This window comes from Mustela putorius, unplaced genomic scaffold (assembly GCF_011764305.1).
Source record: "Mustela putorius furo isolate JIRA1106 unplaced genomic scaffold, ASM1176430v1.1 tig00000127_pilon_pilon_pilon, whole genome shotgun sequence".
NCBI classification, from domain to species: Eukaryota; Metazoa; Chordata; class Mammalia; order Carnivora; family Mustelidae; genus Mustela; species Mustela putorius.
This window is the reverse complement of record NW_025421288.1, coordinates 2,590,270-2,728,112: the sequence shown is the minus strand read 5'-3', so window position 1 is coordinate 2,728,112 and position 137,843 is coordinate 2,590,270. Positions and strand designations below refer to the sequence as shown.

The 137,843-nt window shown below is 36.4% G+C and overlaps 11 protein-coding genes and 2 pseudogenes across 12 annotated transcripts; 2 read left to right on the top strand and 11 right to left on the bottom strand.

The window, feature by feature from the left end:
- Positions 1–10,809: 10,809 nt before the first annotated feature.
- LOC101670254 (olfactory receptor 5L1-like) lies at positions 10,810–12,183 on the bottom strand. Its single transcript, XM_004782253.3, has 2 exons — positions 11,263–12,183; positions 10,810–10,872 (listed from the first exon to the last, which is right to left on the bottom strand). The coding sequence occupies exons 1-2, from the start codon at positions 12,181–12,183 to the stop codon at positions 10,810–10,812; spliced, it is 984 nt and encodes a 327-aa protein (XP_004782310.3).
- Positions 12,184–19,186: 7,003 nt separating this feature from the next.
- On the bottom strand, positions 19,187–20,131 carry LOC101670548 (olfactory receptor 5L1-like). The gene has a single exon (XM_004782254.3). It carries the CDS (start codon positions 20,129–20,131, stop codon positions 19,187–19,189), a length of 945 nt encoding a protein of 314 aa, XP_004782311.3.
- Positions 20,132–29,586: 9,455 nt separating this feature from the next.
- Positions 29,587–30,522, bottom strand: LOC101694419 (olfactory receptor 5L1-like). The gene has a single exon (XM_004782251.2). The coding sequence runs from the start codon at positions 30,520–30,522 to the stop codon at positions 29,587–29,589; it is 936 nt and encodes a 311-aa protein (XP_004782308.2).
- Positions 30,523–35,059: 4,537 nt separating this feature from the next.
- LOC101669937 (olfactory receptor 5D18) lies at positions 35,060–36,001 on the bottom strand. Its single transcript, XM_004782252.2, has one exon. The coding sequence runs from the start codon at positions 35,999–36,001 to the stop codon at positions 35,060–35,062; it is 942 nt and encodes a 313-aa protein (XP_004782309.2).
- Positions 36,002–46,876: 10,875 nt separating this feature from the next.
- LOC101670847 (olfactory receptor 5D14-like) lies at positions 46,877–50,004 on the bottom strand. The gene is given in 3 exon segments (XM_045067540.1): positions 46,877–47,496; positions 47,499–47,843; positions 49,824–50,004. Coding segments are annotated over 3 exon segments (1,146 nt in total).
- Positions 50,005–54,663: 4,659 nt separating this feature from the next.
- Positions 54,664–55,635, bottom strand: LOC101671146 (olfactory receptor 5D13-like). Its single transcript, XM_004782255.2, has one exon. It carries the CDS (start codon positions 55,633–55,635, stop codon positions 54,664–54,666), a length of 972 nt encoding a protein of 323 aa, XP_004782312.1.
- An 8,109-nt stretch (positions 55,636–63,744) lies between these two features.
- Positions 63,745–64,689, bottom strand: LOC101671440 (annotated as a pseudogene).
- Positions 64,690–75,733: 11,044 nt separating this feature from the next.
- Positions 75,734–76,684, bottom strand: LOC101671758 (olfactory receptor 5D18-like). The gene has a single exon (XM_004782256.2). It carries the CDS (start codon positions 76,682–76,684, stop codon positions 75,734–75,736), a length of 951 nt encoding a protein of 316 aa, XP_004782313.1.
- A 9,273-nt stretch (positions 76,685–85,957) lies between these two features.
- On the bottom strand, positions 85,958–89,863 carry LOC101672052 (olfactory receptor 5D13-like). 2 transcript variants are annotated; one of them, XM_045068209.1, is made up of 2 exons: positions 89,845–89,863; positions 85,958–86,892 (listed from the first exon to the last, which is right to left on the bottom strand). In XM_045068209.1, exons 1-2 carry the CDS (start codon positions 89,861–89,863, stop codon positions 85,958–85,960), a joined length of 954 nt encoding a protein of 317 aa, XP_044924144.1. The 2 variants fall into 2 exon arrangements, with proteins under 2 accessions (XP_044924144.1, XP_004782314.2); XM_004782257.2 differs by lacking the exon at positions 89,845–89,863 and having other exon boundaries at positions 85,958–86,902.
- Positions 89,864–105,343: 15,480 nt separating this feature from the next.
- On the top strand, positions 105,344–106,276 carry LOC101672352 (olfactory receptor 4P4-like). Its single transcript, XM_004782258.2, has one exon. It carries the CDS (start codon positions 105,344–105,346, stop codon positions 106,274–106,276), a length of 933 nt encoding a protein of 310 aa, XP_004782315.1.
- An 11,674-nt stretch (positions 106,277–117,950) lies between these two features.
- On the top strand, positions 117,951–118,890 carry LOC101672632 (annotated as a pseudogene).
- A 4,091-nt stretch (positions 118,891–122,981) lies between these two features.
- LOC101672916 (olfactory receptor 4P4-like) lies at positions 122,982–123,923 on the bottom strand. Its single transcript, XM_004782260.1, has one exon. It carries the CDS (start codon positions 123,921–123,923, stop codon positions 122,982–122,984), a length of 942 nt encoding a protein of 313 aa, XP_004782317.1.
- A 10,294-nt stretch (positions 123,924–134,217) lies between these two features.
- LOC101673205 (olfactory receptor 4P4-like) lies at positions 134,218–135,147 on the bottom strand. Its single transcript, XM_004782261.2, has one exon. It carries the CDS (start codon positions 135,145–135,147, stop codon positions 134,218–134,220), a length of 930 nt encoding a protein of 309 aa, XP_004782318.2.
- Positions 135,148–137,843: the final 2,696 nt, after the last annotated feature.

The window sequence follows — 137,843 nt, the reverse complement described above, 5'->3', positions numbered from 1 at the left end:
AGTCAACCATAAATCTGTTTACTTTTGGACCCTCAATTCTATTATGCTTTAGGATATGCTTACCATATGCCAGTACCAAGTATAATATTTTTTAAATTTCAGTTTCTCAGTAGTCTTTTTGTTATTCATTTCTAAGCACTGAAATATTTTGACGTGATCAAGAACTTATTTTCTTAGTGTTACATTGGTATTTTATTGTTTACTGTGAAATAAGATTATTTTGAAATACTGATGCTATATTTTGTGATTGTGTTGAATCTGATTATTAGTTCTCATAGTTCTAATACAGTGCACACACATGTGTGGATGTGTGTGGATTGCTTAGAATTTTCTTCATAGATCATGTATAATGTGAAGAAAATCAGGTTTACTTTAAATCTGGGTGACTGGTGGACTGATTGATTTATTAATCAGTATATTTGTCTTTCCATGTATAGTTATCAATCTATTAACACCTCAGTCTGTCTGTGAGACAGACATGGGCTTTTGCTGGGGGTGGGGCTGGCTTTTCTGGCTTTCACCCTTTTTTTTTCTGAGGAGCTGGCCTGCGACCATGGCAGCCCCGGGACTCCAGCCTCAACTTGGCATTGCTCTGCTGCATCTTTGACCTTTCAATCTGTCTATGAGTGCTGAGAGTAGACATCCTACATAGATTGAAATGATTTCCTCTATTTCTCCTTACTGCTAAATTTTATCTTGAATGGGTGCTGGTTGGTGCCAAATAATTTTTCTGCATCTATAATGTGGCCATGTGATTTTGTTGCCTTTAATTGTATGTAAGTGATGTATTACATTGTTTTTCATATGTTAAACCAACCTAGCATTTCTGGGATAAATCTCACTTGGTCATGGTTTATAATCTTTTTATATGTTTTAATGCATTTGTTTTATTTCATGACTGGATATAATATTTTTTTGAGAATTCTTGTGTTTATATTCATGAGGGATATTGGTTTGCATTTTCTTCCTCATTTTGTCTTTGGCTTTGGTATGCTGGAATACCAGGATAACTGCATGAACTGGAAAGAACATCATGTCTTCTGTCATCTAAATGAGGTAATTAATAATTGATGCTACTGTTTATAACACTGAAACTAATAATACATTATATGTTAATTTAAAAATAAATATAATTATACTATTGTTATATACTTATTTAGTGAAAACAACTCAGTCAAAGACAACTATCATACGCTCTCTCTGTTAAGAGGAATTTGAGAGGCAGGGCAGGGGGTCCTGGCACATAGGGAGGGAAAAAATGAAATAAGATGAGATCAGGAGGGAGACAAACCATAAGAGACTCTTGATCTCAGGAAACAAACTGAGGGTTTCTGACGGGTGTCAGGATAAGGATAGGGTAGTTGGGTTATGGACATTGGGAAGGGTATGTGCTATGGTAAGTGCTATGAAATGTGCAATCCTGATGATTCATAGACCTGTACCCCTGGGGCAAATAATACATTATATTTTAATTAAGGAAAAATGAAAACAAAAGGTGAAACCATCTGTGCCTGGACATTGGTAGGGGAAAGGAGGGAATATTTTTATTAGAAATAAAATTTATTGTTACATATCTATTCAGACTTTCTATTTCTTTGTCAATTTTGATAAACTGATCTTTTATAATTTTTTTTTATGTATCATCTAACTTGACTAAATTTTTGGCATGAAATTTTTTATACTATTCATTATACTCATTTTAATTTACTCAAGATTACTTTCCTCAATGATTGTGGTAATTTGTTCCTTGTTTTTTTATTTTTTTTTTTTGCATAGTAATTCTAGCTAAAATTTTGTCAATTATATTAATCTTTTGACAGTACAAACTTATTGGTCTTGTCTGTTCTTCATCTTCTTACTTTATTGGCTTGTGCTCTAATCATTATTTCTTTCCTTTGTTGTTCCTTCTTCTTCTTTTCTTCTTCTTCTTCTTCTTTAATTTCTTCATGTGGAAGCTAAGTTTCTAGTTTTAAGAGTTTTCTTCTTTTCTAATATAGTTATTTGAAGACCTAAATTTCCTTGTAAACCCTGGGAAGTACCTATTAAAATTCCATACTTTAGTTTTCATTTTCATCATTGATTTCAAACAGGAGCACTATAATCTTTCTGTTTCTTCTCTACAGTGTTCCAGTTAAGCACAAATCAATTAAGTGATAATGTATAAAGGAAGGCAATTTCATATATGTGAATATATATGATTATATAAAATATTGTAGGATATAATTATATATATAAATTTCTGAAATAAAGTTGTTTTAATTTCTTAGTGTACTTTTAAAATCATATCACCATTAAAATTATTTCATAAACCAATATAAGATTATTATGCAGGTTTTATTTTACGGTAAGCAAAATAGTGAGTAGTTTTTCTCTCAATAATTTTCTGAACTAATTTGGGAGTTATTAAAAAACAAATAATATAGGTCAAAGAATATATAAGTAATCCAAACAAAATTAATGATAGAAGAAAGGCAAATATTATGTCATAAAATTTTTGAAAATTAGAAACTCATATCTATTTGGCCATTTCATAGTAAATATTACTAGTACTAGAAAAAATTAATTCTTCCTAATAAACACAATAATCTAGTTTTGATTACTTTTCTGTTTAGGTTATCATTAAAAATGACAAGTAATTTAAAACATTTAAGGGGCAGCTGTGTGGCTCAGTTGGTTAAACATCGGATTCTTGATTTTGGCTCAGGTGTTGATCTCAGGGTCATGGAATTGAGCTTTACATGGGCGCTGAACTCTCTCTTCCTCTCCTTTTGCCCTCTCCTGTCTGCACTCTCTCTTTCTCTCTAAAATAAATAACTAAAATATTTTAAAAAATAAAACAACATTTAAGAAAAGCAAATGGCTCTCAATATTTACAAGAAATCTATTCAATAATTATATGAAGACTGCCTAGGGAGTTCTTATGAAGAAAATTGAGATTGCTTTTGTTCAAGTAACCAATAAATTAATAATATATTTATGCAGATTGATAGTGGAAAAAAGGAAGGATGAAAGAGAATACGAATACATTTTCTTTGTTTTTGTTCTCATTATTAGCTTGCCTCCTACTATTTCTAAACTTGTAAATATTTGTATCCCCCACACTGAAATTATTTCTGAAAAAAATTAAACTAGTTAGGTTTAGCCTATTTTACTTTTTATTACTTTGAGCACCTAACAACATAACTTGTATGTATGCGGCATCAAATAGTAGCTCAAAAATTTGTTGAATCATTTGGTATATTGTATATATGCAATAAATGCTAGTCCTATTCTCTTTTTGCCCCTGCCAACTGAGAAATTGTAGATGTTAAATAAACAATCAGTGTATTTAAAATTTAGTGAAATAGGTGACAAGGAAAGGTATACATAGTCTTATGTTCAAGAACCTCACAAGCCAGTATTATTAGTAAATATCATAATAAGGTTGGTCTTCAAGTTTTTATTTAAATTCTGGTTAGTTAACATACAGTGTAATATTAGTTGCAGGTATAAAATTTAGTGATCCATCATTTACATAAAATACCCAGTGCCCACCACAAGTGTCCCCCTTCATACCCATTACCTATTTCAACCATCAGTTGCTGGCCCCTACCCCAGCAACCTTCAGTTTCTTCTCTAGAGTTAAGAGTCTGTTTTCTGGTTTGATTCTCTCTTTCTTCCCCTATGTTCTTCTGTTCTGTTCGTCTGAGTAAAATCATATGATATTTATCTTTCTATGACTGACTTATTTACCTTACCCTAATACTCTCTAGTGCCATCCACAACATTGCAGATGGCAGGATATCATTCCTTTTGATAGCTGATTAATATTTCGTATAATATGTACACTACTTCTCCTTTATCCATTCTTAAGTTGATGGACATTTGGGCTCCTTCCATAATTTGCCTTAAAAATGAAATACTTATGTGTTCTACAAATAGGTTAGAATTTGCCTTTAAGTGACAGCATTCTATTCCTGTGGAAAGTTAGAATGGAGACTTAGAGTGAACAAACAAACAAACAGACAATGTAATGATGACCTAAGTCAGAGATGCAGGTACTTATAGGAATGATTATTCATTCAGTGATGGCAAGTATACCTGTGGGGGGGAGATTTTTATATAGACACACTCCTATATATGTGTGTATACGTGAGTCTGTGTGTATATATATAAGACAGACAGTAGCTATGTAATAAAAGTAAAATATAAGAAATAGAGGTTGGGAGGAGGAGTCAAGATGGTGGAGAAGTAGCAGGCTGAGACTACATCAGCTAGCCGGAGATCAGCTAGATAGCTTATCTAAAGATTGCAAACACCTGAAAATCCATCGGCAGATCGAAGAGAAGAAGAACAGCAATTCTGGAAACAGAAAAACAACCACTTTCTGAAAGGTAGGACAGGCGGAGAAGTGAATCCAAAGCCACGAGGAGATAGACACCGGGGGGAGGGGCCGGCTCCCGGCAAGCCGTGGAGCAACGGCACACAAAATCAGGACTTTTAAAAGTCTGTTCCACTGAGGGACATCGCTCCAGAGGCTAAACCGGGGCGAAGCCCACACGGGGTCAGCGTGGCCTCAGGTCCCGCAGGGTCACAGAAGGATCGGGGGGTGTCTGAGTGTCGCAGAGCTTGTGGGTATTGGAATGGGAAAGCCGGCTACAGAGACAGAGCCGACAGTAAGATCACAGCTCGGTCACAGGCTCGGTGAGCTCGGAGCGCGGCCGGAGGTCAGGCAGACGGGAGTAACTGGCGCTGTTCTCTGAGGGCGCACTGAGGAGTGGGGCCCTGGGCTCTCGGCTCCTCCAGGCCGGAGACCAGGAGGCCGCCATTTGTATTCCCATCCTCCAGAACTCTATGGAAAGCGCTCAGGGAACAAAAGCTCCTGAAAGCAAACCTGAGCAGATTACTCACCCTGGCCCCTGATAAGGGCGGTGCAATTCCGCCTGTGGCAAAGACACTTGAGAATCACTACACCAGGCCCCTCCCCCAGAAGATCAAGAAGAAATCCAACCAAGACCAAGTTCACCTACCAAGGAGTGCGGTTTCAATACCAAGGAGAGCAGAATTCCAGAGGAGGAGAAAGCAAAGCACGGAACGCATAGCTTTTTCCCTATGATTTTTTTTTAGTCTTGCAGTTAATTTAATTTTTTTATTTTTCATTTTTTGTTTTTTTTCTCGCCTTCTGGTAAAATTTTTTTTTAACTTTTACCTTTTTCTTTTTTAACGTTTTTTAACCAGTTTATCTAATATATATATTTTTTCTTTTTTATATTTTTCTTATTTGTTTTCTCTTTTTAAAATTCTTTTCTTTCTTTTTCTTTTTTCTTTTTTTTTTCTTTCTTCCTTTTTGAACCTCTTTTTATCCCCTTTCTCCCCCCTCACGATTTGGGACCTCTTCTAATTTGGTTAAAGCATATTTTCCTGGGATTGGTGCCACCCTTTTAGTATTTTACTTGCTCCTTCATATACACTTATCTGGACAAAATGACAAGAAGGAAAATTTCAACACAAAAAAAAGAACAAGAGGCAGTACCGAAGGCTAGGGACCTAATCAATACAGACATTGGTAATATGTCAGTTCTAGAGTTCAGAATGACAATTCTCAAGGTTCTAGCCGGGCTCAAAAAAGGCATGAAAGATATTAGAGAAATCCTCTCGAGAGATCTAAAAGCCCTTTCTGGAGAAATAAAAGAACTAAAATCTAACCAAGTTGAAATAAAAAAAGCTATTAATGAGGTGCAATCAAAAATGGAGGCTCTCACTGCTAGGATAAATGAGGCAGAAGAAAGAATTAGTGATATAGAAGACCAAATGACAGAGAATAAAGAAGCTGAGCAAAAGAGGGACAAACAGCTACTGGACCACGAGGGGAGAATTCGAGAGATAAGTGACACCATAAGACGAAACAACATTAGAATAATTGGGATTCCAGAAGAAGAAGAAAGAGAGAGGGGAGCAGAAGGTATACTGGAGAGAATTATTGGGGAGAATTTCTCCAATATGGCAAAGGGAACGAGCATCAAAATTCAGGACGTTCAGAGAACGCCCCTCAAAATCAATAAGAATAGGCCCACACCCTGTCACCTAATAGTAAAATTTACAAGTCTCAGTGACAAAGAGAAAATCCTGAAAGCAGCCCGGGAAAAGAAGTCTGTAACATACAATGGTAAAAATATTAGATTGGCAGCTGACTTATCCACAGAGATCTGGCAGGCCAGAAAGAGCTGGCATGATATTTTCAGAGCACTAAACGAGAAAAACATGCAGCCAAGAATACTATATCCAGCTAGGCTATCATTGAAAATAGAAGGAGAGATTAAAAGCTTCCAGGACAAACAAAAACTGAAAGAATTTGCAAACACCAAACCAGCTCTACAGGAAATATTGAAAGGGGTCCTCTAAGCAAAGAGAGAGCCTACAAGTGGTAGATCAGAATGGAACAGAGACCATATAAAGTAACAGTCACCTTACAGGCAATACAATGGCCCTAAATTCATATCTCTCAATAGTTACCCTGAATGTTAATGGGCTAAATGCCCCTGTCAAAAGACACAGGGTATCAGAATGGATAAAAAAACAAAACCCATCTATATGTTGCCTGCAAGAAACTCATTTTAAGCCCGAAGACACCTCCAGATTTAAAGTGAGGGGGTGGAAAAGAATTTACCATGCTAATGGACATCAGAAGAAAACAGGAGTGGCAATCCTTATATCAGATCAATTAGATTTTAAGCCAAAGACTATAATAAGAGATGAGGAAGGACACTATATCATACTTGAAGGGTCTGTCCAACAAGAAGATCTAACAATTTTAAATATCTATGCCCCCAGCGTGGGAGCAGCCAACTATATAAACCAATTAATAACAAAATCAAAGAAACACATCAACAATAATACAATAATAGTAGGGGAATTTAACACTCCCCTCACTGAAATGGACAGATCATCCAAGCAAAAGATCAGCAAGGAAATAAAGGCCTTAAACGACACACTGGACCAGATGGACATCACAGATATATTCAGAACATTTCATCCCAAAGCAACAGAATACACATTCTTCTCTAGTGCACATGGAACATTCTCCAGAATAGATCACATCCTTGGTCCTAAATCAGGACTCAACGAGTATCAAAAGATTGGGATCATTCCCTGCATATTTTCAGACCACAATGCTCTAAAGCTAGAACTCAACCACAAAAGGAAGTTTGAAAAGAACCCAAATACATGGAGACTAAAAAGCATCCTTCTAAAGAATGAATGGGTCAACCGGGAAATTAAAGAAGAATTGAAAAAAATCATGGAAACAAATGATAATGAAAATACAACGGTTCAAAATCTGTGGGACACAACAAAGGCAGTCCTGAGAGGAAAATATATAGCGGTTCAAGCCTTTCTCAAGAAATAAGAAAGGTCTCAGGTACACAACCTAACCCTACACCGAAAGGAGCTGGAGAAAGAACAAGAAAGAAACCCTAAGCCCAGCAGGAGAAGAGAAATCATAAAGATCAGAGCAGAAATCAATGAAATAAAAACCAAAAAAACAATAGAACAAATCAACAAAACTAGGAGCTGGTTCTTTGAAAGAATTAATAAAGTTGATAAACCCCTGGCCCGACTTATCAAAAAGAAAAGAGAAAGGACCCAAATAAATAAAATCATGAACGAAAGAGGACAGATCACAACCAACACCAAAGAAATACAAACTATTATAAGAACATACTATGAGCAACTCTATGCCAATAAATTTGACAATCTGGAAGAAATGGATGCATTCCTAGAAACATATAAACTACCACAGCTGAACCAGGAAGAAATAGAAAGCCTGAACAGACACATAACCAGTAAGGAGATTGAAACAGTCATTAAAAATCTCCAAACAAACAAAAGCCCAGGGCCAGATGGCTTCCCGGGGGAATTCTACCAAACATTTAAAGAAGAACTAATTCCTATTCTCCTGAAACTGTTCCAAAAAATAGAAATGGAAGGAAAACTTCCAAACTCATTTTATGAGGCCAGCATCACCTTGATCCCAAAACCAGACAAGGATCCCACCAAAAAAGAGAGCTATAGACCAATATCCTTTATGAACACAGATGTGAAAATTCTCACCAAAATACTAGCCAATAGGATTCAACAGTACATTAAAAGGATTATTCACCACGACCAAGTGGGATTTATTCCAGGGCTGCAAGGTTGGTTCAACATCCGCAAATCAGTCAATGTGATACAACACATCAATAAAAGAAAGAACAAGAACCATATGATACTCTCAATAGATGCTGAAAAAGCATTTGACAAAGTACAGCATCCCTTCCTGATCAAAACTCTTCAAAGTGTAGGGATAGAGGGCACATACATCAATATCATCATAGCCATCTATGAAAAACCCACCGCAAATATCATTCTCAATGGAGAAAAACTGAAAGCTTTTCCGCTAAGGTCAGGAACACGGCAGGGATGTCCATTATCACCACTGCTATTCAACATAGTACTAGAGGTCCTAGCCTCAGCAATCAGACAACAAAAGGAAATTAAAGGCATCCAAATCGGCAAAGAAGAAGTCAAATTATCACTCTTCGCAGATGATATGATACTATATGTGGAAAACCCAAAAGACTCCACTCCAAAACTGCTAGAACTTATACAGGAATTCAGTAAAGTGTCAGGATATAAAATCAATGCACAGAAATCAGTTGCATTTCTCTACACCAACAGCAAGACAGAAGAAAGAGATATTAAGGAGTCAATCCCATTTACAATTGCATCCAAAATCATAAGATACCTAGGAATAAACCTAACCAAAGAGACACAGAATCTATAATCAGAAAACTATAAAGTACTCATGAAAGAAATTGAGGAAGACACAAAGAAATGGAAAAATGTTCCATGCTCCTGGATTGGAAGAATAAATATTGTGAAAATGTCTATGCTACCTAAAGCAATCTACACATTTAATGCAATTCCTATCAAAGTACCACCCATCTTTTTCAAAGAAATGGAACAAATAATGCTAAAATTTATATGGAAACAGAAAAGACCTCGAATAGCCAAAGGGATATTGAAAAAGAAAGCCAACGTTGGTGGCATCACAATTCCGGACTTCAAGCTCTATTCCAAAGCTGTCATCATCAAGACAGCATGGTACTGGCACAAAAACAGACCCATAGATCAATGGAACAGAATAGAGAGCCCAGAAATAGACCCTCAACTCTATGGTCAAATAATCTTCAACAAAGCAGGAAAGAATGTCCAATGGAAAAAAGACAGCCTCTTCAATAAATGGTGCTGGGAAAATTGGACAGCCACATGCAGAAAAATGAAATTGGACCATTTCCTTACACCACACACAAAAATAGACTCAAAATGGATGAAGGACCTCAATGTGCGAAAGGAATCCATCAAAATCCTTGAGGAGAACACGGGCAGCAACCTCTTCGACCTCAACCGCAGCAACATCTTCCTAGGAACAACGCCAAAGGCAAGGGAAGCAAGGGAAAAAATGAACTATTGGGATTTCATCAAGATCAAAAGCTTTTGCACAGCAAAGGAAACAGTTAACAAAATCAAAAGACAACTGACAGAATGGGAGAAGATATTTGCAAACGACATATCAGATAAAGGACTAGTGTCCAGAATCTATAAAGAACTTAGCAAACTCAACACCCAAAGAACAAATAATCCAATCAAGAAATGGGCAGAGGACATGAACAGACATTTCTGCAAAGAAGACATCCAGATGGCCAACAGACACATGAAAAAGTGCTCCATATCACTCGGCATCAGGGAAATACAAATCAAAACCACAATGCAATATCACCTCACACCAGTCAGAATGGCTAAAATAAACAAGTCAGGAAATGACAGATGCTGGGGAGGATGCGGAGAAAGGGGAACCCTCCTACACTGTTGGTGGGAATGCAAGCTGGTGCAGCCACTCTGGAAAACAGCATGGAGGTTCCTCAAAATGTTGAAAATAGAACTGCCCTATGACCCAGCAATTGCACTATTGGGTATTTACCCTAAAGATACAAATGTAGTGATCCAAAGGGGCACGTGCTCCCGAATGTTTATAGCAGCAATGTCCACAATAACCAAACTATGGAAAGAACCTAGATGTCCATCAACAGATGAATGGATCAAGAAGATGTGGTATATATACACAATGGAATACTATGCAGCCATCAAAAGAAATGAAATCTTGCCATTTGCGACAACATGGATGGAACTAGAGTGTATCATGCTTAGCGAAATAAGTCAAGCAGAGAAAGACAACTATCATATGATCTCCCTGATATGAGGAAGTGGTGATGCAACATGGGGGCTTAAGTGGGTAGGAGAAGAATCAATGAAACAAGATGGGATTGGGAGGGAGACAAACCATAAGTAACTCTTAATCTCACAAAACAAACTGAGGGTTGCTGGGGGGAGGGGGTTTGGGATAAGGGGGTGGGATTATGGACATTGGGGAGGGTATGTGCTTTGGTGAGTGCTGTGAAGTGTGTAAACCTGGTGATTCACAGACCTGTACCCCTGGGGATAAAAATATATGTTTATAAAATATAAAAAATTAAAAAAAAAAAAAAATAGAGGTTGGGTGAGTGGGAAGAGGGGAACTAATTGTGAGCCAGAGGTCATTCTAGACTCTTTGCACATGACATATAACTTCATGGGAAGTAATTAGTATTATTTCCATTTATTTCAGTTGAGACCATATCTGAAGTTCCAAAAGCACTGGACACTGCAACATCAAAAACAAAAATAATAAAGAAAACCAGAAATAATCAATAAAGCTTTAAAAAAGATTAAAAGACACATATCCATATGGAAATCTCATTGCATATATAAACTTTTGGGAAAAGATGCATTCTTTATAGGAAAATAGGAGGAATTCAACTTTGGAAAGGATTAACATTTCCATAATACATAATGAAAAAAACTGTTATTTTTAAGCACTCTTCATTAAGCTCATAAAGGTTAAAGAGTAAACTAAATGTATCTTAAGGATCCATTATTAATAACCATTTAAGACATGAAAGACTGAAAGAAAGTGAAGACATATACTTCAAGTTTGAAATTGCTCAATCCTACCCTTGAGGCCAAGTGAAGAGACACAAAAACAAATGAATCAAAAAGAATCACTCAGAAACACCTACCTCCTGGCTCTTCCCTTCACTCGAACACTACAGTCCACACATTCACCCCTCTACCAGCCTCCAAGCCTCCACTTTGGGAACCTGAGTCCTGTTAAGAAAATATTTTCTAGGAAAATATTTTGGAGCTCACCACTTTTCTGAGAGCTGCTTTTACATCCTTGTTCCTCAGGCTGTAGATGAGGGGGTTCAGCATGGGTATCACTATGGTGTAGAACACTGTGGCCACCTTGTCCGTATCCATGCTGTTGCCAGAACTGGGCCGGCAATAAATAAAAAGAATAGTTCCATGGAAGACAAGGATGGCTGTGAGGTGGGAGGCACAGGTGGAAAAGGCTTTGTGCCTTCCCTCTGCAGAGCGCATCCTCAGGATGGTGAGAAGAATCAGCAAGTAGGAGGTGAAGATGATCACAATGGTGATGATCTCATTGGCAGTGGCCACAATGAGCACCATGAGTTCGTTAACAGAGACATCAGAGCAAGCAAGTGATAAGAGAGGGGGTAGATCACAAAAGAAGTGATTAATCATATTTGATCTATAGGATGGGATCTCAAGAGCTAAACACAAGTGGGTCAGAGAACACACCATCCCCCAGAGGTAGCAGCAGGAAACCAGCTCCATACAGAGATCCTGGGACATAGTGACAGTGTACAGCAGTGGGTTGCAGATGGCCACAAAGCGGTCATAGGCCATCACAGCCAGCAGGAAGACCTCCGTTATCACACATGTGCAAAACAAGTAGAATTGCACCGTGCATCCCAGGAAGGAGATGGCTTTGTCCCTGTTTAAGATACTGGACAGCATCTTTGGCACGATGATCGTGGAGTAGCAAAAATCCACAAAGGACAAGTGGCTGAGGAAAAAGTACATGGGAGTGTGAAGTTGAGAGCTGACCTGAATCACTGCAATCATGCCTAGATTTCCCAAAACTGTGACTCCATAGATGAGAAGGAACAGCAGGAAGAGGAAGACTTTCAGCTCAGGGGCATCTGTTAATCCAAGAAGGATGAACTCTGTCATGGAGGTGCAGTTCTCCTCCTTAATTTCTGCCATGTGTCAGGTACAGGAAAACAAATGTTAAATGTGTGTTTCTTCTAAAATGGGAAGAAAAAAAACAGATTCATTTTAACCTCAGAGAAATATAGCATTGATATCAAATATTGTATTTATACAATATAACAAAAACACAGTTGCCAAGTAATTCAAGATGTTAAGTGTCTGACTGGATCCCAATGATCAAAATTGACTTTAGCATCAGAAGAAACATTAAAAAACTTAAATGATTCCAACTTTTACCACAACATATTGAGATGATTAACTAAGTTCGATTATTGGGTGGGTTTCAAAATAGAGCTAATGGTACATTTCAAAGCCACACAGAAATGTTCCTCTGTTCTCTGAAAACCCTTAAGAAGCTCAAACAGCAGTACCTACTGTGATTCTATAAAAGATATACTTTCTTTCTTTTTTTTTTCACTGAGTTTTTCAGGATCAAATATTTGAAGCAAAGTTTCTAACAATCCTCTTTAGAAATTGTGACACATTTTTTGAGGTCTGCAGCTCACAAAACCCTTTTAAATTCTGAGGGTTTTGAAGGGGCAGGGGCGAGGGCCAGATAGTGGGTATTATGGAGGGCACGTATTGCATGGAGCACTGGGTGTGGTACATAACAATGAATTCATAACAATGATTTCTCTCTATCAAATAAATAAATAAAATCTTTAAAAAAAAAAAAAAGAAGTAGAAGCATATCACTTTCCTGAAGTCATGTTTTTTTCATTATCCAGCCAAGAACAGAGATAAACCAAAACCAAAACAAAACAAAGTACCTGAGTTATTTGTGGGCTTCCCAGTTAAACAGGAAAGCTAACTTGCTAAATTTTTTCCTGAATGTTCTAGGCTGTTGATAAGAAACTATTTCATGTCAACTTCTAAACAACTCCAAAAGAATTCATCTCATTTTCTGAGCAGAGTGAGTTCCCAGGTCTTGACTGTCTGTGGACAGTGTGTTGGGCAGGTGACTGCAACCCTCAGCAGTAGCATGACAATGAAAGAGCCTCTCCATGATCACAAATGCTTGATTTCATCACAGAAACTGGTCTGAAAAAAAGGTGTTAAGAGCAATCAGAAAGAGAGAGAAAAGATGGTTACCATTTGATTATTCAGTATTCTTTCATACACACCCCTGTTTGATGTTACAGAGAAAATGTTCTAATTCAAAAATAAGTGTTTCTGAAAACTAAAACACAAAATAATTTTAAACAGTAACAGCATACAAGTAGAAGTCCTTTTAAAACATTAACTAATTAGAGGAGAGATGGCTTCAATACATCTTTAAAATAACTGTGGATAGGGAACTTACATTCATTTTTATTTTCAAGTAACCAGAGTCTAGCTCTAGCTAACCGACCTGAGTGACAGACATTTTCTCCCTGGTGTTGAAGACGTTAAGACATATAGAGTAGGCAGAGACTTTATACTGTAATTTAAGCTCCTGGGAAATGAGCTCCTTAGTCCCCAAACAATTACTAATCCTTAGGGCAAAATATATAAAAATCAAACTGAGACTCTAGGTCATGTAACATATCTAATAATTAATCTTTAAGACATATCAGAAAATTTATTTTTTGAATTATCCCAATTTGCGAAACGACTGTTTAAAACTAAACATGTTCCTTCCCAGCCTTCATGGTGCTATGCGATATTAAATCTAAGTGTCATACGTGTGGGACACAGCTTTTAGACCATAATGAAATAGCATGAGTATTTCTTCCTTTCTAATAACATGATAGAATCCCTTAGATTCTTCCTATAGGGCATAGTGACAAATATCATATTAGAATTCCTTTAAATACTGTAAAATTAATGATGCTACTCGTCATATAACTATAGAATAGATCACATTTATTGAGCTCTTGCTAGGTGTTGAAAACTATTCTAAATATTATGTAAGTGTTAATTCCTTTTAGCTTCCTATTAACAAGCCAGGACAGAGTTCTGGGTTTCATGCTTATCTTACAAAGGAGAGGATGGAGACACAGACAGTGGCCACTTGAATCAACTCAAAATAAGCAGCCAATAAAAGCAACTACAGCCGTCTGGTTTTTCCACTCATAGGAATGTATGAAAACAAGAGCAAAACCAGAGAGATTTCTGAGGTTGCATTTTTCTTCAGTGCATGTCCAATGCTGGAAGCCATTGAATGGGATTAAATCAATTATCTCTAAGATCACAAGCAGGCAGAGAGGCAGGCAGAGGGGGGGGGGGGGAAGCAGGCTCCTTGCTGAGCAGAGAGGCCCGATGCAGGGTTCTATTCCAGGACCCTGAGGTCATGACCTGAGCCGAAGGCAGAGGCTTAACCCCCTGAGCCACCCAGGCACCCTCATTTTTCATATTTTAATTCCTCATTCAGGGCACCTGCAACACATGGCATGCATCTCTCCTTTCCATCTTACACAATTTCTGTTTCAGGTTATAACTTCTACCAATGTCTAGCTAAATATTTGCCTAACTTGGCTTTCTATGTTCCATTAGTAAGTATTCTTTATATATTATGGGCACACATCCCTTCTCAGCTATAGAACTTGCACTTTTTGCTCCCAAATTTAAGTCTATGGTCTGTTTTTTGATCTAATGTCTGTGCATGCTGTGAGGTAAGTTGAAATTTATCTTTTTTGCATATGACTAACCAGTTGCTCATTGCCATTTATTGAAAAGACTGTCCATCTCCAGGAGACTGCCTCAGTAGGTTCTCAGAATCAGTCAACCATAAATGTGTTTATTTTTGGACCCTCAATTCTATTATGCTTTAGGATATGCTCACCATATGCCAGTACCAAGTATAATATTTTTTAAATTTCAGTTTCTCAGTAGTCTTTTGTTATTCATTTCTAAGCACTGAAATATTTTGACATGTTCAAGAACTTATTTTCTTAGTGTTACATTGGTATTTTATTGTTTACTGTGAAGAAATAAGATTATTTTGAAATACTGATGCTATATGTTGTGATCATGGTGAATTTGATTATACTCATAGTTCTAAAATGTGCACACACGTGTGTTTTGTGTGTGGATTGCTTAGAATTTTCTTCTTAAAAATCATGTATAGTCATAAGTGACTCTTAATCTCACAAAACAAACTGAGGGTGGCTGGGGGGAGGGGGTTTGGGAGAAGAGGGGTGGGATTATGGACATTGGGGAGGGTATGTGCTTTGGTGAGTGCTGTGAAGTGTGTAAACCTGGTGATTCACAGACCTGTACCCCTGGCGATAAAAATATATGTTTATAAAAAATTAAAAAATTAAAAAAAAAATCATGTGTAGTCTGAATAAAACAAGTTTTATTTCAAATCTGGATGACTGACTAGTGGACCAATTAATTTATTAATCTATTTATCCATCTTTCTATGTATACTTATCAGTCTATTGATATTTCAATCTGTGATTACTGACAGTAGACATTCTGCATTGTTTTCTCACAACAGGGAGTTCAGTCATTCCTTACCCATTAATTGGGATGATAGCAACAGCTTTGGTAGATTGAAGTAATATCCTCTCCTTCTACTTAATTTGTAATTTTTACCTTGATTGGTTGCTGGATGGTGTCAAATAATTTCCTGGTATCTATATGGTGGACATGTGATTTGTGTTGCCTATTACTCTACATTAGTGATGTATTACATTGTTTTTCATATGCTAAACCAACCTTGCATTTCTGCAATAAATCTCACTTGATCATGGTTCATAATCCTGTTAATAAAACATGTTTTTTTGCATTTATTTTATTTCATTATTGGGTATAGTATTCTGTTGAGAATTCTTGTGTTTATATCCATGAGAGATATTGGTTTATGCTTTCTCTTTTCTTATAGATTTTATTTATTCAATTGAGAGAGAAACAGAGCAAGAGCAGGGTAGAGGGTCAGAACAAGAGGGAAAAGCAGACTCCCTACTGAGCAGGGAACCAGATGCAGGGCTCAATCACAAGACCCTAGGATCAGACCTGAACCAGTCATTTTCTTAATCAACTAATCCACCCAGGCACCCCTGTGTTTTCTTTCTTATGTTGTCTTTGTTTTGCTTTGTTATCAGGGGAATACTGGCATAATCCAATGAACTCAAAAGAGCATCATGTCCTCTATCTTCTATATGAGTTAATTAACAATTGGTACTATTGCTTATATACTTATTTAGTAAAAACATGTGGTGAAACAATCTATGTCTGGATATTGATGGGAGAGGCAGGGAATATCTTCATTATAAATTGAATTTATTGTCTACATATCTATTCAGATTTTCCATTTGTTTGTCAGTTTTGGTAAATTTATGTTTTTCAGATTTGTGTCATCTAAGTTGACTAAATTGTTGGTAAATAGCATACAATTGTTTATACTATTCATTATACTTATTTTAATTTACTCAGGATTACTCTCCTCAATGACTATTAATTTTGTTTCTTGTTTCCTTTCTTCTTATTAATTCTAGCTAATTTTTTTCAATTATATTAATCTTTTCACAGTATAAACTCACTGATCTCTGATCCTCATCTTCTTACTTTATTGGTTTGTGCTCTAGTCTATTATAAACTTCCTTTGTTCATTCTTTTGTTTGTTTTACTTTCTTAATGTGGAAGATATGTTTCTAGTTTCAAAAGTTTTTCTCTTTTCTAATATAATTATTTGAAGACCTAAATTTCCTTGTAAACTCGAAAAAGCATCTATTCAAATTTCATAGGTTGTTCTTCATTTTCTTCATTGACTTAATCAAGAGCAACATAACATCTCTGCTACTTTTCTACAAGTGTTCCAGGTGAGCTCAAATCAAGGAAGTGACACTAGGTAAAGGAAGGCAGTTTCACGTATGTGAGTATATATGATTATATAAAATAGTGTGGGATATATATCCCAATTTGTGAAATCAAGTTGACTTTTAATTCATTACTATATGTTTAAAATCATAGCACTATTCCAAATTGTTTCATGAAAGAATATAAGATTATGGTAAAGTTTTTACATTACCCTCAAAAAAAAAAACAGCTAATATTTTTCTCTCAATAGTTTTCTGAACTAATTTGAGATTTATCCATAAATGGAGTACAGAACAAAGAATATATAAGTCATTCAAGCAAAATTAATGATAGAAGAAAGATAAACATGATGTCATAAAATTTTTGAAAAGTAAGAACCCATATCTATTTAGACATTTTATAATAAATATTGCTAGTACTAAAAAAAAAAAAAAATCGTTCCTAATAGGCACAATAATCTAGGCTTTTTTTACTTCTTTGTTTAGATTATAATTAAAAATTACAGTTAATTTAAAACCACTTTAAAGGGGTACCTGGGTGCCTGGGGTGGCTAAGCTATGAACTCTTAATTTCAGCTCAGGTCATGATCTCAGATTTCTGGGATGGAATCCCACAACTGGCTCTGCAGTCAGTGCCAAGTCTGATGAGATTCTCTTTCTCTCTCTCGCTTCTTGACACCAATCACCCATTTAACCCATCCTGCACCCAACCCCTCAGCAGCAACCCTCAGTTTCTTCTCTGTAGTTAAGAGTCTGTTTTCCGGTTTGCATCTCCTTTTCCCCCCCCCTATGTTCATCTGCTTTGTTTCTTAAATCCACATATGAGTGAAATCATATGCTATTTTTCTTTCTCCAACTGACTTATTTTGCTTAGCTTAACTCTCTCTAGCTCCATCCACATCTTTGCAAATGGCTAAATTTCATCCTTTTTGGTGGCTGGGTAATATTCCATTGTGTATATATACCACATCTTCTTTATCCATTCATCAATCAATGGAAATTTGGGCTCCTCCCATAATTTGGCTTAAAGATGAAACATTTATGTGTTCTACAAGTAGGTTTAGAATTCAACTTTAAGTGAGCATTTTATTCCAATGGAGAGTTAGAGTGGAGACTCAAAGTATAAAACAAACAAACAAAAAATAAAACACAATAAAATGAGAGATCTAGGTCAGAGATGCCTGTGTTTGTAGTAATGTTTATTCACTATGTTAACTATATGTGTGTTTGTGGAGTTTTTACATATAACTACACTTTTTTTTTTTTAAGATTTTATTTATTTATTTGACAGAGAGAAATCACAAGTAGGCAGAGAGGCAGGCAGAGAGAGAGAGGGAAGCAGGCTCCCTGCTGAGCAGAGAGCCTGATGCGGAACTCAATTCCAGGATCCTGAGATCATGACCTGAGCCGAAGGCAGCAGCTTAACCCACTGAGCCACCCAGGCGCCCCCATATAACTACACTTTTATATATCTGTGTGTATGTGTGCATATATATGCTATATACACACATATATAAGATATACAGTAGATATGAAATATAAATACAATATAAGAGAGGGAAGAGGAGAAAAGGACAGAAAGGGAGAGAGAGATTGGGAGCCAGGGGTCGTTCTAAGCTCTTTACCCATGACATGTAATTTAATTTTCCTAACATTCATGGGAGTTAATTAATACTATCTCCATTTTTTTTCAGCCGATTTCATATCTGAAGTTCCAAAATCAATGGACCCTATAACAGCAACAGCAACAACAAGAATAAAGAAAACAAGAAATAAGCAATAAATATTAAAAAAAACAGAAAGGTAAAAAACATCACATACTTTTGTGGAAATCTCATTCTATATATAAACTGTTGGACAAAGATGTGTTCTTCATTATAAAATAGGAAAAATCCAATTTTGGAAAGAATCAAAATTTCCATAACAGATACTGAGAAAAGTGTGATTTTCAAGTGCTCTTCATAAAATACATGAAGGTTATAAGCAAACTATATGTATCTTAAGGATCCATTACTAATATTCATTTAAGACATTTGAGATCTAGGAAAGCAAAGAAGTAAGCTTCAAGTTTGAAATGGGCTCAGTCCTACACTTGAGGCCAACTGAAGAGGCACAAAGGCAAAGGAATCAAAAAGAATCACTCAGAAACACCTACCTCCTGGCTCTTCCCTCCACTCGAGCACTACACCCCACACATTCACCCCTGCACCAGCCTCCACTTTGGGACCCTGAGTCTTACTAAGAAAATATTTCTAGGAAAATATTTTGGAGCTCACCACTTTCCTGACAGCTTCTTTTACATCCTTGTTCCTCAAGCTGTAGATGAGGGGGTTCAGCATGGGAATCACTATGGTGTAGAACACCGTGGCCACCTTGTCCGTATCCATGCTGTTGCCAGAACTGGGCCGGCAATAAATGAAAAGAATAGTTCCATGGAAGACAAGGATGGCTGTGAGGTGGGAGGCACAGGTGGAAAAGGCTTTGTGCCTTCCCTCTGCAGAGCACATCCTCAGGATGGTGATGAGAATAAGTGAGTAGGAAGTGAGGATGATCACGATGGTGGTGATCTCATTGAAGGTGGCCAGGATGTACAGCAGCAGTTCATTGACAGAGACATCAGAGCAAGCAAGGGATAAGAGAGGGGGTAGATCACAAAAGAAGTGGTTAATCACATTTGATCTATAGGAGGAGATCTCAAGAACTAAACACAAGTGGATCAGAGAACACACCATTCCAGAGAGGTAGCAGAAAGACACCAGCTCCATACAGAGATCCTGGGACATGGTGACCATGTACAGCAGTGGATTGCAGATGGCCACAAAGCAGTCATAGGCCATCACAGCCAGCAGGAAGATCTCAGTGATTGCACAGGTACAAAATAAATAGAATTGCACCATGCATCCCAGGAAGGAGATGGTTTTGTCCCTGTGTAAGATATTGGACAGCATCTTTGGCACAATGTTCGTGGAGTAGCAAAAATCCACAAAGGACAAGTGGCTGAGGAAAAAGTACATGGGAGTGTGAAGTTGAGAGCTGACCTGAATCATTGCAATCATGCCTAGATTTCCCCAAACTGTGACTCCATAGATGAGAAGGAACAGCAGGAAGAGGAAGACTTTCAGCTCAGGGGCATCTGTTAATCCAAGAAGGATGAACTCAGTCATAGAGGTGCAGTTCTCCTCCTGAATTTCTGCCATGTGTCAGGTTCAGGAAAACAAATGTTAAATTTTTTGTTTCTTCTAAAAAGGGAGTAAAAACAGATTAATAATAACTTTAGAAAAATATAGCATTGATATCAAATATTGTATGCATAAGATATAACAAAAACACAGTTGTCAAATAATTCAAAATGCTAAATGTCTCATGGGATCCCATTGATCAAAATTGTCTTTGGCATTAGGAGAAACCTTAAACAAATTAAACCTTGTCTATCACAATACATTGAGATGCTTAATTAAGTTCAGTTATTTAATGGAATTTAAGATAGATTTAAGGATACATTTCAAACCCATAGAGAAATTGTCTCTGTTCTGCAGAAACTTAATAAGTGCTGTCCAGGAGAGTAAAACCTACTGTGATTCTAAAAAAATTAAAAAATAAATAAAAAATAAATCTTTTTTTAAAAAATTGAGTTTATCAGGAACATAAATCTGAAATAAAATTTTCTAATATTCCATCTCCGAGAACTGTATCAATTTTTGAGGTTTGTGGCTCACAAAAATCCTTAAAATTTTGAAATATTAAATAAGAGATTTAAGATATACTTTGAACATGCGAATTTTACTTATCAATTTAACTGTTTCATTTATTATAATCATGATGATCTATATTAATAAAGATTCAGAAAGATAGAACTCTTGAATACATTGTTTCTGGAAAGTAAGTTGGCATCGTATATCCAAAGTCTTAACCCCGACAACAATAAAAGCTATATTGTATTTTTTATGAGAGATTATATTCTTAATAAGGTTTTGTAAGAAATATTTAGTTACATTGATAAAATTGTGAAAAGCTATGTTCAAAACTATGTTGCAGTACTGTTTATAATATTACAATGAAAAAGTTGACTCAGAAATAGTAATTTTTAAAATGTGGTCCATCATATCTGGGACATAAAATTATGAAGCTATTTAAAATTACATTTTGAAGGTGGTTAATTAAAAAAAAGGACACTGAATAGTACACTTGGTGTATATATGTAGATATAAATAAAGAGGTACATTTAGATGTATGAATGCATATCATTAGAGATCTATCTCTAACTTTAAGATGAATCCTTTATCCTCCTCAAAAAAGAGGTGCCTGAAAACTCTCCCAAATTCTCTAAGTAGTTTGTTGGGAGAAATGGTTACATTGATTATCATCTAAGAGGGATTGAGACTCCTTGAGACCATTCCTCAAATAAAAGGCAAATAGAGGTTGAAGCATTCTATTCTGGGCCCTCCCTTCTAGACAGCAGAGGGAGTATACTCTTGACCTCTATGCATATGTGTAATGAAATTTAAGTGAAGAGGTTCGGAACTAGAACATAACTTGCTATCTTCACCATATCTTGAACAAACTTTAAATAGAGGAAAAAAATCAATTTCTTGAAGTTATGATTGTTTGTTTTCATTACCTGGCAAAAAACAACAAAACAGAACAAAATACTTGGGTTATTTGCCTGCTTCTTCCTAATATTGTAGGCTGATAATCAGAAACTATTTCATGACAACTCCAAAACAAATCCAAAATAATTCATTTCATTCTCTGAGCACAGAATTCACAAGTCCTGACTGTCCATGACCATCTGGCAGGCACATTAATGCAACCCTCAGCCTTGGTAGGACAATGAAGGAGCTCTTCCATGATCATAAATTCTTGATTTCATGAAAGAAACTGGTCTGAAAGGTGTTAGGAGGAAACAGAAAGAGAGAGAGAGAGAGAAAGAGAGCTACCATCTGCTTATTCTATATTTTTTCATACATACCCTTGTTTGATGTTAAGGAGAAAATTGTTCTAAATTCACTATTGAGTGTTTCTGAATATTGAAAAGCAAAAGCATTTTAAACAGTAACTGCATACAAATAGAAGCCTTGTTAAAACATTCTCAGATTAGAAGAGAGATGAGTTCAATATATCTTTAAAATAATTGTTGACAGGGAACATTTTCTATTTTCATTTCTATTTTCAAGTAACTAGATAGAGGCTGGTTCTAGCTAGCGAACTTGAGTGACAGACATATTCTCGCTGGTGCTGAAGATATGAAAATGTGTAAGCAGACAGAGACTTATACTGTAATTTAAGCTCCTGGGAAATGGGATCCTTAGGCCCCCAAACAATTACTAATCTCTATGGTATAAAAAATAAAATAAAATAAAGCTTAAAAATTAAACCTAGACTACATGTGATATAGCAGAAATAAGATTCATCTCTATGGCATATCATCAGGAAATTCATTTTTTAAATTATCCTAATTTAGGAAATGACTCTTTAAAACCAAACATGCCTCTTTCTGTATTTCATGGTGTTATGTTATCACAAGTGTCATATGTGTGGGATACAGCTCATAAGGCAATTATGAAATAACATGAAGATTCCTTAGGAATTCTTCCTTTTTCATAACATGATAGAATCCCCTATATTCTTTTTTTAAAAGATTTATTTATTTGACAGAGAGATCACAGAGAGAGAGAAAGAGAGAGAGAGAGGAGGAGGAGGAAGCAGGCTCCCTGCTGAGTAGAAAACCCAACTTGGGGCTTGATCTCATGACCTTGGGATCATGACCTGAGCCAAAGGCAGAGGCTTTAACCCACTGAACCACCCAGATGCCCCAAGAATCCCCTATATTCTTGTAGGACACAGTGACTAATGCTATATCAGAATTCTTCTACACACTGTAAAATTAATGATGTTAGTTGTCATAAATATAGACAAAAATATTGTCTACTATAGAATAGATCACACTTACTGAGCCCTTGGTAGGTGCTGGAAACTGTTCTAAAAATTATGCAAGTATTAATTCCTTTTAGCTTCCTAGTAACTAGCCAGGAAATAGTTTGGGTTTCATGACTATCTTACAAAGGAGAGGATTGAGACACAGATAGTGGCCACTTGGATCACCTCAAAATAAAAAGCCAATGAAAGCAATCACAGCCCTCTGGTTTTTCCACTCATAGGAATGTATGAACACAAGAACAAACCAGAGAGATTTCTGAGGTTTCATTTTTTCAGTGCATGTCCAATGCTGGAAACCATTGAATAAGACTACATCCATTCTCTTGTCTAAATGTGTTCTTCTTCTGACTTCATAATATCAATCTAGGCCACAGGTCTATTTGTTTGTGTGTATCGCTGGCTGTACACATACATTTTTAAAGGTATATGTGGTCAGCAAGTAATCTAAAGCAAATAAATTTGTGCACACTCAACTACCACATAATATGTTCCTAAAATTGCTGTGCCAAAGATAACAGCCAAGGCTGAGGAGACCTTCCCTTTGGTTCTCCATTCCCAAATTACCTTTCACAATTAACAAAAGAAAAGACAAATTCTCACCAGCTCTCTGTTTTGGAGTTTCCCCATGAGTAAAAATCTGTGGGCCAAAGGAAAGAAAGAGCTGTGATTACTGGTGGTGTTCTTAAGGCCATTGTTCATGCTTTAGTTCCTCATTCAGGGCACCTGCAACTAATTCATGGCTTGCATCTCTCCTTCTTTCCATCTTACACAATCTGTTTCAGATTACAACTTCTATCAATAGCTAGTGAAATATTTGGCCTATTTAAAATTTTTTACTTGGTCTTCTATGTTCTATTAGTATGTGTTCTTTATATATTATGGGCACAAATCCTTCCTCAAATTAATAATCTGCATTTTTACTCTCAAATATAAGTCTGTGATCTGTTCGAGTTAATGTCCATGTATGGTGAGAGGTAAGATTGAAATGTATCTTTCTTGTGGTCACTGCCATCTTGGCCTTGAATGGCTGGGCAGCTGCTTATGGTCTGAATGCTGAGGCTCAGCAGTGGGCATGGACTCTTGCTGGGGCTGGCCCTGGCAGCAGTGGCATGGTGGATGGGTTATTGGATTGGTGTCACTGGCTTTCACTTTTTCTTTTCAGAGGAGCTGGCCTGCTAACATGGCGGCTCTGGAGACCCTGGCCTCAACCTGGCGTTGTTTTGCTGCATCTATGATGTTTCAGTCTGTGAGTACTGAGAGTAGACATCCTGCATAGATTGAAGTAATTTCCTCTATTTATACCTTACTGGTAAATTTTATCTTGAATAGGTGCTGATTGGTGTCAAATAACTTTTCTATATCTATAAGGTGGCCATGTGGGTTTTGTTGCCTTTTATTGTATGTAAATGATGTATTACATTGTTTTTTTTTTAAGATTTTATTTATTTATTTGACAGAGATGATAAGTAGACAGAGAGGCAGGCAGAGGGAGAGAGAGAGAGGAAGAAGCAGGCTCCCTGCCAAGCAGAGATCCCGAAGCGGGGCTAGATCCCAGGACCCTGAAATCATGACCTGAGCTGAAGGCAGAGGCTTAACCCACTGTACCACCCAGGTGCCCCTACATTGCTTTTCATATATTAAATCAACCTTGCATTTCTGGGGTAAATCTCACTTGATCATGGTTCATAATCCTTTTATATGTTTTAGTGCATTTTATTTATTTTACTATTGGATATAATATTTTTTGAGAATTCTTGTGTTTGTATGCATGAGAGATATTGGTTTGTGTTTTTTTTCTACCTTGTCTTTGGCTTTGGTAAAAGGGGAATACTGGCATAATCACATGAACTACAAAGAGCATCATGTCTTGTATGTTCTCTATGAGTTTATTAACAATTGGTACTAATGCTTATATACTTAATTTAGTAAAAGCAACTGGTGAAGAAGTCTGTGTCTGGTAGGGGGAGGGAGGGAATATTTCATTACAAATTGAACTTATTCTTACATATCTACTCAGCTTTCCTATTTCCTTATGGGTTTTGGTAAATTGAGCTTTTTCAAATTTGTCTAATCTAAGTTGACCTAATTGTTGGCATGAAATTATTTATACTGTTCATTATACTCATTTTAATTTACTCAACTTAACTCTCATCAATTCTCTTTTTTTTTTAATTTATTTTTTATTTTCAGCATAACAGTATTCATTATTTTTGCACCACACCCAGTGCTCCATGCAATCCGTGCCCTCTATAATACCCACCACCTGGTACCAGACCTCCCACCCCCCCCCCCTTCAAAACCCTCAGATTGTTTTTCAGAGTCCATAGTCTCTCATGTTTCACCTCCCCTTCCAATTTCCCCCAACTCCCTTCTCTCTAACTCCCCATGTCCTCCATGCTATTTGTTATGCTCCACAAATAAGTGAAACCATATGATACTTGTATTAATTTTGTTTCTTGTTTCCTTTTCTCTTAGTAATTGTAGCTAAAATTTTGTCAATTATATTAATCTTTTCATGGTACAAACTCATTGATCTCTTCTGCTCTTCACCTTCCTGCTTTATTGGTTTGTACTCTGGTCTTTATTATCATATTATTAACTTTGTTCTTTTTAATTTTTTTTTTTTTTTTTTTTTACTTTCTAAATGTGGATGCTATGTTTCAAGTTTCAAGAGTTTTCCTTTTTTCTTTTTTTTTTTTTTAATATCTTTTGTTTATTTATCTGACATACAGAGATCACAAGTAGGCAGAGAGGCAGGCAGAGAGAGAGGAGAAAGCAGGCTCGGAGCAGAGAGCCCGATACAGGTCTCGATTCCAGGACCCCGGGATCACGACCTGAGCCGAAGGCAGAGGTTTTAACCCACTGAGCCACCCAGGTGCCTCAAGAGTTTTCCTTTTTTCTAATAAATAGTTAGTTGAATACCTATATTTACTTGTAAACACTAGGAGGAATCTATTAAAATTTTATAGTTTCGTTTTCATTTTCATCATTCAATCCAGTCTAAGCAATATAATATTTCTGCTACTTTTCTACAAGTGTTCTATGTGAGTTAAAATCAAGTAAGTGACACTGTGTAAAGGAAGGCAGTTTCACGTATGTGAATACACTTAAATATGTAAAGTAGTGTGGGATATAATTATATATCCAAATTTGTGAAATCAAGTTGATTTTAATCCATTACTGTAAATTTAAAATCATATCACCATCCCAAGTTACTTCATGAACCAATATAAGACTACCGTGCACTTTATACATTACCTTCAACAAAAACAGCTAGTTTTTTTCTCTCAATAACTTACTGAACTAATTTGGAATTTATCCAAAGATGAATGCAGAACAAAGGATATATACATTTTCAAGCAAAATTAATGACAGAAGAAAGATAAATATGATGTCATAAAGTTTTTGAAAAGTAGGGACCTGTACCTATGAGGCTGTCTTATAATAAATATTACTAGTACTAGAGAAATTTAATCCTTCCTAAAAGTTACAATAATCTAAGTTTGAGAACTTATTTATATAGATTATAATTAAAATAACAGTTAATTTCAAATGACATTTAAGAAAAACAAATGGGGTCTCAATATTTTTAAATTTTTGTTTATTTATTTGAGACAGAGAGAAAGAGAGCATTAATGGGGGAAGGGCCCGAGAGACAGGGAAAAGTAGACACCACCCTGCTCAGGGAGCCTGAGACAGGGCTTTATTCCAGGACCCTGAGGTCATGTCCTGAACCAAAGGCAGACACTTAACTGACTGAGCCACACAGGGGCCCCTGAATGGCTCTCAATATTTAAAAGAAATCTACTTAATTATCTTATGAAGACTACCTAAGGAATTCTGATGAAGGGAATTGAGATATGAATTTTATCAAATGGCCATATAAATTAATAATATATTTATGTTGATTGATAGGTGATTGAAAGGTAGCATAAAACATAGGACATGAATATATTTTATTCCTAATATTCTGAGAAACAAGTCTATATTTCTAAAATTCTTGTCAATATTTGTATCTTCCACACTAGAATTTTCTGAAAGAATTAAGAATAATAATTTTGTCTTATGCAAATTTTCATTCCTTCAAGTGCCTATCATGTTACCTTGTAGGCTTATGGCACAAAATAGTAGTTCAAAAATATTATTGAATCATTGACTTAACTGTGTATGCTCATTTCATGACATTGTTCATGTTCTTTACTCCCAAATAAATCTTGTGTGTTTCTCTCTTATTTCTCCTAAAAATTTGCCCACCCTTCAAGGTCAAGCAAAAGATGCATGCAATGATGAAACAATCTCTGATATCCACCAATGATTTTGATCTGTGTCTCCCCACCAACCATATTGTGATAATAATACTGGCTTGTGAGTTTCTTGAACATGAGACAATGTATATCTTTCCTTGTGATCTACTTCACTAAATTTAAAATACAAAAGTGATTATTTAACTTCTACAACCTATCGGTTAGCAAGGAAGAAAAGGGAATAGAACCAGAATTTACTGCACACATTCAGCATGCCAGATTTGTTGTCTACATTTCATCTTCCCCCACATACCACCTTATGAACTACATCATATTATATCCTTTTGTAGATGATAAAAACTGGCTCATATAAATCAGCTGGTCTGGTTCATATTATCAGGGCCAGGTATAATTTCTCTGACCTAAAATTCATAACTTTCCATTGTAAATACCTGAGGTGATTTTTTTTAATGTGAAGTGATTTTTTTTTTTTTTTAAAATAAAAAAATGAGCTTGAGGTGCCTGGGTGGCTCAGTCAATTGAGTGTTTGACTTTAGCTCAGGTCATGGTCTTAAGGTCATGGGGGAGAGAGTACACACTCCCAGCTTAGTGGGGAGTCTTCTTGTCCCTCTGACCCTCCCCCTGCTCATGCTTTATGCATGTGCTCTCTCTCTCTCAAACGAATAAATAAAATCTTTTATAAAAAATGAGCTTGATACACAGGTTATTCAACGATCACAGAAAAATGGTCTATAATAACAGAAGTAAGTTTTACCAGTACATACATTCAAAATGAACAAAAAAAAAATGTGTTTTTATTATCTGATTGTGTCTTTGATGCCTTTATTTCTCAGGCTGTGATGACAGGATTCAACATGGGGATCACCATTGTGCAAACACTGATACCGCTTTGTGTGCTTGGGCTTTTGGAGTTATGGCACACAGAAGGAGAAGAGAATGGTGCTGTGGAAAATGCTGATGGCAGTCATGTGTGAAGCTGATAGGTCGAGAAGATTTTGGGGTGCCCAGTTGCTGAATGCATCTGAAGGCTGGTGGCAATGAAAAACACATAAGGCAGGAGAATGAAGAGCAGTGTGTTCACCTCATTAATAGTCGTGGCAGTGAAAAGAAGTAACTGGTTGAGATAAGACTCAAAACAAGAAAAAGACTTTAGTGGAGAGGTGTGTAACAGAAGAAGTGATGATTTTCAACCACAAAAAGATCATTTGAAAGCAGAACATGTGAGGATCAAAGACATTCTACTCCCCATGCATGTGATATGGCCACTAGTATGGAACAGGTTTTCTGGGACACAGAAACTGCATAGGGGAAAGGATTGGGGATGGCTACAAAGATGTCATATCACATACCATTATAGCAGATAGAATTAATGCAATAAGCACAGAGATGACTAAAAAAGAAGTGCATCATGTACCCTGAAAATGCATTTTTACCTCTTTTTTCTTCAAGTTTTTTTTTTTTTAAAGATTTTATTTATTTGGCAAAGAGAGCAAGAGGGCACAAACAGAGGGAACAGCAGGGGAGAGGAAGAAGCAGGCTCCCCACTGAACAGGGAGCATGATGCAGGGCTTGATTCCAGGAACCTGGGATTGTGAGCTGAGCGGAAGGCAGACGCCCACCAGCTGAGCCACCCAAGCGCCCCTCTTCTTCAAGTTTTTATTTAAATTTCAGTTAGTTAACACACAGTATAATATTAATTTCAAGTGCAGAATTTAGTGAGTCATCACTTACATACAACACCTAGTGCTCTTCACAAGCACCCTCCGTAATACCCTTCACAGATTTAAGGCATCCGCCCCACCTCTCCCCTCCAGCAACCCTCAGTTTCTCCTCTATAGTTAAGATTCTGTGTTCTGGTTTGTCTCTCTTTTCTTCCCTCACTATGATCACCTCTTTTGTTTCTTAAATTGCACATATGAGTGAAATCATCAGATATTCGTCTTTCCTTGACAGACGTATTCCGCTTACCATCGTACATTCTATCCCCATCCAAATCATTGCAAAGGGCAGTATTTCATCCTTTCTGATGGCTGAGTAATATTCCATTTTACAGATATCCCACATTTTCTTTATCCATTTATCAGTTGATGGGCAACAGGGCTCCTTCCATAATTTAGCTAGAAAAGGAAATATGTATGTTTTCTACAAGTAGATTAGAATCCTACTGACATGTGACAGTATTTTATCCACAATGGAGAGTTAGAATGGAGAAACAAAATAAAAGCAAGCAAAAAACAAAAATGTGTGATGCACAGAAATGCGGGTACTGGTAGTAGTGGTTATTCAGTGATGGAAAGTTTGAAGAGGGACAAATGCAAGTGAAATAAAAGGAATCACTCAGAACTCTCTACTTCCTGGCTTTTCCCTCCACTCAAACACTACAGGCTACCCATTTACCCTTCCACCAGCCTCCACTTTTGGGACACTGAGTTCTGTTAAGAAAATATTTTCTAGGAAAACATTTTGGAGCTCAACACTTTCCTGACAGCTTCTTTTACATCCTTGTTCCTCAGGCTATAGATGAGGGGGTTCAGCATGGGAATCACTATGGTGTAGAACACCGTGGCCACCTTGTCAGTATCCACACTGTTGCCAGAACTGGGCCGGCAATAAATGAAAAGAATAGTTCCATGGAAGACAAGGATGGCTGTGAAGTGGGAGGCACAGGTGGAAAAGGCTTTGCGTCTTCCCTCTGCAGAGCGCATCCTCAGGATGGTGATGAGAATAAGTGAGTAGGAAGTGAGGATGATCACGATGGTGGTGATCTCATTGAAGGTGGCCAGGATGTACAGCAGCAGTTCATTGACAGAGACATCAGAGCAAGCAAGGGATAAGAGAGGGGGTAGATCACAAAAGAAGTGATTAATCACATTTGATCTATAAGAGGGGATCTCAAGAACTAAACACAAGTGGATCAGAGAACACACTGTCCCAGAGAGGTAGCAGAAAGACACCAACTCCATACAGAGATCCTGGGACATGGTGACCATGTACAGCAGTGGGTTGCAGATGGCCACAAAGCGGTCATAGGCCATCACAGCCAGCAGGAAGACCTCAGTTACCACACACGTGCAAAACAAATAGAATTGCACCATGCATCCCAGGAAGGAGATGGTTTTGTCCCTGTTTAAGATATTGGACAGCATCTTTGGCACGATGATTGTGGAGTAGCAAAAATCCACAAAGGACAAGTGGCTGAGGAAAAAGTACATGGGAGTGTGAAGTTGAGAGCTGACCTGAATTACTGCAATCATGCCTAGATTTCCCCAAACTGTGACTCCATAGATGAGAAGGAACAGCAGGAAGAGGAAGACGTTCAGCTCAGGAACATCTGTTAATCCAAGAAGGATGAACTCTGTCACATTGGTACAGTTTTCCTTCTCCATGTTTCCACTTTATTGAGGTTGGAGAAAATATTAATAATTACTCTCCATTATATGATCCCAAATTCAATTTTTGACTGTCTTCTAAAAAAATATGATAACAAGTATGTTAGGTAATGTTTTCAGTGAAGAAATAGGACCTTGCTTTCCTGCAGCTATTGTGGCAAAGATGCACAAGACACCAGTTTAATTCACAGATCACACAAAAACATACACATCCCGAACACTTTATATGACTCCTTAAACGAGGCCTACACAATTCAGAGCCAGAAATTGAATCATTGGAAAGACATCAAACATTATTTAATTAGCCATATTGTTGAAACTCAAATCCCTCTTTCCTGGCAGAATGTTTAATGAGTACTGGGAATATTGAGATCTCAGGAAATAATTTTTTAAAATACACAGAATTCTCTGTTTTCCACAGAAATAATGAAAAGTCTATGTATTTAAGATTGTTAATTCACCAAGTGTTCATTTTTTTATCACTATGTTTTAAATAGAGAAGTAGCTTTTATGGTACTTACCGGCATTTTTTCTGTAAAATTAGCATAGTGATTTTGTTAATTATGCTATTCAATGCCCGCCATTTTTCAGGGAACTGGCCCTGGATTCAAACTTCTTATAACTATGACTCTGAAGCCTTATAATGACCTTTGACAAATATGTTCACTGCTTTAAATCTATTTGAGGAACTAATCAGAAATGTACCATGAAAGTATTAAATGTTTGGTGGTGCATTGCAACATTATTTGTGATAGTAAAACTCAGAAAGAAAGTGTCAAACAAGAGGGAAATGGTCAAAGCTATGGTACCTATATATTATGCAAAACTATGCAGCTATTAAGGGGATATTTTTGAAGAACATTTAATGACCTGACAAATAGCTATGATAAAATGCAAGTTAAAAACCAGTAAGCCAGGGGCATCTGGGTGGCTTAGTGGGTTAAAGCCTCTGCCTTTGGCTCAGGGCATGATCCCAGCATCCTGGGATGGAGTCCCGCATCAGGCTCTCTGCTCGGCAGGGAGCCTGCTTCCTCCTCTCTCTCTGCCTCTCTGCCTACTTGTAATCTCTGTCTGTCAAATAAACAAATAAAATCTTAAAAAAAAAAAAAAGGAAGGGCTGATCCTTAAAAAAAAACAAAAACAATAAAAACAGTAAGCCAGATGGCACAGATAGAATATTATATACATGTATACATAAGTTGCTTTGAGTATTTAACACTCATGAAATCCATCAAACCTAATCTATTTTATTCTAATCACTTAAAAAAAAAATGTAGAAACTTGCCTTAATTCACGACATGGAGACACGTTGATTATTCCTGGAACAAACAGAGTCTACACTAAAATTCAATGAGGTCAGGCATTTCTTCTTTTTTGTTTGTTTGTTTTTAAAAAAAAGGTATGAAATTTAAAATCATTTTTTTCATATGATTTCAAAGAGTTAAAGCATATGTGCCTTAAGAAATCTCAGTTTGAAAACAAATAATTATTCTGATAATATGGTTTTCTCTCTTCAATAGCCAACAGAAGTCAGTTGTCTCTTTCTCAGTTCAACGTAGCATATAATTTTGAAAACCCCACTCATTTTCAAGACTAAAGGTGAAAAATCAGGCTGTTGATTACTATTTATAGAGAAGTGCCTCTTAACCAGCAGCGATTTTGATCCCTCTGGGACATTTGGCTCTCTGAAGACATTATTGGTTTTGACAATAGAAAGGAGTGCTAGTGACATCTAGTGGCTAGAGACCAGGCTTGCTGCTGGACATGCTAAGATGCCCAAGGCCGCCCCAAACCCCGCCTCCCTTCACACACATACCAAGAACACATGCAAACATAAAAATAGTATGTGGCTCAAAAGGTCCATAGTTTCGAGGCTAGGACACCTGCTGTGGAAGGACATTTCTAAGTGTGGTGCCCAAGAATGAAATAATTCCTTTCCTTTCTGCTTCAGAGGTGGTCCCTACTTCTGTGTCCCTCCACAAACAGTCCAGAGCACCCTTTCCTGCTATTCTCAGCATCAGAGTGACCAGGAGGGGTATCTCCATGTGGTCTTTGCCAGACTCCATGGATGGAGCCAATGTGAGCGAGGGGAAAAGGAAAGCAGGGGGCCAGACATTCTTCCCTACTTGCTTATACTCTTTTCCCTCTTATTCCAGCACCTGTTACAAGGTATTTGGTCATGCAGATTAGACTGTTTCCATTCCTCATTGAAACTATTTCTCAATACACAAATAAAAAAGATGTTTTCATAAGGGAATAATATAAACATGGCATTTCTTAAAATACTATCTGATTAAGAAAGAGCATAACACAGGTTTTTTTTTTTTAAACTTTTATTTATTTAATTTCTTCTCAGTGTTCCACAATTCATTGTTTATGCGGCACACCCAGTGCTCCATGCAATCCATGCCCTCCACAATACCAACCACCAGGCTCACACAACCTCCCACCCCCCTTCCCTCCAAAACCCTCAGTTAGTTCCTCAGAGTCCACTGTCTAACACAGGTTTTTTAAAAATATGTTTAATACTAGTGTCTTCCTCTACAGTTCCTCATTCTCATATACATGGCTATAATAACTTACCTTATGAGAAAAAGAAAAGAGAGAAAAATCTTCCAGCTTCCAGAAAATATCATTTAGTGAAGTGCAACTAACCTCTGTGTAAATATTGCTTCCTCCCTTTCTGAAGATGCTATCGTGGAAAGGTTTATGCTTTTGTGTGTATGTATTTCTAGGACTCATGTTCCCTAAGGTCTTCAAAGTAATTAACGATATCTGTAGCATATAAATCAGATATCAAGAAAACCATACTATTCTGACACTCAAACAACTAATGACCTCTATGAAGTGTAAAAAAGGAGAAAGGCTCTCCCAGCTTGTAATATCCCATATTACAATTGAATAAGGTTCCTTCCAGAGTTCATGATAAATTGCAGAGAAATGCATGCTGGATCCAAGCATTGCTCTGAGGACTGGGCATCATGAAATCTATGTAGTCATAAAATATATGAACAGGCCTTATAAACTTTGCCTGTGCTATACTCAAAAGCTCTTTCTTGGAAGGCATGTGGTCTGAAGTCAAACCAGAATTCTGTCAAATGCCAGAAATGGGTGGGAATAACAAGCCTCCTCTCCTGAGAACAGTAATAAATGCTCACATACACTGAACACTTTCTCTGTCTTAGGTACTGTTCTGAATACAACTATTTTTTTAAAAGATTTTATTTTATTTATTTGACAGAGAGAAATCACAAGTAGGCAGAGAGGCAGGCAGAGAGAGAGGGAGAAGCAGGCTCCCCACTGAGCAGAGAGCCTGATGTGGGGCTCAATCCCAGGACCCTGAGATCATGACCTGAGCCGAAGGCAGAGGCTTAACGCACTGAACCACCCAGGTGCCCCTGAATACAACTATTAACACATTTTGTTTATAAAAATAAGTGAGATCAGTATAGTTATGCCCATTTACAATACGGTGACTGAGGCCGAGACTGTTCTAACTTGCCCAAAGTCACACCCAAAAGTCACAGATAAAATGAGGCCATATGCTGCTTTTTGATCTGTGGCACCAATATGACCATGTGAGGAAGAGCAGAGCTTCTGATCGTGCTGGGACAGCAGCATCTCCCTGCTGGATGCCAGACGCCATTAAACAGAATTGGCACAAGGATTTCCCCCAGCTCTGCTCCTTTACTGGCTGTAGAATGCCTCCTAACCCAACGGGGTACAAACCACAGCCTGTGTTTGTATTCTTGCATATAATCACACATTTCAAGAACTCCATGGATGTAATTGGTTACAGATAATCATTTTTCAGATTTTCATTATCTTACATGGATTTTCCTAAGATGGATTCATCTGATAATTCCCTGAGTTTGAGGTATTTTTCTGGGTGTCTTTTTCATCTACCACTCATCCCCTGTTGTCTCCTAAAACTCTGTCCATCCTGTCATCCAAAGCCAAGATCAGACAAAAGCTATTTTTGAAGGCATTACTCTAAAACCCTGGAATGGACTTGAACTTTTCTTTCTTTCAAACACCATGGCTGCCTTCTTCACTGCCTTACTGTCAACACTGGATTTTGCATTCCTTGAAGATGGAGACTGTGTCTCATTTTAACTGCTACATGGATTTTTGTGAGATAAATTCACATGTTTATTGAGAGCCAAGTGTACTGCAGGTATGTTATAAGAAAGGGCAATGAAATTAATCTTTATTGAGATCATATAAAGTATACTACATGGTATATATATTATCATTTGGTCTTCACAATCAGATAAGAGCTAGATTATGTTACAATTTTGTAGATTAAAAACTAAAGATGAGAGAGGCTGTTTTGTTTGTTTGTTTGTTTGTTTTTTGTTTGTTTTTGTTTTTTCCCAGTGAGCAAGAGATAAGGGTAGTCTCTTTGAATCAAAACTCACATCCTTCCCATTGTACCTTAACTCTTCATTAATTTTAAAGTTACCTTTACAATCAACCTTTATGGGCACACTGTATTTACATCTCAGGGATAAATGCTACTAAAATCATATGCTCAAAAAGAAAAGACTTTAGTGCCCATTAACTTGCCAACTGTACCCTTGACATCTTTATTTCTCAGACTGTAGATCAGGGGATTCAACATGGGGATCACCACGGTGTAAAACACAGATGCCACTTTGACTGTGTGTCTGGAGTTCTTGGAGTTAGGCACACAGTAGAGGAAGAGGATGGTCCCGTGGAAGATGGTGATGGCAGTCAGGTGGGAGGCACAGGTGGAGAAGGCTTTGTGGCGACCACTGGCCGAACGCATCTTGAGGATGGTGACAATGATAAATATATAAGACAAGAGAATGATGAGCAGAGTGCTGACCTCATTGAAGGTGGCAAAAATGAAAAGCAAAAACTGGTTGATATAAGTATCAGAGTAAGACACAGAGAGCAATGCAGAGAACTCACAGAAGAAGTGATTGATTATGTTGAAACCCTGAAAAGATAATTTGATAGCAGAGCATGTGAGTATCAAGGAACATGCTACTCCCCATGTATATGATCCGACCACCAGCATGGCACAGAGTTTCTCTGTCATGGCAACTGTGTAGAGCAGAGGGTTGCAAATGGCCACAAAGCGATCATAGGCCATCACAGCTAATAAAAAGGATTCAGTTACCACAAAGGTACAAAAGAAAAAGAATTGAACTACACATCCTGAAAATGAAATGGTTCTGTCTTCTACAGTCAGGTTTTCCAGGGCCTTGGGAGCAATGATGGAGGAGTAGCAGAAATCCACAAATGAGAGGTGGCTGAGGAAGAAGTACATGGGGGTGTGCAGTTTGGGGTTAATCTTGATTATGACTATCATCCCAATATTCCCTACAACAGTGACACTATAAATGGTCAGAAAAATCAAGAAGAGGGGGACTTGCAGCTCTGGATAATCTGAGAAGCCCAGGAGGGTGAATGTAGCCCCACTTTTATTTCTCTCTGACAGTAACATGATGGTTTCTGCTTGTCAGAATCTGAATTGGTCCTGAAAACAAAATTATTAAGGAGAGTGAGGATATGAGAAGTTTGCTTAGCTACCCGTAGCAAGAGTAGAAAAGGAAGCAAAATATCTTTTCACAGTTTCTCTGTGCTATGTGTTTATTATGCAAGGTATGCTAAAGGTTTTATTTTTTTAAAGATTTTATTTATATGTTTGACAAAGAGAGAGAGAGAGAGAGAGAGAGATCACAAGTGGGAAGCAGGCTCCCTGCTGAAAAAAGAGCCTCATGTGGGGCTCAATCCTAGGACCCTGATATCATGATCTGAGCTGAAGGCAGAGGCCTAACCCACTGAGCCACCCAGGTGCCCCCTTTTAAAACATGAAAATCATTTTTAAAATTTTCTTTAAGTAAAAAAGCAATACAATTACTGACTTAAAAATTTGTAAGTTCTCAACTGTAATGTTTAACATTTACAAAGAAGAATATGAGATAAAGGGATTTGTGGTTATTTTAAATCAAATCTTCCTATAGCACATTTAGCTGTCCTTGAACATTATAAATTCATAAATGGTATGGCTAGCATAATATGATGATTGATTCTGCTGGTCCTAAAAACAGTACAAAAATGACAAATTTCCAAACAAATTAATTTTTTGTCATAGGTTCATACTGTGACATGAAGAATAAACACTCTCTTTGACCTTGACTGCAGGAACTTCTTGCAAGGCACGTCTCCAAAGGCAAGGGAAACAAAAGCAAAGATAAACTATTGGGCCTTCATCAAGATAAAAAGCTTCTGCACAGCAAAGGAAATGTCAACAAAACTAAAAGGGAACTTGCAGAATTGGAGAAGATATTTGCAAATGGCATAACACATAAAAGGCTGGTATCCAAGATCTATAAAAAACTTCTCAAACTCAACACCCCCCCCCAAAAAAAAAATAATTCAGTCAAGAAATGGGCAGAAGACATGAACAGACACTTCTCCAAAGAAGATAGACAAATGGCTAGCAGACACATGAAAAAATGCTCCACAGCACTTGCCATCATGAAAATACAAATCAAAGCCACAATGAGATACCACCTTACACCAGATAGTGAAAAGAAGGGACACATGTACCCCAATGTTTATAGTATCGATGTCCACAATAGTCAAACTGTGGAAGGAGCTGAGATGTCCATATCAGCTGATGATTTTATATATATATATATCATAAGATGTGGTTTATATATACAATGGAAAATTATGCAGCAATCAAAAAGGATGAGTACTGACCATTTGCATTGACATGGATGGGACTGGAGGGGATTATGCTAAATGAAATAAGTCAAGCAGAGAAAGACAATTAGTTTCACTCATATGTGGGATATAAGAAATAGCACAGAGGACCATAGGGAAGGGAATGAAAACTGAATGTGAAGAAATCAGAGAAAGAGAGAGAGAAACCATGAGAGACTCTGGACTCCAGGAAACAAACTGAGGGTTGTAGAAAGGAGGGTGGGGAGATGGGGTAACTGGGTGATGGCCATTAAGGAGGGCAAGTGATCTGATGAGCACTGGGTATTAAGCAACTAATGAATTGTTGAACACTACACCAAAAACTAATGATGGACTATATGTTGGCTAATTAAACTTAAATTTAAAAAAATATATAAGAATAAACACCCCTAACAATTTATATTTGTGCCTTTACTTTTCATTTCATATAACACTTTAATCTTTTTCTTTCTGACTCAGTAAATCTGATATCCAAAATAAATCTTAATTAGTTTTTCCAGAGTAATCCTCTCAACTGCTGGGCTCCTGTCAATCCTTCTGCATTGCTTGATGAATAATAAAATTAGAATAGATGATAAATATAATAATGTCTACTTCCTTATTCTAGAGATGACAAAACAGAAGCTGGAAAAAACTTGACTTTTCCTAAGACATGTAAATAAGGATCAGTCTACACATCTGTGACTAGAGCCCTGATTGGAATCCCAGCCATGTGTCCATTCCTCCACATCAGACTCTGACTGATGTTCTAATAAATAAAATCTTAAAAAAAAAAAAATACGGGGCACCTGGGTGGCTCAGTGGGTTAAAGCCTCTGCCTTTGGCTCAGGTCATGATCTCAGGGTCCTGGGATCGAGCCCCACAGGGGCTCTCTGCTCAGCAGGGAGCCTGCTCTCCCCCCCGCTCTCTCTGTCTGCCTCTCTGCCTACTTGTGATTTCTGTCTGTCAAATATATAAATAAAATCTTAAAAAAAAAAAGAAGTTATTTTAAACCAATGTTACATTTAATGTGATGCTCCTGGTACCCCAAATGCTATTATTAAATTGTTGGTAAAAATATCCTGTATCACTGAATCCAATAAAATAAACATAAGAGCTGTAATCTTCTTACCTATTTTTCCCCCATTTTGTTGTAATTTTTGTTTAGACACATGTGTTTCCTGTTTTATAATCTTAATTAAAGCTGATCCCTTTCAATTTTTTTCACAATAGAGTCTGTTCCAACTCTGCTATTCTTATTTTATTTAAATCTTCTCTATTCTACCTTGCTTATTTATTCAGTAAATTATAGAAACAAGACAATGCACATCCCCAGTTTTCACATTTCTTCTATTCTCCCACAACAGGTACTCCTTGTTCATCTGAGTGAGTCCCTCTAACACAAAACTGTGTGAATAAATGCACTTTCCCTTCCTTGCATGTTTAGATATGTTACTCTTGCAGTGACTAAATATTTCTCAAGAACTGTCTATATCTAAAGGGTAAATTTCTACCTCCCATGTTCTTTTATAGATACCTTACCCTGAAGTTAATATCAATCTGTCTCTAGAATCTTAAAACAAACCTGATGATGGCACATGTAGGGCCTCTCCTGGCTGGAACTGATGGATATATGCTTATATCTGTAGTACAACCTTTGGGATACGAACTCAAGGGATTATGACTTGCCCATTCTCTTGAGGTCATGAAATCCACAATTAAAATTAATCACCTTTCTCTGATGTAATTCTTACAAACCTGGAGAAGCACTGGGAACATTTCAGAGAAAAATCTGTATTTTATTTAATTTATTTATTTTTTATTTTTTATAGATTTTTTTTTTTTTTGTGTGTGTGAGAGAGAGAGAGAGAGGGAGAGAAAGCAGACAGGGAGAGTGAGAGAAAGAATCAGATTTCCCAATGAGCTGAAAGCCTGATATGGGGCTCAATCTCAGGACCCTGAGATCATGACCTGAGCCGAAGGCAGATGCTTAACTGACCAAGCCTGCCAGGCACCCCCAAAATTTATGTTTTAAGATCACTTCCTCAACTTCTGATTATTCCCATACCATCTTACAATTATCAATATTATGGTATTATAAAAATCATCTTTACCAAATACTGAGTGACAACTATATGCTGGGCATGAGCCTCTTTCTACCATCCACTCTAACCTGTTGGGTAAGTGTGAAGATCTATATTTTAGGTCTTTATGATTCATTGAGAATTAAAGCAGATATATTTACAAAGTTAAGTATCAAGTTGAGAAAATGACCTAGCCCCTTTGAAATCTTGTCCTATTCTATTACTTTTTCCTACCTCTGCCTCCTGCAGCTAGTCTGACCTCCTTGCTTTTGTCCCTTGCTTTTTGTTGTTGTTGTTTTAATATTACCCACTCCTTCTCTATGGTCTTTTCTACTCAGCTTTCCTGCACGCTGAAATGCTTTCCCTTAGGTTTTTATTGAAATGTACCTTTTCAGTGAATTCTTCCAGGAACTTAACTATATTCCTGCAGGACTTACTCCATTACCTAATTGAGTGTTTAAATTACTTCACACAGTTCAATTGTATTTTAACCCTTATTTATTTCTTTTATTGTATATTGTTTGGTTCCCCTTACTAAGACAAAACTTCCAGGAAAGCAGAGACCATTCATTGCTTTGCTCACTAATATATTCCAAGCTCCTAGGTGAATGACCAACAAAGTCAGTGCACCATGAATCTTTAATGAATAATAAATATGACTTTCCAAAGGAACTGGAAATAGAGCCAAACTACCAGAACTATGAGGAATTTCACTACAGAGAGGAGATAGTTCACAGAGAATAAGAATGTTTCAGAAGTAATTATTGAAACTGTGCAGTCAAAATAAAACAAAACATAAACCTAAAGAAATGCCCACTCCACTGAACTTCCTATCTCTAGTCAGGTTTATTACAACAAAAATCTTGAAATTTTCAAGATCATGTACTGCATGGTAAAATTTTATATAGATATACCACATCTTTTTTTCCCCAAATTTTCATTTAAAATCTAGTTAGTTAACACATAGTGTGCATGTAGTATAATACCGGTTTCAGGAATAGAATTTAGCATTCATCACTTTCATGTAATGTCCAGCGCTCATCATAACAGGTGCTTTCTGTAGTAGCCAACACCCATTTGGCCCATTCCCCACCTACCTCCCTCCATCAACCCCAGTTTGTTCTCTATCATTGAGTGTCTTATGGTTTGCTTCACTCTTTTTTTTTTTCCTTCCCAGATGTTCAGCTGTTTTGTTTCTTAAACTTCACTTATGAGTAAAAACATATGGTATTTGTCTTTCTCTGATTGACTTATTTTCCTTAACATAATACACTCTAGCTCCATCCATGTCAATGCAAATGACAAGATTTCTTTTTTTATTTTTTGATTGCTGAGTAATATTACATTGTATATATATATGCTACCTCTTCTTTATCCATTCATCACTTAATGGACATTTGGACTCTTTTCATAGTTTGGTTATTTTTGATAATGCTTCTATAAGCATTGGGGTTCATGTACCGCTTTAGGATCTATATTTTTGTGTCCTTTAGATAAATATGCAATAGTGCCGTTGTTGGATTATAGAGTAGTTCTACTTTTAAGTTTTTGAGGAACCTCCATAGTGTTTTCCAGAGTGGCCTCACTAGTTTGCATTCCCACCAACAGCATAGGAGGATTCCTCTTTCTCTGCATCCTTACCAACATCTGTTGTTTCCTGTATTGTTAATTTTAACCATTCTGAGAGGTGTGAGGTACTATCTCATCATGGTTTTTTTTTTAATTTTTTATTTTTTATAAACATATATTTTTATCCCCAGGGGTATAGGTCTGTGAATCACCAGGTTTACACACTTCACAGCACTCACTCATCATGGTTTTGATCTGTATTTCCCTGATGATGAGTCATGTGGAGCATCTTTTCATGTGTCTGTTAATCATCTGTATATCTTCTTTGAAAAAATGTCTACTCATGTTTTCTGGCCATTTCTAAACTAGATTGTTTTATGGATATTGAGTTTGATAAGTACTTTGTAGATTTTTGATACTAATCCTTTGTCAGACATGTCATTTACAATTATCTTCTCCCATTCCATAGGCTGCCTTCTAGTTTTCTTGATTGAGTCCTTGGCTGTGAAGAAGATCTATCTCGATGAAGTCTCCATAGTTCATTTTAGCTTTTGTTTCCCTTGCCTCCAGCTATGAGTCTAGTAAGAAGTTGTTGTGACTGTGGTCACAGTTTGCTGCCTGTGTTCTCCTCTAGGATTTTAATGGATTCCTGGCACACATTTAGATCTTTAATCCATTTTGAATTTATTTTTGTGTATGGTGTAAGAAAGTGGTCCAGCTTCATTCTTCTGCATACGGCTGTCCATTTTCCCCAACACCACTTATTATTGAAGAGATTGTCCTTTTCTCCATTGGATATTCTTTCCTGCTTTGTTGAAGATTAGTTGACCATAGAGTTATATTTATACCACATCTTCTTCATCCCTTCAATTAATGGACATTTAGGCTCTCTCCATAATTTGGCTATTGTTGATAATGCCGCTATACCTATCAGGGTGCATGCATGCCTTCAAATCAATATTTTTGTATCCTTTGGATAAATACCTAGTAGTGTCATCACTGCATCAAAAAGTAGTTCTACTTTTAACTTTTTGAGGAACCTACATACTGTTTTCCAGAGTGGCTGCACCAGTTTGTATTCCCATCAAGTGTAAGAAGGTTCCCTTTTCTCCGCATCCTTACCAACACCCGACATGGATGAAGCTAGAGGGTATTAGGCTAATCAAAATATCAAAATAAGTCAGCCAGAGAAAGAGAAATACAACATGATTTCATTCATATGTGGAATTTAAGAAACAAAACAGAGGAACACAGTTGGGAGGTAAAAGAAGCAAACCAGGAAACAGACTCTTAACTATAGAGAACAAACAGAGGGTTACTGGGAGGGGCGGTAAATAAGTGGTGGGTGTTCATGAATGCACTTGCGATGAGCTCTGGGTAGTCTATTTGAATGTAGAATCACTAAGTTATATACCTGAAACTTACATTACACTGGATGGAAGTGGATTTAAAATAAAAACTTGAAAAAGCATACATTCAGTTTTATTATGCATCTCAATAATTCTGCAGTTGAGGTGATGTTCTCTGCTGTCTAAACCTGCTTGCAAAATTATAACTTGGATATTTCAGGGTGACATTATTTATGGCAGAATGAAAAAGAAGGAAACTTACTTAGGTATATCTGTGGGTGTCCTTTAAAGCCCTATTTATGCCACTATGTTGGTATTTCTTAGAACGATAAAATATCAGATGCTGTTTGTTGAGTACTTCTGTAGTACATTTTCATTAAAAAAAATCACTGAGTAATTTCAGGTCTGCAGAAATAATCTGAGACAATAAAACTTTAAAAAGACTTATCTGTGAAATTTTAAAACTTTAAGTCTTTGGGACACCTGGGTGGCTCAGTCCATTAAGCATCTGTCTTTGGCTCAGGTCATGATCCCAGGGTCTTGGGATAGAGTCCCACATTGGGGAGCCTGTTCCTCCCTCTGCCTGCTGCTCCCTTGCTTGTGAGTGCTCTTTCTTTCTCTGACAAATAAATAAATAAAATCTTAAAAAATTAAGTCTTTTGAAAATAATAAAGGAAACAAAAATGTGAAAATATGTACCCTTGCCAAAATAGCACCTCACAAAAATATATTCTTAAAAATTCCACACACATTTAGCTGTTATAAATAAGTTTCCTTTCTTATGAAAACAGTGTATTATGTAACATTATGTTCCATATCTTATGTAACAGTTCTCTGTGTGTGTGTGCATGCGTTTGTGTGTTCAGGCACATGTGCACCTACATGTATGTGTGTTCAGGTAATCTTGTGCAAAAATTAGACCATTTGTGGAATGTTGCATGTCCCTCATTTGGTTTACTGCTTTGTTTGGTGTCCTTTGACTTGTTCCTGATCCAGCTCTTTAAAAATGATACACCAAGAAATCTCACTAGTTCTAGGTCTCTCTTGTTTCCGTTAGGCAAGAATTCTTCATATGTGGTTCTGATGACTCTCATTGCATCAAATTTCAAAGCACCTGTTAACTGATTGTCTGACTCCTAGTGATTCTCAGTGTGATCTCTGAATTCAGGTAGTGTTAGCTAGATTACTTCATTTTAGCATTTCCCACCAACACTTTGCTTAATGATTTTAATACTTATTGAAGCCATTGCCTTGATCCATAATTTTTATTCAGATTGCAGAGATAGTGATTTTCTAATTCCATCCTATTTTCTACTTTTCATTTTTTCTGAATTTCCCCTCATAGACCATTAGGTGACTCCAAAATACAATTCATAAAGGAAAGACAGAATAAATATTTATCTATTTACCAGTTTTAAGAGTAATGCCTTGAATCCCCCAATAACCCTTAATAGTAGTCAATGACGTTTTTTAAAAGTATCTAGATTTTAATTTTTAGGCTTAAACACATTTTATGGCTTTAAATTAATTGCATTCAATATTTATTTGCATGTCAACTATAAGCTAGTTGGAGCCATTTCAAATTGTGTCCTATGTCTCTTTGAAATGATCCAACTAGCTGTTAATACTATTCTTGCTTTCTGGAAAATTAAGTTGTACAACGTTCATTTAATCTCTGCCTCAGATTTCAACTATTTGTCTAAACAAACAAACAAACAAACAAAAAAAGCCACCACCACCACCAACAACAAAAAACCAGTTCTGTTTACAAAGCAAATATTTCCTTTCAGAGAAATTTGGGGAATAAGGACACTCATTGCTACTGAGTTGTCATTATTGGTGGTATTATTTAGAAGGGCAAAAGTAAACAAATAAATAAAAATTAAAATTAAGAAGTAGTTTCTATCTAGATTTCTAATTCAAATTAAGATGAAAAGGTTTTTTTTTTTTTTTACTTACCTTTCCATACTTTAAAGCTGTAATTTTCCCTCATGCTGATAACTTTTGTTTCAATGGTGTTTTAATAGTTACTTATGGATACTAAAATAAACATCGTATATAGTGGGAAGGTATACTCAAAGTGCTGTCCTTTAGAAAAAATGTTTACACCATTTGATCATGTTTCCAGTATTATAAATAGATTCGTTATTATCTGTTTTCAAGTTTTAAATATTTATTTTTACCTTTTTATCTAAATATATGTCTTTTAAGACATGTCCAATATCTAATTTCCTCTAAGTCAAAGCTACAAAGTAAGGGTGCCTGGGTGGCTCAGTGGGTTAAAGCCTCTGCCTTCGGCTGGGGTGATGAGGCTAGAGTCCTGGGATGGAGTCCCCCCCCACACCCCTGTGTCCAGCTCTCTGCTCAGCAGGGAGCCTGCTTCCCTTCTTCTCTCTGCCTGCCTCTCTGCCTACTTGTGATCTCTGTCAAATAAATAAATAAAATCTTAAAAAAAATTAAAAAGCTACAAAGTATATTTCTCAAAGTTTTCTTTCAACTCTTCCTATCTTTATTAATTTTGTTTCCTTTCCCTCTTCTAGAAAAAATATTCTACATCTTGTCTTTATTCCTTTAAGAAAATGAACTGGAGAACATGGAAAATGTCCTTCACAGCAATAAATAGAAAGGTTTCTCTTTCCTCATGACCAGATACTTTTACTGTGACACATAGTTTACTCAGCCACCTTTATGCTGGGTTGCACCCAGTATGTTGTTATTATAAATAATGCTAGTGAGTATATTATTTACACTTTATCTGCTACTCTGTCTTTGGGAATGATTCTTAGAACCATCAATGTTAGAAGAGGATGAGTGTGTATGTAAGGTTGCTTGTAGCTCCTATCACTTGAAACATGTGACTTTCCTGACCCCAATGTATAAAATGTCTATTTCCCTGCAGATTCACTTACCTGATATATCATTAAACTTTAGGATTTCTGTCCTTTTAATAGGTGAGAAGTGATACCTCAAGGCAGATTTCCTTTGTATTTCTATTAGTTTGAGGTTAAAAAAAAAATCCTCAAATATTTAAAGGGTATTTTTATTCCTTTTATATAGACTACTTAATTATATTTCATGTCAACTTTCCTTTAAGACTGTCATTTTCTTCTCTACTATATGTGATATAAGTAGTGACTTTTTCCTCATTTTGTCATTTTAATTTCCTTTAAGTTGTTTTGCCAAGAAGTTTTGTATATTCCTGTAATCCAAGTTTCAAACTTGTTTTTAGAACTCTCTTTTGGTGTGTGAAATAAAGAAGACATCTAGTTTTATCTTTTTCTTCATATGGTTCTCTATTTGTCCCAATATGACACTGCTTTTAATAATAATGACTTTAAATTTAGCCTTCCTATTACCATTTAATTTTTAAGGTATTTGTTACCAGATATTTGTTCTTGTTTAGTCATTCATATAAACATTAGAACAGAAACTTCAAAATATGATTCTTCAGTACGCCCCAGTAGAACATATATTGCCTTCACCCCAGGCCTAATACATATGAACTAGACTAGATAGTGCTTGTAGAGATTTCCAAACCTGATAATACTGAGAATGCAGCCTTCTGAGTAATCCTATCCAAGCATAATGAAAGAATATTGAAATGACTCTAGAGATTGTCCCAGACAATCTAGGAGAAAATGAACGTCTGTGACCTCTCAGACTAATAGCCTTGATAATACTGTGAAAGGACACTAGATTTGTAGTCCATAGAGTTGAGACCCTTTAATCATAGATCAATCATTTCAGTCATTTCTAGACTAGTTTTTTGAAACTCTGTGTCATTATCTACACAACAGATAGAATTGTCCTTGCCCTGTGTACTTCTCAACACAAGCTGTTTGAAGTGTAAGACCATCCGTTCATAGAATTCATAAAGCCCAAGGATGAAGGTGTCAGAAAAGAATCAGTACCCTCTCCTTTTATCACACAGCATATCCATCTGCATCTCCCCAAAAAGACAGTGCTTTAGGGACTACACACACATAACTTTAAAGACAAGTAACTATGATCTCTCTGATATAAGGAATTTGAGAGGAAGGCAGGAGTCATGGAGGGTAGAGAGGGTAAAAATGAAACGAGATGGACTCGGGGTGGAGACAAATCATAAGAAACTCTTAATCTCAGGAAACAAACTGAGGGTTGCTTGGCAGGGGGATGGACAGGGTGACTGAGTTATGGACATTGGGGAGGGTATATGCTATGGTGAGTGCTGTGAATTGTGTAAGACTGATGATTCACAGATCTGTACCCTTGAAGCAAATAATACATTGTACGTTAATTAAAAAAAAGCAAAGCAAGTAACTAGTCTTCATAAAAAGTAACAAATCAGAAAGGCATTTTCTATGGCAAGTTAACATGATCCTTCAGTACCTTTATTCCCCACACAGAATCATCTCTTGGGCTTTGTAATATTTTATGTGTTTGCTTTTAGGCAATTTGAAGAAATAGAAACTTTATGAATCAAAATACAGAATTACCTTGCATCTTCAGGAGATTTGAGCTTACCAATTCACAATACAGTAACATTAAAATCATTTAAAAAACCTCATGCCAATGTATGCTAAAGGTTTTACAAGCCTCTGTTACCATTGTTCATTGGGATTAAAAACATCTGTTGAGATTAGTTCAGTGGAATGGGACTTTTGGGTCTATTAATTTCTGGAGGGCATCCTTCACATCTTTATTCCTCAGGCTGTAGATCGGAGGATTCAGCATAGGGTTGGCCACTGTGTAAAATACAGAGGCCACTTTGACAGTGTGCCTGGAGTTCTTGGAGTTGGGCACACAGTAGAGAGAAAGGATGGTCCTGTGGAAGATGGTGATGGCGGTCAGGTGGGAGGCACAGGTGGAGAAGGCTTTGCGATGCCCGCTGACAGAGCGGATATTAAGTACAGTCACAAAAATAAAAATGTACGAAGTAAGGATGATCAGTAGTCTACTCACCTCATTGAAAGTGGCAAAGCCCAAAAGCAGCAGATGGAGAATGAGTATGTCGGAGCTCGAGGCAGAAAGGAGAGCAGTATATTCACAGAAAAAATGGTTGATTATGTTATGTCCAGAAAAGTTTAGCTGGAGAGCACAGAGCATAGCAGAGGAGTACCAGGGGACCAAACATACCCCAGAGATATGAGCCAGACACCAGTAAGGCAGAAGGTTACAGACGGCCACAAAGCAGTCATAGGCCATCACTGCCAGCAGGAAGGATTCGGTTACCACAGCGGTGCAGGACAGGAAGTATTGCACATGCAGCTAAAGTAGTAGATGCTTTTATCTGCCATGACCAGTTTCCCAAGCAGCTTGGGAGTCACGATAGAAGAGTAACAAAAATAGACCAAAGCAAGGTGGCTGAGGAAAAAATACATGGGCATGGGGAATTTGGGGTTAATCTTGATGATTACTATCCTCCCAAGATTTCTTACCACAGTGATAATGTACATGATCAGAAACACAAGGAAAAGAGGTATATGAAGTTCTGGGTAATCGGTGAAACCCAGGAGGGCAAAGGTTGTCTCCACACTCAGATTTTTTACCGCCATCACCACAATGCCCTCGAAAGGCGTTGAGGGGGGCAGGGTACAGGAAGAGGTTGTTTCTGTCAAAGAGAAGCTTTGGAAAGTTAGTGACAAAAGTACATGATGCTTTATGGTACATGCAAACACACACACACACACACACACACACACACACAAATGGTGGGAGAGACAGAGAGAGAGAGAGAGAGAGAATGAAGCTAGAGTTATCAGTCTTAGTTTCTTCCATATAGAACATGCCTCATGCAGATCTCCTATGGATATAACTGGGTCTCTGAGCTGAATCTCTGAAATGTCTCTGAATTTCTACTGCATTTTGTGTTTCCTTAGGAAATAATTGCCAGGGGTGCCTGGGTGGCTCAGCCAGTTAAGTGTCAGCTTTCAGCTCAGGCATGGTGTCAGGGTCCTCAAATCAAGTCCCACATTGGTTTCCCTGCTCAGTGGGGATCCTGCTTCTCCCTCCTCCTCTGCCCCTCTCTGTGCTCCTTCTCTCTCTCTTCCTCTCACTGTCTCTCAAACAAGTAAATAAATAAAATCTTAAAAAAAAGAATTACCGTATTGTAGTCCGTACATTCACACATTAGCTAGTGGGGTAACATGTATGTAACTGATAGTGTTTGCATATAAATGCATAAACTAGTGAAAGAGTTTTAAAAAACATGCAATGGTTGCCCCAGAATTTACATTGCTGCGATAACTTGCTTGTATACACAAATCAATAAACTCATTAAGAAGATATGTTTCTAGTCTAAGGCAAAGCAAAATATTAGAGAAATCTAGGAAAATAGCATTACAATCCCCTTTTAACACCTTTTGTTTAGTAAAGGCTACTTCTCTCGCTGAATGGATTAGCTCCTGAGGGGTTTAGAAGGACAATGCTTCCTTTTGATTTCTGAACAGAGGTTTATTAGGTTTACACCCAAAGGCTTCGTTTCCCTTAGAGCCCAGACATTATGTATATAAGTCTGTGGTTTCCCAAGATTTATTAGGTAGGAATCTCTTAAAACCAACTCATTTGTGAAAGTTTAAATGCCAGTTTCAAGTGCATTTAAAGAGGATGTGAATAAATATCCATTTCCAGCTGTTAAGTTCATTCTATTCTTTGTAAAATGGCTGGAAATAGACTTAAAGCTGAGTATTTCCATGAGGATTAACCTTTCTTTAATATTGTTGGGATCACAATTGGATAGCATTTACTGTGACTTAAAATGAAAAGTAAAATAAAAGAAGACCTTAGTTACCATATCAGGAAAATAATAATCCCACAGTTTCATAGAAAACCTGAATAAACTTACCTACTACAGAGAAACAGGCCACCACCCTCCTCTTTCTCTGTAAGCTGAGTATGACTGGACCACCAAGGCTGTTGTACCAAACACTTTAGCCCTAGGGACTCAAACTCTGGAGAATCACAAGCAACTCATTCCTCACAAGCATCAAAACAGGTAATTAAGGCAAATGCCAGGTGTCATGTACAATTTTTAATGATTAAAATTTCCTCAAAATTACATGGAAAAATTGCAGCTTCAAATTGACTACCAGGCTTTGGTGGCAGGTAATTAAAATGCCCTCTGGATGAATAAAACCAAGGTGAGGTATTATTTTCCTAATCCTGCCTCATCTACACCAAAATTCAGTGGACTCCTTGATTTTGCAGGGCACATACACTAATTTTAGACAAGTTACAAAAAAGCTACCCAAAAGTCTTTCCATTTTGAGTACATCCCAGATCAAGAGAAAATTCTATTAAGTTCAATCCTCCATGCCAGCTGCTGCACTATTTGGGTCATATGACCCAGCATATGTAATTGTCATTGATGTATATTTGCAAATAACAAATTCTGTAGAATTTTGGATGAGACTTTATAGTGAATTACAAATCAGACTTTTGGGATTTTAAAACAAAGCATTGACTCCTTTTGCAAATAAGTATTCACCTTCTTAAAAAGAGCTTCTGGTCTGTTCAAGGACCCTGATAGTGACTGAATAATCTGACAATAGGCTACCAAGTTACCATGAAGTCCACACCCATAATCACAAACTGGATGTTGTCTGACTCACCAACACATAACATAACAGCACTCCTGTTCCTGAAGACAGAAGTGAATGCAGGAGCAAGTGATCCAGATACCTACAGTCCAGGATTGCTTTCTCCTTCAAAGCTTTGATTGCTTTGACTCCCTTCAAGGGAGCTTTGAGCTTGTGGCGCCCTTGCAGCCTCATGACGTATTCCCTATGACAAACAATAAGCCCAAAGTATCCTGCTAGACAAGTCTCCCTTGGCTTACAAATGTCCTAAATGCTGTGACACTTATTTTCCCAAAAGATCTTAGGCATGGCTGTTAATGGTGGTCTAAAGATTCTACACAGCACCAGCAGGCCTGGAACACACACACACCTTGTAGGCCCTCTTTAGCATATACATATACACCTACCTACAGCAGGGTACACAACCTGCCACCCTCACAACCCGGGGCAGCAGCTCTTCCTGCCCACGGGTCCTGTCCCGTGCTCTAATAATCCTGCCCTGGGGTGTTCCCTGACCAAAACCTAGCATTGACAGGAAGAAAATGCTGGACCTTATTTTCATCTGGCAATATACATATAAAATATTCAAAACCATTAGTCTATGCCTGGAAAAACAGCATTGAAGGAAAATTCATGGGAATAGTAGTTTTTTGTTTTTTTTTTTTTTTTTAAATACTTGATTATGGGCTAGCTTTGTTGTCGATACTTGATAGGGATAGAAGAATCACCTCCAAAATGAGTTATGTGCATTAAATCTGAAACCAGGAAACATTGCTATTTCTCCAATAATTTGTGGGACCCAGAACTGGAGGGTGCAGGGTGGGAATGAAAGTGGCTCTTCTACGTATTATCCGTAATGATCCACCTGCCAACCCTCTATTTCCAGTAAGAAACCATGAGCCTCGGTAGTTTAGAAGAATAATGTTTCTACTAGGGAACACAGTGATGGATCCATGAAGCTGGAAGTGTGACTTCTTTAACCCCCTCCAAAAATAATAAAATAATAATAATAATCAAATAAAAAATGCAGTGGGAATGATGGCAAGTAGGTTCTGCAGTAGAGGCATGGAGATGCCTTACAGCTTCTGCTTCCAGTCTGTACACACTGTACTGAGATCACCGTATAAGGAAGCCAGTGTAACCTACCAGGAGATGAGAGACTGTAGAGAAACTGAGGCACTCCAACCAGGTCAGCACCAAGTCACCCAACAAAAGAGTGACTTCATTTACAGTTTTAAGCCCCAGCAGAGCTCCCAAGTGATTGCAGCCACATGACGAGCCAAAGTGAGACTGGCAGGAGAATCCTGCAGTCAGGGGCACTTTGATTTCAGCTCAGGTTATGATCCTAGGGTCTAGGATCAAGCCTCACATCAGTCTTGATTAAGATTCTCTCTTTCTAGAGAGAGAGAATGGCATGTGGTTTATAACACAAGAGAGAACAATAGAATCCCTCACGTTTTGTCCACTAAACAGACCCCTAAACAATTTCTACCTTTTCTACCCTTTTTCTCATCTCACAGCTTGTTCTCAACATCAGCCAAGGTTTTTCTTTTAAAATTTTTGTTAGACCAAATCACTCTTGTAAACCCCTGTGGTGTTTCCCCATTTCACACAAAATAAAAGCCAAAGCTCTTAAAATGTACTACAAAGCTCTGCTTGATCATGTTTCCTGTCTTTCTGACTTCCTATCCTGCTGTTCTTCACCTGGCTCACTCTTGCAGGAAATTTGTCTGCAAAGATTTAAATGATTCAGATGAATTTTAAAAGGAGAGTATATTAGACGCTCAAGAATGATGAAAACTTTATTTCTTTAAGTGTTGCATATATTCACAGAAGTGTGCTCGTTATAAAGTTTGTGCAGTTAATAAAATTTCATAATTAAAATCTTTCATTTAACATGATCAAAATGATTTTAATAATTATTCAAATTGTTGTCAATGGAAGAAAAGAGAAACAAGTTCATTCTATAGGCACTCTATGGACTCCACACACAGATGTGAGTCCACACCAACTGAACTTCATTTAAAATCTGTTGGTTAAAGTCTTGCTACCCAGAGTCTGGTCCAATGCCTAGGATCACCAACATCAGTTGGCTGTCTATTAGAAATGGAGAATCTTGGTCCCTCACATGCCCGCTGCATCCAAATCAGCACTTGATAGCATCTCAGATAATTTGTGTGAATAATAAAGTTTGAAAATCACTGGTTTTGATACTTTTGGTTTAATGGGAATTCTGGTGATTTGGCTAGATATTCCACTAAATTAAAAATAAATAAGTGAATAAACTCACATATATTTTCTGCCTTTCTCTTCATGGTTGCTGATCACCTGTTTTCCTCTTTTATTCACAAACAACTTAAGTCCAAAGATAATTCACCCTTTCTCCATTCACAAGCCAAAGTACCACAACATATGTAATAAATCAATTAGTTCTGAAGGGTAATGATTGATAATGGTTACTTTGTCATAAAGGTCTTAGAAGAGGAAGTATATATATTTTGTATCCTTTATAAACACAATACCACACAGACATGGAGAAAGAGAATCACAGTCCTCCTTGGTAGAATTAAAACAGAAAGTTGTTTCATTTCCCAGAGTGAACAAAACTTGAGTTGCATTATCAGGAAAGTGTGCAATATAGTATATTAGTAATTGGTCAGAATAATATGGTAAAGTTATATGGAATCTCTGATTTTATAACTGAGGAAAATTAGAAGTAGGATACTTATTTATTTTTTACAATTATTTACTTTCGCATGTAAGACAAAGGTTTGTGTTACTTTTACAGCATAAGATGAAGTTAAAAAGTCATATTTAAGATAAACACACTTGTTCTTGGAGATGTGATTATCATTCAATTACAGTAACAATGTTGCATATCTATACTGTGCATATCCTAGGAACCTTGTGTGATACAAATAATGATTAGCAAGAAAGAAGCAGAGAACATTTTGATTTTTTTTTCAAAATTCAATCAGTGCGTTAAGACCAACAAATGAATAATTAATTTTTTAAAATTTTTATTTGTTTGAGAGAGTGAGGAAGAGAAAAAGAGAGCAGGAATCAAGCCAGGGAGGAGCAGAGGGAGAGGGAGAGGAAAAGGGAGAAGCAGATGCCCTGCTGAGCAGGGAGCCTGACAGGGGGCTGGATGCCAGGACCCTGAGATCATGACCTGAGCTGAAGGCTAGGGCTTAACCCACTGAGCCACCCATTATTCAGGTGGCCCTGAATAATCAATTTTAGAGAACATTTTAGTCAAAATAGTTATAACCATTCCATATTTGTCTGGTAGATGAAGCTATGCCAGCAGGTAAAATGTGTAATTAACTAAAGATTAACCTTTAAAAGCAAAAGTGGAATTATACAAACTATGCTTGAAATGTATTACAATTTTACTAATTACAATATTACTAATATTCACTCTATTAGTAAATAGCATTTACAAAATCAGTTTTGACACACCAGGTTGTGAGACATGTGAGATAAATAACTGATTTTTTTTTTTAAAGATTTTGTTAACTTATTTGACAGAGAGAGATAACAAGTAGGAAGAGCAGCAGGCAGAGAGAGAGAAGGGGAAGCAGGCTCCCTGCTAAGCAGAGAGCCTGATGTAGGGCTCAATCCCAGGACCCTGAGATCATGAACTGAGCCGAAGGCAGAGGCTTTAACCCACTGAGCCACCCAGGTGCCCCTTTTTGTTTTTGATCCCTGTGGTAATCCTTTTGTAAATTTGTGTAAAATGATTTTTATTTGGTATTCAAAGTCATCATGTTTCACATCATTTCCTATACTATAATAAAAGTACAAGAGAAGGAGCAAAGAGGTTGGCCAGATCTTAGAAAAAGCGCCTCCAGAGTCATTGCTAATCTTCCATATTTTCATTCGTAGTTATTTATCAGTTTTCAGAATTTCTCCATAACCCTAAAATTCTCTTACATAAAACTGAAGAACGTTTTTATTTTTATTTATTTTTAATATTTCATTTTTTTAAAGGATTTATTTATTTATTTATTTATTTGACAGACAGACATCACAAGTGGGCAGAGAGGCAGGCAGAGAGAGAGAGGGAGAAGCAGACTCCTCGCCAAGCAGAGAGCCCAGTGTGGGGCTTGATCCCATGATCCTGAGATCATGACCTGAGCTGAAGGCAGAGGCTTAACCCACTGAGCCACCAAGGTGCCCCGAACTGAAAAATGTTTTTAAAATGATGTACCATTCCAATATGCAATTTAAGAGACTTGGATGTTATGGCTTGATATTTACTGTTAAATAAGATTTTAGAAAAATTATAGTAAGTTACCACAAATGTGGTGGCTTAAAACAGTAGAAATGCATTTCTTCATAGTTCTTGAGACCAGAAACGTGAAATCAAGGTGCTATCAGTGTCCTGTTCCCTCTGATGTTGCTAGGGGAAAATCCTTCTTTACATCCTCCTAGAGCCATCAGGTTGGTAGTCACAAAACACAATCTTCACATAGCCTTCCTTATGTGCCCTTTTTTCTGTCTCTTATATGGACATACTTGTTGGATTTAGGGCCTGACCTAATCCAGCATGATCTCATCTCAAACCTTATCTTAATTACATCCACAAATATCCTATCTTCAAATAAGGTCACATTCTGAGCTTCTTAGATAGACATGGATATTTGGGGGCGGGGGTTCTATTCAATCTGCAATACTATGTTACTTCACATATGATTCATAGCTCTTTTACCAAACTTTGGGGTGAATAGAAATAAAATAATCAAATAACTGGTTTATTACAACCAAAGATTTTAAAATTCAGTCAATTGACTAAATAATTTGAGTTCATCATCTCTACTAGAAACATCAGACAATTCTCAATACAATAAATCAAATCTCTTTTGCAAATAAGAAACTCTGACAAAATCGTATTGAGCGATTCATTAACTTCCTTACACTCTCCTTCACATCTTTGTTTCGGAGGCTATAGATCAGAGGGTTCAGCATGGGAATCACCACTGTATAAAACAAAGAACCTACTTTTACTATGAGCCACGAGTTTTGGGAGTTGGGTACACAATAAAGGAACAGGATAGTCCCATGGAAGATGGTGATGGCAGTCAGGTGGGAGGCACAGGTGGAGAAGGCTTTTTGGCGCCCACCAGCAGAAGACATTTTTATGACCGTGACAAAAATGAAAATATAAGTCGTGAGGATGATGACCAGGCTGCTCACCTCATTGAATATGGCGATGATGAAACAAAGCATTTGGTTGATGTAGGGGTCAGAGCAGGAGACAGAGACAATGACAGAATGCTCACAAACAAAGTTATTTATGATGTTAGACCCACAGAAGGATAATGTCAGGAGAAAGTAGGTGAGGGTCAGGGAAGAGACTAGACCCCATATGTATGGCCCTGCTACTAAGGATGTGCACAGCTTTGGGGACATAACAACCATGTAGAGAAGAGGGTCACAAATGGCCACGAATCGGTCATAGGCCATTACGGCTAACATGAACGTTTCTGCCACTGCACATGCACAAGCCAAGAAGAACTGCATGACACAGCCTATGAAGGAGATGGTTCTGTCTTCCACCACCAAGATCTCCAACAGTTTGGGTGTGACTGTGGTTGAATAACAGAAATCCACTAAGGACAAGTGACTGAGGAAAAAGTACATGGGCGTGTGGAGTTGGGGACTGACCCTAATGGTCATGATCATGCCCAGGTTACCCACCACAGTCACTGTGTAGATGGTCAGGAAAACCAGGAACAAGGGAATCTGGAGGTGTGGGTACTCTGAGAAGCCCAACAGGGTGAACGTGGCTCCAGTACTCCAATTTCCTTCTGCTAACAACATGACTGTGCTTGGAGAAAAGCCTGAAATAAAATAAAAATAGTAACAGTGATAATAATGATAGCACATTACTTATGACATTTACCATGTGGCAGGCATTGTGCTAAAACCAAAATATATTGACTCAGATCCTCAAATAACAGGATTTTATTAAATCCTGTTATAAAATAAGTGGCCTCATATTTTACTTAAGGATGGGGAGGCGTGTATAAGGTCAGGAACTTGACTGAGGTTACACAACTTATTAGTAATGAGCTGGGTACAGAAGTTGATTCTGAGTGACAGAGCACAAATTAAGTTCAGGAACAGATGGAGAATTACTGTACATTGTTGTAGAAAACACATATCTTTCACAGCTCCATCATTCTGAAGATCTGTGCTTTTTCAGAGCACTGACATAACCATGAAGATAAATTTAGCAATCAAGTTTATAAAGGAAGGATCAGAAGTAAAACATTAGAGGCAATAGTATGTCTCGAGCTAGGATATTCAAACCGAAACTTATAGGAAAGACAGCCTTTAGAAGCCACCATAAGATGTTGATAGAACATAGCGCTAGCTGCATATCCTTAAGCTTTCCACTGAATCCATCCAATGGCTACAAGAATCCCCTCAGGGTTCCAAATACAATGTAACAACCTGGTAAAATAAATATATTTGCCTTTGTGTCATGCTGTTCCCCCACTCCTGTGTTTCCTTTCCCACTTAACTATTTTCTCACTTAGTGTCATGGATGCTTTCAGCAGACTCCTCTAGATTCCATAATTATACCTTTTAATGTTGTATTAGTTTTTAACCTGGTAACTTTACTAAACATAAACAATATTAAATACTCATAGAGTATCTGAATTGAAGATTAACTTAAAATGTGTTTTGCTCAAGCTAGAGAATATGACAATAAACACCTGTGGTTACATAATCACCCTATAAATTTCTAGTAGGGACATTGGTTTCGATTAAAGCTACATATGTGATTATCTTGTTGTGAGTCATATAATCTTTGTTGATTTGTACCTGTTATTTTGAGAAACCAAAGCATATTGTATTTATAAGCAGTTTATAACCACAGAAGTCTCTTTAATCAGGGAGGCTGAGTGGCTCAGTCGGTTAAGCCTCTGCCTTCAGCTCAGGTCCTAATCCCGGGGTCCTGGGATCAAGCCCTACATCGGGCTCCCTGCTCTGAAGGGGCGAGCCTGCTTCTCCCTCTGCCTTTCTCTCTCTGTAAGTTTCTCATGAATAAACAAATAAAACCTAAAAAAAAAAAAAGTGTCTTTAATCATTCGACAATAAAAATAGCTACATGTTTGAAATGTTTAGATTTTTTTAAAAGCCTATTAGCATGAATCTCATAAACAAAGACACTATTTTAATTTTATCTGACCAGATCAAGGTAGAAAGAAACTATTATTTTATTCATAGCTCACTGCTATTTGATAATACTCCTGAAAATATATTTTCTATGTGCAGAAAAAGAATCTGTGGGAAAGGGACAAAAAGCTAATGAAAGAAGCATGTGCTTGAAACCTAGATTTAAATTCAGTTTCAGGTTTTGTCACTTATTATATGATCTTTGGTGACTGACTAAAATTTTCTGAGCTTCAATTTTGTCAATAATAATGATGGAATTATACATATTGCACTGGTGTCCAAGCATTAAATTAGAAAATGATATTCATATACTTAGCAGAGTCTAAAAATTGTGGAATCCAGGAGATGTGGCCTTACACACTCTCACCTTTAAAAAATAAATTCTTAAGGCGATGACTAATTAATATTATTTTCAACCCTTATATTATTAAAAGTATAAAAAATGAATCAAGGGCCAAAGTGGGCTGCAATAGACATGTGGGTGCCATTTGGCGCACATGGGGAAGCCCAGTTTTCTTTCCTGAATCTTCTTCTGACACTCTTCATCTTATTTTGCCAATTACTGTCCTTCAGTAAATTGTTTCCCCTTTCGCTTTCTCATTATTGTCTAACTCTTTCTTGTCTTCCTTATCTAATCTCAGGTTGGCACATACAGAGACCTAGCAAATTGCAATCATTACTCTGGGGGACATAGCAGCCAAGGCACAGCCAACATCCCTTAGCGCTGCTAGCTTGCACTGGGAGAACATCAGATTCTTCTTCCTGTGATTACTGCGGCTATTGGGACAGTCATTAGCTCTGAAATTAGTTCTTTCCATCAGCTCATTTATCAAATTTCAATGTCTCTGCTCAGCTTTCCTAAAGCCTGACCCTAGCCATTTCCTAGCATCCAACCTTCTTTAAAGCCATGATTCCTGACTGATAATCAACAGCATATGCTCATTTATTGTGGCTTATTTGTTTTTTCTTTTCTTTGACCTGAAATAACCTCCTTTTTTTTTTTTTTTCTGGTGTGCTGATGCCACACTTGCAGTATATGAAGCATTAAATGAAAACTATTATCACAAAGAAACTGTCCCCTTTCACTCTAGCAATATTTTCCACATTCTTGGTATACCTACAGACATTACTCTCAGGAAATCAAAGTTTCACGATCTGTTGTGTTTACTATTACTTTGTGCATACTATTCTTATCCTTCTATAAGATCTTGAGATGTTGAGGACAATCTCAGATTTTATAAGATTCCTCTCAAATTTTCAGTGTGACTATGCTACGCTAGACACAGGTTGATATCCTCAAGTTTAAAATCAGGATGATACGCTACCTAGGGAAGGGGGAAGAAATCAAAGCTCAACAATGTGAGCTTGCCAAAAGATGGACCCCAGAGATATCGTGGCATTTAGACTAATGAAGAGTATTCCCTATCTCAAAGACTGTAGGACTTCAATGTCCCCCATATAAATGAAAGATGACATGAAAAAGATCAGTCTGAGCCCAACTCACCTGAAGATCCTTTTCCTCTTATTAATGTATCCAAGAAAGTTCCCCTTTAGAATTCAAACATTATTAAAAATCTTAAGATGTTTGTAAATATTGCAGCAGTAGACTATAATTTCTAATTAATATGACAGGAATATATTTTTCTTAGTATCTAGAAAAACTCAGACATGCGTGAGAGAGAGGGTGAGAATCTGAGTCCTAGGTGAGTGAGAATCTAAGGGAGAATCTGAGTCCTAGGAACAAAGTGTCGGGTTTATGTATGACTCCATGACCTCAGGGACTTAGGCCCTAGAGAATTTGTAGTGAACCTTTTTTTTTTTTTTGACATAAAAACACTCAGAAAGTAGATTGAATTCTAGCTTGGGTGTTATTTTACAGGAATGTAATTTCTTCCAAATCACTGGAGACGATGTTTCATCAAACCTACCTCATGAATTTCCTCTAAAATGTAATTATAGAAAATATACAATTTGACTTAGAAAATATGGTGACTACAGTAAGCACAGGAAGGATAAATTATCTCATATACAACCATTCAGAGATAACTGCTGTTAGTATTTGCCGTGTGATTTTCCTCTTTTTCTCTGCAAAATGTGTTGTCTTGAGATGTATAAACAACATAATTTGAATTTGGATTCTAGCCTTTTCATTTAACACAAAATTATCTTTTTTTTTTTTTTTTTGTCTGTGGAAACACTGATTTACTTCATTGAAACTAATTTGTGTTTTTTTTTCCAAATATAGTCAATCTATTCTTCCAAGGTTATGTTAACATAATTGAATATTATAATCTTTTTGTTTCCATACATTCTGAAAACTGACAAATGTATTTTGGAAGTGTGTTTCTTTCTAAAACCAGCGGATGTCAAGCAATCCATTGGTTCTACTTTGCCCAAATACCACCCAGTTAGATTCATTCAACACTTCCCTTGGGCCCCTGACAACCTGAAGAACTCTTGCCAGAACCCCTAACTCTTACCAGGAACCCCTAACATAACAAGCCCATTTTATCACAAAGAGTAGAATTGTTTATTGTAGATGACGTGGCCTTTCTCCAGAATCACAGGGTCTGCGTTGTTTTTCTCCCACTTGTACTGGCATCTGTTCCATACTCTCTCTTGCTCCTCACCATTGGCATCTCTGCACTTAGGGAATGTGAATTGTTCCCGATTTCCTTTGAAAATTAGAAAGGAGGACACCTGGGTGGCTCAGTCAGTGAAGCATCCAACTCTTAGTTTTGGTTCAGGTCATGATCTCAGGTTCATGAGATGAAGACCCACCCTGGGCTCTCTGCTCAGTGGGGAGTCTACTTGAGATTCTCTCTCTCTCTCTCCCTCTCCCTTTTGGTCCCTCCCCCTACTTTTTGTCTTTCCCTCAAAAATAAATAAATCTTATTAGAAAGGAAAATAATACATTTGCCAAATCAATGATTGCCTACTATGTGCTTTAAGCCATATTCACCTGCCAAGGGCAACTATGTGGTTGAGTTTTCCATGGTCTGTGGTTATTTCCCAAGATCTATTTGTTTTCCCTCTGCTTGAAGAAATCTTCTTATGACTTCTTTTCCTGGCAATCACCAGCTTTTTCCTTCACAATCACATTTTTGCTGGTTTTGGGCACAAGCTGAACACATTTGGCCCTTGCAGAGGGACAACACGGAGAACACAATCTAGCAGTACTTTGTGGACACAAGAGAAATTTATTTGATCAATTTATTTAAGAATTTAGTGATAAATTGAAAACTAAAGAAACCCTAAACTCATGACTCATTTTCCCTACAGGGCATTTGTTGTGTTCTAGATTGCTGTGGGAGGCTGGGTATCTAAACCAGAGAGAAAGATTGAAATGCCCTATAGAAATTTCATGTTGCTGGGGTGCCTGGGTGGCTCAGTGGGTTCAAGCCTCTGCCTTCGGCTCAGGTCATGATCCCAGGGTCCTGGGATGGAGCCCTGCATTGGGCTCTCTGCTCAGCGGGGAGCCTGCTTCCTCCTCTCTCTCTCTCTCTCTGCCTGCCTTTCTGCCAACTTGTGATCTCTATTTGTCAAATTAAAAAAAAAAAATAAAATAAAAGGAAAAAAAAAAGAAATCTCATGGTGCTTAAAGAAAAATAATTAAAAATCTCACCAGAGAATTGAGACCTCTCACAAAATCTTGACCATCTCTCATCTCCCCTTACAATGTTTGTCTGGCTATTAGGGTGCATTGGGAAGGAAAAGAAAGAACTAAAGTCCAAAACTGGGGAGGTGGGGGGAGCACAAGCATTGCACCCTTTGAGATATGAGGGAGATACATAGTGGTTAGGTCTCAATCAAAAGCCAACCACTCTTGAGTAACAGGAATGAATCACAGGATGGCTAATTTTAATGGTTTCTTTACTAATTTCTGAAATACCTCTCTTTCCCCTTTTATATCAGTAAGCTTTCTAGGACCATTATGACAAATCATTCTTCTAATCTTCCTCTGTTTAAAGCCAAAACTAACTGTTTTCTTGGGCTGACCAGACAATTTACTCATATATGCCATGCCTGTCTTTTCTCAGAATTAATAACAATATGAAAGCCATTCTGTTATAAACAAATTGTACCCTTACCTTGATTCTCAAAAGGACAATTACATCAGAACACTTATACCTCATCAGTACATTTTTCAAAGTCTTGGTATAAGAAGGTCATCAAAGGGACAATGAGAAGATCATTAAAGGCACATGCATTAACTAGTATATCTATATAGTACCATACTTCATTTATATATATAAATATAAATTCCTCTATGTTAAAGTGACAAAGACTTCCCGTATCTTTCCTGCCATCTCCTGTTTACTTTTAGTGGCCAATAGAAAAAAACTCTTTATGAAAGCAAAGCTACTCCTTCTAGAAAAATCACTTCTTATTTTATTTTATTATTTATTTTAAAGATTGTATTTGTTTATTTGATAGGGAGCCGAGCAGGGGGAGCAACAGGCAGAGGGAGAGGGAAAAAAATGTCTCTGTGCTAAGCAAGGAGCCCACCGTGACACTCAATCCCAGGACTCTGGAAGCATGACCCAAGCCAAAGATAGAAGCTTAACTGACTAAGCCACCCAGGTGCCCCTAAAAATCAGCTTTTAAAGGAACAAAGTAAAAACAAGTTCATAAAAGATCAAAAATATCCTCTACACACTGCTTTTCTTACTCTTCCATTCCCTGTGTTATTTCACATGCAATAAGAAACTTCAGTTAAAGTACGTTGCATTTCATTTCTCATGGATGAACACCTAAAGAAGGAATTGTCCAGGTGTGTGGGAAGTGTCCACATAACTTCAGAAGACTCCGTTAAACTGTTTTCAAACTCATTTTACCTTTTATCCCCATCTGAAATGTGTGAGCATTCTCTTTGCTCACTGATACGTGGCATTTCAGTCATTTGTTTTGGCCATTCATATTGGTGTTCAGTGGTAGCTCACTGTGATTTTAATCAGAATTTCACTGATGATTAATAATGTTTATTGTATTTTCATATATTTATAGATGATTTGTATGTCTGTTTTTGTCAAGTGTCTGCTTAAAATTTCACCTTTAGCTAGATTGTCTACCTGGTTTTTATTTTTTTATTTTTTTTATTTTTGAGGATTTTATTTATTTACTTGAGAGAGAGAGAGAGATCACAAGTATGAAGAGAGGTGGGGGGCGGGGGGGAAGCAGGCTCCCTGCTGAGCAGAGAGCCCCAGGCAGGGCTTGATCCCAAAGATCATGACTGAGCCAAAGGCAGTGGCTTAATCCACTGAGCCACCCAGGTACTCCTTGTCTATTTGAGCGTAAAGAGTTTTTTATAAAATGTTCTACAAACAAATCCTTTTTTCAAATGTGTATCTACACATATACGTGGCAAACACAGACACACACACACACACACACACACACATATATATAAAAATATTTACTCCCAGCCTGTGTTTTACAGTTGTTGTTGTTGTTGTTGTTTTTTAACCAAGATCCTTTACCACTAAAACACTTTCATAACCAATTTTTATGTTGGTGAAGTTCTTTTTGTCAGTTTTCTGAGAATCCATCCCTTTTGTGTTTTATCTTAAAAAAAAATGCACCTCAAATTTTAAACTATTATTTTTTCGTGTTTTATTCTAAAATTCTTTAGTTTCAATTTTTATGCTTAGCACTCTGATCCATTTCATTGAATTCAAGTTAATAACTGTGTGTGGTGTGAGTTAAGAGTTAAGCCTCCTTTATCCTATGGATATCCAGTCTCTGTAATGCTTGTTGAAAAGCATCTTTTTTCCATTGAATTATGTTGACATGTTTGCTGAAATTTGAATAACCAGATATGCTTGGGTCCATTTAAATTTTTCCTGGGGGCACCTGTGTGGCTCAGTGGGTAAAAGCATCTGCCTTCAGCTCATGTCATGATTCCCAGGGTCCTGGGATCGAGCCCCGCATCGGGCTCTCTGCTCCGAAGGAACCTGCTTCCCCCTCTCTCTTTGCCTGCCTCTCTGCCTACTTGTGATCCCTGTCTGTCAAATAAATAAATAAAATCTTTTAAAAATAAATAAATAAATAAATAAATTTTTCCTTAATAAAAGTCATCTTCTCTCATTCGATATAAGAATAGCAAAATCTTGATGCTGTATAAGGTGCAGTGAGCTGGAACACTTGTTAAAGCGATCTCCAGAGCAGAAGCAGCCTGATTGCAATTCTAGAGGAAACTTTCTAGATCTGCATGTATTTGATGAATGGTTGATTAGCTTTATTTTGGAAACTTACACTAAGTGATAAAATATTTTAAAATAACTTACAAATATCACATAATACAATAAAATAATTTTATTTTTAAAATTTGGTTTACATGTCTGGAGATATTTCACTAAAATTAATGTACAGAATATCACTAATCATAAAATGTGCTGCTATAAGTATATTAACTAATAGCCTGTTGAAAAGTGATTTAAATCATCAACTGCCCAACAAGCTTTGAACAATCTCTAGTATAGTAAACCAGGTTTTTTTTTTTTCAGAAATAAAATAATGAATCTAACAATATTTTTAAAAATATTTTATTTATTTATTTGACAGAGATCACAAGTAGACAGAGAGACAGGCAGAGAGAGAGAGAGAGAGAGAGGAGGAAGCAGGCTCCCTGCCGAGCAGAGAGCCCAATGCGGGGCTGGATCCCAGGACCCTGGGATCATGATCCAAACGGAAGGCAGAGTTTTAACCCACTGAGCCATGCAGGTGCCCCTGAACCTAACATTATTATATTGAGTGACAAAGCAATTTTGCAACAACTGATCTTCTGAATATATCTTTCATGTCTTTGGTCCTAAGGCTGTAGATCAAGGGATTCAGCATGGGAATCACCACTGTGTAAAACACAGAAGCCACTTTATGAGCCAAGACTTTTTAGGATTAGGGATAGAGTAGAGGAAAAGGAAGGTATTGTGGAAGATTGTGATGGCTGTCAGGTAAGAGGCAGAGGTGGAAAAGGTTTTCCAGCGCTCACTTGTAGAAGACATCCTCATAACAGTGAAAAAATGAGTATATAGGACATCAGAATAATCATCAGTCCGCTCACCTCATTGAATATGGCAATAATAAAACACAGCATCTGGCTGATCTAGGGGTCTGAACAGGAGGCAGAAACAATTACAGAGAGGTCACAGATAAAATTATTTATGATGCTAGATTCACAACAGGATAATGCAAGAAGGAAATATGTGAGTGTCAGGGAACACACTATACCCCACAAGTAAGATCCCGCCACCAGCAGAGCGCACAGCTTCTGAGACACAGTGGTGTTATAGAGCAAGGGGTTACAAATGCCACAAAACGGTCATAGGCCATCACTGCTAACTTTAAAGTTTCTGTTACTCCAGATATGCAAGTAAAGCAAAATTGCCTAATGCAACCAAAGAAGGAGATTGTTCTGTCCTCCACAATCAAGTTCTCCAACAATGTAGGTATAACTACGGTGGAAAAACCAAAATCCACAAAGGACAAATGACTAAGGAAAAAACACATGTTCCTGTGGAGATTTGGATTGATCTTGATGATTATTATCATGCCCAAATTTCTCACAGTGGTGACCATATAAATAGACAAGAAAACTAGGAAGAGTAGAACCTGCAGTGCTGGATATTCTGAAAATCCCAAGAGAATAAAAGTGGGTATGAGACTTTGATTTCCTTCAGATTACATCATGATTCCTGTTGAATAAAGAGCCAACAGCTAGTTCTGAAAAGTAGAACTGAATGGAAAAGAGGAAGAGAGAAAAGGCTTCATTGGCTACTGTGAAGTTGCCATAGAATGGTGAATCTTAAAGTATGGTCCCCAAACCAGCAACAGCTTGAGCGACTGAGAAGTTGTGAGGGATGCAAATTCTCTAACCCCATCACCAACTTTCAGAATCAGAAACCCTAGGATGGGGCTCACAGTTCTTGACTTAACCCGCTCTCCAGGTGATTTTGATGCCTGCTAAATTATTGGAATCACTGGTATATAAAACATATTAATCATTCTGCTGTTTAAAATTTAACCCTCATTAGTATTATTACTTTGAACTGAAATACAAATTTAGACCACAAAAGTAATTGTGTAAAACAGGAGGAAAAGAGGCAGAAAAGAAGCACAGAGAACTTTGTTTTGGTTTTAAGAATTATACAAAGGATCAAGATCAGTTGGCATTGCAAATGGTGCCACATAAATCTTCGTATTAATTTTTTTATATATTCAAAGTTTTCTAGGCATTATACAGAATTAAATACCCATGGAATTTAAGAGGAGAAGGGAGTTGAGGGAAATTGGAAGGGGAGGTGAACCATGAGAGACTATGGACTCTGAAAAACAACCAGAGGGTTTTGAAGGGGAGGGGGGGAGAAGGTTGGGGGAACCAGGTGGTGGGTATTGGAGAGGGCACAGATTGCATGGAGCACTGGGTGTGGTGCAAAAACAATGAATACTGTTACGCAGAAAAGAAATTAAAAAAACAAAAGAGAGTGGAAATAAACCTTAAAATGTATCTAGTCTATCCCATATACCTAACACTTGAGAATGCATTATAGACTCTTATTCCTGAAATAATCATCTAGCTTCCATCCAACTTCTACTAAGGGTATACTGCCTTCAGGGATAGTTTTGTCAGTCTTTTATTGACATTTTTCCCAACATATATTATTTTATCAATTAAATCTAATTAATTAACATTTCATTAGCTATATAATAATGTGTCTTACATCATTCATTCCATTATATATTATAAAATTACAAATATGTAATTAATTTGAATATACATAGAGGAACAGGAGTATCTCATATTCACCAACAATGGTGAATGGCTCCATACAAAATACGTTTTATGATACAATGAAAATAACACATTTTCTGGACCAATAGAAGTAAGCCCTTTCCTATGATGAGGAAAACCTGGGCAATATTAGGAAATAAGAGGATAGGCACATAAAATGAATAGTCTCGAGATTCAGACATGAACTGCAACAGAATTAGATGAGTTATCTGTCCCATCATCCTAGCTTTGCCTAGAAGCAGTGTCAGCCTCAATGTGAATGCTTAAACATGTACTACAAACAACCCCCACGCCTAGAGCATCCATCATCAGCATATTCTTTCCAACAGCAAGTGCGACCAGGCAGATACATTGTAAATATACATTATTATTCAGGATATTTTAATAAATGAGCTTCCTCCAACATTCGAAACTATTAGCAAAATTGTGGCTTATTAGAGAGATCGCTACACTGTTCTGGCTTAGTGGAACACTTATGAGGTCAATGAATACTCAGAAAAAGACTTGGTATCCCGACCCTACCAATTTCAAGTGATTTTGGTGAAAATTAATGGAGTAGGATTTGGTTTGTATTCATACTGAGACTAGGCATACGGGATTACAAAATTAATAAATAACCCATAATTTTCTGTGACTTCCACATTGCTAACTGCTGCCAGTTTCTGTAATACAAAATTTAGTTCTCAGAAACACTTTATGCTTCATGAGTAAAAAATGTCTCTGACCTCAAAATGGGTTGTTTATAATTTTTGGAATAGTCTATTTGAGCTGGAGTTCCATGTTTCCCACCTAAATTGAAAGCTACCAAAAGAGAAATGAACTGACCTGAAACCAGAAGTTCTTAATTTACTGAGAATTTCTTCTTATGGTTAATAAATCTCAGGCATTTTTTTTCTTAGTAATAAAACATTCTTTCAAATAGCAACAGGCTTGAGATTTGAAATAAAGTAGCAGTATATTTCAATAAGTATGCCAGTAAAGTGGCATTTTATTTCCAGGACATGAGAAATCTTAGGAAATACAAAGAAAAAAACCCGAGAGTTGAATCCACAATCTAAACTCTGCCAAACTCTGGGTCTTATATCTGCCTCCAAGACCATGGAAATATAGCTATAAAGAATTATAATTGGGGTGTTCCTCAGTGAACCACAAATCATACAGACAGTTGAAACACTGTCTCTTGTGTCATTGCAGTATGTGCATTCCTTTTAAAGCACTGGGGATAATTACATCACCACATCTATTCCACTAATTGCTTTTAGATATTGAATTATTGAAATAATATGCATTTTTTATTTTTAAAGGTTTTATTTATTTATCTGAGAGAGAGAGCATGAGAGAAAGCATGAGAGGGGAGGCAGAGGGAAAGATGGGGGCAGACTCCCTGCTGAGCAGGGAGCCCCCTGAGGGGCTATATCTCAAGACCCTGGAACCATGACCTGAGCCAAAGGCAGATGCTTAACAGACTGAGCTACCCAGGTGCTCCTGAAATAATATGTATTAATTGAAGAACACATGAACTGTTGAGTTCAAAATAAGAAAAGAGAAGAAGAACAATCCAAAAGTAGTTGTTATTAACTCAACTGCATTTCAAATTCCACATTGGTGTGGAATACTTGTTCAACACTACCTTAAGCAAAAGGATGAAGGTGACCATCATCAGTGATATAATGATATCATTTACCTCCTGATACTATACGAGGAGAAAGGTTTTATCTCTGATATTCTTTCCCCAAACCCATAATCCCATCCTAAAATGAGAAAATCATTATGCAAACTCATATTTGGAAGCATTTCACAGGATACCTAGCCACTATTCCTTAGGATTGTCAGAGTCAAGAACAAGAAGAGAATGAAAAACTTTCACAGACCAGACTAGACTGAAGACACACAGCAATTACATGCAATGTGGTTGTAATCCAAGCCTGGATTGGACCTCAGACAAGAAAGAAAGCACTGATGGGAAAAAATTTAAAAAATGAAGAATCTATATAAAGTTAAAATTTTAGTGATCATAATGTACTACTAATGCTTCTTCTTACAAAGAAAATTTATTTATTTATTTATTTATTTATTTATTTATTTATTTATTGACAGATTACAGCAGCTGATGGAGAAACAAAGGGAGAGGAAGAGAGACTCTCAGATTCAGTGTTGAGTATGGAGCCCCACACAGGGTTCAATCTCACATCCCTGAGATCATGACCTGAGTTAAAATCGAGAGTCAGAAGCTCAACCAACTGGGCCACCCAAGCTGCCCTGTAATGTACTAATGCTTCTTTTCAAATTTTTCATTTTATCATGGTAATAACACTTGATGTGACATTTACCTTCTTAAGAGATTTTTAAGTATAGAATACAGTATTGTTGACTGCAAATATAATTTTATGTAGCAGATCTCTGGAACCTAGTCATCCTTTAAACTGAAACTTTATACCCACTAATTTGTAACTTCTTTTCTTCCCTTCCCCCAGTCCCTAGCAACTTTCATTCCCTTCTCTGATTCCAATAATCTGGTTATTTTATATATATTGTTTAAGTGGAATTTATTTTCTGTGACTCACTTATTTTATTTACATAATATCCTCAGAGTTCATCCTTGTGGTCATATATTATGGAATTTCCTTTATTTTTAGGGCTGAATTGTATCTGATTGTATATCTATACCATATTTTCTTTATCCATTTATCTATCCATGGACATTTAGGCATTTCTCCACCTTGAATATTGTGAATGGTTCTTCAATGAACATGAGAATGCTAAAATATTTTTGAAATCTTGAATTCAATTCTTTTGGATAAATATCAAGATGCAGGGATCACATGTTACTTAAATTTTTAATTTTTTGAAAAACCTCTATACGGTTTTCCATAGCAACTGCACTATTTTGCATTCCCATCAACAGTGCATAAGGGTTCCTATTTCTTCATAGCCTTATCAACATTTGTTATACATATAACAATATATATAACAATATATATGTAACATATATATCATTACATATATATATATAAATACAAGTTTGAGGTGAGTCATTGTTTTGATTTGTATTTATTTTCCTGATAATTAAGTGACATCAAACTTTTTTTCTTTTTCTTTTGGCCCACCTTTTGGCTGTTTGTATATCTTAGAAAGGATGTCTGAATTCAGTCCTTAGCCAACTTTCTAATTGGATTATAAGTTGTTTTTTGTTTGTTTGTTTGCTTGCTTGTTTTGTTTTTTGTTTGCTTGTTTGTTTTTGCTATTGAATTGTATGAGTTCCTTATTTGTAGTATCGGAAATTAATCCTTTATCAGATACATGTTTCATACATGTGTTCTACCATTCTATAGGTTTCCTTTTTATTATTTATTGTCTCCTATGCTGTGCAAAGTCTTTGACAAATGCATCATGTTAATTGTATAAGATGTTAAAAATATGGGTAATTGAGTAAGGTGTGTACAGAAACTCTGAAATATTTTTACAATTTATTTTGTAGAGTGGAAATTATTTAAAAATTTAAAACTTATATTAAAAATATCAACATTCACATTAATAGGCTAATTTCATGGACTTCCCACCATCACAACCGTTGCTGCCAAGGCACTATCACCTGAAATAGTATAAATGTAACAATTAGCCTTTCAACATCCATATTTGCTTTCACTTTGAGTCATTTTGCTACACCTTTTGTCACTTGCTTTTTTAATATTTGTGGCTGTGGATGTGAAGGGAGAGGTGGGCGATGCAACAGGTAATAATTAGCATTTCCAAACACTTAATCACTAAAAAAATAGAATTTATTTAGCGAATCCAAACCTACATAACATTTTCTAAAACTGCACATGCTTCACAAAGAAAAAAACTAAACATAAAAAAATCTAATTTTCTAGGTCACAAAATTGGTATGTAGAATAATCAGGATTCAAATTTCATCCCTTCATGTAAAGAGATACTAATGTCACAACAGACTAAAGACATTTCATTATATCAATTTTCTTTAGGTGGTGCTTTAATTTGATTGTTTTCCTTGTGTATCTATTTTATTTGGTGTCTAGCTTAGTTATATATTCAATATTTGTGAAATGAAAATAAGAAAATAAATATTTCATAGTATAGTTTTAGTCATTTATATTTGCAAATTATAATTACAACTTAAAAAGAATTCTATACATATTATCTCTGTTGTTTCTTGAAATAAAAATGGAATTAGCATGAGATTCTAATGTCTACTTTGTCATAGAATGTGATTTTCATAAAGATAATTGTATTCTGGATATTAACAATCTGGGAGTTATTTTAAGTACTCCAAACCTGTGTTGCTAATTAGAAGTAGGAATTGGACCATTCCCCAGACCATTAATTCTCTGTAGTATTTAAAACTCCCTGTCACTCTTCACACAATACAGTACAATGAAAAATTTCTGAAAGTCTAACCTAATTATAAGCAACAAAATAACTAAAACCTGGAAACAGGTCAAAAGTTTATAATTTCATGAAATAAGCTGAGTGTAAAATATGAACATTGCCAGAAATGGTTAAAATAATTCTTGAAGCCAAAGTGTTGCATCATATTACAGTTCAAAGAAGGCAATAGCCCTTCTAAAATCATGGAATAAAAGGGTGATGATGAATTCTCAATGAAATTTTAATTAATTTTTACAAGTTCAGTATAATCTGGCTCTCAAAATAATATACTGATATTTGTAATATAATATATTTACAATCCAAAATACATAGATTAAATATATAAATATTGAAATACTCAAAACACAAAAATATTAATATATATTTATATCTGTTATCTGTATAACATATATTTATATCTGTACCAATCAATCTATAAAAAAAAGAATGATAGAAACAGATACTTTGGTGATTATAAAATTGAGAGATCATGCCAACATTCTGAGGCATCAATTTCTATATTAGCAACATGGACGAGACTGGAAGAGATTATGCTGAGTGAAATAAGTCAAGCAGAGAGAGTCAATTATCATATGGTTTCACTTATTTGTGGAGCATAACAAATAGTATGGAGGACAAGGGGAGATGGAGAGGAGAAGGGGTTTGGGGGAAATTGGAAGGGGAGGTGAACCATGAGAGACTATGGACTCTGAAAAACAATCTGAGGGTGTTGAAGGGGCAGGGGATGGGAGGTTGGGGGAGCCAGGTGGTGGGTAATATAGAGGGCACGGATTGCATGGAGCACTGGGTGTGGTGCAAAAATAATGAATACTGTTGGGTGCCTGGGTGGCTCAGTGGGTTAAAGCCTCTGCCTTCAGCTCAGGTCATGATCCCAGGGTCCTGGGATCGAGCCCCGCATCGGGCTCTCTGCTCTGCAGGGAGCCTGCTTCCTCCCCTCTCTCTCTCTGCCTGCCTCTCTGTCTACTTGTGATTTCTCTCTCTCTGTCAAATAAATAAAATCTTTTAAAAATTAAAAAAATAATGAATACTGTTATGCTGAAAATAAAAAATTAATAAAAAAATAAATAAAACCATTTATGATAAATTAAATGTAATGGTCTTTCTTTACATGACACATTTACCTAATGTGATTCCAAAGATAGTTTAAAAGGAAAATCTCCCTCCTTCCCTCCCTTCTGCCTGTCATCCCATCAACTTTTCCACTTGCCACCTATTTTTGCTTGTTTTTTGACTCTTTTGAATCCTCAAGAAATAATGCTGAATATCTATATTCATATACAGAGAGACATGCATACGCACTTCTTACATCAATGATGTTAAATTAGGACGACTGTGTGGTTCTTGCTCAATTTTTCTGGAACACTTTATTTGGTCCAAATGAGTACATATAAAATGACAACATTTTTAATGGCTACATGGTATGTTCCTTCTAAAAAAAAATACTACAATTTATAAGCCAAACACATAATAATGAGTATTTCAAATTCTATATTCTTTTGCTACTATAAATAATACTTCAAAAATATCCAAAAAAATATGTGTATCTCTTTCTTTTTCTTTTCAAAGTAATTCTAGGAGGACTTTTCAGAAGTGGTATTGCTATGTGCATTTTCTTAGGATAGGTATTAACCAAATTGCTCTCTAAAGTAGTTCTGCTAATTTCTATCCTCAACAACAATGTAAGAATATGGGAACAAACTAATAAACTAATAGAATAATTTATTATATAACATTTAAAATTCATGTTCTCAGGACAATAACCATTTGATTTAATATTAAAGAATCCAAAAAATATAAGTTTCCATATGAAAATATTAAAGGAACTCAGATGTAGAGAAAGCAGATTAATGACATTCCACATCTACACTCCAAAACATTGCAAAAACATGGACAAATAAAGCAGATAACGTTGTTAATCTGGAAAAAAGAGGAATGTATGAGAAACCTATCAGAAACAGCATTCTATTTCTTTTTTTAAGATTTTACTTATTTATTTTTTTACTTGAGAGAGAGTATGCAGGAGCAGGGAGGAAGGGCAGAGGGAGAGGGAGAAGCAGACTCCACACTAAGCAGGGAATCAGCCGGATGCAAGGTTCCATCCCAGGACCCTGGGATTCACAACCTGAGACGAAAGCAGACACTTAACTGACTGAGCCATCCAAGTGTCCCTAGAAAACATCTTAAATATGAAATATTAAATGCTTTCCTTATGAAGTGAGAAAATCAAGGATGGCCATTTTTACTATGTTTATTCAAAATTACACTGAACTTCTTAGGTAGTTAGACAAAAACAAAAAATAATGAAAAGGAATAATATTGGAAGCAGCAAAATCAGAATATATTTAATCAGAGATTATATGATATAAATGTTGAAAATCCAAACTAATCTACAAAAATTATAAAATTTTCATGAGATGTAGTAGAGTGTCCCAAAGTAAAATTAATATGGCAGTAAATTAGATTCTGATCTAAAAATGATACACATCCTACAAATGAAATTTAAAAAATAGTATGAAAAAGATCACACACTCAGAGATTAATTTCACAAAATATTTGCAAGAACTTTACAAAAAAACAATGTGGTAAAATGTCTATTGCAAAAATTAAAACAAATCTAAACAGATAGATATAGCATTCTCATGATTTTAAGTCTCATGATTCTCATGAAGACTTAAGAATGCAAATTGTCATTTCCTTCAAGATGGATCTATATTTCTGATGTAATTCTGTCTTAAAACTAAGGAAGAATGATTCTAAAATTTGCTTGAAAAGGTAAGATTCAAAAGACATCTCAATTATCCTGCAGGAAAGGGAGCAACTTTTCAGGAGTGACTTTACTAGGTACTGTATCTTATTAGTTACATATAGTTCGGACTATGAAACAGAGAAGCATATAGAAAGTTTGTATGCTATACATATAGTGACATTTACATGTGAAAAAAACTGCACTTTAGGTCAGTCTAATGGAATGATTTTGAAATAAATATTTCTGGGAAAATATGCATCCATAGGTTAAAACATAAAATCAGCCACTTTTCATATCACACCAAAATTTAATTCCAGTTTGATCTTAGAATAAATTTAAAAATTAGCGTAAAAGGAATAAAATAAGATCTAGAATCCAAGAGAAAATAGAATATAATATCAAAGATAATAATGTATGAAATTTGGGACAACTTAGCACATAAAATGTGGGAATATCTTCATTCATTTAGAGGAAATAAATATATCCTGAATAGGACATTAGAAGCACAACACTGTAAAGGAACACTCTGATAAACTCTGCTAAACTCTGATAAACACTCTGCTTCAGTAAACATTAAGAAATCTGTGTCACTACGTACATCATCAAGAGAGTGGACAGACAGCCACAGTCTAGGAGAAAATGCAGTCATGGTACATCTATCAAACAAAGGGCTTTTATTTAAAAGGTATAATGAACTACATATTTATGACAGAAGACAAACAACCTGTAGAAAAATGGACAAAAAAACCAAAATTGGTTTGTCACAAACGAAAAAGAGCCAAATGACTGCTAATAATCATATTAAAAGAAATTCAATTTTCACCGGGGATGCTCAGTCAGTTAAGCATTGAACTCTTATTATTTTTATGTTCAGTTAGCCAGCATATAGGTTATCATTAGTTTTGGATGTAGTGTTCCATGATTCATTAGTTGTGTATAACATCCAGTGCTTATCACCTCATGTGCCCTCCTTAAGCACTGGACCCCTGATATTGGCTCAGGTTGTGATCTTATGACCTGGGTCATAAGAATGAGCCCTGGGTTGTGAGAATGAGCCCTGTGTCCAGCTCTGCACTCAGCAGGGAGTTTCCTTGAAGATTCTCTCCCTCTGTCTCTTCTCCTATTCTCTCTCTCTCTCTCAAATAAATAAATAAATAAATAAATAAATTAATAAAATAAAGGAAATTTAACCACATTGAAAATAAGAGGAATTTAAATTATAACCAAAGTGAGATAACCACTACTCACCTATCAACATTGAAAATATTAACATAACTAGTGTGACAATATTGAATGTTGGTAAGAATGGGCAATAAATAGAAGTCACCCATGATATAGGGAGAATTTAAATTAATCCACTGACTTTGGAATATTGTTTGATGGCATCTGATAAAAGAGGAGAAATCAGCTCCTTGTGATCCAGAACTTTCAGATACAGGACACATCTCATAGAATGAGAGCTTGTTTATGTGCAGAAAAGCAGATGTCTGTGAAAAAGTGTTCATAACAGCATTTTCATAAAGGTCAAGAAGATGAAATAACCAAAAGTTTATTAGTAGTATAAATAAAGCAACTATGACTTTTTTTTATGGAACATTCTTCACTAATGAAAATGAACTACTGTTACAACTAATAATTTCGACATCCATTCAAAACAAATGTTGAGCCAAAGCCAGATGAAATTGAATATATACTCTAAGATTACACTTATATGCACTCCAAAAGGAGGCAAAATTAGCATTTATACTCTCATAACCAATTTGTAGGAGTTGTCGCTAAACAGAAAGAGTTCTGAACACCACAACGAAGTCTGCTCCTAGTGGTGCTAGAGAGGCAGTGATTAGAGACTACTTATAGATATTTTGAAAAGTGCTGATAATGTTTTGTCTTTACTTTCTTGGAAAAGGGAACACATGGAAAGGAAAAATTATTCAAAATTACTTCTTTATGTGTTTTTCATATTTCATGATTTGAGAAAGAGGAAGAGAAGAATAAGGAGAAAGGGGAGGGAGGGAACATGGAAAGGTAACATATTCATAGATTCTGGGAGTTAGGATGAAGGCTTCTGTAGAGGACCATTATTTAACATACTATACTCTGAGAGTAGAACTTGAGCAGAATTTTCCTTCTTTCTTTTCTTTTAATCTGCAAGAGATTTCTTCTCTCTCTCTCTTTTAGATTCTATTTATTTATTTGTCAGAGAGAGAAACAGAGCACAAACGAGAGGAGAGGCAGAGGCAGAGGGAGAAGCATGCTCCCCATGGAACAAGGAGCCTGCTGTGGGGTTTGATCCCAGGATTCTGGGATCATGACCTGAACTGAAGGAAGACACTTAACAGACTGAGCCACCCAGGTGTCCCTGAAAGTGATTTCTTAAAGTACAATGAGACATAATAATCACAGTTGTATATAAATTAACTAATTTTCTGAATAAATTTTTCAGATTACTTGAAGAAAAAAATGAATACCCATCAATGCAAATGCAATGAATAAAAAGTATTTATTTATTTATTTATTTATTTATTTATTTTTTAAAGATTTTATTTATTTATTTGACAGAGAGAAATCACAAGTAGATGGAGAAGCAGGCAGAGAGAGAGAGAGAGAGGGAAGCAGGCTCCCTGCTGAGCAGAAAGCCCGATGCGGGACTCGATCCCAGGACCCTGAGATCATGACCTGAGCCGAAGGCAGCGGCTTAACCCACTGAGCCACCCAGGCGCCCAATAAAAAGTATTTAAAAGTGTGTGTGTGTGTGTGTGTGTGTGTGTGTGTGTGTGTAAAAATCAAAATTACATTGAATGAGAAAGCAGTTTGGTATGGATTAACTTCCTGGCCGTGTCTTTCACATCTTTGTTCCTCAGGCTGTAAATGAGGGGGTTCAACATGGGGATCATGACCGTAAAAAACACAGTAGCCACTTTGACCAGGAGCCATGAGCTTTTGGAGTTGGGCACACAGTAGAGAAGAAGGATGATCCCATGGAAGATGGTGATGGCCGTCAGGTGGGAGGCACAGGTGGAGAAGGCTTTCTGGAGTCCACCAGTAGAAGGCATCTTGACGATGGTGACAACTATGAATAAATAGGAAGCCAGGATAATCAGGAGGCTACAAACCTCATTGAATGTAGAAATGACCAAACACGTCATCTGACTGAAGTAGGGGTCAGAGCAGGATAAAGAGAGGATTGCAGAATATTCACAGCCAAAGTGATTTATAACGTTGGGACCACAGTAGGATAGTTCCAAAAGAGAATATGTGAGTGTCAAGGAACATATTCCACCCCACGCGTAAGTTCCAGCCACCAAGAGGGCACAGAGTTTCTGAGACATAGCAACTGTGTAGAGCAGAGGGTTACAAACAGCCACAAACCGGTCATAGGCCATAACTGCTAGCATGAACATTTCCGTTATCACAAATGCACAAACAAAGTAAAATTGAACCATGCACCCTTTGAAGGAGATGGTTCTGTCTTCCACGACCAAGATTTCTAGCAGTTTAGGTGTGAAGACACTGGAATAACAAATATCCAAAAAGGACAGATGGCTGAGGAAAAAGTACATAGGCGTGTGGAGTTTGGGATTGAACCTTATGACCACAATTATGCCCAGGTTTCCCACCAGAGTGACTGTGTAGATGATCAAGAACACCAGGAAGAGGGGTATCTGGAGGTTTGGGTATTCTGAGAAACCCAGGAGGATGAATGTGGTCACAGAGCTCTGATTTCCCTCACCAAGGGCCATGGTTCTTGATTTTAAAAAATAAGCAAAGGAGAAGCAAAGAGAATCGAGCAGCAGAACCTGAGAAGGAAGAGTAAAAGACAATCAGGACAGGGAAGGCAATGCAGTCAGTGGGTACTCATGGGTCTTCTGCTTCACTTTGGAATCTTGCTTCATGACTTTACTGACTTTTTGATTATGTTCAATAAGCTGTATCCTTCAGTACTTTAGTTTCCTCATCTGGAAAATAAGAAAAAAAACATAGGACTTACCAGTAGTATGTGCTGTAAAAGATCTGTAAATACACATGATTCTTAGAGCGTTCAATGCCCTCAAGATAAAATAGAATTCAATAAGAACAAAGGAGACACAGAGCATAATCTGAAAAACACTGAGCATATCTTAGTAGCCATATGACCATGGCAGAAGTGGCTTTGGGAAAATTAAACACTTTTAATACATAAAGAAAAACATAATAGGAAATTTTGGGGGTGGAATATATCATTAGACACTCACAAATCTGTTTTGATATATAGAATGTTTACTATTCTAGGTATATCCCATTATCAGGGATGCATAAAACGTCTACTTAAGAGGCTCTCTAAGTGGAGTGGTCAAAAATTCCACAGATAACTACGTTCTGCCAATTATATCCACACCATATCATCATTTTTAAGGCTCAAAATACTCTATGATTTAAAATTGTTTTCTGAGGGGGGGTGTTTTGAAAGTAGTTTTGTATGTTTCACATCAAGTATCATCTGTCGGTTATGCAATCTGTAGTGCATATTATATTGAAATGGAAAAAGAAGTCTGCTTATTTATCAGTGATCATAACACACACACACAGAGAGAGAGAGAGAGAGAGAGAGAGAGAGAGAGTACTGAAAGAGAAATACCTCTTAGAACAACAACCAAAAACCTTTTTCTGATGTGGCAAGAAAAATGGAAACAATGAGTTAGACTGCCCTATGACCCAGCAATTGCACTATTGGGTATTTACCCTAAAGATACAAACGTAGTGATCCAAAGAGGCATGTGCACCCAAATGTTTATAGCAGCAATGTCCACAATAGCCAAACTATGGAAAGAACCTAGATGTCCATCAACAGATGAATGGATCAAGAAGATGTGGTATATATACACAATGGAATACTATGCAGCCATCAAAAGAAATGAAATCTTGCCATTTGCGACAACATGGATGGAACTAGAGCGTATCATGCTTAGCGAAATAAGTCAAGCAGAGAAAGACAACTATCATATGATCTCCCTGATATGAGGAAGTGGTGATGCAACATGGGGGCTTAAGTGGGTAGGAGAAGAATCAATGAAACAAGATGGGATTGGGAGCGAGACAAACCATAAGTGACTCTTAATCTCACAAAACAAACTGAGGGTTGCTGGGGGGAGGGGGGTTGGGAGAAGGGAGTGGGATTATGGACATTGGGGAGGGTATGTGCTTTGGTGAGTGCTGTGAAGTGTGTAAACCTGGTGATTCACAGACCTGTACCCCTGGGGATAAAAATATATGTTTATAAAAAATAAAAAATTTAAAAAAATTAAAAAAAAGAAAAAAAAAGAAATACAAACATTTTGTTTCTGTAAGCCAGCAGAAGTTCAAACAATACGAATTTCACACAATTAAATCTAAAAAGTGTCTTCACATGATTAAATCTAGAATTGGAAGTGGAGACATAGTAAATATGCTAGCATCACCTTGAACACATCCATGAACCCACACAACTTTTAGCTTTGTCTGTAACAAGCAACAGCTTATCATTAAAGCTACCACTAATCCAGGGATAGTGCATCAGTCACGTGACCACATTTTCCATTACATAGAAAACTGGGTCGACCTGTTGTGAGCGTCATGTATTTAGTTATATATATTCATTTATAAAAAAAAAAAAAAAAAGCTTCTCTATTCAGGAACTTAGATGGCTTTTATTAGGTCACATTCATGCCCGGTAAGAATTCTGAGATATGAACTGCTGTTACTGCTAGAACATTAGAGGATATCATCACATCATCTTTCTGAGGACTCTAAACCAAGATTAAGACAAGACTTGGTGTAGTTGAAAGGCAGAGGATGCCTGATTATTTCCATGTGTTATTATGTGCTGTCTTTAGGGATAATTTCCACTGCCCCTTCCTCATATTAAAGCTCCTATCCTCATGATCTCTCTTCCAAGTCTGTCAGTGGAACTTACCAAAGCAATAACCATTCTAGTCAATGCTATATTTGAAAGTTTATCATGAGTAGTATTCTTCCTATTATATTTTCTTGTGCTTTCAAGGTTCAAATGGATCTGACTCTTTCCAAAATTCACAGAAATTAAGGCTAACCCTCTAATAAAGAGACTTTCAAGTATCTGAAGACATTAAAATAGATCTTTTGTTCTTGTACTCTCTAGGTAAACATTTTTAGTGTTGGTCTTTTGTTTTGTTGTGCTTTGTTTGTTTGTTTGCTTTTCGTTTTCTTCCTCACTGATTTCTACATATTCTGGAGGACTTTCTCAGTATTCTGGGTATAGCATTGACCTGTCTGAGCCAATATTGAAACTAAGAACTAAACTAATCTTTTCAGGGATATCTTGTCATGCCAAAAGGTAATGAACTCTGCAATCTTCTTTCATTTGGTATATATCTAATAATAATGCTGGAGTCCTGTAGTCACATAGTTGAACTGTGTTAGGTCAATTTACTGCCTTGCCAAGCTCTGTCCAGGATTTGCCAGTAAACAACAAATCTCAGACTTGGAATATTCAAAGTTGAGGATTGTGCATTTATTATTAAATTTCATGCACTGTTGAGTCCTTTCTTCTTTCCACTGCTGGCATGGACTTTCAGCCTAACTGAAAGATGACAGACTGTGCTAAAGATGATACTACTTCTTGCCTTTCCTCAGGCCACTGTTTGCCCAGAATGACTTCCTGTTCGGTTCTTATTACCAACCACCAGTGCCCATCCCATTCATGTTATTATTGGGGCTATTTGTTAAATTTTTGGTAAATAGTCTTTCACCTCCACTTCTGAAGAGTGCACATGTTGTATTAAACATATAGTCCACGTAAATTTTAAATGAAAGAATCACAGGATGTCTTAACGACCTAGAAGAGTTCAAGGTCACTTACAATGAATGTGAGACTTCTTCACCCATTCCACAATCCTTTTGAGGGTCAGGATCACATTGTATATTTGTTATTTCACAAAGTATATAGATACAAAAATGCATCAACAAGATAATAATTGTTGAGATAATGTTATGTCCATGATTTTGTCAAAGCAGTCTGGGTATTGTTTCTAAGCAACTTAGCTTGGTATCTGGGAGTGTGATTGGTGTTGAATTAAAAAAAAATAACTATACCGTTGTTTACAGCACAAAAAAGGGAAAATAAAATATCCCACTTACCTTTTTTTTTTTTTTTTTTGGGGGAGCAAGAGCAGGAGGAGGGGTAGGGGCAGAGGCAAAAGGAGAAGCAGACTCCCCGCTGAGCAAGGAGGTGGACACAGGGCTCTACCCCAGGACCCTAGATCATGACCAGAGCTGAAGGCATTCTCCCAACTGACTGATCCAGGCAGGCATCTCCTACTTCCCATTTCTTATCAGAAACTTTTCTTACAAAACTCTATGATCTACCTTTTTTGTTTCCTCATTCAGAAGAAGGAGCTAATTTGAATGAGTGGAGAAAGAGCAGTCTCATTAGTTCAGGTTCAGCCTGTGTCATGTATCAGACAAGCAACTTTAGCAAATTGTCTAGTTTTGTGAGCCTCAATTCTATCATTTATAAAATGTGGTTAATAATACGATGTTAGTTCATTTAGGGTTTAGTGTGAATGTCTTAACTGAGGTCTGACTTTAAAATATCTGGGAACAAATCCTGCGCTTGGTTAAGGCATCCACAAAAACCAGCTTCTTTTCATCTTAATTGTCTAATGCTGTTAATTATTCTCCATGAGAATAGTCTAGATTTTGAGTTCTTAGATGCTTTTGCAGTGCATATTTGGAAAATAATTGTATATCCTGGGCTCCTTTTAATTTTAGATTTTTCTCTGAATCTGGGATTCCCAATTGTGTCTATTTGTAACCCAGCAACATATAATCTTAATTTGCCTTTGCTTTCCTAACGCTGTCTGCTCTTTCTGACTCTTCTGCCATGTCATATCTGTGACTGTGGGAAAGGCAATCAGTGGAAGGTGGAAAGAGAGAAATAGTCGAAGCGTACCTCCCTCTTCATTTCCACTATATTCACTATCTATTCCTCTGGATATAAGATTTCTAACTGTGCGTCAAACTGCAGTCCAATCTGTAAGATTACTTTTTGTTGACTCTCACTTAGCCTGGAATGCAACACTGTAAATATTTTGGAGGGCATTTTATACTAAATGAATCAAATTGAAACACTGCTGCCCAGATGTATTTAATCTCTCCAGGCACTGTATAACTACATCCTTCTTCCACTATGATACCACTTCATTCATTGTAAGGTTTTAAATCTTTATTGTACAAAAACAAGCATTTGTGTCTTCTAATCTTCCACCATTCATCCCTCTGAAATGGCTCCTTTACCCTCATTTTATATTGTGTCACCATTTCATGAGGTACCACGGAGCTCTTCCAAGAAAACTGCTAGTTAATCTGCACGTTTTTCTCTTATTCTATGTTCTTTCCAATTACATCACAACAATATTTGTGCAATGCTAAACATTTGCACATTTGCTATATAAATGTGTATGTGTGTGCATGTGTGTGTGTGTGCATTAGCTTTTTCCCTAAAGAATATCACTACTGTAAGAGGACACTTACATTTAACATTTCTATGATCCCCTAACGTGGTTAGTTTAGCAATTGGAGACACATTTTCAAGTTCAGGACAATGGTCCTGGGTATAAGGCAAGCAGAATGCAGCCAGCTGAACAGAAACATAAACCAAGTAGACATTGCTGTTACTCAGCTCAGGTAGGTTGTTCCTGCCCACCATGTGCTGGATTCCAGCATCCCTCACATCAGAATGATGTTGGTGTAAGTTCAATCAACTCACCAAAAGCCAGATTTTCCTGATGCATTTTTATTGAAGGCTTCCTTGCTTGTATGAATAAGCTGTATATACTTTATGTCTCAAAATTTCTTTTTAAATGTTTCAGTTCTATGATCAGAGGGTTGATGATTCTTATAAAATATCATTTAATAAAGATATCAAGACATTTCATTTTTGCTATGGTCAAGAAACTTTAGAGGGAGTATAGAGATATCCTTCAGGACTAGACAGACCTGGAAACTATACTCCATGATGGTGTTTGTTTTATTCTAAGTACTGAACCTTGGGGAAACAGACCCCAGAGAATCCTGATGACATGTGTTGTCATGAGCTACAAGCAAAATAATCAGGGGGGACTTTTCTGCAACTTGGACTATAATTTCTTCTAAATCATTGACATGTTGATCTTCATATCTTAAAAAATAATTTGTGCTGGGGCCACCTGGGTGGCTCAGTCAGTTATGTGTACAGCTGTGGATTTCTACTCAGGTCATGATCTCAGGATTCTAAGATCATCCCCTAACTGGGCTCTGTGCTTTGCATGGAGCATGCTTAAGATTGTCTCTCTCGTAGCACCTGGGTGGCTCAGTGGGTTAAAGCCTCTGCCTTCGGCTCAGGCCATGATCCCAGAGTCCTGGGATCAAGGCCCGCATTGATGCTCAGGGAGCTTGCTTCCCTTCCTCCTCTCTGCCTGCCTCTCTGCCTACTTGGGATCTCTATCAAATAAATAAATAAAATCTTTAAAAAAAAATTATTTCTCTCCCTGTTCCTCTGCCCCTCCCTGCTTGCACTCTCTCTCAAAAGTAAAATATAATAATAATAATTCACCCCATAGATGTTATACTTATTAGAATCATGAAAAAAGTTATAGTCCTATCTATCCCAATGACCCCAGAATAATTATAGTTGCTATGATATGGTTTTTTAGTTTCCTAGTTCTACGTATTTTCTCCTACATGGGTTTATACAGAAGCATACTTAGCATTATACTATGTATGTTTTTACATTCAACCATTAAAACTTATTGTTTGTGATATGCTGATATGCTTGCCTCAGCAGAGGTTTGGGAGAGTGGGGCTATGTTAGTTATCCTGATTTTGGCTATAGGTCCAGCCGTATTCTTTAGTTCATCACAAAGTTCATAGTGCTGATATTCTAAGTCCATCTACGTCATTCCTGTAGTTCCTTTTCTAAGCCACATATTAAGAAAGGAGGGAACTAGCATTAAATGTTAACCTATTCTGCTACAGACATTGGAGGAGAGAAAGTCACATTTATGCCTCCTACTGCATCCAAAATTTAAAAGAAGAATAACATGTAAATCCACTGGAAAAAAAAAAAAAACAATAGCCCATAACCATCACTTAACACAACCATTTGTGAACTAGCATATTACCTAACATACCTTTAGCTTCATGGTTAGAATGTCAACTTTCAGACTCAAAGTACAACCTGAGGCTTTTTGAAAAGGATTTTGCATTATATTTATGTAAATAAACTGCATATGCAAGATAGTTTACAAAATAAAAGAACATCCTGTTCTAAAAGGATTTTGCAACTCTTCCCTTTTTCTTGTTTTTGTTTTGTTATCTACTAAAAGACAGAAAACTAATTAAAATACCAAACTCCATGATCCATCCATCTGTTGATGGACATCTAGGTTCTTTCCATAGTTTGGCTATTGTGGACATTGCTGCTATAAACATTCGGGTGCACGTGCCCCTTTGGATCACTACGTTTGTATCTTTAGGGTAAATATCCAATAGTGCAATTGCTGGGTCATAGGGCAGTTCTATTTTCAACATTTTGAGGAACCTCCATGCTGTTTTCCAGAGTGGCTGCACCAGCTTGCATTCCCACCAACAGTGTAGGAGGGTTCCCCTTTCTCCGCATCCTCGCCAGCATCTGTCATTTCCTGACTTGTTGATTTTAGCCATTCTGACTGGTGTGAGGTGATATCTCATTGTGGTTTTGATTTGTATTTCCCTGATGCCGAGTGATATGGAGCACTTTTTCATGTGTCTGTTGGTCATCTGGATGTCTTCTTTGCAGAAATGTCTGTTCATGTCTTCTGCCCATTTCTTGATTGGATTATTTGTTCTTTGGGTGTTGAGTTTGCTAAGTTCTTTATAGATTCTGGACACTAGTCCTTTATCTGATATGTCGTTTGCAAATATCTTCTCCCATTCTGTCAGTTGTCTTTTGATTTTGTTAACTGTTTCCTTTGCTGTGCAAAAGCTTTTGATCTTGATGAAATCCCAATAGTTCATTTTTGCCCTTGCTTCCCTTGCCTTTGGTGTTGTTCCTAGGAAGATTACAGAACCTCAAAATCAGCATTTTAAAATAATATATTCTAATTTTTAATCTTAGAGACCTTGCTGAATATACCAAATATTCCATGATACACCCTTAAGCTTCCTAACTTATTTTTTTATTCTTAAAAAAGATCTTTCTTAAATCACACACACACACACGCACACACACACACGCACACACACAGGCACACACACTTTAAAAGTACCAGATGGGATTATTTATTTATGATCCCAGATTGACAGTTAAAAAGTAAAGTAAATCCTTTTTTACTGTTGCGCTAAACGCGCTAAACCATGAGTATTGATAAGTTTGTTATATATCTTTGATTACATAAGATACCTGATTCAGCATAAAACATTATGGTAAAGAGCATATAATTTCCAAGTGAAAATAAAACTCTAAAAAATGGAGCGAAACAAGTAATGTTTAAATGGTTGAATGAGACCAACCACACATGGACATCTCCTTTCTCTTTGCTTGTAAACCTTAATCACGATTAGTAAGACATAAAAGAAAAGGGAAGTTCTTTTATTTGTTCTCCATTAGTTATTTGCTTAAAACAATCTAGTGACTCAAACTTCTCAGCTGTTAGAAAACTTGGGTGAAACATACCCTAGTCATGGGCTATCTGTTAGAAGCCATCAAGTTACTGGCATTATCAAGGAAGAATGTGTTCATTGAGGTAAATGTTTTAATCAGTCTTTGTAGATTTTGAGCCAGATTATTCACTTTTCCCCATACCCTGACTGTTGACTTATCTCCTAATAGTCTCACAAGAGGCAGATACCATTCTCTTACCTTGACTTTGGGCTTAGCCATGTGATTTGTTTACCTCATAAAATTTTAACAGGTGAGACTCAAATAGATACTTAAAATATGCTTTCTTTTTACATACTTTATTGTGACTCTACTTACAACATTGACCATTAGCCACCTAGTCCAACAAAAATGACCTACATACAGGCCTGTAGACTCAAGTTTGGCTGATCTGGTTAGCTCAATGTTGATGCTCTAGTGACCCTCACTTAGTATCTCTGGTCTTAGCAGAGTCAGTTTACTCAAGTCACTGCTTCTAAAGGATTGCTATTGTTACAACCCTCTGGAATTTACAATTGTTTCTTTTCATCAATAACTAATTGATGCCTGGGTAGCATCTATATGTTATATCATTACTCATAACCTGGTTGTTGTTGTATATGATCATAGGGGAAGCTGGGTAAAAAAATCTTGGGATCTCTCCATATCATTTCTTACAACTCAAAATGAATCAAAAACCATTCCATCATAATTTTGAAAAAATGAGTAAGTACAACCACAATGACATAACTAGAAAAACTAGCATTATGGGCTACATTTCAAATATACATTTCTAAAATGTATATTATTTTCTTGTGCAGTACATAGAAAATATTTTCTAATTGGTTATATTACCAGTATAATTTACATTGTATTATGTATATTTTAAGGGAGCTATAGCTCCTATTTATGTTTGTTTTCCTTGGAATCTTTCAATACAAAGATAGTTCTTGTGGAATTAAATATAACTTTTGTTTTTAGAAATTTAGATTTTTATGTTGAACAGCTTTTAATGTTCTACTTTTATAAGAAGAATTAAGCTCCATTGTGATAAGCCCTAACTCTTCAAACCATCTCAAAAATTTCAGACTTCACATGACTTAAACTGAAATTTGGCCTGAGCAATCATGTGGTCATGTATATTGACACAGAAACCTTTGTATTCCAATTTATGAATCAAAAACTTTGTTTAAATAGTTTGATCTTTTATCCCAGATATATGCAATTTTAAAGTTATTTTATTAAACATTAGAGTGAACAGATCACAGACTGCCAATTGACAGATTATCATAGACTTATATGTGATACTACTATTGAACAACTCATCAGTACTCTAAAAAAGAACTAATGAACATTTCTGGCTTTACATTGTATCCCAGAACAATTTAACATTGATTAACTTCTTGACTGCCTCCTTCACATCTTTGTTCCTGAGGCTGTAGATCAGTGGGTTCAGCATGGGGATGACCACAGTGTAAAACACAGAAGCCACCTTGACCATGAGCCATGAACTTTTGGAATCAGGAACACAATAGAGGAAGAGGATGGTCCCATGGAAGATTGTAATAGCAGCCAGGTGGGAGGCACACGTGGAGAAGGCTTTGTGGCGTCCCCCTGTTGAAGTCATCCTCATGACAGTGACAAAAATGAAGACATAGGAAGTAAGAATGATCACCAAGCTGCTTATTTCATTGAACGTGGCAGAGACTAAAATGATCTTCTGGCTCATGTAGGGGTCAGAGCAGGACACAGAGACGATCGCAGCATGCTCACAGACAAAGTTATTTATGAAGTTAGTCCCACAAAAGGATAAGGTCAACAAAAAATATGTGTATGTTAAGGAGCAGGCAATACCCCAGAAGTATGATGTGCCCACCAACAAGGAACAAAGCTTCTGAGACATGACAATCATATAGAGAAGAGGTTTACAAATGGCCACAAATCGGTCATAGGCCATCACAGCCAACATGAATGTTTCTGTTACCACAAATACACATGCAAAGAAGAATTGCATGATGCATCCTATGAAAGAGATGGTTCTGTCTTCCACAACCAAGTTTTCTAATAGTTTGGGTGTAACTACTGTAGAGTAACAGAAATCAACAAAGGACAGATGGCTGAGGAAGTAGTACATGGGGGTGTGAAGTGTGGGATTGATCTGGATAATCATGATCATGCCCAGATTTCCCAGCACAGTGACTGTATAGATTGTCAGGAATATCAGGAAAAGTGGCATCTGGAGTTCCGGGTATTCTGAGAAGCCCAAGAGAATGAAAGTGGCTTCAGCACTCTCATTTTCTTGGTTCCTGTGGACAAAACAAGAAAACTGATTCAGAGAAATGAGAAGCAAAATCTGGATAAGACAGATTAAAATGAGTAAATGATGAGAAACTTAGTGATTATCCATAAATAATATTGTAGAAAATACTTGATTTCAACCTTTAGTTTTAAAGTTAGAAAAATGACATATCAGATAAAAGGTTAGTATCCAAAAAACATAAAGAACTGATAAAACTCACTGCCCCCCCCAAAGAAAAACAAACAATCTAATTTTAAAAATGGTAAAAGACATGGACATTTCTCCAAGGAAGACATACAGATGACCAACAGACACATGAAAATATCCTCAACATCACTCTTCATCAGGGAAATACAAATCAAAACTACAAAAATATATACCAATCAGAATGGCTAAAATTAACAATGCAGGAAACAACAGAGAAAGGGGAAACCTCTTGCATCATTGATGGGAATGCCAACCATTGTGGCCACTCTGGAAAACAATATGGAGGTTCCTCAAAGATTTAAAAAAATAAAACTAACCTCTGATCCAGTGATTGCAGCACTAGGTATTTACCCAAGGGATTCATAAATACTAATTTGAAGGGATTCATACCCCCCTGATCTGATGCTTATATCAGTATTATTAAGAAGAGCCAAATTATGAAAGAAGCCCAGATGTCCATTGACTGAAGAATGGTTAAAGAAGATGTGATCTATATACAATTAAATATTAGTTGGCTAAAAAAAGAATGAAATCTTGCCATTTGCAACAACATGGATGAAGCTAAAGAGTATTATTCTAAGTGACATAAGTCAACCAGAGAAAGACAAATGATTTCACTCATATGTGGAATTTAAGGAACAGAACAAATGATCACAGGGAAAAAAAGGAGAGGGGCAAACCAAGAAAGAGACTCCCAACTACAGAGGACAAACTGATGGTTAGCAGAGGGGAGGTGAGTAGGAGGACAGGGTAGATAAACGATGGAGATTATGGAGATTAAGGAGAGTTGTGAAGAGATCCGGTGTGGTAGGTAAGTGTTGAATCCCTTGTCTTGGAGGAAATACATATCCTAAGTTTCTATGAGCTCTTCCCTCCCTAACCTGTAAAACTGTGAAAACTTAGAACTCAAAAGAAAATTAATGATCCGGGAACTGACTTTTTTTTTTTTTTTTTTACTATTGTTGCTGTAATTATTTTTGAATTCCCTTTCCAGTGAATTTCTACTCGGTCACACATTATCTCCCCATATTTTAGCTATGTCCTGCAGAGGAATAACATACTTGATCAGCCACATTTACCTAGTTATGGAAAATTGTAAAAAATCTATTACTCTGGAAAACAATCTGAGGGTTTAGGAGGGATGAGGGGTGGGGGCTTGGGTGACCCTGGTGGTGGGTATTATGTAGGTTACGTATTGCATGGAGCACTGGGTGTGGTGCATAAACAATGAATTCTGGAACCCTGAAAAGAAATTAAAAAAAAAAATGTATTACCCTTTCTTGGTGTATTACAATATCAGGTATTTAGCAAAATGTGTGAAGAAACAAACTTACTTATAATAGGTACAGACTATTTTTATTATGGCGGAGATCTTTTTATCACATTATCATCAAACTTAGTCTACCATAAAACCTCCAAAGATGGGCCACTGCTTCCTGAAGTATACAGTGTGATTATTATTTGGCTAGGGATTTTCTTTTTGGCTTTGAGATGGTTTCATAAACATAAAGATAATCTTTCTAATGCCCTATTCTCTTAATTTCTTGATTTTTTACAATAATTTTACCTCCACGTGATCCTTTAGCCATAGCCATAGTCATACTCTTCATGCCATTATCAAAAAGTGTAAGTCCTCAAAAATACAAATTTCATCTTCATCTGTAACATACTTGTATTTTGCTTCTTTTTAAATCATTTACCATTTTAACACTGTCTGTTTCACAGCAAAATAAATTTGTGAAAGCAAATTTGGGACACTAAAACAAGACTGAGTATTCAATAACATTTACTGAATAAAGAAAACACAATCATGTGAATGAGCGAACTCTAGACATATAATATACATGCATTGAGGTGAAAGCTTATAATAATGCTAAAGAACTTAGGCTTGTCTATTAAATCAGCATCATACACAATACACTGGGACACATCTTGAGTTCTACAAAACAAGTACAAACAGTGAAACCCCAAGGGACTGAAACTTCCTTAATTAGCATAAAATGGGGACTTGGGGGAAGGAAGCACTGAATTCTTTTCTTAAATCGTACCATATTACTCCAAAATGACTGAACTGCCTTTTTCTGCCAATGCAATTATTCTCAAAGCCACTTTCTGACCACTTCCTGAAATATGAAATAGCACACAGCATAGAAGGGTAGACCATTCCACATAGAATTCTATGAAAATTCTACGTCTTATTATGAGCTGAAATTAAAGTCTCTGTAGTTTTCACTCAGTTGTTATGACTTTATCCTCCTCTGCACTTAAAAGTGTGTGGGAAAGCATATATAAAGATATCATTCCCACAGCCCTGCACTTTTTTCTCCAATTGCTCTTTTAGGAGTCCTTTGATACTCGTGACTTCATCTTCCAACACAGTAAGCATCACTTCCTGGATATATTTTTCAATTTAATATAAAACTGGTTAAGTGCAAATTCCATAACCAAATATACCTCTTCCAAAATCTGTATTAGTTCCATATGGCCGTGGCAAGAAAGTCTGAGCACTTCAGGATGGAAGGGGAAATCATCACCATCAAAGATAAGTATTAGTGGAAGTCTGTTATCTCCCACTCCCCTCACCCATTCTGTCTATACCCCCAGCCTTTCACTCTGGCAAACATTAGTTTGTTTTCTGCATTGATAGGTCTGATTCTGCTTTTTGTTTGTTTACTCATTTGCTTTGTTTTTTTGGATCCCACATATGAGGGACATCATGTGGTATTTATCTTTCTCAGTCTGACTTCTTCCACTCAGCATCATACACTCTAGCCCCATTCATGTATGATATTCTGATATGCTCGTGGTGAGTGCAGCATAGCACAGAGGTGTTGACTGTATTGTACACCTGAAACTAAGCCAATGCAACATGGTAGGTCAACTATACTGAAATTAAAAAAACATTAAAAGGGCACCTGGGTGGCTCAGTGGATTAAGCTGCTGCCTTCGGCTCAGGTCATGATCTCAGGGTCCTGGGATCAAGTCCCACATCGGGCTCTCTGCTCAGCGGGGAGTCCTGCTTCCTCCTCTCTCTCTCTCTGCCTGCCTCTGTGCCTGCTTGTGATCTCTCTCTGTCAGGTAAATAAATAAAATCTTAAAAAAAAACATTAAAAGAGAAAGATAAATATAATTTCTAATGTATATTTAGCTCATTCTCTATTATTATTATTATTATTATTATTATTTACTTATTTATTTTTTAGTGCATCTCTTTCCCACACATATGGCTTTCCACTCCACTTCCTCACTTTGTATTTATACTAATAGACTTGGGGTCAAAGTTCACAGTCCCCCATTTAGCTCTAAGAAGTGTGCACCATGTTCAGCTGACTGACAGCACAACATGCTGTGCATACTTGCTCCCTCCTTTCCAGGGACATCTGTCATGCTTTCTCATGTGTACTTAGCACCGTAAGGGACAGTTTAAAAACTATAAAATTACAAAATAGGGGCATTAGCTCCAAAATTGTTTTTCTCCTGGGAATTTTTCTGAGGAATGATACATATCACAAATGATATATTACAACATATGATTCTTATTGTTATTAAAATTTAATTTGTGTTTATAAAGACAGATAATATCATGATCCAGAAAAACTGAAAAGTACTTTTTAGTGATAACAATTTGGTGAATAATAATAAAGGTGGTTAAAGATAAAGAACTGAGTATTTCTACTTAGCTGAACTAAGTCTCAGGGATATAGTTGAATTTACATGTTGTGTTTGTCTTCTGCAAAGATTATTGGAACACATTATTTTCTTTCTAAAATAAAATAAAATAAGAATGAATCAACTCACCTGAATGCAGAATAATTTGGCTTATTCATTTACTGATGCTTATTTCACTGTGATTAAAGGACTCCAGGAAACTTCTTGCTGAGAATTCAACTTAAAAACAGATAGCAACAAACATGAAAAAATTAGTAAAAAAAAGTCTACAGTATATTGTAATTAATATTTCATGGAAATGGTTTTTTCCCCTCTAGTCTATTAAAAATAAACTCAGAAGACAGAGAGAAAGACCAAAAAGCTGAATCCTAAGACCAAACTTATCCTACATATATGCCACTAGGACCTTAGGGGTGTCAACCCTTGAGAATATCACTGATACTGCCCTGGAGGGCACAAACACAGCAATTAGATGAGGTAATGTCCCATGTGACATTTTGGTGATATATATTTGTTATGAGGACTGGAGAGTCATTTCATCATGAACTTTTACCCATTGATCATATGGCTGTGTTGATCATTTTATCCATTGATCATATGGTTGTGTTTCTTTGTTTGTTCTTGTTTTTGTTTTTTTAAGTATGTTCCCACACTCAGCATGTAACCCAACACAGGGCTTGAACTCACAATGGAGATCAAGATCCTTAATCGACCGAATCACCCAGAAGCCCCTCCATTGGTCTTTTAAAAATGTTGAACCAGGGGCGCCTGGGTGGCTCAGTGGGTTAAAGCCTCTGCCTTCCGCTTAGGTCATAGTGTCCTGGAATCGAGTCCCACATCTGTCTGTCTGCTCAGCGGGGAGCCTGTTTCCTCCTCTCTCTGCCTGCCTCTCTGCCTACTTGTGATCTCTGTCTGTCAAATAAATAAATAAAATCTAAAAGAAAAAAAAAATGTTGAACCAGACAATGTATCATGAAATATCTGTAAAATACAGAAATATACAAAGGAAAAGCCAGCTTTTGTGCAACAATCCAGAGATAAATACTCTTAATCTTTGTTGTATTTGTGGATTTCCCTCTCCATAAGGTTATGTATATATTTATCAGTGGTATCTGGATATAAAATTTATACAGTAAGTACCATATTGTATAATTATATTATTTATTATCCTCTTAAAATTTAACATCATATTTATAACATTCATTATAAAAGTAATTATATTTCACTTTCTATGAAAACCGTTGATTTTTTTAAGCTGATAACAGTTTGCCTCCTTCTTACAAATGGGACCACGGTACTCTTCAATGTTTACATTTATTATTGAAACTGAAAAAAAGCTATTACTCTATTTTTCATTTTATAATCTGTGTGTATGGAGAGAATGATATATTAATTAAGGTGTTGCCTTGTCTTAACAGATCAACATCTCAATCTTCTATGGTGGAAAAAAAAGCGTTTCTTTTCCTTACTAGTGAAACAAAGAGAATAGCCACTAGATGGCAGGATGATACCATAATTTAAGTCAAGACGTTAAAGAATTAGAGAAACTAGACCAGGATCATAGGGGAAAGGAGGGAAAAATGAAACAAGAGGAAACAAGGGAGGGAGACAAACCTTAAGAGACTCTTAATCTCGGGAAACAAACGGAGGGCTGCTGGAGAGGACAAGGGTGTGAGGAATAGGGTGGCTGGTTGATACACATTGGGGAGGGTCTGGGTAGGCACTGTGAACTGTGTAAGACTGATGAATCACAGACCTGTACCCCAAAACAAATAATACATTACATGTTAATTTAAAAAATAAGCAAATAAAGACAATAAAACCTCTGTATTTGCGCTAAAGACAGGAAGAGAAACAAATAGAAAACATGTTCATAGCTTGAATATAACTTGAGGATTGTTCATTCCACATACCTTACCTTAGGAGATAAGGGAACAAATGTTCAAAGATGATAAATCACTTGACCATATGTAAGTTCTGACTCACCTTTATCCTTGTTTTCACATTTATTAATTTTGAGCTAGAGGAATTGTGTGTTGGCTTTTTTTTTTTTTTTTTTTTTTAAGATTTTATTTATTTATTTGACAGAGAGAAATCACAAGTAGATGGAGAGGCAGGCAGAGAGAGAGAGGGAAGCAGGCTCCCTGCTGAGCAGAGAGCCCGATGTGGGGCTCGATCCCAGGACCCTGGGATCATGACCCGAGCCGAAGGCAGCGGCTCAACCCACTGAGCCACCCAGGCGCCCCGTGTGTTGGCTTTTGATCACTTACACACTCACAGAGTTTGGGGACTAAAGAATGTTATCAGTCAATTGCAATTTACTTTAAATGTGAATACATAAATCAAAGAAGTATTAATAATATTTAAGGATTTTAGCATATGGGTAAAAATCCCTACAAAAATACAAACCTTCCTAAAAACAAAGAGCAAACAAAACAAACTAAATGGTGAAATAAAAAATTTATCCATTAATATATACACATGAGTGTCATATCCACATACATATACATGCATGTATATGATGTAAAATATCAAGTTTGACATAATACATTATGAAATGGAAACAGACCATATTGATTATATTAATAGATTTAACGACAAAGTTAAATCCAACAGTGTTCTATATACCAGAGAAACTCACAAGCAGAAAGAGTCAGCAAAGTTAAAATTAAGAAATAAATTAGTGATTTCTAAATTAGTTTCTTTGTTCTCACAGAAAACATTCGGACTGATTTGAGGCCTTTGAAATTTGTTGTGGTATGCTTTATAATCCAGAAACTATGTGCACTGAGAAACACGTGTGTGTTTTATTTTTATTGGGAGTCATATTCTGTAAAAGTTAACTGAGTCAAATATGCAAATTATGTCATTTAGAACGTCTATATTCTTAGACATCATGTTTTCTTGTTTATTCCCTAATTGAAAAAATATGTTAAAATCCCACACAATGATGGAGGGCTTTTCTATTTCTTCTAGTTCTGGATTTTTTTTCTTTACTTATTTTGAAGACCTGTTCTTGAGTGCATGGACACTCAATTGTAATCTCTTCTTACTAGGCAAATCCCTATATCATTGTGAAATAATCCTCTATCTTTAGTAATTTTATTTTACTTAAAACCTATAATGTCTTATATTATTATAATTGCATGAGCTTTCCTTAGGTAGTTTACTTTGTATACATTCTAAAACGTATAAAATATATGAACACATGCAACATTTACCAGAACATTTATCAAACTATATAACCCACAGAAATATATTTATGTTCACCAAACAATATGGCAAGATTCTTCATAATGTCATTATTAATAATACTTATAAAACTTAGAAAGCCCTCAATATTTTTATGAATAAAATTTGAGGTATATTTATTCAGTGAGTTTTATACTACAAAGAGAATAAAGGAATTTGCAAACAACAAGATGAATAAATGTTATATACAATGCTGATTGAAGGAAGTTAGATGCAAAAACTTAAATAAAATAAAAAAGACATGTTCTATATAGTTTCATTTATAAAAAGTTTAAAAGAGTGAAACGAACTCAATCGCAAGAGGAAATTTGGAAGAAACTCAAACACTTGAAGATTAAAGAGCATCCTACTGAAGAATGAATGAGTCAACCAGAAAATTAAAGAAGAATTTAAAAAATTATGGAAACAAATGAAAATGAAAACACACTATTCAAAACATTTGGGATGCATCAAAGGCAGTCCTAAGAGGGAAGTACATAGCAATACAAGCCTTTCTTAAAAAATTAGAAAAGTCTCAAATACATGAGCTAAACTAACACCTAAAGGAGCTGTAGAAAGAATAGCAAATAAAGCCTAAACCAAGGAGAAGAAGGGAAATAATAAAGATTAAAGAAGAAATCAATGAAATAGAAACCAGAAGAGCAGGAGAATAGATCAGTGAAACTAGAAGCTGGTTCTTTGAAAGAATTGATAAGATCGATAAACCCCTAGCTAGACTTATCAAAGATAAAGGAGCCAAATTAATATAATCATGAGTGAAAAGGCAATCAGAAAGAAATGGGTGAATTCCTGGAAACTTGTAAACTACCAAAACAGGAACAGAAAGAAATAGAAAACCTGAACAAACATAACATAACAGCAAAGAAATTGAAGCAGTAATCAAATATCTCCCAACAAATAAGAGTTCTGAGCCAGAATGGCTTCTGAGGGGGAATTCTACTGGTCACTTAAAGAAAAGCTAATATCTGTTCTTCTTTTGAAGAAGAACTAATACCTGTTCTTCTTCAAAAAATATAAGTGGAAGGAAAACTTCCAAACTCATCCTATGAGGCCAGCACTACCCTGAACCCAAAACCAGAAAAATATCCTATCAAAAAGGAGAATTACAGACCAATATCCCTGATGAACATGGATGCAAAATTCTCACCAAGATATAATCCAATAGGATCCAATGCTAAAAGGATCATTCACCATGACCAGGTGGGATTTATTCCTGAGCTGCAAGGGTGGTTCAACATTTGCAAATCAATCAGTGTGATACATCACATTAGTAAAAGAAAGTACAAGAACCATATGATCCTTTCAATTAATGCGGAAAAAGCATTTCACAAAATACAGCATCCTTTCTTGATTAAAATTGTCCACAGTGTAGGGATAGAAGTAACATACATCAATATCGTAAACGACATTTGTGAAAAGCCCACAGTGAATATCTTTCTCAATGGGGAAAAACTGAGAGCTTTTCTCTTAATGTTAGGAACATGACAGGGATGCCTACTCTCACCATTATTGTTCAACATAGTACTAGAATTCCTAGCCTCAGCAGTCAGACAACAAAGAGAATAAAAGACATACAAATTGGAAAAGAATAAGTTAAACTCTCACTCTTTGCAGATGATATGGTACTCTATGTAGAAAACTCAAAACACTCCACTCAAAAATTGCTAGAACTCATACAGAAACTCAGCAACATGGCAGGATACAAAATCAATGCTCAGAAATCAGTTGCATTTCTATACTCTAACACGTAGACAGAACAAAGAAAAATGAAGGAATTGGCCCCATTTACAATTATACCAAAAACTGTAATATACCTAGGAATAAACCTAACCAAAGAGGTAAAGGATCTACAAACTACAGAACACTTAGAGAAGAAATTGAGAAAGACACAAAAGAGTTAGGAAAGCATTTCGTGCTCATGGATCGGAGGAATAAATATTGTTAAATTGTCTATGCTATCCAGATGAATTTCATCCCAAGCCCTATAAAATACCATTGACATTTTTCACAGAGCTGGAAAAAATAATCATAAAATTTGTATAGAAAAGAAAAGACCCCAAATAGCCAGAGGAACATTGAAAAAGAAAACCAAAGCTGGTGCCATCTCAATGTCAGACTTCAAATTATATCACAAAGCTGTAATAATCAGGACAGTATGATACTGGCACAAAAACAGAGACATTGATCAATGCAACAGAATAGAGAATCTAGTAATAGACCCTCAACTCTATGGCCAACTAATCTTACAAAGCAGGAAAGAATATCCAATGGAAAAAGGACCGTCTCTTTAATAGCAGTGCTAGGAAAAGTGGACAGCTATATGCAGAAGAAGGGACCTAGACAATTTTCTTACACCATACACAGAAATAAACTCAAAATAGATGAAAGATCTACATATAAGACAAGAATCTATCAAAATCCTAGAGGATAACACAGACAGCAATACCTATGACCTTGGCCACCACAACTTATTGCTAGACATGTCTCCAAAGGCAACAAAAACAAAAGGAAAAATGAATTATTGGGACTTCAAGATAAAAAGATCTGGGATGCCTAGGTGGCTCAGTTGGTTAAGCAGCTGCCTTCAGCTCAGGTTATGATCCTAGGGTCCTGGGATTGAGTCCCACATCAGGCTCCTTGCTCCACAGGAAGCCTGCTTCTCCCTCTGCCTCCGCCTGTCACTCTGCCTGCCTGTGCTCTATCTATCTCTCTGACAAATTAATTAATTAATTAGTTAATTAATTAAAAAAAAAGAAAGAAAGAAAGAAAAAAGTCCTGCACAGCAAAGGAAAGAGTCAACAAAACTAAAAGTCAACTTACGAAATGGGGAAATATATTTGAAAATAACATATCAGATAAAGAATTAGTATCCAAATCTATAAAGAACTTCTCAAACTCAACACCCTCCCCCCCAAAATAAAACAAACAATACAGTCAAGGAATAGGCCAAAGACATAAACAGATATTTCTCCAAAGAAGACATACAAATAGCCAACAGACCCATGAAAAAATGCTCCACATCACTTGGCATCAAAGAAATATAAATCAAAACTACAATGAGATACTACCTCATATCAGTCAGAATATCAAAAATTAACGACAAGAAATAAAAAATGTTGGCAAGGATGTAGAGAAAGGAGAACCTTGTTTCACTGTTGGTGAGAATGTAAGCTGGTACAGCCACTCTGGAAAACAGTCTGGAAGTTTAAGACTTTAAAAATAGAACTACCTTATGACCCAACAATTGCACTACTAGGTATTTACCCCAAAGTTACAGACGTAGTGATCTGAAGTATCAATGTTCATAGCAGTAATATGCACAATAGTCAAACTGTGGAAAAAGCCAAGATGTTCATTGACAGATGAATGGGTAAAGAGGATGGGGGTATATATATATATAAAACAATGGGATATTACTCAGTCAACAGAAAGGATGACTACTTACCACTTACAGGGACATGGATGGAATGGGAGGGTGTTAGGTTAAGTGAAGTATGTCAGTCAGAGAAAGAAAATTATCACATGGTTTCCTCATATGTGGAATATAGAAAGAAAGCGGTTCATAGGAGAAAAGAAGGAAAACTGATTGGGAAGTCATCAGAGAGGGAGAAAAGCCATGAGAGACTTAACTATAGGAAACAAACAGCGTTCATGGAGGCGCGGTAGGTGGGGGGATGGGGTAATTGGATGATGGGCATTAAAGAGGGTATGTGATGTGATTATCACTGAGTGTTATACACAACTGATAAATTATTGAATGTTACACCTGAAACTAGTGATGTACTACATGTTGGTTCATTGAATTTAAATAAATAAATAAACGGTAGATAAAGGTCTTAAATATTTTTCAAAAAAAAGATGTATAAATGGGGGAAAAACACATGAATATGCTCACCATCATTATTCACTAGAGCAGATCAAAAACCACAAAAAGAAACCATTTCACACTAAGATGGCAATAATAATAATAATAATATAGGAGGTGTGGATGAAGATGTCTAGAATTTTGAACACTTGTACAGTGCTATGGGAATTTAACTGGTGCAGCCACCATAGAGTAGGGTCTGTTGGTTTCTCAAAATGCTATAAGTAAAATTACCATATAACACTACTAGTTATGTGCCTAAAATAATTAGAATTAGGGACTCAAATAGATATCTGCATATCAATGTTCACACTTGATCTTAGCCAAAAGGCCGAGAAGTGATGTATATCAATGTTCATGGCAGCATTATGCACAATAGGCTAAAGATGGAGACAACCCAAGCATCCACCTACAGGTGATGGATAACAAAATGTGTAATATGCATACAATGGATTACTATTATTCCATAAAAAGAATGAAATTCTGACACATATGTCAACATAGATAAACTTTAAAACTATCACGCTACGTGAAGTAAGCCCTATGCAAATGGACAAATATTATGAGATGCTCTTACACGAACTATCTAGATGAGGCAAATTCATGGAAACAAGTAGATCAGAGGATACCAGGACAGAGAAAAGGAGGATGGGTACATAGTGTCTGTTTGAGATGATCAAAAAGTTTTGGAAATACACTGTGGGGATCATGGCCTAACACTGTAAGTGTAATTAATGCCCCTGAATTATGCACTGAAAGTTGCTGAACTGCCAAATTTTATCTGTAAACAAATTTGGGGAATATGTCCTATGCCTCTTGAGAAAAATTATATCCGAGAAGATATGGTTACTGAGAAATCAATTATAAGCCAAAAATAAAGCAAAAAAAAAAGCAAAAAAAAAAAAAAAAGAAAGAAAGAAAAGAAAAGAAAAGAAAGAAAGAAAGAAAAGACTTGGGAATTATCTTCCCATTCCAGGGATGGGGTGTATAAGGAGATATACTTGAATGTTTTGTTTTTTTGTTTTGTTTTGTTTTGTTTTTTGCAATTTTCATTGTGTTAACGTCCGTCACCATAAAATATATCATTAGTTTTTGATGCAGTGTTCCAAGATTCACTGTTTATGTACAACACCCAGTGCTCCATGCAATACGTGCCCTCCTTAATACCCACCACCATGCTCACCCATCCCTCTTCTCCCCTTCCCCTAAAACCCTCAGTTTGTTTCTCAGAGTCCACAGTCTCTCATGGTTCATCTCCCTCTGAAATTTCCCCCAATTCACTTTTCTTTTCCTTCTCTTAGGTTCTCCATGTTATTCCTTATGTTCCAAAAGTAAGTGAAATCCTATGAGAATTGAATTTCTCTGCTTGACTTATTTCACTCAGCATAATTTCCTCCAGTCCCATCCATGTTGAACCAAAAATTGGGTATTCATCCTTTCTTTTTTTTTTATTTTTTATTTTTTATAATATTATAATATATTTTTGTATTCATCCTTTCTGATGGCTGAGTAATACTGCGTTGTATATATGGACCACAACTTCTCTACCCATTCATCTGTTGAAGGGCATCTCAGTTCTTTCCAGTTTGGCTATTGTGGATGTTGCTGCTATGAATATTGGGTTACAGATGGCCCTTCTTTTCACTACATCTGTATCTTTGGGGTAAAGCCTCAGTAGTGCAATTGCTGAGTCATAGGATAGCTCTACTTTTAATTTTTTGAGGAATCTCCACACTGTTTTCAAAGTGTCTGTATCAACTTGCATTCCCACTAGCAATGTAAGAGGGTTTCCCCTTTCTCCACATCCTCTCCAACATTCATTGTTTCCTGCCTTGTTAATCTTTGCCATTCTAACTGGTGTAAGGTGGTATCTCAGTGTGGTTTTGATTTCAATCACTTGGATGAATTTTTGACAGAAAAAGCAACAGCCACGTAAGGACCTTGACAAGGAAAACAAAAAAAGAAAACTTTTTCATCAAAAAGTTTTTTTTTAGGGGTGTGTATGTGGCTTGGGTGGTTAAGCACCTGACTTTTGCTCAGGTCATAATCTCAGGGCCCTGGAATGGAGCTCTGCACTGGGCTCCCTGCTCAGTAGTGAGTCTTCTTCTCCCTGTCCGTCTGACCCTCCTCCCACATGTGCTGGCTTGGTCTCTCTTTCTTTCTCTCAAACTAATAATAATATCTTAAAAAAAAAAAAAAAACTATGGGGCACCTGGGTGGCTCAGTGGATTAAGCCTCTGCCTTCAGCTCAGGTCATGATCTCAGGGTCCTGGGATCTAGCCCCTCGTTGGGCTCTCTGCTCAGCGGGAGCCTGCTTCCCCCTCTCTCTCTGCTGCTGCTCTGCCTACTTGTGATTTCTGTCTGTGAAATAAATAAAATAAAATCTTTAAAAAAATATAAAAAATAAAAATTTTTTATTAGACAACAGGAGATGCCCACTGGAATATTCAGCCTCCTCTGCAAACTGTAAAATGCGGCAACATTAATGTTTCCTTCTATCTACAGCCCAGAGTTTTCTTCTCTTTATAATTATTTCTGAAGTGCCAGGTCTTTCAAGTCATTGGAGTTTCTGTATAACTATTCCCATATTCAATGGAATATGAGTTGGTCTTAGTTTCCATATACACATGGGAGAAATTTGACTTGATTAAAAGAATTATTTTTAGGTATTGGAATAAAGTTAAAACATTATTCAACATTTTAAAAAAAGTTCAGCTTTACATTGGTCAAATTATCCCAGTGGGAATTTCTAACCTCACAGATAGACTGCAATAAATTTCAGCAGGTTAGATATCTCCCAGATAAAGCTGGTTGGGAATTAGACAAGAACCATGTATATTATCTTTCTTTTCATTTCCCCCAGAGAATGCCATAAAATTGGTATTTGAGGATCAATAAAGAATAGCTGCCAACATAAATGCTAAAATACCAGTTTCTTCATCTACTGAGTATAAAAATATAACTGGGAAGACTCTTGAATTTGCTTTAGGAGAAAACTAGACATCTTAACTTGGAGAGAAGGTAAGTTGTAGCTTTAGGATTCTTTGGAATGGTCTACAAAATGAAACTTATTAAGAGATTCATTGAGTTTATTGGTTGATTCTGAGTGTGGTAAATTTGAATCATTGCATGTACCCTAGATGTAAGCCAAACACCTAGTGACTCGGACACAAGTTAAGTTTTATTTAACCAACCCATAATGATTCACTGGCCTTAGATCAGTACAAAATATTATTTTAGAATTTGTTGTTAAAATATCAATTTAATGATTATTTATGTCTTGACTGATGTTTATTAGAAAACTTTGGCCATAATTTGTATATTCAAAGCTATTGAAAGTATTGCTTCCTCTACTTGGTAATATAGAACATCTCTTGGGGTTACATATTTTTTATATACTCCATATATGGTCATTTACCCTTTCTGTGTCTATTGCATAAAGGAAATCAAAACATCATAGCGCTTTTTTTTTTTTTTCACGATGAGATAATTTCAGGCGAAATAAATAAAACAGAAAGTGGTTTGTATTTTGGTGAAGGGTACATAGAAAATCTGAAAAGGAAAACTTAAGAAACAGAGTGTATCAAATGACCATTCCTACTTCTTGTTGATAGTCTAGGTCGTATTTGCAGTCTGTGTTTTTCAGTTTTGTATTTAAACACCACCTAGTCTGATTCTGCCAAATCTCGGCTATCTGTTAAAATAGGAAATGAATAAAAGATGATCTTCATATGCCTCCAGCATTGTCAAAAGAATGGAGAATAAAGTGCAGCCAGGTTTATATCTGTGCATTTTGGGGACCACCAAGGGAGAAGACCACCCCTTTTGGGGAAGGTGACATGAATATTAACATATATTAACATATAAGACTCAAGAGTATCATCTCCACAGTAAGCCAATGGACTAAGTAAGGAATGAGGGACTGTTGCCAGAAGATTTATGTGACTATTGAACAATTTTTACAACAAGCAGGTACTGGTAGAATCAAAATCTAATGGCTACCTCTATATATCTATCATTTGGAAGTAAATTTGATTACAAACATTCTGTATTTTATAACTCCTCAATATAAGAAAAATGATAATGATAATGATATATAATTAAAATGAACTTCCATTCCATTCTTTTAAACATTCAAAGTAAATTTATTCATTAATTTTGTAAATGCAAACTAATTACTTAAAATGTGCAATCTATAATATATAGCTACAGAGAGGAATGAAATGGAATAAATATTTTAATACATGCTGGGGCCAGCTGTCATCTAGTTGATTAAATTATAAATGTATTATCTTATTCATTGAATTCATGACTTAATTATCCAGTCACAGTCTTAAACTATGGAAGAATCCAATAACTATCTTACTAAATAAGAACTTGAGTGAAGCAGAGATGACTTCAGGCTTTTGCCCATCAAGCACAGTACCTGGCACATAGCAAGCATGAATTCATTCATTCATTCATTCATTCAGTCATTTGACTTTTTCCAAAGGGACAGAAGATAAAATTTATCTAGGGAAGAATACTTACATTTAAGCCTATAGGCACGACGGGAGATTTCTGCCTGCCACAATATGTAAAGGAAAACTGTGAATAGGGAGTTTAAAAGTAGCAAGTTATAGAAGTATCCATGGAAAGAGATCTGCTCCTTTCAGGGACAAAGGCCGTTTTGTTGACTGTGCAATTAACTTACCTGACCTGAAGAGAGATAAGAGAAACAAAACCCTGAAGCTGTACCAGTAAATTTAGTCTGTGTGTTTGGAAGAAAGGCAATGAGCCATCCACAGCCAGCTGCTGACTCCTCCTAACTGAGGTCAGAATCATGGGCACATCAGTCCCAGAAGTTTCCTTAAAGATCCTGTTTAACACCACAGTTCACTTAGGGTTAAATTGAATCCATAAAAGGAATACAGCATATTAACATCATCCAGTTAAGAAATAATAGAGCCAGATGAAGGAGATAATGTTTTGTTCTATTTTACAAACAGCCCAGTGTTTTAAAGGATATCTACTGGGCGCCTTCAGTGGGTTAAGTTCCTTCGGCTTTTGACAAGGGTCCTGGGATCGAGCCCCGTGTTTTCTGCTCAGCAGGAGCCTATCTACTGACACAGTGATATTATTATCTCTGTTAAATTAAAATAAAAAAAAAAAAAAAAAAAAAAAATACGGATAAGGACACTGATATCTATTATCTATGTTTTTAAAATACGAAAGGAATCTTGTCTTACATAGGAGTCATGCCTTCTTAACTTTCTATAGAAATACTTGAAAATAGGGGAAATGATATTTTCAAGTGATTCAGGAATATAGATTATAGTTTTTGAGTCATGTACAAAATATACTTTGCATTTTGAAAAATAATTTATTTATTTATTTTTAAATTTTTTTATTTTTTATAAACATATATTTTTATCCCCAGGGGTACAGGTCTGTGAATCACCAGGTTTACACACTTCACAGCACTCACCAAAGCACATACCCTCCCCAATGAAAAATAATTTAAATAATAAGTCTTTTTCACATCTTTTTTCCCCACCATTCTAACAAAGTAGACTGGGTGAATTCACATGATTATACTTTTTAAAAGTATAGTGTATTTTGTCTGAACTATCTGAGTATTTGCTAAAACAAAATAATCTGCATTTTTAAAAGTCTTACTTATTTTTCCTGATAATACCTAGTCATTCTATGTATTTTCCACTTTGGGTCTGAAAGCATACTTTCAACAGAATTGAACTTGCATCATATTTTTCAAATGATTTTTAATCTGTTCCCTGACAAAAAGTCCCCTGCAGATTAGATCTAGCAGAATTTTAGACTGTCATTAAGAGAAAAAATATCGAGGGAAACTTGCTATATGATCAGCTCATATAACAAATTAATCATGAAGTAAAGACTAGACTGTAATTAAAATTTTAACTTGCACTTCCTTTCTCTAAATCACAAGAATAGAATTTTTGAAAGAAGTTATACTAGAGCACTGAATTCTTTTAAGTTATCGGGAATATTTTTAAAAGCCCAAAATGTACTTGTTAATTGAATGAGATGGTTTATTTGACCACTATCAATACTCCTTCTTCAGATACCAAAATATCAGTTTGTGGCAATCGATGTTAACTCTTACACACTGGATAGATTTATATGTTTTTCTTTTCAAAACCCTACTTTAGGAATATATGTACATAAATTTGAATAGGCAAAAGGGAAGGGAAGTGTTATAGTTTTGAAAATCAATTGCAAATATATTGGTGTTGAAAATATGAATAATTAACACAAAATGTTTTAAATACGAAGTTTCAATGTTCTATAAAGCTAAAGCAGAGAATCGATGGTGTAATTTAGTGGGAAGCTGAAAGCTTATTTCTCAAAAATTCTTCCTTAGTCTCTCAATGGCATTTGAAAGTCTACCAGTAGAAAGGTAATTCTCTGTCCTGAGAGTTAAAAGTTGTTACCAAAGAGACATCAATAGAACTGGTTGTACATTATTAGTGAGAGGGAAGTAAATTCAATGGGAGTGAAAGAAGAAAGGAAGAAAGAGATGTTAAGACTGGCAGTGTGCCAAGTCGAGGGAGCACACACTTTCAAGATGGGTGGTTAGGAAGAAGTAAACAATTTATGTAAAACAATTAAAAAGAAGTCAGTTTGTGCAAGTGAGTAGGGCACTACAAGGAGACTCTAAAATCCAAACTATACCTACTACCATTATCCTCAAATTCCTTGATTAATGTCAAAGGCATTTGAGATGATAGTGTTTTGAAAAATAGAGATATTCATACTTCTCTTGTTATCCATTTATTGACTATGAAAAATAATCAATCCTTCATTTGTATTAGGTATATTTTCAAAGTAAAATTAGGTATATTTTCAAAGTAAACACAAAAGAAATATAACTGATTATACCCATATATAAATACCTCACAGTTCTGAATATATTGGTTGGTTTTTCTATTTATTCCCTTTCCACATGGAACATAAGGCAGGAAATTTCTCCCATATTATATTATTTACCGACTATACTAATTAAATTTGCATTTTTGTGTGTTTTTTCCTCAATGTTTCATTTGTGTGTCTATTTTCTCAGTAATAATGAGAACAGCAAAGATATTTTTTCTTTCTTTAAAAATACCATTTTTGTAATTTTACTGAGACATAATATCTGGTGACGTTTTATAGTACATCTTAAGAATTATTACATAATACAGCATAGTTTGCAATGTTAGTCTTCACCTTGGGCACCTAAGATGTTTATCACTAATTAATATTTTCAAGAAAGGGACAAAAAGACCTCCAAAAAGCCTTCATTGATAAAATTTAGATTTCTATTATCTTCAACCTTTGAATGCTTTCCATTACAATCTGCTCCTTACCAAAGAGTGATATGTCTCTTCATATTTAAATATATATCATAAGCATTCATAATTTATCTAATTTCAGGGGGCTACAAACCGGTCTGGATCATGGAAAATAGGAATAACATCACAGAATTTATTCTTTTAGGACTTTCACAGAAAAAGGAAATAGAAGTTCTCTGCTTTTTACTGTTCTTACTTTGTTACATTGCAATTTTGACCGGAAACCTGCTTGTCATGATTTCTATCGCCTGCAGTCACCTTATTAACCACCCAATGTATTTCTTCCTGAGTTTCCTATCCCTGGCAGACCTTTGCTACACTTCCACTGTGACCCCCAAGTTAATCATTGACTTGCTGGCAGAAGAGAAGGTCATTTCCTACAATGGGTGCATGACACAGCTCTTCACCATGCACTTCTTTGGGGGTATTGAGGTCTTCATCCTCACGGGGATGGCCTATGACCGCTACGTGGCCATCTGCAAGCCCTTGCACTACACCCTGATCATGAGCAGGTGGAAGTGCGATGCCATGATTGCAGCTTCCTGTTTTGGAGGATTCCTACATTCCTTTGGGCAGTTTCTCCTCGCCATCGTTTTACCCTACTGTGGCCCCAATGAAATAGATCACTTCTTCTGCGATGTGTATCCTTTGCTGAAGCTGGCCTGCACGGATACAAGCAGGATCGGTCTCCTAGTCGTGGCCAATTCGGGACTGATGGGTCTGGTGACTTTTGTGGTGCTGCTGGTATCGTATGCTGTGATCCTATATACTGTCCGGTCCTACTCTGCAGAGAATCGTCACAAAGCTCTTTCCACCTGCAGTTCCCACATCACTGTGGTGGTTCTCTTTTTTGCTCCTTTACTCTTTATTTATATTCGACCAGCAACTACCTTACCAGAAGACAAAGTGTTTGCGCTTTTCTATACTGTCATTGCGCCCATGCTCAACCCTCTCATATACACACTAAGAAACATGGAGATGAAGAATGCCATAAGGAGACTTTGGAGCCGGGTCACGGGGAGTAAGGACATAAATTGAAAGGCATCCCTGACTTTCGCCACCGAGTTTGTTGAATACGTGATTTCTCTACTCTGAAACTTTTAAAATGCATAATGCGTGCCTCTGTGTCTTGTGTGTAGCAAGGTATGTATTGCCAAATATGACCATAAGATTAGAATTTCCCAGATTTACCAAGGCTCCTCTCTGCTGTGCTTTCTTCTCTAGTTTTCCTATTTATATCCTCTCTGACCCAATGATCCTTTGTGAAACTAACTTAGATATTTATCAGCAGACTGTCCAAGGCTGAGTGCCCCCCATATTAACCCTACAAGTCTACATAGCTCATTTTTGGATATGGCTGCATTCAATGAAGCCAATTCTAGTCACTAAACATTCCTAAAAAACAAACAAACAAAAATAAACAAAAAAAAAAACCTGAACTTTTTATTTGCATCTATCCTAACATGTCTAATTCAAGGGCCACAACACTATTTCTCAAAAAGTCTCTTTCTATTCTGATCATTTTGTAGCCAGTGGCATTCTGGCACATCTCACATGCCCAACACCAGCAGTTCATCCCAAGCCCCATATCAAAACTTTTTCTTTTTTTTAAGGCACGTGTTCCTCCTAGCTCCATCATATATAAACTAACTGCACCTCTCTGTTTAACTCTAGCAACTTTCTCTGCAGATGTGTGGTGTAAGGATGGGAAAAATTGAGGAACTTTCACATGTTAATGTCACATTCTTGTTACTGGTGAACTTACATTTTTCTCAGAACTTACATTTTCTCAGCAGCTCTCAGAATGCTTTTTAGCACTGTAAAAGTTAAAGGCAGGTTTGGTTTTTGTTTGTTTGGTTTTGGCTTTAGTTTTAGAGGTAGTTGAAATTCACCCTGAAGAAAATTAAAATTTGCACCAAATCAGAAAGGGCTAGGATTAAGATCAGTCCACTGGATAATTAATTAGAATAGAGGAGAAAATCAAAAGTTGTTTGGAAAATCTTTCAGATATGAAACGCTTGCAAAAGTATTTGTTTCAGGCTGTGATGGGTTACTATTTATTGTTGAGGTTTTCCTAAAATGGGTGGAGAACATCAGAAAAATAGCAGATTGCTGTGACTCAGTTTAAAATACCCAACGAATGGGGGCGCCTGGGTGGCTCAGTGGGTTAAAGCCTCTGCCTTCAGCTCAGGTAGTGATCCCGGGGTCCTGGGATCGAGCCCCACATCGGGCTCTCTGCTCAGAAGGGGGCCTGCTTCCTCCTCTCTCTCTCTCTGCCTGCCTCTGCCTACTTGGGATCTGTCTGTCAAATAAATAAATAAGTAAATCTTTAAAAAAATAAAATAAAATAAAATAAAATAAAATAAACCCAACGAATGGAAGTGAAAACATCACAAGCTAAAAATTCTTGGAAAATAACCGACATACTTTCTTCGTTGTTCTTCATCTAATTCTTGACAGCTATACCAGAGCTCCTACGAAGTGATGTGGGATACAAAGGCAGAAGAAAAATGGTTAAACTTCCTTACTACCTACAGCCCATTGACAGACAAGTCCTTGAAATATGCAGAGTGAAATTCCTTGAGGAACTCAGCTGCTTTTATGCTAATTACCTTGCTAAGTACAAAAGGCAATCTTAACCCAACCATAGGACCCTGTAAGTCTACCTTAGCATGAAAGAATTCCTTTGGAAACTTCCTTTATCTCTACCCACCAAGGTATATGTTGGTAATCATCCTCAGAGCATGTGACCCACTGATAAAGATCTGAAGAGTCTCCTGACTGAGGTTTTACTGAACAGTAACAAATGACCTTTCCTAACAATAGCCAGCCCCTCAGCATCCAGAAAACCTTGTTTCCAAAATACCCAGAGGGCTTATGCTATCCTTAACCCCTCCCCAACTTGAAAGTATATAATGAGCCCCTCCTCATAACCCCAGGGCAGCTCTTTCTGCTCCTGGGTCCTGTTCTTATGCTTTAATAAAACCAACTTTTTTTGGAACAAAAGGCATCTCAAGAATTATTTTCTGGCCATTGGCTTCAGATATCACATATGTTCAAAACTACATCAGAAGGACTTGAACAGGTGTGTGTCAGAGAACAGCAGCAGAGCTGAAATGTGAAAAATCACTTTCTGGTATAATAAGGAGAATCTCTGGGGTGCCTGGGTGGCTCAGTTCAGTGGGTTAAGCCTCTGCCTTTGGCTCAGGTCATGATCTCAGGGTCCTGGGATTGAGCCCCACATCGGGCTCTCTGTTCAGCGGGGAGCCTGCTTCTCCCTCTCTTTCTGCCTACTTGTGATCTCTCTGTCAAATAAGTAAATCAAATCTTTAAAAAAAAAGTAAGCAGAATCTCTGGCAAGAAGACCAGCAAAACCATGAACTTTGATATTGTTTCAGAAGCTCTTCCAGGCTAGTCAGACTAGTAGTTTTGAAAAATAAATTTTCTCACCTTCTCAAGACCATGTCTTTCTCATCACTTCATTGGTTCTCCTGCCGTTCTCTGCAAGAGCAATTATTCTTCCTCTAATAGGATCTCTAATAGGATCATTGATATCCGCATAAAACTGTAGGGAAAAATGCTGACATTCTTTGAAATTTAGTGGATGTTCTTTGTAGTTCTTCCATTCAGATTATCTACCTTTCATTGCCTCTGACTAGGATATTTTACAGTGCTATAGAGATAGAAATTACCTCACAGAAAATAATAGTAATGCCAATAATGCCTGTCCCTAGAAATGCAAATTATGTCCAATGAAATGCAATTGATTGGAGTCTTGTGGGTATTTTGCTAGCTTTGCATCCACTTGTAAATTCATCTCAGCATTCTTTCCCAGACTTTAAACGTGTGGAACACATTGTTGTTGTTTAAACCAGTGATAACATCTTACTGGTTTCTGCGTTCAGTACTGAACTTGATGAAACCTTTGAGGTGTTTGTTCATTATTTGTATAAAAATGATGATTATATTGTCTTTTAAAATTTATTCTTTATCATATGGTTTCACTTATATGTGAAACATAATGAATAGCATGGAGGATATTGGGAGAAGGAACTAAAAAATGAAGTGGGTTGGCAGGCGGGGGTGGGGAGTGAGTCAGAGGAGGTGATGAACCATGAGAGACCATGGACTCCAGGAAACAAACTGAGGGTTTCTGAGGGGAAGGGAGGTGGAAGAATGGGTTAGCCTGGTGATGGGTATTAAGGAGGGCATGTAGTAATGACCACTGAGTGTTAAATGCAAACAATGAATCATGGAACACTACATCAAAAACAAATTTAGTACTGTATGGTGACTAATATAACATAGTAAAAAATAAAAAATAAATAATAAATAATAGAATTTATTCTTTAACAAAATGAACTTTCTTTCATGTAAAATAAAACAGGGACACCTGGGTGACTCAGTCGGTTAAGCATCTGCCTTCAACTCAAGTCATGATCTCAGGGTCCAGGAATGGAGCCCCATGTTTGGCTCCCTGCTCAGCGTTGAGTCTGTTTCTCTCTCCCTCTGTACCTATCTCCATTCTTGCGCTCTCTCTCAAACAAATGAATAGAATCTTCATAAAAAAAAAAAAAAAAAAAAAACTACATTTGTATGTTAATTCAAGAAATTGCTGTTTTTTGCTCCTGATCCAAATCTTTGAGATCTGATTCTGTCAGTGTTTATTTTATGGCTTTAATTAAGGTTATATGATTTTCTTCCTATTCATCCACAGCTTCTCTTAGTAAAATGTATTTGTAAATAACTTATTGTTTTTTTGCTATTGTAAATAGAACCTCTTATTTCCTTTTCTATGTATATCCATAGGTTAAATACAATCTATTTATTTAGTGTATACATGTCTTAGATCTATGTTACCAATGTTCTTATTAATTCTAGATATTTTTACCATTTTTTTTCCATTTCATAGAATTACAATCTACCCCATTTTATAGATGAATAAAGCTATCTCACAGAATATTCGTGTCTTTCTCACTAAATTAATAGCAAAAAATTTATCTTTCATTCTCTGTTCAGAGGATGCTTCACCAAATCATAGCAGCCATTGGCTGATTTAAAAAAACTCACATAGAGATAAACTTGTTTCTAGCCTGAAAGCACAATATTGTAATTTTATAAGATACATTATTGACTTCTGGAGCATATAAACATATGTAAAAATCTCACCAGGAAATTTTCAGCCTGAAGGGAAGAGACCACAAACTAAGTTGGGAAACAATGAAGGAGTTTTAACACTACAACACCTGATCCTTAGGGCACTGAGATAAACTGAAGAGAAGGGAGAATTTAATGCTATGGTCCAGGAACTGAGTTAATGGGGTCTGGAATAATATAATTGTGTAAATTTACCAGGCTCTGAATCAAACCTCTCCAACACTATTTTGAAAACAGAAAAAGAGGAAAAGTGAAAACAAATGTTACTTAAAAATGAACAGATTGTACTCATTTCTCTTTCGTAAAGGATAAGGTGTTAGAATTCAAAGCTTTCCCCATTGTTTTGTATTCAGAATACAGTGAGCTAGAATTGACAAAACTTAATTTAGTGAGCAAAAGTAGACCCAGAGGAGAGTAGGGAGTAACGAGTTCAATGAAGAAAGTAGATATTGGCAGAGAGCACGGGGAGTTATACACAAACAATAAATCATAGAAACGACATCAAAAACTAATGATGAAACAAAACAAAACAAAATGAAACTAAACTAATTATGTGTTGTGACTAACATAATAAAAAAAATTAAAAAGATGAAAATAGAACAAAATGGTCAAGGTAAGTTACTTGTAAGAGAACTTCAATATTGAAAAGTTTTAAAATACTTTACTATAATTAAAATACCTTTATTACTTTAGGCCATAAGAAAGTCTCCCAGAAACAGTAGAAGAGTTGGTGCTTGAAACCAGACATTCTGGGTTTAGAGGCCCCCACACCTCCCAACACACTTATTGCCTAGGTAGGGTACATAATAATTAATATTTCTAATAAAGAAATTGAGATATACTGTAAGAATTACAAGTCTTTGAGTTATTACATTCAGAAAACAAAGGACATTTCCACTAAAGATAACTTAAGTTGATATGAGGAATAATACCTGAAAATTAAAAATCTGAGCATGCAAATGTCTTGAAATATTGCTGAAATTTGGAAAAAAAAAACTGTAAAAATGGATGCATTCATAGACATTTGCTATTTAAATCAATTTCAATAATAAGTAAAAAGATCTAACAAGATTTCAGGCAGAAAATAAAGACAAAGTATACTTTTTAAAAGTTCCTTAAATCATGTAATTGCAGTTTTAGAATGAATCTAAAGACAAGATTTTTTAAGTATAAAAATGGTGAGAAAATACAAGTGTCTTGTAGAATTACTTAAACATTAATTCAAGAGATAAGCAAGTAGCATTATCTGTATAATATAAAACAGTCAGAGATTTACTATTTAATAAAGTTTCCATAAATTAAAAGAAAAAATACTAACAGCACCCTGTTCTTCGTTTTTGAATATGCTGTTTATAATCATTTGATTTTTTTTTTGTTTATTATATGGCTCTCCTTTAGTCTCTAGCCTCACTGAAGGCAAAGACTGTCTTTTCACCACCATATGCATTTTCTCCACTAAATTTTTCCAGTTGACAATTTTTGTTTTATCTTTTTAAAGATTTATTAATTGGGTGCCTGGGTGGCTCTGTTGGTTAAGCCCTGGTTTTGATCCCAGGGTCCTGGGATGATTCTGCCTCAGGCTCCCTACTCAGTGGGGAGTTGGCTTCTCCCTCCACCTCTCCCCCTGCTCACGATCTCACTCTCTCATGTTCTCTCTCTTTCTTTCAAATAAATTAATTAAATCTTCAAACATTTATTTATCTATTTGAGAGAAAGAGAGATGGAGAGTAGGGGAGGAGCAGAGGAAGACAGAGTCCCAAGCAGACTCCACACAGATCAGGAAGCCCCACAGGGGTCAATCCCATGACCCTGAGACCACAACCTTAGCAGAAACTGAGAACCAGTGGAGGCTCAACAGACTGCACCACCCAGGCACCGCTACTGACCCTTTTCAGAAGAAGGTGAAAGTAAATAATTTTTTAAAGGAAGGAATTGACACTGTTTTATTTATTGCAATATTTTTCTGTATGAACATTACGCACAGTGTTTTCTTATGGTCCTCTCTCCCATGCCGAATCTCAGTGCTTTACATACTGATGCATTAGGGAAATATAATTATGGACTTTGGCATTGCTGTTATGGAGAAATTTAAGTGATAGCTCATATCTGTGGCAAAAAGTATACTGATGGGAAATTTCTAAACCCTCAAAGATATGAGAACTATTCTATATAACAGGTTTTCTCAGAATTTGCTCTAAATACCAATTTGATATCAGGAAGTATGTATATACAATATATATAAAAATACATCAATATATATAAACATCAAAATATATATATATATATAAATACAAAACTATATATAATTTTTCAAGAGAAATGAATGTCAGAGAGACAATTCTTTTTTTGAAATGGAAAAATAATATGCTAAAAATCTCAAATTTGGTTCAGTACCAAATATATCTCCATTAATGGTATATCACAGTTCCTTCATAAGACTTTATACAAATTGCTATTTATTATTGTACAGCAATGCTAATTTTTATTTTATTCTGACTTCATCTTATGTGTGAAGCCTCAACTTACAAGAAATCTGTTTGCTGAGTTCAGCAGCTGGTAAGTTAAATCTAGTTCATAAATATACCAGCTATTTCACTTCAGAAGAATACTTGAATCTTTCTGATTATGATTGTTACATAATGTTTTTAAGAGACCTTTGGATGGAAAAGCTTCTGCTTTTCTTCCATCTATAACAAACTGTAGCTACGGTGGACCTCAGATTTTTGTGTTGGGTGTTTGAGTCATCAGTACCATTTTCTGAAGTGCTATCAAAATTTTAGTAGATTTATGTGTTTGTCTTATTTAGAATGTCATAAATGTAGCCATAGCATTAGCCATCCATATTCCATGATCAAAGAGAGTTGAATATGCAGGACTTACTGGCTCAGCAGGTCACTGGACAGTTTACTGAAGGAGGTGAACATAAAATGATTGAACAGCAAAGACCAGTATGATCCTAAGACTGAAGAAACAAACTATATGGAAAAATTTTCAGTCAACCTACTCAAATGTATCTACTCAACTCTATCTATGGGGTATGTTTCTTTCTTTCTAGGTTCAATATAGAGAACTATTTTTTAGGTGAAAGAGGGATATGAACATCCAAGTAATGTAGAGAGGGTCAATGAATCCAAAGGAAAGAAAAGGAAATCATTAAATGACTGTCTTAAGCAGCACATTGACCTTCAGTTTTTTGGGCTGAAAGCTGACAAGGAGTGAAATATTTTGCTTAAATGAGAGAATGTAAATCCTGATGTGAGAGACCCAGCCCTCCGGTAAGAAAGAACAGATTGTTCATGGCAGGGAAACTATGCAGTCTCACCTACCTACCTGAGTTTACTCATGTTGAAATATTATGTGTTTTTAATAAGCTATTCAAAATTTTTAAGAAGAATAATGATATGACATATTATTCTTAATTTATATTTATGTCCACTGGTATGGCAAAATGTATAATATTAATGCTCGAATATTTATTTTTTTATTTTTTTAATATTTTATTTATTTATTTGTCACACAGAGAGAGAGAGAGAGAGAGATCACAAGTAGGCAGAGAGGCAGGCAAGAGAAAGAGGGGGACACAGTCTCCCTGCTGAGCAGAGAGCCCCATGTAGGCCTCGATCTCAGGACCCTGAGACCATAACCTGAGCCGAAGGCAGAGGATTAACCCACTGAGCCACCCAGGTGCCCTAAAAATATTTATTGAGTATCTAATTTTTATATAACATGTTCTGTACTTAGCTTTTATGTAAATGAAGTCACCAAATCCTTATAATAGACCTCAGAGTTATATTATTCATTTTATAAATGAAAATGAGGTTATATATTTTTCCCAAGATTTTTCCATGAATTTTGGAGCCAAGTTCCTATCTTATTTTACAGAGACTAACTTCTTAATTACTAGGTTCTCCTACCACTTGAATATCTTGAGTACCTCCTGCATTTATAACACCATAGGACATTCCAATGAGGAAAAGGGACCAACTAGTAGGTTTTTGGACATTGAGCTTCATATGCATTATTTTATTTGAGTTTCACAGTAATTCTGTAGGTGAGCCATGGCAATGCTCACTTTACAGAAGGAGGAAGGACTTGTTCAAGGACGTAAAAATCTTGCATTTAAGTATCAGGGCTATTTTCAGAACTAGGTTCAATCTCCAAGGTTTCTATTATTTCCAATATTGTGAAGAAAGGGATGGTTAAGGTACAATTTCTGATCTGATCTACTTACATTTTCTCTAGGGCTTTGAAGTTGCATTTTGTAATTGTTGAAGGTGGTTAACAGTTGTTGAATGTGTAATACTTTCCAGATACTGTTCTAAGAAATTTCACGTGTATGAACTTCATTATTTCAAACATGACTCTATATGGATGTATTCGTTACTTCAATTTTACAGAGAAGGAAATTGAAGCATAGATATGATAAGAAACTTGCCAACACTACATTTTCTATAGTTTCAATGCATCCAAAGGAGCTTGGAAAGCATGAGGGAGGCAGACAGTTGTTTTCCTCAAACTAATGCAGAATCAGGACTCACAGAGTCAAAATGCGGGAAGAGATCTTCAGAGATCATCTCCTCCAATCCTTTATTGTATAGATGAAAGCCCAAAATCTAAGGGACTCAGCAATTAAGATCTACTGCTATAACTGATGAATTATTGAATCCTACATCTGAAACTAATGATGTAGTATATGTTGGCTTATTGAATTTAAATAAAAAATATAAGCAGCAAAAAGTAAGTTAAAAAAAAAACAAATTTTCGTTAGTTAACACATAGCGTAATATTGGTTTTAGGAGTAGAATTTACTGATTCATCACTCATATATTCAAAAAAGTATCTATTGCTTTAGCACATTTATTTACCACACAATTACCACGAATGCAGTAGAACTCCTTCCACTTGACACAATACAAGGAAATTAAATTATTTTCTAGAATCATGCCACCTATGCAGATGGATTCTCTAAGAAGGTAAGGGAGAAAATGAAACAAAGCAAGCTTTTTATTTTGTTGTATTTTGTTCGAGGGCTCTATTTTGAAATTAAAGGAGTCCACTCTTTTGTATGATAATTCCAATTTAGGCAACCATAATTGATCACCTGATAAAATGGCCTGGAGATAATTTTTCTGAAAAATTAATTTTTTTGAAATAATAGGTAATTATAAAAAAGGAATTATGGGGGCACCTGGGTTGCTCAGTGGGTTAAATCTCTGACTTTGGCTCAGGTCATGATCTCAGGGTCCTGGGATCCAGCCCAGCATCGGGCTCTCTGCTCAGTGGTGAGCCTGCTTACCCCACTCTCTCTGCCTGCCTTTCTGTGTACTTGTGATTTCTCTCTTTCTGTCAAATAAATAAATAAATGCATCTTTAAAAAAAAAGGAATTATTAAAAAAAATTTTCTTGATCTTCATATCATTTCTCCATCCTGTCCTCAGTCACATTCTTGTGACAACAATATTCAAAATACTGTGATACTTTGGAATTTTTTTTAAAAGATTTTCTTTATATGTCAGAGAGAGAGAGTGAGAAAGCACAAGCAGGGGCATGGCAGAGGGAGAAGCAGGCTCCCAGCTTGGCAATAGAGTGCCAAGGTGGCACTCGGTTCCAGGACCCTGCGATGACCTGAGCCGAAGGCAGACACTCAAATCAGTAGAGCCAATCAGGCATTCCAAAATAATCTGAGCCTTTAGTGTTTGTCTGACATTGCGAGATCTTTGAAATTATTGACATAGAAATTGAAACATTCCTTTTGTTTAGCAAATTTGAACAGAATTCATGGGTTTCTCAATCATTCATCTAAAAGAAACCTGATAAGAATCAATAGAATCAATGCATTTTTGTTTCTCAATAAATTCTCACTTGAGGATAATTTTTAGTGTGATCTTCTGAGGTTAGTTTCCTACAAAAACCTAAATGGGCTTCCGGACTCTGGTGGACATAATTCTTCAATATAGTAAACTACATTTAAAGGATAAATGGATAGTCATATTTACAAAGATACCTCCAAATGAATTTAAATCATATGCATTACTAATGTAAAATAAATGTTTATTTATAAAATATACCTTCTCTAAAAATGAATAGAAGTTCGTGGTAACTTCTATGTTGGCTAGTTGAATATAAAGAAAAAAAAAAGTCTGGGCAAATAAAAAAAAGAGTGCAAATTGGAAAATTTAAATCTCCATAGTGTAATTGTCATGAAATAGCCATTGTTAACAATTTACTTAAGCATTTAAATTAATTTCTCTTGGACATAGCGTAACTAAATATAAACTGAAGAACTTTTTCACTTTGGATATATACTTATAAAAAAGCAACACTGACTTTTAACTGATAATTCTAAAGTAAAAAAATAAATAAATAATATTTGTCACCTACACGTCTCTTACTTAACAGTAAGTTTAATTTTACTGGTAGTGGAATACATCCAGTTTTATATAAAAGCAGAAAGCATCGATGATTTATATATGTTTTAATTCCTTTAAAAATTGAATCAAGAATAAAATTTTAAAACTAACATTGATTCTCCTATAACCCTTTAAGAGACAGAAATGGGAAAAGCTGAACTGTAGATTCATTATTCTACAGATAACTCTTAAGGAATACTAAAATTTCATGGAGTAATTTCTGTAATTATTTCCTCTTTTACATCCAAGAATATTACGAGTCAATGTAGAAAAATAATTTCTTCTTTGGTTCTATCATGAATTACCTGATTAATCGTTATTTATAATATTGTGTTACTCCTCCAAGTCTATAACATGCACTTTACTTTCTATTTTTTCTTTAGATAATACTTATTTAAGATTGACTAATGCCAAGCATTATATAAATTACTCACATGACCTCCACCATTTTTGTGATCTCATTAGAAAACATCTGTTCAGGTAATTCTTTTTTTTTTTTTTAAGAGTTTATTTATTTATTTGACAGAGATCATAAGTAGGCAGAAAGGCAGGCAGAGAGAGAGAGAGAGAGAGAGAGAGGGAAACAGGCTCCCTGCCGAGCAGAAAGCCAGATGGGGGGCTTGATCCCAGGACCCTGGGACCATGACCTGAGCCGAAGATGGAGGCTTTAACCCACTGAGCCACCAGGCACCCCATGTTCAGGTAATTCTATGGTTACTTCCAGTTTATACCCTAAGATGGCATATTATGTTTCCTTAACAATAATTCAATTAATAATTAACATTATTTGCACCAATATGTACACTTTGAACTTAGTATTTGAACAAATACTTAACATTATAAAATATCTCTTTTCTTCCTCTTAATGAACATAATTTCCTTCTTTCTCACACAAGAATTTAAATTACACAAAAGCTAGGACTTTTTTAATTCATCATTATGTCCAAAGTTCTTGGAAGGGTACTGGCACTAGATATGTGAAAGGATTTTATTAAATGAATGAATGATTTCAATGGATCTTAAAATGGCTAAGGTCTTAAAACATGCATTAGATCATGTTCATTGAATATTAGATTTTCATTTTCTCATCAATGATTTCCTTCATTATTTTTGTCATTTCAGATACCTTTCTGGAACATCAGATCATGGAAAATAGGAATAATGTTACTGAGTTTATTCTCTTGGGACTTTCTAAGAATAAGAAAGTCCAAATTCTCTGCTTTCTCTTTTTCTTACTCTGTTACCTGGCTATCTGGTTGGGGAATTTGATTATTATGACTTCCATCACATGCAGTCAGTTAATTAATCAGCCCATGTATTTCTTCCTTAATTACCTTGCCCTCTCGGACCTCCTCTACACCTCCACTGTGACACCCAAACTCATGACAGACTTACTGACAGAGAAAGAAGGTCATTTCCTATAAAAACTGCATGACACAGCTGTTTACCACACACTTCTTTGGAGGGGTCGAGGTCTTCATCATCACAGGAATGGCCTATGACCGCTACGTGGCCATCTGCAAGCCACTCCATTATGCCATCCTCATGAGCAGGCAAAGGTGTAACTCAATTCTCAGGGCATCCTGTGCAGGGGGCTTTCTGCATTCCCTTGGATTGTTTCTTCTTACAATTTTTTTACCGTTCTGTGGCCCCAATGAAATTGATCATTATTTTTGTGATGTATACCCTTTGTTGAAACTGGCCTGCACTGATACACACAAAATCGGTTTCTTAGTCATTGCCAATTCAGGCCTGATGGGACTGGTGATCTTCGTGGTTTTGATGGCCTCCTACTTTATGATATTATATAATGTGAGAGCATATTCTGCCGAGAACCGCCACAAAGCACTTTCCACTTGCAGCTCGCACATCACGGTTGTGATCCTGTTTTTTGCACCTGTCATCTTTGTTTACATTAGACCCCCCACAACTTTACCAGAAGATAAAGTGTTTACACTCTTCTACACAATCATTGTCCCCATGCTCAATCCTCTTATCTACACACTTAGAAACACAGAAATGAAAAATGCCATAAAGAAAGTTTGGTGCACTGGAAGGTTTCGGAAAGGGAATCCAATGATTTGAAGACTATTCTTCTTTGAATGTGTATGGGTGTCATGTTATCACACATTCCCTTTCTTTGATTCCTTGTCGGTGGAACAATTAGACAGAATATGTAAAGGCCAACCCTTAAGCATCAACTTGCCATCAGTGGGTTCCTCCTTCATATTTCTTTGCTGGTGGGCTTCACTTGTTTTCATCCTTCACTAAGCTTTAAGTTCCATGAAAGTAGGGGTTATGTCATAGTTTTTTCACTGCTAATTCCCTAGTAGCCAGAGAAGTATACAGCACATATATGATGCTCAAGTAAATATTTATTGAATGAATCTATAAATCACAGAGCTCGGTTTCTGATTCCTGAGAACAAGAACTTCATGAAGGAATCACCTTCATGGTTTAATGACTCACTTGGACATTAGACACCACCATTGTCCTGATAAGTATCCTTCTTCACATATTTTTCTATTTCTATATATTTTTGGCTCCATAGAGCCAAGAAGGGATTCCACTCTGGATCCAATCAGACAACACATCTCAAAAAAGTGTATGGGTAGCAAAGATGAGTAGGCTGAAATCATGCTGCTTTAACAGGTTTGGCATTCAATATATATGATCAAGGAGTAAACCACAGCTACCCGTCCGTGGAAAGTTAGAAAATATAAATCCTTCAAAATTAAGGATTTTTTCAAAGTAAAGGATTTTTATTTACTATCTAATTTCAATTTTAAAATAATCTGAAAATAATACCTGACATGAACTATGGCACAGATTTATTGGGGTAGATAGTGATGATGATGGCAGATAATAGAAAGACAGATGAGAGAGTGAGTACGTGAGAGGAGGGGGAGAGGGAATGGGACGTGAAGCAGCTCTCTGGTGGAGTTTAATGGGAAGAAGTACATCTTTGGAGAAGTTGGATTCACTCACCCTACTCTGGGTTTGGATGATTTTTTTGTTTGTTTGTTTTAAAGCAGACATTTCTCAGTTGTATCTAGTCTGAAAAGCTCATCTCACTCCATCTTCTACTCTTTCTTTTATATGTGTTACTATCAAGAGTGAAATCTTTGATCTTTTTTTTTTTTAAATTTTACTTTATTTTTCCAGTGTTCCAAGATTCATTGTTTATGCATCACGCCCAGTGCTCCATGCAGTAGGTGCCCTCCTCATTACCCACCACCAGGCTCAAAGACTTCTTTCTTACTGGAAAGCTCGAAAACAAACAAACAACAACAACAACAACAACAACAAACCTTTGACATTTGTTATCAGTTTATATAAAAATTATCTTTCTTTACAGAACTACTTAACTCCCCTTCTAGGTTCTGGTTTGATATTTAGAGACATTAACCTTGGAATTTCAGCTTACTCATCTGTAAAATAAAGCAGATAATTAGATCATTAACTCAAAAGTGTAGTTTCGGAGTTTGCTTTTTTTTTAATAAGAAAAAATCCTCACAAATACCATGAATTGATTGAAATCATGTTTTATTATAAAGTTATTTAAACATGTATGAAATAAAATCTTTAAAAAAAAAAATGGGACACTTGGGTGGCTCAGAAGGTTAAGCATCTGCCTTCAGTTCAGGTCACAATCCCAGAGTCCTGGGATTGAGTCCCACATTGGGGTTCCTTGCTCAGCAAGGAGTCTGCTTCTTCCTCTGTCTGCTACTCTCCCTGTTTGTGCTCTCTCTCTCTGTCAAATAAATAAAATCTTTTAAAAAAAAAAAGCATGAATTGACATGTCACAAAAATTTTACACTTATCATTCTAAACTAAAAATGTCAACGTATAAAATGAAATATTTATGTTAAAATTTTAATTTGAATGTTTCACAGAAACTAATGTACAGATGCTAAGCATGATAACAAAAATAAAAATTTATTCTGAGCAGTTTCCTTTCCTAGAACAATACCCACTTCCTTTAATTTCTTTTTCATTTCTTTTCATTTTTAAAATTACCTTATGAGGTAGTTTCTATTACCTGAAATGTACAGAGGGAGAAAAAGAGGAGGAAAGTGTATTTACCTTTTCAGGATCCCTCAAGTAGGAAGATTTTTTTCATCTACCTGCTTAATTATCTGCTGTTATCAACATCATAATTTTTTTGAGCATTAGGAGAAATCATTTGAATCTTAATTATCATCTCTGTTATTAGTTTATTTTGCAATACCAGTTATATATAATCAAAACCCTTTCATTAGACAATAAATTTAAGAGTTTAACCCAAAATCAAGTTTTAAAAATAAAGTATTTGTTAATTTTCTCACTGTTTCAAGAGTTACCTTTAGGGACACCTGGGTGACTCAGTGGGTTAAAGCCTCTGCCTTCCGCTCAGGTCATGATCCCAGAGTCCTGGGATCCAGCCCGGCAATTGACAATCAGACTCTCTGCTCAGCAGAGAGCCTGCTTCCCTTGCTCTCTCTCTGCCTGCCTCTCTGCCTACTTGTGATCTCTCTCTCTCTGTCAAATAAATAAATAAAATCATAAAAAAAAAAGAGTTACCTTTAATGAATTGGTGTGAACTGACAAGTATCATTATGTAGGCTGTATAATGATTACACTAAAGATTCAGTGATTCAGTTAGGTTATCAGCTGCTCTAGTAACAATTCTCTTGAATTTTTAATACATTTATAAACATGCCCCTTATAAACATAATTCTCCAATCATATTTTCTTTTCTTTTCTTTTCTTTTTTAAGATTTTATTTATTTATCAGAGGGAGAGAGAGTGAGCACAGGCAGACAGAGTGGCAGGCAGAGGCAGAGGGAGAAGCAGGCTCCCTGCTGAGCAAGGAGCTCGATGTGGGACTCGATCCCAGGACGCTGGGATCATGACCTGAGCCGAAGGCAGCTGCTTAACCAACTGAGCCACCCAGGCGTCCCTCCAATCATATTTTCTATTTGAACTTCTTTAAAACTTTTCTTTACACACTGGGCCATGACCTTTTTTGCTGCTCCATTTACGTATTCCTTCACATATTGGGTCTAGGTTCATTTTCCCCTATAACCTGTGCAATATAACACCTTGTTCTATTCCATCATACTCATTTCATGATGTCCAACGAGCCCACTGTCACTGAGTTTACCTATTTGAAAAACTTTTTCAATTCTACAGGCATCTATAGATATCCTGATGTATAGATATATAGACATTCTCTAGAAATTGGAAATTTATTGTTTTTATTTTGATGGCAATGGAAAATATAAATTTAAACATATTTTAGGGCAAGTCGTTTCAACACTGGCACTTCCATTTTCTCTTTACAATCGCATTGGCTAAAAGTATAATAAATGGAGATCGTGTAATTTAATTGCCACTAACCTTTCTACTAGGGCATCCATGCTTCTCAGACATTTAAGAGTAACCAGACTTCCTACTCTTCAGACACCATATCATCTTAAGTCTGTTGTGTCAGCACAATTGTCAGTGGATCTCATTTTACACTCAGACAAGGTTTGGTTTGGAGAATGAATTATATAAATATCCTATTTATTACCAATACAACTTTTTCATTACTATTTTATAGCAAATATTTCTATAATTTTTGAAATGCTGTGATTTTGAAATGACTATGTAAGTTATTTTAGAAAAACCTTTCTCACTTTTATAAAGCCATTATTTCATACAGTATTTTTTTAATGCTAAGACCTTATTTAAATAATTTTTGCTTTTTAAATTATTGCAGTGAATATGGAAACTCATGAACTGAGTGAAAAACATGAATCTGAGTTTCTGATGCTCCTTACTGGAAGAAAGCACCAAGGACACTCTATGCCTGGGATGATTAACACGAATGCAGTTATGTACATATGAAGAGTCATTCGAGAATCTGAAGCATAGGGAGATTAAAGGAGGACCTCTACTTAGTAACTTAAGGATAAAATCCAAAGGGAAAAAATGTATCAAAGAAAAATGTAACAGAACTTCAACAAGAAAATGATAACTCAGATTACTAAGGACAAATGTGAATAAGATGTTTCTTATTAATCAATAAATAAAGAAAAAATACTTCAAGATAAATTATCACATAAATGCAGTGACACCAATTGCTATGCTTATTTTTCTTACAGCAAAGTTCATGCTTTTTCAAGTACAGTAACTATCATTTAAGTAGGCTATATAATGATTTGCCCTCCACTCAAACACAGGTTCTGACACCACACTTTCCTCAAGGTAGTCTTTATCTCTTTGTTTCTGAATGTGTAGATCAGAGGGTTGAACATGGGGGCAATGATGGTGTAGAAAAGAGCAAACACTTTGTCTTCTGGGAAAGTCGTAGCCGGTCGAATGTAAATGAAGAGAACGGGCACAAAGAACAGAATCACAACTGTGACATGGGAACTGCAAGTGGAAAGAGCTTTGGAGCGGCTCTCTGCAGGGTAAGCCCTAAGGGTGTATAATATCAGTAAGTAAGACAGCACCAAGACCACAAATGTCACCAAACCCATCATGCCTGAATTGGCAACCACGAGGATCCCAACTCTATAGGTATCTGTGCAGGCCAGTTTCAGCAAAGGGTACACATCACAAAAGTAGTGATCTATTTCATTGGGGCCACAGAAAGGTAAACTGATGGTAAGGAGACATTGGACAAAAGAATGCAGAAATGCCCCAGTACAGCTAGCAATGACGATGGCATAGCATCTCTGCCTGTTCATGATGGCGGCATAGTGCAGGGGCTTGCAGATGGCTACGTAGCGGTCATAGGCCATCCCTGTGAGGATGAAGACTTCAATCCCCCCAAAGAAGTGCATGACAAAAAGCTGTGTCATACAGCTGGTGTAAGAAATCACGTTACTTTCTGACAGCAAGTCGGTAACTAGCTTGGGTGTCACCGTGGAGGTATAACACAGATCTGAGAGGGCAAGTTTATTGAGGAAGAAATACATGGGTTGGTCAATAAGCTGACTGCATGTGATTGAAATCATTATGAGCAAGTTTCCCATCCAAATACCTATGTAACAAAATAAGAAGAGTAGAAAACACAAGTGTCTAATCTTCTTATTCTGGGAAAGTCCCAAAAGAACAAATTCAGTGATGTTGTTAATATTTTCCATGGTCTAATGCAGTTAAGTCTCAAAGGTTTGCCTGAGTGGGGGGAAAGATGACAAGTCAGTGTGAGAAATACTGAACAAAGTATAGTGTGAATTAGAGAGAGTGTTGTAAAAATAAATTCATTTATTTAATTGGCTTCCTATAGTATATATTAAAGTAATTCTAAGCATTGTATGGACAAATTACCATACAGTATAACAGATCAGGCTATTTTGTAGAGTGAAACAGAATACTATTAATAGTCACACTTCCTCAGGATCCTAAACAAAGATGGACAGTCATCGTATGTAGGCGTTGCAAAGGAGAGCTTAGGGAGGAGGCACTTATTTTCCTGGAGAAGTTCACCTGCTTGATAGGTTGAAATAGCCAGACTTGGACTCCTGGGTGGCTCAGTCTTTAAGCATCTGCCTTTGGCTCAGGTCATGATCCCATGGTCCTGAGATCAAGTCTTGCATCCGGCTCCCTGATCAGTGGGAAGCCTGCTTCTCCCTCTCCCACTCCCCCTGCTTGTGCTCCCTCTCTTGCTATCTCACTGTCAAAAATAAAAATAAAAATAAAAAATAGCCAGACTTAAATCCAGGTAAGTGAGAGGAACTGTGAAATTGCAAAGTACCATCTTGTCTTTATTTAACATTCCATTTTTTGTTGTTGTTGAATCACTAAATTCTACCCCTGAAACTAATATTACACTATATATTAACTATCTAGAATTAAAAAAAAAAAAACTTGGATAAATAGATAAATAGGGGGCACCTGGGTGGCTCAGTGGGTTAAGCCTCTGCCTTCAGCTCAGGTCATGATCTCAGGGTCCTGGGATCAAGCCCCGCATTGGGCTCTCTGCTCAGTGGGGAGCCTGCTTCCCCCCGACCCCTCTCTCTCTGCCTGCTTGTGATCTCTTTCTGTCAAATAAATAAATGAATAAAAGGAAAAAAAAGAAAAATAGATTAAAAAAATTCAATTTTATGGTAGAATTTGCATTTTTTAAATATTGCATAAAAATCTTATCGTCTTCATTATTGAATTGTTTACACACATGGTGAGTAACCCATTTATCCCACTCTAGTCCTGACCCCCGCTTGAAACCACTTAATATTTACCAACATTATAGAGGGCAATAATGAAAATATGATAGCAGCTAAAGCTTAAGTGTCCATGACATTTCTATTGACATAAATAGATATATGCGATTACTTAATTTAATTAATGAAATACTTAATATTGAGAGTTAAAGACTTTCTGCAGGACTAAGCTAGAGCAATACGTAAAGTAACAAATGGCACATGCTTGAGATACACTGGATTTCAATCACTGCTTTTTAAATAAATAAAAAAATACAAGTCGCAAAATTTCATTAATTAACAAGCAGCCTAGTTTGAAACTCTTTTTGTCTCTTGCTCTTTCTCTCATGTTAACTAGATCCCATATTGGCAAGACAGGCAAATATTTCAGTGACTTCCCTTATTTCCCTCAGCTGAATATTCTTCTTGGTAATTCTCCAAAGTATCATCAGATACCCAAAGAATTCATAATCATGCTATTTAAATTAGAACATTTCCAAACCTTCACATTATTTACAATGTTTCCTTTGTTAATATTAAAGTTACTGAATTTGAGATTTACATGATCCTGATTTCATGTCTGTGTGATTTAACGAGAGAACTTTTCAGAAGCTACAAGGACTAATTCTGCTGTTAAGGATGGCACGAATTGCATGGAGCACTGGGTGTGGTCAGTAAACAATGAACCTTGGAATACTGAAAAAATAAAATCAAGATGTTAAAAAAAAAAATTCTGGCACAAGGCAAATTCATGAGCTATAACTATAGTTGGGTTACTGTACTTCCTCCCAGCCCCTTCTTTCCCTAACACTTACCGTGATAAGCACTGAAAAATATTGAACAAATAAATTTAAAAAGACACTCCTTTTTGTCAACCTCCAGGAAGACTTCTTTTTGGCTCTTTCAATCTATAGAAATCTTTCTTATTTAAACCTCCCTGAAATACTTCCATTTATTTCATTATTACCCTTTAAATTTGAGCACCCAGGAAATTAGTTTTCATTTAATTGGTTCAAGGCAGCTCATCAGACAGTGGTTATGCCTTATATTCTTCTTTCCCTTAATGATTTGGTATTATAGTAAGTAGATCAACTTTGGATTCACACAAAAGACCAGGATAGTCTGGAGTAAGGTAATTAATTTGTCTGACAATCACTTTCTTCCATTTTAACATGGGCATTCCTAACAATGATATTCCATAGTTGTATGTCAAATAATATGGTGCAAAGTGTACAATAGGTCTTTTTCACATTGCTTTTCCTCATATCATTATGTATAAATTAGGTACCCCGTATATAAAATAGAAAATAAGCAACAGTACACTAAAATGTTAATAAATAAAAATGCAGGCTATTAAATTTATATCAAATAGGCTGCTATTATCATCAGTCTTGCACAGACATGAGAGAAATAATAATATCTAATACTACTTAGTGCTCACCATCCTCTGCAGACAGTTCTAAATCTTCTATATGTATTAAGTTGTGAATCTTAAAGGGCCCAATGATTCTTTTATTATCTCTATTTTGCAAAAAGGAAACCAAGTCTCTTTACAATTTGGATAAAACACTGATGTTCTAAACACTAATTTTAGACATATTTTAATTATTTTTTATTAACTGATACTGATAAATTTGGTTGGCAAGTCCAGATTATTCTTAGAATTATTCGAGGGGCATATCACCCTTTTTTGTTTTTTTCTTTCTGTAACCAAGTTGCCTCTCCCCAAGTCAAGGTCCTGCTAAATCTTTGCCAACAGCTTCAGAGTTTTCTCCCAGCACCGGTACCCAGGCTTGGCTGAACTAATTCTATTTCCTTTCTGTATTATTGTTTACCCTTTTCTCCTTCTTCCTTATCAGATTTGCCCCACATTGATGTGCAGGATCCTCTGGTTGATGTTTTCCAAATCACAACACATCATACTCTTAATTAATTATTCACTGTACTTACAGGGTAGCAAAGGAAGTAGAGAAGGAACATGTCTCTATTCTAGTGCATCCCTTTCATCATATTTAATTTGTACCTCTTTCCTCTTTATTTTTCTTTCTCCTGCTTAAAATTCAGGTTGCTCACTTGATTTATCTACCAATTCTTTTTCAGATATGCCCCATATAGGCCATGAATAATATTACTATTTCCTCCGTGAATGTCCCAAAATCATGCCAAAAAAAAGGTTTTATTTCATTTTGACATCTGCTGAGGGACATAATATTAATCAGTCATTGAATTGTACTAATGTAATGGAAAGTTATGTTATAAAATATTTGCAAAATTTGAAGAAGGACATGCACCTATAAAATCAATATACTTATAGATAAAATTTAATTTATATATATAAACATATATATATATATACCCACACACATATATATATATATAAGCTTTTTAAAATTTGCAAATCATGTTTGTTTATTATATGTTGGTTGCATTTTTACTTACCAGGTGATTATCTCATTAGATAAGTTTTGTTATCTCTGAGTAAAAGGTGGAATCTGGTGTTTCAATACAGTCAAAATAAATGATTAATTTTGCTGCTGACGATTAATGAATTTCACCATGAACATAGCCCACATAAGTCCTGGTTCTGGGACTTCCCTATTTCCCTTACAAAGAGAAGCATTCTCTCCTTATTTTTGAAGCTAAAGGGAAATAAAATCATCATTGGCATTTATTTTGAAAAATAATTTTGTTTGCTTTCTATCGCAAAGTTGTGTAGTCATTGATTTTAGTGTTGGAAATATATACAAGTTTTCTGTTTAATTTCCAAGTGTCATTTAAAGTAGATTACCTGGGAGAATATAACCCCAAACCTCCCTTTCACTCTTTCTATGGGATGAGATATTTCCCAAAAGAAAAGTTGGCCAATGTACAGCTGAACAAGGCTTAGTTCCTTTCCAGTCTTAAAAAAATAGCTGTGCCATGGTTCATAACTTTTTGTACCCTGAGGAGTTGGAGCACAAACTAAGAGTTCACTTCTATTCATTATAATAAGCCATAAATCATGTGCTTCCTGTTGAAAGAGATTCTGAGGAACAGTAGGGAACAATGTCTCAGCAGAGGTTAAACTAGAAAATGCCAAAGATACTTAAGGCCCCATTTTGAAGTCTGCTTAAGCACAGAATAAATTAATCGAGGAGTGGGTGGCAAACTTCTGTGTGTGTCTTCCTACCCCAATGGCCCTACTTCTTCCTCCAGCTCCCACACTGGCAACTGGTTTCACAGACTTAATGCTGAAAGCTGGTGTAAATTTATACACTTTCTCCTACAAATACCACAATGAGGATTTTGTTCAAAAAAATGAAGAAAAGTGCACCTGGGTGGCTCAGTGGGTTAAAGCCTCTGTCTTTAGCTCCGGTCATGATCCCAGGGTCCTGGGATTGAGCTCTGCATTGGGCTCTCTGCTCAGCAGGGAGCCTGCTTCCTCCTCTGTCTCTGCCTGGCTCTTTGCCTACTTGTGATCTCTCTGTCAAATAAATAAATAAAAATCTTAAAAAGAAGAAGAAGAAGAAGAAGAAGAAGAAGAAGAAGAAGAAGAAGAAGAAGAAGAAGAAAATGTTCCCCTAAAAGAAATAAGATGTTTTTGTCATCCAGGCAATCCAATTCTAAAGAGATATACAGTGGAAAACACGGTTGAAATAGCTAGAAAGGGGCCTAAAACTGAGTGAAGCTTGCATAGCACATGATAATACTATTGACCCTTGAACAGCATGGGCCTGAACTGTGAGTTGTGTACATATGGAGTTTTTCCAATAAATATAGTACAGTACTATATTTTATCTTCCTTATGAGATTCCTACTAATTATTTTCTTATAAAAATACAGTATATGACGCATATGTCATGTACAACATACAAATGTGTTAATCAGCTATTCATGTTATTGGTAAGGCTTCCAGTCTACAGTAGATGCTTAGTAGTTAAGTTTGGGGCAGGGCTCAAAAGTTATACATGCTCCTAATCCCCACATTGTTCAAGGGTCAAATGTAGATTATGAAAGATACAACTGAGAGACTTTCTGATCTGAGTGAACAATATGAAGAAAGACTTGAGGCAGACAGAGAATGTCTGAAAATGATGCGTTGGTTATGATCAGGACCAGATACGGGCTCATTTGGGAGAGAAGAGAGGAATTTGGTTGTTATGAGGGCAACCATAGTCTAAATAACATTGAAAACCATAGAGCTGGTTATTCCTCTCTGTAGGGGGAAAAAAAAAAAGTTAAGTGGAAAAACATATAAGTTAGTAATTTGAGAGAAAACTCTCGGGGCACCTGGGTGGCTCAGTGGGTTAAGCCGCTGCCTTTGGCTCAGGTCATGATCTTAGGATTCTGGGATCGAGTCCCGCATCAGGCTCTCTGCTCAGCAGGGAGTCTCCTTCCTCCTCTCTCTCTCTGCCTGCCTCTATGCCTACTTGTGATCTCTCTCTGTCAAATAAATAAGTAAAATCTTTAAAAAAAAAAAAAAAAAAAAAAAAAACTCTTATAATGCTTGTCTATGAAAATGTTGACCTTGCATTTGAAAGAACATTTTTCCTATTTTCCACAGAAAAATATTACATATTTTCCACAAACAACATTGATGTATTGGGATTTCCAATGACTGTGGGGTTTGAATGGTACGTGGGCAAGACACTGTTATAAGGACTGTAAAGTGGCCTGCCTTCTGTTGGTGGTGTCGGTGGGCTAACATAAAGGATAAAGTAACTACTACTTGGTCTACACAACTTCAGGCAGACCGTCAAGATAAGAGCTTTTTTGTTGTAGTTTGGTCTCCAGAAGCCAAAATACAGACCTTGACAAAAATGAAGTCATGTCTTTGATCATAGGCATGGGAGGGCTGTAAAGAGAACAGAAAATGCAGCCTCTGTGGTCTTGTTATTTTAACAACAGAACCACAAAAAGAAAAAAAAATGAAACCAATCCAAGATGATGAGGTTTGGGGTGAATCTGAGAATTCTGAGAAGTCAAGTGCCCTGAAGCCTCTGCACAATCAGAATCCCCTTCCTCCATATTGCTAGAAGAGAACAGATTCTCACGGCCTGGGGATGATATAATAACATCACCTGAGTTATTTCCTTGCAAAACCATGCTTATTTCCTTAAGGTCTGATAGGCTCAAGAAATTTTGATAAAATTCCTATGACATTATCTCCTTCCTCTCAGTCAATTCCTGTTGCTTTATAGGAAGTTGGCCAAAGAGGAAATATATGATTGTATCTGTTTATATTTAGTTCTTTCTGGCACCAACTGAAATGGAATGTTGTAGCATTAAAGCCCCAAATACAAAAGCACTAAAAAAGATAGGGGTTAAGGAAAATCTCGTTAACAAATCCATAACCAGTGCATTTGATTGTCTGCTTTGGACAGACCCAGAGATAACAGGAGGCCTAGATCTATTCCAATTCATGACAGTTGCTAAAGGTTTTACTTGTGTTTAGGGACTTAGTGTGGGTAGAATCTGTGACTATATGGGTAGACTCAGGGACAAAATATAAGTCATATGAATGCTCACTACATGTTGTACACTGTGGAGGAAATTCTCAGTGGTGGTAGAGGAGATGATATATTTTGTGGATCTCAGCCATCCTCTTTTCCCAGTTACCAAAGTTCTAACTAATTTGGTCTAGGGCTAAAGCAGCCATGGATGGGGCCCCTGGGTGGCTCAGGAAGTTAAGTATCTGACTCTTGGTATCAGCTGAGGTCATGATCTCAGCATTGTGATGACAAATCTAGCATTTGGATCTACTGTCTGTGTGAAGTCTGCTTGAAAATCTCTTGCCCTCGGGCGCCTGGGTGGCTCAGTGGGTTAAAGCATCTGCCTTTGGCTCAGGTCATGATCCCAGGGTCCTGGGATCGAGGTCCGCATCAGGCTCTCTGCTCAGTGGGGAGCCTGCTTCCTTCCTCTCTCTCTGCCTACCTCTCTGCCTACTTGTGATCTCTGTCTGTCCAATAAATAAATGAATAATCTTAAAAAGAAAAGAAAAGAAAAGAAAATTTCTTGCCCTCTCTCCCAATCCTCCCCTGCCTGCTCTAAAATAAATTAATAAATAATCTTTAAAAAAAATAAAACATAAATCAAGTGGTCAAGGTGGTTCAGGAAGTAATCCCTATGAAGGCCATTGCTAGGGCTGAACAATATGAAATTTACCTCTAAAATTTCATCTGACTTCTGTGACTACTGAGTACCAAATGTTTGTAGTTATTATGACTACAAGAGATAACCCTAAATTTTGTGCATAAAACAACTAATTTACTGTGCATTTGGGCTCTGTGGATCAGAAATTTAGACATAATGAGGATCGCTGGTCTATCCCACATGATGTCTGAGGTCTCAACTGAGAAAACACAAGGACTGCGAATGCCCACTAACTAGCAACTGAAATTATTTGGGGTCATCTTAACTTACATGTGTGGCAGTTGCCACTGGTTGTGGGCCCAGGCATCAGATGAACTGTTTGCCATAAAATTCTATATCTGGCTTCTGCATATGGTCCCTCCATATGGACCATATTGCTGTGGCCATGATTGGTCACTTTCTGTCACTCCAACATTGAACCTCAACATATACACTCCTCAGGGAATCCACTCACTCCTATGGTAGCAAGTTGATTACACTGGAAACCTTTCATCATGGAGGAAACCAAATTGTCTTCACAGAAATAGACACTTTTCTGGATATAGATTTGTCTTTCCTGCTTATAATACTTGTAACAGCAGCACAAAGCATTGACTTATGGAATGCCTTATTCACCATCACACTATTTCACTTAGGGTTGATTCTGATCCAGTAATGTATTTCTTCCAGTCAAGAAGCTTGGTAGTGGACATACACACTAATATTCATTGATCCTACCACATACTCTGTTCTAGGCTGAACTGAGTTCCTGAAAATTTATATATTGAATATCTAGATCCAAGTAACTCAGAAGGTGACTATTTAGAGTTAGGGCCATTAAAGGGGCAATTAAGTTAAAACGAGGCCTTTAGAGTAGGCCCTAATCCAATGGGGTAGGCATCCTTATAGGAGAAAATCTGGACACACAGAAAAAACATCAGGAATTTGTGTTCACGAAGAAGACCATGTGAGGACATATGGAGAAGGCAGCCTTCGGTTAAGCCAAGGAGACAGACCTTTGAAGAAACTAAACCTGTCAGTTCTTTGACCATGGTCTTTCAGACCCCAAAAGTGACAGAAAATATATTTTTTGTTGTTTAAGCCACCCTATGTATGGTATTATTTTATGGTAGCCTTAGTGAACTCATTCATACCGCATTTATCTTAGGTAACTGATTAGATACAATGAAGAAATGGCTTACCGAACAGACCACCAATCGAGAAATAGCACCCTGAAAAGCTTGAGTTATATTTTCAAGGATGTGTTGACCAACAGATGAGTATATTTCTCCCATAGCCATCATAAAGAGTTATAGATCCTATGGAATTGAAGGATGTATATGCAAGTACCTCCTTTATAATTATACTAAAGTCCTTTATGGTTCTGCTTCCTGTACCAACAGTTTTGAGTTCATCTGGCTTTTAGGTTTTAGTTATAGATGTTATGGTTTCGTGAGGGGCGACAACAATTATTTTATTGAACTGGAAATGTATTTCCAGTTGTCATCTGGACACCGTTTGGTGTCTTCATGCCTTTACTAAACCAAAAGATAAAAAGAGCTGGAGGAATTGGTATTGATGATGAGGTGATATCTGTTTGTTTGACACAATGGACATGAATGATCACTATTTGGAACCCAGCCCATATCTTAAAATTTCTATAACCAATAGTAAGTGTTAATTTAAAAACAAAAAAAAAAAAAAAGAGAGAGAGAGAGAAAACCCAGCAGAACCATTAAAGATTCAGAATGTCATGAATGAAGATTTGGTACACATTAGTAGATAATGAACCTCAATAGTGAAGGTTAAAACCTTAAATCAAAGGGAAGAGTGAGTAGGCAGTGCAAGAAAGTAATGTATAAACATTACCTAAAGTCTCATGACCAATTATAGAAATAAGGACCCTTATAGAAATGTAAAAGTATATTGAGTAATGTTATAGCCTGTTCTTAATTTTATATATTTTTCAGGAATGATTATATCCTGAAGCAGAAGAGAAACTAAGATAAAATTAACTTTGTTCAAATGTTGAGGATATTATCCTTTTCTGGAAGTGAAACAGTGAGACTAGGCTCAAATATCATATAGAAGAGTGTTTATGAATGCTGAATAGCTTATGTACCTATTATTCTCAGCTCAAAAACCTACTTTATTTGCTCTCCTCTGAGATGCTGGAAATAAAATCTACCTATAATTCTTTTTTTTTTTTAATTTCTTTTCAGCGTAACAGTATTCATTGTTTTTGCACCACACCCAGTGCTCCATGCAGTAGGTGCCCTCTCTAATACCCACCACCTGGCTCACCCAACCTCCCACCCCCAGCCCCTTCCAAACCCTCAGGTTGTTTTTCAGAGTCCATAACCTCTCATGGTTCACCTCCCCTTCCAATTTCCCTCAACTTCCTTCTCCTCTCCATCTCCCCATGTGTACCATGTTATTTGTTATGCTCCACAAATAAGTGAAACCATATGATAATTGACTCTCTCTGCTTAACTTATTTCACTCAGCATAATCTCTTCCAGTGCTGTCCATGTTGCTACAAAAGTTGGGTATTTCTAATCATAGAGTTTCCTATCATTTCTATCAATTGGAGTGCAAACTGTAGTGATAATAGAAGTCAAGAGGAGGAGAAAGAAGACTTCGTTACATGTTCAGCATAAAGTATCAAATTGAAACTAGTATTTGAGGAGATTAGAAACAAAATGAAATGAAAAAATAATTGAAAATTGTCCAATCATCAATAATATTATAATATTATAATAATATTATAATAGATGATAATTAGACTTATTGTGAAGATAATTTCAAAGTGTATAAAATATTGAATTCCTGTGATGTATACTTGAAGTGGACAGGATGTTGTATGTCAATAATAATTCAATAAAAAAGAAGAAAAAACACCTTTAAAAATAATAAATTTATCCAGTCAGGAGAGTTCTGAGGAAATGCTAAAGATTCTGATCTCCAACCTGTGGTTGGCTTTTGCAGTCATGATGTCATTTCTTCTTAATTCTAGATAGAACCCTAAAATGAAATTTTAGAATGCTCTTAATACAAGTTACTTCCCTTCTCAAAACAATTCAAGATAGAACCCTAAAATGAAATTCTAGAATGCTCTTAATACAAGTTACTTCTCCTCCCAAAACAAATGATGATACCACATTTTCTTCATGGCATTCTTCATCTCCATGTTTCTCAGTGTGTAGATCAGAGGATTGAACATGGGGGCAATGATGGTGTAGAAAAGAGCAAACACTTTGTCTTCTGGGTAAGTTGTGGCAGGCCGAAAGTAAATGAAGAGAACAGGCACAAAGAACAGAACCACAACTGTGACATGGGAACTGCAAGTGGAAAGAGCTTTGGAGCGGCTCTCTGCAGGATAAGCCCTAAGGGTGTATAATATCAGAAAATAGGACACCATCAAAATCACAAAAGTCATCAGAGCAATCAGTCCTGAATTAACAACGACCAAGAGACCAATTCTGTATGTGTCTGTGCAGGCCAGCTTCAGTAAAGGATACACGTCGCAGAAGTAGTGATCGATCTCATTGGGGCCACAGAAGGGTAGGAAGATGGTGAGGAGGAACTGACTGGCAGAGTGGATTAAGGCCCCAGTACAGCAGGCTGTGATGATAGTGTTACACCTCTCTCTGCTCATGATGACGGTGTAGTGCAGGGGCTTACAGATGGCCACGTAGCGGTCATAGGCCATCCCTGTGAGGATGAAGATCTCCACACCTCCAAGAAAGTGCAGGATAAAAAGCTGTGTCATGCAGTTACTGTAGGAAATGGTCTTCCTTTCTGCCAGTAAATCAGCCATTAGTTTAGGTGTCACTGTTGAGGTGTAGCAAAGGTCGGAGAGTGAGAGGCAATTAAGGAAGAAATACATGGGTTGGTTCATTAGTGGACTACACATGACAGAAATTATTATGAGCAAGTTTCCCACCCAAATAGCAACATAGCAAAATAAAAACAATACAAAGCAGAGGATTTCAATGTTCTTGTTTTGAGAGAGTCCCAAGAGAATAAACACAGTGACGTTATTCTTAGTTTCCATGATCCAGTGCAGTAAAAACGCTTAACAGTCTCCTGAAAAGACATAATGCACAAGTTAGTGCCGGACATGTGCATGGAGAATATAGATGATGACCCTGACATCATGAAGCTCTAATTAATGGATATGACAGCAGCATTTTAGAAAATAAAATCTGATATTTAATAATTTTTTCAGATTAGTTTTGTGATGATTTCTCATAAGTCAGTTTTTTAGAACATTATGTTCAATCTTGACATGCTTTATGAATGAATTCAATCAGTAAATTAAAAAAATAAAAAAATATTATTAGTTGACAAATGTTTCTCATTTCTAAAGGATATACAACAAAGTCCTCAGAAAGAACATTTTTCTGGGTGCTTACAAACACACATTTGTTAAAAAGAGACAAGTATAAGTCATTAAAGTTGCTGTTAAATGATACAGAAGCAAACGTAAAGCTTGGCAGTGGTCACTAGTGGACTATGTGCTTCCCCAAAATAGTTTCAGGGTGAGGTAGAAAATGAACTAGAGATTTATATGATAGAAATATATTTACAAAGTGGAAGATAAAAAATCTCTGCAGGAGGCCTCTGAGTTGGTTTGAATAATTTTTTGATTGCTTGTTTATCTTTATGTAGTGATTTAGGAAAGTAAGATCCTGACCTTTTGAATTAAATGTTTATTTTTATATAGGATATCAATACAAATCATATACTTAAATGAACCACAGAATAAAGAGATGGTTAAAACTAAGATGGGCACCTGGGTGGCTCGGTGGGTTAAATCCTCTGCCTTAGGCTCAGGTCATGGTCTCAGAGTCCTGGGATCTAGTCTCCTGATGAGCTCTCTGCTCAGCGAGGAGCCTTCTTCTTCCTCGCCCTCTGCTGCCTCTCTGCCTACTTGTTATCTTGCTCTCTGTCAAATAAATAAAATGCTCATTTAAAAAAAATTCTAAAATATATATGAAATTAGAAGAGACCCAGAATCGCTAAGGAAATGTTGAAATAGAAAAACAAAACTGGGGGTATCCCATTACATGATTTCAAGCATTACTAAAAAGCTGTGATCACCAAGACAGCATGGTACTGGCATAAAAACAGACACATAGACCAGTGGAACAGAGTAGAGAGCCCATATATGGACCCTCAACTCTATAGTCAAATAATCTTCGACAAAGCAGGAAAGAATATGCAGTGGAAAAAGTCTCTTCAATAAATGGTGCTGGGAAAATTGGACAGCTATATGTAGAAGAATGAAACTCGACCATTCGCTTGCACCATACACAAAGATAAACTTGAAATGAATAAAAGACTTCAGCGTGAGGCAGGAATCCATCAGAATCATAGAGGAGAACCTAGGCAGTAACCTCTTCAATATCAGCCACAGCAACTTCTTTCAAGATATATCTCCAAAGGCAAAGGAAACAAAAGCAAAAGTGAACTTTTTGGATTTCATCAAGATCAAAAGCTTCTGTATAGCACAGGAAACAGTCAAAACAAAGAGGCAGACCACTGAATGGAAGAAGATATTTGCAAATAACAGTACAGACAAAAGGCTGATATCCAGGATCTAGAAAGAACTTTTCAAACTCAACACATACAAAACAGATAATCATGTCAAAAAATGGGGAGAAGACCTGAACAGACACTTCTCCAATGAAGACATACAAATGTCTATCAAACACATGAAAAAGTGTTCATCATCACTAGCCATCAGGGAGTTTAAAATCAAAACCACATTGAGATACCACCTTAAGCCAGTTAGAATGGCCAAAATTAACAATACAGTAAACAATATGTTTTGGAAAGGATGTGGAGAAAGGGGAACCCTCTTACGCTGTTGGTGGGAATGCAGGTTGGTGCAGCCACTTTGGAAAACAATGTGGAAATTCCTTAAGAAATTACAAATAGAGCTTCAATATGACCCTGCATTTGCACTACTGGATATTTACCCCAAAGATACAGATGTAGTGAGAAGAAGGGCCATCTGTACCCCAATGTTCATAGCAACAATGGCCACAGTTGCAAAACTGTGGAAAGAACCAGATGCCCTTCGATGAATGAATGGATAAGGAACATGTGGTCCATATACACTATGGAGTATTATGCCTCCATCAGAAAGGATGAATACCCAACTTTTGTAGCAACATGGATGGGACTGGAAGAGATTATGCTGAGTGAAATAAGTCAAGCAGAGAGAGTCAATTATCATATGGTTTCACTTATTTGTGGAGCATAACAAATAGCATGGAGGACATGGGGAGATGGAGTGGAGAAGAGGGTTGAGAGAAATTGGAAGGGGAGATGAACCATGAGAGACTAAAGACTCTGAAAAACAATCTGAGGGTTTTGAAGGAGCGGGGGGTGGGAGGTTTGGTGAGCCTGGTGGTGGGTATTATGGAGGGCATGTATTGCATGGAGCACTGGGTGTTGTGCATAAACAATAAATTCTGGTACACTGAAATTAAGAAAAAAAATATATATATATATAATAAAACTAATAAGAAGAATGGAAGGCAGTTTACCTTTATGGTTTTTCTCCTGACTCACTGTACCATAATTCACAAGTCAATTTCTTCCCATCGGTCTGAATTATAGTACAGAGTTCTTTTTGATATTTATCCAAATCATGTCTTTTGCCAGACCCTTACAGAATCTTGACACTGCATAATTCAAAGAAAAAATGTGTAGGAAAATGTTTATATGAAGAGAAACAGT

Bases quoted from the DNA above. Each gene is read 5' to 3' on its own strand.
- LOC101670254 (XM_004782253.3), bottom strand. From the start codon at position 12,183: ATGGCAGAAATTAAGGAGGAGAACTGCACCTCCATGACAGAGTTCATC. The intron at 10,873-11,262 runs GTGAGCTCCAAA...TCCTTTCCAAAG, and splicing joins AAGCAGCTCTCAGAAAAGTG to TTGAATTCCTCCTATTTTCC.
- LOC101670548 (XM_004782254.3), bottom strand. From the start codon at position 20,131: ATGGCAGAAATTCAGGAGGAGAACTGCACCTCTATGACTGAGTTCATC.
- LOC101694419 (XM_004782251.2), bottom strand. From the start codon at position 30,522: ATGGAGAAGGAAAACTGTACCAATGTGACAGAGTTCATCCTTCTTGGA.
- LOC101669937 (XM_004782252.2), bottom strand. From the start codon at position 36,001: ATGTTACTGTCAGAGAGAAATAAAAGTGGGGCTACATTCACCCTCCTG.
- LOC101671146 (XM_004782255.2), bottom strand. From the start codon at position 55,635: ATGTTGTTAGCAGAAGGAAATTGGAGTACTGGAGCCACGTTCACCCTG.
- LOC101671758 (XM_004782256.2), bottom strand. From the start codon at position 76,684: ATGGCCCTTGGTGAGGGAAATCAGAGCTCTGTGACCACATTCATCCTC.
- LOC101672352 (XM_004782258.2), top strand. From the start codon at position 105,344: ATGGAAAATAGGAATAACATCACAGAATTTATTCTTTTAGGACTTTCA.
- LOC101672916 (XM_004782260.1), bottom strand. From the start codon at position 123,923: ATGGAAAATATTAACAACATCACTGAATTTGTTCTTTTGGGACTTTCC.
- LOC101673205 (XM_004782261.2), bottom strand. From the start codon at position 135,147: ATGGAAACTAAGAATAACGTCACTGTGTTTATTCTCTTGGGACTCTCT.